Here is a 144179-nt window from a genome sequence, read left to right on the forward strand (position 1 = left end):
GCCTCAAAATAAAACCTGGCGGGCTGCAAGTTTGAGACCACTGAAAACTTAACCTGCCTTTAACATGTCACTAAACCTACTCCAGCTGGTTTAGCGGGGCAGTATTTTACAAGCCTGAACCCCCAATCTCAGGGTGCTGAGGCTATAGCTATAAACCCTGAACCACACTCTCAGACATAGTATGATAGGAGGTAGCATGGCAAACATTGTCTGACAGAGATGGCAAAACAGTTAACAAAGCATGGTAAAACATAATATGACAAAACATGATATGGTGAAACCTAGCACGGCGAGCATAGTATAGCAAAACATTGCATGACAAATGTAGTATGGAACAGCGAACACTATGGCAGGCATGGCATGAGAAATTGAAGCATGGTAGACAGTGTGGCAAACATAATATTGGTAAATACGGCAATTAGTATAGTAGGACAAAGATGGAGAATAGTATGGCAGAGTGTGGAAGAATGTTGTATCAGAAAATGAAAACATGGCCTGGTCAGACAGGACGAAGCACACCTATGCCTCTGTGGGTGCGAAGAGCCACTTTGGTCCTCAAAAGATCAAGCCTATAAAGTGCCACCTTTCTCAATGTTTGCTAGTCTCTTCCATGATGGAAGTCACTCTGATTGTCTTCTTTCTTAGATATCCCATTCACTGATTTCTTGGAAATCATGGTAAAATCCAGCATAGAAACATAGAAGATGAAGATGACGGCAGAAAAGGGATACAGCCCATCAAGTCTGCCCACTCTGCTTACCCACCCCCTGTCTATGCCCTAATGACCCAATTTCCTTATCTTGACCCTCGTAGGGATCCCACATAGGTATCCCATTTATTCTTAAAGTCTGTAATGTAATATGCCATGCTTTGCCATATTTAAATAAAAGACCAACTGCTTGCTGCCTTCTTAACCAAATCCGCTGGGAGACAGAAACCAGTCCTGGACCTGCTGGGCCACCGCGTGAGCGGACTGCTGGGCACGATGGACCTCGGGTCTGACCCAGCAGAGGCATTTCTTATGTTCTTATGCTCCTTCCAACTAAGGTCAGTGTAGCGGTTTGCTCCCAAGGCCAAGTCACACTGTAATGACCTGAAGAGTTCAGAGGTCACGACCAATGGAAAAGCTATATCCCTGGGCACAAATCAGCTCATCTATACAACTCTAAACTAGAACACAACTGCTCTCGATGTCACTTCTTTACATTCTTGCTGTTCTACACCCTGATTATTTGAAATCAATTTTATTGATGACTAGTGCGTTATAAATGTACAAGAAAAGTACACGTATGCAACCAAAGAAAAGAATCATGTCCAACCCAAAACATGCTGTGGTATACCCTGATTAACATAGCAAGCTGATACATACATGTAACTACTGTAAAAAACAAGAAGTAGATCATATGAAGAGCAATAGCTTTTATTAGTATACTTCCAAAAAGTAATGCCCGACATGGCTGTGTTTCATAAAAACATAAGAATAGCCTTACTGGATCAGATCAATGGTCCACCTAGCCCAGTATCCTGTCTTCGCGGAGGCCAATACAAGTCACAAGCACCTGACAAAAACCCAAATAGCAGCAGCATGCCATACTACCATCCCATTTCTGTCTCAACCGCAGACTATGGACTTTTCCTCCAGAAATCTGTCTACACCTTTTTTAAACACCAGCTATGCTATCCGCTCTTACCACACCTCTCCGTAACACGCTCCAGAGCCCAACCACTCTCTGCATGAAAAAATATTTCCTCCCATTGCTACTGTCCAATGTGTCTCAATGGACTTTTCCTCCAGGAATTTGTCCAAAACTTTTTTAAAACCAGCTACGCTATCTGATCTTACCACAACCTCTGGCAATGCATTCTAGAGCTTAACTATTCTCTGAGTGAAAAAATATTCCCTCCTATTGGTTTTAAAAATATTTCCCTGTCAACTCAGGATTTTGTAGACTTCAATCATATCTCCCCCTCAGCCATCTCTTTTCCAAGCAGATGAGCCCTAACCTAATACGAAAGGAGTTCCATCCACTTTATCATCTTGGTCACTGTTCTTTGACCTTTTTCTAGTGCCGCTATATCTTTTTTAAGGTAAGTGAATGAAAACATGGCTGCGTCAGGAGCAAAGCCACAACTTCCACTAGTGTAGTAAAAAGGATCCTGGGTCTCCTACAATGCAGTGTTCTCCCTAGCGTCTTTTAGCCAGGCGCTCCGCCCCGCTAATTTAGGTGAGCGCCTGGCTGTCTTCTTCGAATGACGCGCTTCCCCCCTAGTCAGTGTCTCACCTTTAAAATGCTCAAGTTCTAGCTCTGCGAGAAGATCCCCAAGGAAGCAACGTGATGCTTAAGAAGTGCAGAGGTTTTTAGTGCGGGCCAGCGAGGTAAGTGCTCCACTGCTCACATGAATTCTATGAGCGCTGGAGCATTTCCTGTGCTGGTCCGCGCTAAAAACCTGTAACGCAACTTGATAAAAGGTGCCCAAAGTGACGTCTATCACAAATGAAGGTCCAGAAAATACAACGTATGCCAAAACAAATCATATGATGAACAGGAGATGCTAAAATGTGATGTGTAAATAACAAGAAAAGCCATGTGGATATATAGTGAGTGCAAGTCAATACAGTAAACACCCACATATACATAGCAAAATAAAAAAATTCAGCTTGTGGATAAATCATGGGCGAGAAAGTAAAAAATTAAAATAAGCTGATACTGCTGGAAAAAATGTTATGTATAACAGATAGGAAATAGTAATATCGTCATCTGGTGGAAACAGTAAAAAAAAAAAAAAAAAGACAATGAATGTGAATGGACTACAAAGTTTTGAACTTGATTGGCATTGCAATCAGATGAATGATGTATATTGAAACCTTTATTAGTATGTGGATCTGTGAAGGAATCAATGCATACCACATGTTTGCAGACAAAGCAGCAACCGCAGGCTCGTTGGCCAGTGTGGGAAGGTAGCTGAGTGTCTGAGCTAGGTAAAATAGATGGCATCAATATCTCAAATACATTTCTGTTTCTGGTATGGGCAATAGAAAGCCTCGCCTTTAAAGCATGAATGGTGACGAGGCAACATCAACAATATTTTATATAGGGAAGAAAAGAGACTCAGTTATCAGCTTAATACCCTTCACTATTATGGTCTGAATGCTGATAGTTATTATATTGCTTTTTATTTTATTTTATTTTTTTTTATAATTCATTTTTGCATCTTACAACAAGTGAATTAAACAATTTCCACATATCACTTGTATTTACAATCAAATATTCTTATATGATAAATTAAATACCCCCCTTTTTATTATCAATCCTATTTCAAATGATATACATTCCCCAACCTACCCCCCCCCATATATACTACCCATGTGCTATGATATCTGATCATTAGAATAAATAGTCAATGGTCCCCATATTTTTTTAAAATTATGAATATTTCCTTGTTGTAACGCTATCATCTTTTCCATCTTATATATGTGACAAACTGAATTCCACCAAAATGTATAGTTTAATTTAGTATAATCTTTCCAATTTTGAGTAATTTGTTGCATGGCGACCCCTGTCAATATTAATAACAACTTGTTATTTGCAGAAATCGGGCTCTGAGTTCTCATTGCTGTACCAAATAATATAGTGTCATACGAGAGTCCTACATGGTTCTCTAATAATTTATTAATTTGGGGCCAAATTAGTTTCCAAAAAGCATTTACACAGGGACAAAAATAAATTAAATGATCTAACGTCCCAACTTCTAATCTACAATGCCAGCATCTATTGGATCTAGTACTATCTAACTTCTGTAAACGTGTAGTGGTCCAAAAAATTCTATGTAACAAAAACATCCACGTTTGACTCATAGATGCTGACCTTGTAGACCTTAATCTCCAGGACCAAAATCGTGGCCATTGAGATGCAGAAATTGTCTGTCCAATCTCAATACTCCAAATATCCCTAAGTCCAGTTTTCTTTTTTTTATTTAAAAATCCATATAATAATTTATACCATTTTGCGGCTTGGTGTCCCAAAAAATCCGCCTGAAAGCAGAGGACCTATATTGCCTTTTCAAAAATGTAAACATTACGTTTTAAAACATTTATTCATTTAATACATCTTTTTTTTAACTTGCAGTCCATTCGTTGTCCTTTGTGATGGCTTCCACCAGATGGCGCCATTGTATTAGAAATACAGTATCTTTTACTTTGCGGTTCATTCATCATCTTTTTTACCATCTGCACAAGATGACGATTTTATTTTATTTTGCTATATATTTGCATAGGGCTCTGAAGGTCTGCTCTTCAGCTGTCTGTGCTGTATAAAAACTGTATGCATCTTATTAGAAAATTCTCAGGAGGAAATCGAATATAGAGGAACATTGATTATTTCACTGGTTTTTGAGCAGGACCTGAATTCAATTATGAAGGCCTTTTTTCGATTTCCCCATAGTCTTTTTATGGGACAAAAAATTAGAATTTTCCCAGATGTTATTAAAATAACACAGGACCGCAGAAAGTTGTTTCTAGTTGTGAGGGAAGAAGCTGTAAAAATGGGAGCAAATTTCTTGTTATCCTATCCATGTAAATGTCAGATAAAATATGTATTTGTTGAGCCAGAGCAGCTTCAAACCTTTTTGGATGCAGAAAAATTAATGCAATAGTATTAAAGCTGTAAAGAAAAGGTCGGTTTATACCGTATTAAGCTTTACTTGTGCGATGTCTTCTACTGCGAACCCTGCCACCTGCCTCACGGGCCCCTGGCTAAGCACAATCTGATGACCCCTGCTCGGGACCAGATGAGCCACAGGCTGAGCCCCCTTAAGATCGCCACCTGCACGGCCCACGAGCTGGAGAACCACAGCATATACTGTGTGCAGTGCAAGATGCCCGTCTGCTACCAGTGCCTCGAGTTGGGCAAGCATTCCAAAGGCCATGTGGAAGCTGCACAAGGTGAGTGCATGTAATTAGTGCCGGAGGGGGTCTGGCAGCAACCAACACAATCCATGCATTGCCACTCCACGCGAGCGGGCCACCTCGAGGGATGGCAGGATGGGCAAGCTGCAAGCATAGAGAGGCTAAATAAATAGCTTAGACTGCGCTGAAAGGATAATTGGGCTACCCTGGTTGATTTTGCAGGCACAGTGGGGGCAGAGAGCAGTGCTGCACGCTGCAAGCTTCCCTGAGTACTTATCAGCTTGTGGGGGTTGTGTGTTGTCACTGCTTTTCCTTTTTCAGAGTGCATTGCCAAAATCCAGGCTTCCTTTTCTGCAGTGCAAAGGATTTTCTGCAGAAAGGGGCATTAGCAGAGGAGTTGTGGACGTGCTAGGCAGTTTGGCTACTGAGGAGAAAGGCAATACCTAAAATGTGAACTAATCTGACCTTTCAGAAGGAAGCAGGGTAACAGGAGGGGCCTAGTTACTAAAAATTTGATCCCGTTTGGTGCCTTTGGACTCTCATTTTAGATTTTTCTTTTACTGGCCTTTTCCGTCCAAATCTTTGCTGAAAGCCAGTTATATTCAGGTGCACTGCTAATCTCTGTGCAAGTGGACTTAGCAATCAAGTTGCAATTAGGTCTGGATGTAATTAGCTGGATATAAATCTAAATTACTCAAAATTGTTGTTTGAAAGGTTTAAATTTAGGGAACTTAGTTTGCTAAGTGAACTATCAATAGGATTAGTTTTACTTTAACACAATTTTACAGTGTTCAAACAAAAATAACTTTCCTATCCAGAACCTACAGTGCATCATCTGCTTTTTTCTGATTTATTTGTGCTGTGTATTGTGTTTTCTTTCTTCCTATGTTGTCATCCCAAATTGATATCAAATACTTAAGCAGGTAGGGGTGAGTGAGCGATGACTTTAGCAGGTTAACAATTGTATAAGGTGGTTAGGAAATGCACTTTACTCTTCATTTCATAACTTTTAGAAACAGAATTTCAGAAGGGACATTTCAAAATAATGGACAGGTAGAATTTTGCAAATGAAAATAATATGCATTGAAAACCAAGTACTGGAGTATTATGTACATCTGATACAGGTAAATGGAACTGCATGTAATTGCTGTGAAGAATATACAATTGATCGGGTTTCATAAATAATTGCAGACTAAAATCATTATGATAATTTTGTGAGTCTGTTTCCTCTTGTATGCTTTTCAGCTTTGCTAGTGCCCCATGACTCTTCATTTGCAACTACGATGTGCTGCTGAAAAGTTTTCAGCCCAATCAAGAAGAGCAGTGTTCTCCCTAGCATCTTTTAGCCGGGCGCTTCCCCCTCAGCATCCTCCGGATTCCCTCCTAGTCTCACTGTCTTGACGTTTAAGGCTAATTATGGCAATCTGCAAAGCGATCCTAGCAGGCTGCCGTCGGCCTCCGCAGCACATTCCCTTTGCCGTGGTCCCGCCCCTGGATTTTGGCCAGGTACCATGACCTGGATTGGACACTATGAGAACGGGCTACTGGGCTTGATAGACCATTGGTCTGACCCAGTAAGGCTATTCTTATGTTCTTAACGTGCAGTGGAGGCCAACGGCAGCCTACTGGGTTCGCTCTGCAGGCTGCCTTAATTAGCTTTAAAGATTGGTCCTCGATAAGCAGCGGTCACAGCATGGAAGATGACCGCTCTCGCTGGGTGTGGATAGAGATACTGGATCTAGACACGGGGGGGGGGGGGGGGGAAAGAAAGAAAGACCTTGAGGAGGGATGGGAAAGCAGACTTGAACCAAAAGTGAGGGGGAAGACAGGGCAGATGCTGGACTAGAGGGGGTAGATAGGGGAAACACCCTGAACAGAGGAGAGATACCAGGCCCTGGAGAGGAGAAAGACAGAGTGAGAGAGACAGAAAGACCTGGATCAAAGGTGGGAAGACTCAAAATGTTAGAAGGAAGATAGAGGGAGAAACCTGAAACAAAGAGGCAGAAGAGAGGGGGGCAGATGTTGGGCTTAGGGGTGTATAGAGGGAAGAGAGAGGGAGAGACTGCAGAGAGGTGGAAAGATTCTGGACCAGGGAGGGAGGAAGGAAGAGAGAGAGAGGTAGAGAAAGGAGAACAAATGCTAAACATGGGGGGTGGAGTGTTGTAAGCAGAAGAAAGACAGAGAGAGATAGGCCTGGACCAAAGGGGAAAGACAGGAGGCAGATGCTGGACTATGGGAGGTGCAGACAGAAGAGACAGAGGGAGAGAGACCCTGAGGAAGAACAGAGAAATGCAAGATCATAATAGAGGAGGGAGAGAGAGGGAGACATGTTGCCAATAGGGGTGGAGGAGAAAGGAAGAAAAGTTGGACTCATGGAGGGACAGAGAGAGATGTTGGTTGGGGGAAGGGAATGCACAGTCAGAAGGAATTCCTCCCAGAAACTAATTAAATCACCAGACAACAAAGGTAGGAAAAATGATTTTATTTTCAATTTAGTGATCGAAATGTTTTGAGAATTTATAATCTGCTGTCTATTCTTCTATAGTGACATTGCATATTTTAAAGGCATCTGTCTTGACCTCTGAAAAATAAAACAAATGTAAATGATAATTAACATTTTCTCTGCATACAGTGTGCTTTGTGGGTTTTTTTTAAAATTTTGTATTACCATTATGAATTGATAAGATTATATTGTGTGTACATGAAAAATGAATGGAAGAGATTGCATTACAAGTACTATTATAATGGGGAGGGGGTCAGGGCTGGAGTACTTGGTTGGTATTTGTTAGACTTAGGGGGTACTTGGCTTGAAGAAGTTGAGAAACACTGGTCTAGGTGACTATGGAGTTCACGCAGTAAAGGGCCCCTTTTACAAAGCTATAGTAGCAATTCTCCCATGGCAAATGACCAAAGTCCATTCAGTTCCTATGGGCTTCAGTGCATTTACTCTGGCAGAATTGCTATCGCAGCTTTGTATAAGGAGCATTAGATTCAACATGAGTTTGAAGTTGGTTGAATGCCATTCTCAAGTACGGTAGTTTTGAAAGAAATGGAAGGTTTGATACTGGCCAATAGTTATTTGGAATAAGAGGATCTGCATTACTTTTTTTCAAGGGCTTAAATGCTACTGGAACACTGCCTAAGTGTCAAACCTTAAAGGAAGTTATATTGAGTATTGGAAAATAATAATAATTAATTAATTAAAATAGTGCACATTTCATTTTCTCCGCCATCAAATTTCCCCGCCCCACCCCACCCCACCCGGCTACTTTTTTCGGGCCACGCGGCTGGAAAAAATTTCTGGGGAGAACACTGCAATGGATCGTGTTTTACAGCTCTGGTGGAAGTTGTTTGACACAAACTGACTGCTTTGTCCATGACACAGCCAAGTCTGCTAAAACGCACCATGTTGGGCATTACTTCCTGGGAATATATTAATTAAAGCTAGTGATCATCATATGGTCCGTTTCTTGTTTTCTTTCCACGCTGGATCTAGTAAACCTTACTGATTTCTTACTCCTATTTTTAACTACTTCCTCACTGATTACTTAAAGATGAATTGAAACACTTCAAAATGGATACCAAAGTCAAAACATACTGAGCTATTGCCAATCTTCCACATACCAGAACTGACTGAGCAATTTACAATTACAATCAATTTAAGAAGGGAAAGAAAGGAGAAATTATAGAAGAGAGACCAGTTTTAGAGGGAAGTTAGGGAGAATGCCAATATTTTATAGAAAAAATTAAAGGGGAAATGGGGAAGGAGAGAAGGGATTTCCCCCCACCCCCACCACCTAGGCTGTATTCCTTAGCAGAGGGTAAAATGTAGGAGATCATGTGCAGGCAACTTCTGTGGAATCATATCCAGATATTTGTGGAATCGACACATAAATGGTAGAAAAACTGAGTGGGAAATAACAGACAAGCAGGAGAGGGGTGAGAGACTTCTGGGGTAATGGTACTTTCCAGCGTTTATCCAATAACAACTTATTTAACCTTTCATTGTTTTTCATTGTTTTATTAATGTTTATAAGTTAAAACATATAAATCAGAAGAAGCCCTACTTTTAATCCACATGATAGGGAAAAGGGATTAGGACTAGTATAGTGCCTTTTTGTAGTTATACAACCACACTCAAAGCGGTTTATATTCAGGTACTTCAAGCATTTTCCCTATTTGTCCCAGTGGGCTCACAGTCTAATATACCTGGGAAACCACTTTTTGTTAATGGATTTAAGGTGCTCACTCTGTGGATCTTACCTAAGTGTTCATGATAACACATACCCAAGTATTGCAAAATAAATTTAGATCCAGCAGTTACCACTGCAGCTTCCTCTCCCAGACACACACACACACCGGCGTAGCAAGGGTGGGAGGCGTCCAGAGTGGTGGCAACCCTCCTCACTTTCTTCTCCACCCCCCACCCCCGTATGCACCCTTTCCTTTCCCCTGTTTAGCTTCCGGCTTGCTGCCTGCGCCAGTGTCGGCTCTCCTGACATCACTTCCTAGTTGCGGGACCCAAAAGTAACATCAGAGGGGAGTGCCGAGGCTGGCGCATGCAGCAGGTTGGAGCTAGAGTTACGGTGGGGGTGGGGGTGGGGGTAAGTGAAGGCACATGTGCGTCGGGGGAGGAGAGGGGTGGCCCGAGAGGAGAAGAGGTGCCGGCACCCCAACCAAAATGGATCCTGGGGTGGTCCGTTCCCCCCCCCCCCTTTACCACGCCACTGTGCACATGCCTACTATCCCTTCGTGACTCATTTCTAAGCTGCAAGAGGATTCTACCGCATTGTAGTGTCCTGGGCCTCTGCCTTCTAAACCCAAGGTCTAACCTTTCAAGTTGCTTGTTCTTATGCTCAAGGAGACACTCATGTCATCACGATCAGTGAACAGAGATGGGGGAAGGACACGGCTACTTGGCATTGGTGTTTTTCAGGGTAGAGATGAAACAGTCATACTGTCAGTTGCCAGCAAGTGTCAGATCAGTTCCTCTAGAAATATCAAGACAGTAAAGTTTCATTCTGGCCCATGTGTCAGCTGGGCTGCCCCTGAAGATTCATTCTCCTTCTTATCTCAGCAAAGAGTCCCAGGTACTATGGTTATACTCGTTTAACCAAGAGACAATACTACAGACTACATCAACAAATGTGACTGTACGCCAAAGAGCGTCAGCTACCCTTGCAGTCTCAGGGAATAACTTGCCATGCAGTGCCTAGTATGTGGTTGTGATGAGGGCGTAAAGTCAGAAATCAAACTAGGGCTATGATACTGTAGTTTCAAAAGGGGATTGGAGGAAGGAGGGAGGGATTGATTAGTTAGGTCTTTATCAGCTTAAAATACTCTGTGTTTCTATATTTACTAATGCATACTTTACATAAGGCAGGGTGTAAATGCTTTTTAGAAATACAGTTTAACAAGCATAGATTCAAAAAAGAGGTAAATAGCAATCTGACCAGGCTTCAATCAATACATGTACCTACCCTCTAGCTGTGAGCACAGAGCAGTATCTACGAACCAGCATGTTTTTACCCTCCTCTCCCCCAACAAGTTAAAACCAGTCAGTGAGAAACATTTTCCCATTTCAGAAAGTGGTAAAACAGAATATTTGCCACACTTTCCTCCTTCAGAAAAGACCAAGCACTCAGGATCCAGTGTAGAACATGCCATACCGATCTGGGACATAGAAAGCTACATTTCTCTGCTCCTGAAAACACTGCATAGAAATTCATTTTCAAGAGCTGCTGGTACCAACGCTTCAGTGTTGATGAGTCAAAGGTTTCTGAGCTCCTAAAGAGAAATCTGTGGAATAGTCTTGGCACAGTTTACGCTCATTTTTTTGTTAACCTGAAAACAAGCAAACAAAAAAAAGAATCCAATCGTGACAACTGGTTTCAGTTAAAATCAAGCAATGCTCACCCTTCACTTAACCTCATGAGAGACATTACAAGCAGTGGTTTAGCAAGGGTGAGAGACGCCAGGGCGGTGGCACTCTCCCCCGCCTCTTTCTCTGCTCCCTTCTGCTGTGTGTGCACCATTTCCCTTCCCCCGTACCTCTGTAATGTTCCTGGCACAAGCAGCAACCCCCAAGCTGCTGTCGTGCCTGCGTTAGCTCTTCCTCTGATGCCACTTCCTAGGCGTGGATCCAGGAAGTGGCGTCAGAGGAAGCGCCGATGCTGGCACACCCCCAGCTTGGGGGTTACTGCTCGCGCCAGGAACATTACAGAGGTACGGGGGAATAGGGAAGCGGCGTGGATACATGGCACTGGGGGGGAGGCGCTTGGAGAAGGAGCAGCGGGGTGGAGAGGAGGATGGGTGCCTGCGTCCTCACCAAGACGGCGCCTGGCACTGAGAACCTCCCGCCCCTTACTACACCATTGTTACAGAACAGAGAGCCTTCTACCACATCAGCATGGGTTGAATGGGAAAAGCCACATAGTGTTACAGCAGCCGACTTGTATGCAAAGAGGTTGAATGCTGGGATGCCACTGCGATCTTGCTTACTTCTGCTTGTCCCTTTTCTCTCCTCTTGAATCTACTCATCACAGCCCAGGAGTTCCACACGCAGTGTGATGCGCTCATGCCAGGAATAAGGCAAAATGCGTACAAAGCGAGCATAAAATGGCGGGTCAAAAATGTTCTTCTTGTGCGAGCTATTGTCATTGTTTCCTGGAAAGATCTATAGTTGGAGAAATGAAATCAAACAAATTATTAATCTTAAATTCCTAACAATTGATAAAGCATATGAATTCATAGGGCACATTAATTCCAATCAAGTGCAATACCACTTCTAGAAGTGAATCTAAAATATTAACATAAGAATAGCCTTACTGGGTCAGACCAAAGGTCCATCTAGGCCAGTATCCCGTCTTCACGGAGGCCAATCCAAGTCACAAGTACCCGGCAAAAACCCAAATAGTAGCGGCATTCCGTGTCACCGATCCAGGGCAAGCAGTGGCTTCTCCCATGTCTGTTTCAACAGCAGTTTATGGACTTTTCCTCCAGGAACTTGTCCAAACCTTTTTTAAAACCAGCTACATTAACTGCTCTTACCACAATCTCTGGCAATGCATTCCAGAGCTTAACTATTCTCTGAGTGAAAAAAAATTTCCTCCTATTGGTTTTAAAAGTATTTCCCTGTAACTTCATCGAGGGCCCCCCCCCCTAGTCTTTGTAATTTTTGATGGAGTGAAAAATCGATCCACTTGTACCCATTCTACACCACTCAGGATTTTGTAGACTTCAATCCTATCTCCCCTCAATCATCTCTTTTACAAGCAGAAGAGCCCTAACCTTTTTAGTCTTTCCTCATACAAGACAAGTTCCATTCCCTTTTATTATTATTATTATAAATTGCCTCAGAATGGAGTTGAAGATCTTGCATGAGGTTTTTTTTGTGTCACTTAAAGCAGGGGTCCTCAACCCAGTCCTTGGGACACACAGTCAGGTTTTCAGGATATTGACAATGAATATGAATATGCATTAGCCAAATCTGCATGCAGTACTTCCCCCCACCCCCTTGCAAGTAAATCTATCTCACATATGAGGGCAAATAAAAAATTAAAGACAATTGTTAAATTACGTATTAACCGGAACAGAGATAGCAAAATGCCACATATTTACTCGTATATTGCCTGTTGGATAGTTCGTCCACTGAGCCTTTAGTCATGTGGCAGCCACGAGGTCAGAAACATGGACACTCTGTCACATGACTGCAACAACGAAGAACAACAGGTGGTAGTGTGCTTTCTTTGGACAGAGGTAGTGAAACCTGTGGAAAGTCATCATCGGATATTAACTTAGTATGGACATAGCACCATGAATCAACAAAAGGTTTAAATGCAGCAAGAACAAGTGTAACTGACGAAGATCGTTGTGGTCGCCAATCAACATCGCGCACGCAAAAGCACATTGACGGAGCGGATGCCTTGATTAGAGAAGACCGACAGATAACGGTGTCTCAAATGGCTGCAGATTTGGATATCAGTTCTGGATCTGCATTTATCACAAGGCATAATGACTTGGGATACGGGAAAGTTTGCGCCCAATGGGTTCCCAAGCAACAGCGTGTGGAGGTTGCGACTCAGTTCCTGAGATGGTATGAAGAAGATCTGAGTATTCTGGAGAGAATTATCACCAGTGACGAGACATGGCTGCATCACTGCGACCCGGAGAGCAACAGATAAAAAGCATGATGAAGTAAAGGAAGCGGGGCTCACCTGGCTTTGGGAGCAGTCGAAAAACTTCTCTGCAGGAATGCAGAAGCTAGTTGAACGATACAACAAATACGTCGTCGTGCACGGGGACTATGTGGAAAAGTGATATGTTCAATTGCTCACAGTTACTTCTGTTAAAGCCGTTAAATGTATTTTGCTTTAACTTTTTCATTTACCCTCATAAATTCATTGTGAATATCTTGATAGCCTGACTGGCTTGGTGTGTCCTGAGGCCTGGGTTAAGAATACCTGCATTAATGTGTGCCTCTTAGACAGGGAACTACTTCCCACAAAATCTATAGTGGTTCCACACAAATCCGACACACTCGCAATCAATTACAGTAGGAATTTGCAGGATCAGCAGAGCCAGCCTTTTCTCTCTCAGATCCACATGGAAAACAATCTGATTTTTCCAGTGCAACCGTTCTCAACCCAGCCCTGCCCTTGTGTTAGATTTGCATGCAAATCTCTCTCATGCATATTCAATGTAGATATCCTCAAAACCCGATGGGACTAGGCAAGCCCTGAGGGCTGGGTTCATAACTTTTTTACTCTGTAGGATATCAGTGGCTGCAATGTTTAAGGATTTTCTTTTTACCTTCCCTTGGATTATATAACAAGCAAAGAATCACCAATATATGCTAGCTTTTAAAACACTGAAAGATAATCATATCCCTCAAAGATTAATAATGCATTTTTTGATGGAAAAGTAGCCTCAACGGAGATGGATTTTTAGAATACCATTTCAAGTTTATTTACCAGACAGCAAATAAATTAAATATCTAAGGACTTACAATGTTAAAAGAAAATTATAATGAAGAGAAAGGGGGGAATGGCAGCCTAGATTACAATAAAAAAAACTAATATCACACAAATGGAAGGGAGGATGTGGAAAAAGAAAGACATGGACAGGGGTGAAATTGCTTTTCAAGTGCCAGAGGCTCTAGCATCGGCTCACTGGCTGCCCGTAATCAAACGTTACATCTTCAAGGGCCTGATGCTAGCATTCATGACATGGCGCTGGGCTATGTGACGGCTAAGCTTCCTCCATACGTGCCAAACCAGTCCCTCCACTCCCAGGACAAAATATGCCTCAAAACGCCCCCTGGTCTTGCTTTTCGACTGCCAACCGATAGTCCTACTCCCACTTCATACCGAGCCACTGAAATCGACTGTCCCTGCAGATCAGATCCTTTGAAGGATTCCTCAGCTTTAGAAAAGCAATAAAAAAACATACCTCCTCACCTAAACCCTGCTCTTGCCCAATGGACTACAAAGAAATGTATACTGGTACCAGAACCAGTTTGTGTCACGTAAGGAAAACTTGTATTGTAAAATCTTGCACTGTAACTATGACAAATCCAACCTGTAAACTGTCTGTATAAAATTAGATAAAACCTGTACTGAAAATCTTGCACTGTAAGGATAACTATGGCAAATTGTAACCGGTAAACTGTATATTAACATTAGAACCCTCTATGTGTCAGATTAGGATAAACATGTACTGAAATAATGTGTGTTTAACCTGTAAATAAGCAAAAAAACTCTGTGGAGTGATGATGTTCCTAAATGGACTTTATTTGAAAGAGTTCCAAAGGTACACCAAAATCATCCACATAAAAATAGGTTATCCACATAAAAGCCTTAAAGGACCTAGTCCGCTAGGGATACAGGACCCAACACGGTCTGCGTTTCGACAAAAAGTCTTCTTCAGGGTTCCCTGGGGGGTCCTATAAAGGTGAATATGTGGGAAACAATTGTGTGGTGAACCGGAAGTGAAACACTGTTTGCGTTTGCAATAGAAAAGCTTTTCCCACGTATTCACCTTTATAGGACCCCTGAAGAAGACTTTTTATCGAAACGTGGACCGTGTTGGGTCTTGTATCCCTAACGGACTAGGTCCTTTAAGGCTTTTATGTGGATAACCTATTTTTATGTGGATGATTTTGGTGTACCTTTGGAACTCTTTCAAATAAAGTCCATTTAGGAACATCGTCACTCCACAGAGTTTTTTTGTTTTCTCTGGATTTTCTTCTCTGTGGATATCTTGGGGTCAATTCCTTTTGTTTTTTGCCTGTTGTTTAGCCTGTAATCCATTCTGAACTCTTTGGGGACAACGGGATAGAAAACAAATTAAATAAATAAACCACTCTGAATTGACCCCCAAGTCATTAGTAGCGGTATTGAAGCTTTCAATAAAAATGTTAGAATGCAAACACCTTACTTTTGTAGTCGAGCAATACCTTTTGTACAAAAATGCATGAAACTGTTCAAGATGGGCAAGATAAACAATTTGAAAAACTTCCATACTGAAAAAATGCAAAGCCAAATTCTTAAACCCATTCTCAAATTTTTTTTTTAATCTAATATAAACATTTCTCAATTTTCCTTTGAAATTTTTAAATTGCTTTCAGATTTTCTCCAAATCTGCCAGCAATCAGCCATGGATTTCTCCACATTTCCCATCCAATGCAAACCAAGCCGATTATTCGCTTGCCTCACTTTAGACTTTCAATTGTTTGTGTATCTCAGAAGCTTGCCAAAATGCAATTTTAGCTCAGCAAGAAAGCTTCACCCGACCTTTGCTTCTCTTTTTAAGAAGATGCGCAGTAACCTCCATTGCTCGTACCTTGTCACTGTTGGTCCGGCTGTCCTTATATATGGTCCAAACTTTTCCATCATCACTGTAAGCCACTTTAAAAGCTGCAACATACTGAATGGTCCCAAAATCCTTTGCACCTTGGGTGATGATCCCACTGACCTTTTTGTGAGTTAAGAGGTCAATCTGTTGAGAGATAAAAGAAGAAAAAGGCGTGGCCTAGAAGAGTTTGCCAGTATTTTGTAAGGTAAGAGAATAGCCTAGGGTTAAAAGATTAGACTCTGAACCAGGTAAGTCAACTTCAAATCTTGGTTTTTCCACCAACAATCTTTGTGACCTTGGACAAATAACTTAGGGACCCTTCTACTAAGTGTCAGTAACCACTAACACATGTTTTCTGCTGCCTAAAAATGATGCTAGTGGCATGTGAACAGGAGCCTTGAACTAACTGCGGCCTCAGCATACACCACCCACATGTTAAAATGTACATTTCTTTTCTTTGGCGCACAGGGCATGTTTGGGGGCATAGAGTAGATGTTTCTCTGTTGCAGGACCATCTCTCCGCAAGATATTTGGTGTCTTCCCCTGCACTAATTGGTTAGCAAGTGGGCAAGTGGTGTAGCTAGGGAGGTTGAGGCTTGGGGCAGATTCACACAGCGTCACCGTGCTGAATCCCCCTCCCCCAGCTGCTTGAGTGCCTCCCTCTGCCCTTGTGTGCCTTTTGAAATGTTCGCTAACAGAAGAAATGCATGCTTAAGGCTCATCCTTTGAACCTAATTAATTTATGGCTGGTTTGAAGCCTCCCTTGAGCCTTAAATTAGGACCTTGTGTGAAGTATATGTAAAAAAATCAAGAGTTTTTACCCACCCTCTCTGCCTCAGTGATGAAGCAAAGAGCAAATCTGAGAGTTTTAATCACAAGCCAAAAGAAGGAAAAGACAGAAACGCACCAACCAGGAGATTAACTACAGGAGAGGGTATTGTAGTAAAAAGATTTCCTTTTTGAGAGAATCGATGTGGAAGAGGATCAGATCCTTGCATTTTTGTGCAGAAGGGAATAGGTTTGCCCAGCAAATAGGAAACTCCTACTTTCTAAAAGAGTGGTACATTGGGGGGAGTGTGGTGCAGTAGTTAAAGCTATAGCCTCAGCACCCTGAAGTTGTGGGTTCAAACCCAAACTGCTCTTTGTGACCCTGGGCAAGTCACTTAATCCCCCCATTGCCCCAGGTACATTAGATAGATTGTGAGCCTGCCAGGACAAAAACATTGAAAAATGCTTGAGTACCTGAATAAATTCATGCAAACCATTCTGAGCTCCCTTGGGAGATACTCTTTTGCAGATTCGGCTTTATATGTTTCAGGCCTCCTATGATGCCTTTGAACTTTCTTCCAGGGTCTCTGCCTTTGCGGTGGCCATGCGTCGCCTAGCGTGGCTCCGGATAGTAGATATGGACCTGAACCTGCAAGACCGGTTGGCGAATCTTCCATGCTTGGGTAACGAGCTGTTAGATGATTCCATCGAGGCCGCCACCAAACGCCTCTCTGCACATGAGCGCTCTTTTGCCTCCTTTGTCTGGGCCAAGGCGAAGCCCGCTCCGCCCAAGTCTTATAGGTTGCCTCCCCGGCGCTATCCACAGAAATCGATGCCGGCGTTTTCTAGGCCTCCTCCTTGGCACCCAAAGCAGCAGAGGGCTCCTCCTAAGCCTCAGACCCCTGCAGCGGCCAAACCGGTGCCGTCCTTTTGACTGTCCCGGCAGGAGGGGGCTGGCCTCCTCTGCCCTCGGCCCTTCCCCTCTTCTTATCGAGGGCCGTCTCTGCACCTTCTCTCACCGCTGGGTGCTGATCACTGCGGACGCTTGGGTCCTCTCCGTCGTCAGGGAGGGGTATTCCCTGAACTTCCGGACCTTGCCACTGGACAGGCCCCCAGGAGAGTCTCTTTTCAACCGGGCGCAGCTCCCCCTGCTTCTCCAGGAGGCTCAGACCCTCCTTCGCCTTCGGGCGGTGGAGGATGTCCCCCTTTGTCAGTGGGGCTCTGGGTTTTACTCCCGGTACTTTCTGGTTCCCGAAAAGACCGGGGACCTCTGCCCTATCCTGGATCTCCGGAAGCTGAACAAGTTCCTGGTCAGGGAGCGGTTCCATATGCTCTCTCTTCCCACTTTGTATCCTTTGATGGACGAGGGGGACTGGTTGTGTTCCCTCGAGCTGAAGGAGGCCTACACTCATGTTCCGATCCATCCGGCCTCCCGAAGGTTCCTTCGTTTTCAGGTGGGAGACCTTCATCTACAATATCGGGTCCTCCTGTTCGGGCTCGCTTCGTCCCCACGGATCTTCACGAAGTGCCTCGTGGTGGTGGCGGCAGCCTTGCGGTCGCGAGGACTTCAAGTTTTCCTGTAACTTGATGACTGGCTTATCAAAGCCCCGTCGAGGGAGGGGGTTATTTCAGCGACCCATCAAACTATTATCTTCCTTCAGCGTCTGGGCTTCGAGGTCAACTTTCCAAAGTCCCAGTTGTGCCCTTCTCAGTCCCTGCAGTTCATTGGGGCCGTGCTGGACACGGTTCGCCTCCGTTCGTTTCTGTCTCAGCCTCGGCGGGCCGCCCTCATTCGGCTCTGTCAGCTGGTCTCCCTGAAGGCTTCGGTCTCGGCCAAGCAAATGATGATCCTCCTGGGGCACATGGCCTCTACCGTTCATGTGACGCTCTTCGCCAGACTGCACCTTCGCGTCCCTCAGTGGACTCTGGCGTCTCAGTGGAGACAGGATTGGGATCCCGCTTCACAGCACATTGCGGTGACTCCCTCCTTGAGACGCTTGCTCCATTGGTGGACCAGCTCTTCCAATCTTTCCAGAGGTTTGCTATTTCTCGTGTCCCCGCCTCAAAAGGTTTTGACTCCTCTGCGTACACCTGGGGGGGGGCGCACCTCGACAGCCTTTGGACCCAGGGTCTTTGGTCGAGTGCGGAGCGTCGCTGCCACATCAATCTTCTGGAGCTCCGGGCCATTTACAATGCCGTGGTGGCTTTTCGACATTTGCTTCAGGATCAGGTGGTCCTGGTGCGCACGGACAACCAGGTGGCGATGTATTATGTAAACAAGCAAGGGGGTATGGGTTCCCTGTCTCTCTGCAGGGAAGCTCTTCGGCTTTGGGAGTGGGCGTTGCACCACAACATCTTCCTTCGGGCGGTTTACTTCCAGGGCGAACAGAATTGCCTGGCGGACAGGTTGAGTCGCCTTCTTCAACCGTATGAATGGTCGCTCCATTCCTCGACTCTGCGTCAGGTGTTTGCTCAATGGGGGACTCCGCAGATAGATCTGCTCGCTTCACCCCTCAATCACAAGTTGCCTCGCTTCTGCTCCAGGATTTACTCCCTGGATCATCTCGAGGCGAATACTTTCCTTCTGAATTGGACGGGCAGGTTCCTCTATGCGTTTCCTCCCTTTCCTCTGATTTTGAAAACTCTCGTGCACCTCAAGTCGGTACGCGCCGGCTGAGGCACCTCTACAAAAATTTGGGGAGGTGGAAGAAGGTGGAGGGAGAGAGCCAGCACGAGACCCGCCGGGTTTAACACCCCCGAGATCGGATGGATCCCCAAACAGGACCCATCCAAGCTCCGTCCAGCACAAAAGGGGAACCCAGGAGTCCAAAACAAATTCCAACAGTACTAAGAGGGGAGCTGAATTAGTCTTATCACCTGCTGGAGACTGAGATAGATTAGATTGCTAGAGGGCGCCTCAGCTAATATACTACAAGTTTTTGTCTCAGTCTCCCCCTGCTGGTCATAGTGAGATATAATATCCATTTGTAAGGCGTATACTGGGAAAGGGGGAACAACATGCAGGTGGAACTAGTAGTGCTGGGAAGTGTTCCTAGGGGGAATGTTTACAAGGCAACTCACAACATTCATGGGGACCCAGTTCAAGGCGACACCAAGAACATTCTAGTCTCCACTTTAGCCAGGAACAAGCAACATCTGCAGCTCATTATCCTGAGGCTTATAAGGGCCAGCAGCAGTGCTCAGAAAGGAGGCAGCCACTGAACCAACCCGAGCTGGAGAGGAAACAGTGTATCAAAGGAAGACCAGTTCTTAGGACTTGAAGCATCATACCTCAACAGAACACACAGGTCAGATCGGAAATGTTGGAAGATTTTATGAGTGAAACTTCTGAGAATGAGGAGTATTTAGACCCTGAAGAAGTCAAGGACTTTAGTGTAGGAAATACTGAAACTGACCTGTGTGACATGAAAACTGATTATGTTTGAACTGAGGTTATCCTGGGCTTTTGCCAAATATCAAGGTTTTGGCAAGTTTCTTTTGGGAAAAACCTGAGTTTTTCTAAGCTGTGGCAGTTAGCACTGCACAGCCCTGGGAGTGGTCTTTTTGGATATTTTTTCCTTTTGGTCTCTTTTTTTGACTGGATTGTGGATCCTGTTGGGGAGGGACCACAACCAACAGTCGTAGTGTGGGAGGAGGTCCCTTCTGCTCTGAGCTCTGCTGTCAGAAGAGCTCAGAGGCAAATCCAGTCTGACGCTGCCAGTGATAATTTTGAATAAAAACTGTGTGAAAGCATTTTTTGAACCAGTTGAATATAATACTGGGGTTGCAAGCATTCTCTGGTGTAAAAAGTTTGAGTGGACCAAGAAGGACTCAAGCCCAAGGGAGGCCATTTTGGAATATATTTTTGAAAGCCAAGTTTTCCTTTTGAACCAAGTATGTTATTTTGGGTTTTTCTGAAAATTGGAGTTCCTGAAGTTTGAATCAATCCAGGTGTTTTTTATTACTTGATCCACCATACCAATTGGGAACTGATTAGCCGCTCTGTCAGCGCCATGTGCTCTGTGCTCTCTCGGCCATACCCGCTTGGACCGGGCCCGGCCCGGCCTGGTAACACACGATGACAATACCTTTGTTGTAATGGATTCCAAAGATTCCTCTTACTGCTCCTTTCAGTTCTCCTTATTCCATTTCGTAAGTCACCTTGAACCTATGTAGGCATAGCACGACCCATAAATCCTCAATTAGATTAGATTGTGTAGGCCAGTGTTCTTCAACCGCAGGTCTGTGGACCGGTGCCAGTCCGCAGAAATTTCCTGCTGGTCCACAGGGCCAGCACGTGCATCAGGCCCCATTCAGTGCTCTTCAGCCGCCGATCCATGGTGCGATCAACGCGGCATTGTCTTCAGGCCGGCTCCCTCTTCCTGAGTGCTGCAGTGCACAAAGCTGTGGGAAGAGGCTCCTATGTGTGTCCTGTGCCTGAACCTGAAGCCTTCTCTCTGACGTTGCAATGTCAGAGGGAAGGCTTCCAGATGAGGCACAGGACGTGCGTAAGAGCCTCTTCCCACAGTTTTGTGCACTGCATCACTCAGGAAGAGGGAGCCGGCCCGAAGATAACACCGGGGGGGAGGGAGGTCAGAAGGCAAGGCACAGCATGGAGAGAGGGAAACAACGGTAGGGGAAATAATTTTATTTTTTTAAATTTAGTGATTGATTTGTCTGTTCAGGAAGAAATGCATTTGTTTCTTTTCCTCTGGGGTTGTACTGCTTGCAGAGTCTTGCATCTTAGGGTTTGTTTGTCAATATTAGTACTTTTAGTTTTTGGTCCTGCATTTGCATGGGGTTATTTGTATTCTGGTAGGAATTAATGTTGAAGAGCATACAGTGTGCTTTGTGTGTTTTAATTTTGTGGTTAACCATTATGTGGTGTTAATACAATTATATTGTGTGTATATATGAAAAATGAATGAAAAAAATGATGTTACAATTAGTACTATTATGGGGGCGGAGTCTGGCCCATGACTTAGCCCAGTGTTCTTCAACTGCCGGTCCACAAAATAATTATTTTATTTCCACCGGTCCATAGGTGTCAAAAGGTTGAAGAACACTGGTGTAGGCTACCTCTGATTTTGTACAGTATGTGAAATGTAGTCTGCAGGTTTAGCTGGCGTTTACACTTGAATGCCACATTACCGGAAAGCCTTCCAGCTGCTTGGAAGGAATTTGAGAGTACTTTGCTAGACTCCATTTTCCATTTTGGGAATATGTCAACTTCCGTTTCTTAGACATTCATCCATTCTGTATGTCTCCCTTCAGCCAAACACTACCATTTGCACGGCGCCTTATGACATACAGCACTCCCACTTGAACTAATCATTACTACTACTATTAATTGTTTCTATAGTGCTACCTGATGTACAGATAATTAAACAAATGTGAGGTAGGGGCAGAAAGAATAACCATGTTTGTAATATCATGACTATCTTTTACATTTTCTTCCTCAACAGCCATACGACCTTCCCATCCCAGGGCAACAAAATCTACAGATGCTCTGCTGGCCTCTAGTGGGTGGTACATAAGAATTGCCGCTGCTGGGTCAGACCAGTGGTCCATCGTGCCCAGCAGTCCGCTCCCGCAGCGGCCCTTAGGTCAAAGACCAGTGCCCTGAGTCTAGCCTTACCTTCATACATTCTGGTTCAGCAGGAACTTGTCTAACCTTGTCTTGAATCCCTAGAGGGTATTTTCCTCTATAACAGCCTCCAGAAGAGCATTCCAGTTTTCCACCACTCTCTGGGTGAAGAAGCACTTCCTTACGTTTGTAGGGAATCTATCCCCTTTCAACTTTAGAGAGTGCCCTCTCGTTCTCCCTACCTTGGCGAGGGCAAACAACCTGTCTTTATCTTCTAAGTCTATTCCCTTCATTATCTTGAATGTTTCGATCATGTCCCCTCCCAGTCTCCTCTTTTCAAGGGAGAAGAGGCCCAGTTTCTCTAATTTCTCATTGTACGGCAATTCCTCCAGCCCCTTAACCATTTTAGTCGCTCTTCTCTGGACCCTATCGAGTAGTACTGTGTCCTATCAAAAACTCCACTGGCTGCCAGTGGAATCCAGAGTTCTGTTTAAGTTTTCTTGCATTTGTTACAAAGCAGTTTTCGGGATGCTACCAGATTATCTTGCCTCTCAGTTTTCTTTGAATTATTCTAATAAGAGTACACGTAGAATAAATCTATTTAATTACCCTTTTCTAAAGTCATGTCAATATAAGAAGTTTTTTGACAGAAGTTTACCATTCCAGGCCCTAAACTGAACATATGGCTTGGAAAACCTATACTTGAGGCTACTTCTTATAGTGATTTTAGAAAATCACTAAAGACACGTCTGTTTGACATGTTTACATTTTAGTTGTGATACTGTTAACTTCTTCTTGCTTTTTAATTGATGTATTCTTTTTTATCGACTGCGTTATGTATTTTATATACATTGACTGTATGTATCTTTTCTGTTGTAAACCGCTTTGAACTTTTGGTATAGTAGAATACAAAAAAATAAATTATTCTTCTTCTTCTTCATGTACGGTGACCAGTGCTGGACGCAGTATTCCAGGTGGGGGCATACCATGGCATGATAACCTTCTCCGATCTGTTTGTGATCCCCTTCTTAATCATTCCCAGCATTCTGTTTACCCTTTTCGCCGCCTCCGCACATTGTGCAGATGGCTTCATTGTCTTGTCGACCAGTACTCCCAAGTCTCTTTCCTGGGGGGTCTCTCCAAGTACCGTACTGGACATCCTGTATTCATGTATAAGATTTTTATTACCGACACGCATCACTTTACACTTATCCACGTTAAACCTCATTTGCCATGTCGTGGCCCATTTCTTGAGCGTGTTTGTCATGTTGCAGGTCTTCGCAATCCTTCTGTGTCTTCACTACTCTGAATAACTTCGTATCGTCTGCAAATTTAATCACCTCGCTCGTCGTATCAATTTCCAGGTCGTTTATAAATATGTTGAAGAGCACGGATAGTGGGAACTGCAACTCTCTCCCTCCCCAAATCAGGAAAGTTGCCCATTTAGAGTGACTACATGCCTCAGTGCTAATCTGCAAAGGGAAGACTCCCTTTACAATTCAGGATTTTATACTGTTATAGCAGGTACAACATACACAAGGGGATTTCAAAATGGAATTCTCAGATGCACTTTAAACCTCTGGCCCCTTTTGATTGCTGAAGACTGCTTAATTGCCCATATAAATTCCATTAACAACTCCTCCTCAATTTTTTTTTTTTTTTTTATTGATGGGGAGGACAAAGTCACTGAGTGGGACAGCTAACCAAATGCCTTAGTCCAATCAACTTTTCCCATGTCTTCAGCCCACCACTGCACTGTCTGAACATATTCACTGGATAACATTTTCCTGGTAAGACAGCAATTGTCTGCTCATTGTTACCCAGCTAACCTTGGCTAGCACTGAAAATCAAAATTAAACAGTGCGCTAGGAATGCCTTCAGCGCCTGCACACTTACCACTACTATTATTTCTATAGTGCTACAAGATGCAAGCAGCGCTGCACAAAGTCACAAAGAAGATGAAAATGGTCCCTGCTCGAAAGAGCAAGACAGCCCAACAGGATGTAAGGGGAACGGTTAATCAGCTGGCTGGGTTGGAGGGTGGTGAGGAGTAGGGTTAAGGATTGAAGGCTATATCAAAAAGGTGGGTTTTCAGTCTGCTTTTAAACAAGGGAAGGGGCTTGACGGACAAACTCGGGTAATTTATTCCAGGCATAGGGGGCAGCTAGAAGAAAGGAACAAAGTCTGGAATTGGCAGTGGAGGAGATGGGTAACGCTAAGAGTGACTTATCTGAGGAACGGAGTTCTCTGGGAGATGTATAAGGAGAGAGAAGAGAGGAGAGAGATTGAGGGGCAGAAGAATGAAGACTTGTAGGTCAGCAATTAAATCTTGAACTGTATGTGAAGGCAGAAAGGGAGCCAGTGAAGTGACTTAAGGAGAGGGGTGACATGAGCGTAGCAAGGTTGGTAGAAGATGAGTCGTGCAGCAGAGTTTTGCACTGATTGCAAGGGGGAGAGCTGACACTGCAGGAGACCAGTTAAGAGTAGATTGCAGTAATCTAAGCGTGAGGTTACGAGAGCTTGGACAAGGGTCCGGGTAGTGTACTCAGAGAGGAAGGGGTGAATTTTGGTGATATTGAAGAGATAGAAGTGACAGGTCTTAGCAGCTTGTTGGATATGTCTGCTCAAAATTTAGCTGTTAAGTACAGGAGGTGGGGGGAAGGGGGGGGGTTCAACCATGAAGATTTGTCTTGCTAATTTCCAAAGTAGACTGGCCAAATGTTGTAACTACGGACCTTATTTATGTATAATAATAATATTAACATTAAATTAAGTATAGAAAGGACAGTAATAAGAAGTCCCAGCTGCTGACTGCACTGTGATTTGTGGAAGAGCTTTATTAAATCCCTGGTATGTACTGAGCAGAATCCAATGACCACCCACAATGACCAGCCAGCTTCGTGTTTGGCGGTTAGTGTTGCTATTCAGTGCCACTGAATATTTATTGGGATTTATTAACTGTAACATAACATAAAAGCCTTCTTCTATACCGCATAACAGTAAGATCCATACAGTTTACAAAAGCAAGGAGATTTTCAAGATACAGTCAATTACCTAAAAATATGGTTAATAAATAGGTTTTTAAGTGTTTCCTGAAATGTTGATACAACCCAGCATTAGAGATCAGGGAACTTAAATCTTTATCCCAGGAAGCTGCTTGATAAGCTAAAAGATGTTGGTGGTATTTCTTATATTTACATCCTTTGACAGAAGGGAATGAGAAGAATGTAACTCAGGGTGTCCAACCTGCGGCCTAAGGGCCGCATGTGGCCCTGTGAAGTATTTTGTGCGGCCCCGGTCGAGGGCGTTACAGTGTTTACCGTCTTGCTGGCTCCCTCCTCTGTCTTGCGGCCCAGGGAAGCCAAAAGGTTGGACACCTCTGATGTAACTGATTGTCTCGGACGCTTTACATTAACAAAAGTAAAAGAATCTACTAAATAGCTGGAAGAGATTCACCCAAAGCGCTTTACAACACATTGAAGAGTAATAAGGTGCCCTTAAGTATTTTCCCTTTCTGTCCCAGCAGGCTCACAATCTAACTTTGGTATCTGGGGTAATGGAGGGATTGAGCCCAGAGTCATAAGGAGCAGGCTGGGATCAAACTCACAATCTCAAGGTGCTAAGGCGGCCGTTCTAACCGCTAGACCACTCCTTCACTCAGCAGATAATGGGCAGGGGCCTCGCCTGTCCCGTTAAGTCACCATGAATATCAGCCCCTTCATTTTCAGCACTGCTCTGCACATCCTTCCCAGCTGTCTTCTGAAAAAGAGAATCCCCAGGCTACCCCAACAGTTGTCATTTAAAACAGACATACCTGCAGCCACTCCGAGGGGCTGTTGCTCTGGGCGGTCCAGGCGTTGCTCTTTCCTTGCTTGTCCAGACGAGCATAGCGAGGGTACCAGGTGAAAGCATCGATTCCCCAGGTCTTGTAGATGCTGGACGCCGTGATCTGTTTGTCGGAAATCAGGTGGGACTTCATCCCAAGTGCATCAGAGCAACCTGCCATGTTGAAATATACTGTAATACAACAGTTCACAGAGAAGAAAAGTAGTGAAAGGGAAGAGTTCACAAGCTGCTCATGAGCAGAAAAGAGCAGTCGGTAATGGATCAAGCGACAAAGCAGGCTGTTAGTTCACTAACCCAAAATTATATATGGCACCAAAAAAATCAGCACTTAGCATAATTCTATTAAAGACATTTGGCATATAGAGAAATACGCTTAGCGCCCATATGTGTGACTAACATTTAGGTGCTCCCATTTAGGCCAAGGAAAACCAGGCCTAAGTTGTGCGTGGATCATGCCTACAGTCCACCCATGCTCCTCCCCTAGCCACACCCTCTTTTGAGTTGCGCATTAGAACTTATGCGCGACACTTTATAGAATGCACTTAGAAAGTTGGGTAGTAAAAACAAGTGGAATTGTCCAATAAGAAAAGGTGCAACAAATAAAGATGTCTTTCAACTCATCTGGACAATCAGGTTATTCTTTATTCTTCCAAAAATACTCGACCCGACATGTACATGTTTCGGCCCTACGGCCTGCGTCAGGAGTCTATAGGTAATGTATAAAATCATATAAACACATATAGAAACATATAAACACTATAATAATAAAATATATGGTAGTAAAAACATTCAAAATATTCAAAATATTAAAAGGAAACAGCAAATTGCATATAAAAGTTTCTTTAAACAATGCAAAACAACATATACTTTAATAAACCGAACATAAAAAATAATAAATAAATACAAATGAATAATGACTAATATCGTATAAATTTATCATATAAATATCATATAAATTTAAAATCAACCATAACAACAAAATATCATATAAATTTAAAATCGAACATAGTTTAGATATCACAACAAAGCAATATAGATATTCCATTGATTGCTTTTTAGTCACCTTATCTTTCATTTTTCATTGATATATAATTTTCCTAGTAATAATATATTGATTTCTATTAATAATATATGGAATATCTATATTGCTTTGTTGTGATATCTAAACTATGTTCGATTTTAAATTTATATGATATTTTGTTGTTATGGTTGATTTTAAATTTATATGATATTTATATGATAAATTTATACGATATTAGTCATTATTCATTTGTATTTATTTATTATTTTTTATGTTCGGTTTATTAAAGTATATGTTGTTTTGCATTGTTTAAAGAAACTTTTATATGCAATTTGCTGTTTCCTTTTAATATTTTGAATGTTTTGAATGTTTTTATTACCATATATTTTATTATTATAGTGTTTATTTGTTTCTATATGTGTTTATATGATTTTATACATTACCTATAGACTCCTGTCGCAGGCCGTAGGGCCGAAACATGTACATGTCGGGTCGAGTATTTTTGGAAGAATAAAGAATAACCTGATTGTCCAGATGAGTTGAAAGACATCTTTATTTGTTGCACCTTTTCTTATTGGACAATTCCACTTGTTTTTACTATTCTGTTTCCTGTGGATTTGTTTCCCCTGTGTTTTGCGCTTAGAAAGTTGGGCACAGAACTTCTGATTAGAGCCAATTAGCATAAATTATTAGGTGTTAATTGCCAATTATCGGAGCTGGGTTGCGCTCTACAGAATCCAGGCCTAAGCAAATATCTCCCCAACACTGTGTCTGTCTAGAAATGGATAGAGATAGAAGAGACAAGTTCATCTATTTATATCTATACTTAGGGACATTTGTATGAAAAGCATGAAATGATGGGCAGCAAAGTGCAGTGTGTTGAGTGCTCAGATTCCATTCTAGAATGTCTTTTGTCAGGCATATTTTGCCTCTGTCACCATTCCGTACACACCTTCTTACATTCATTGGATTCTTATAGATTGGTTCTTCCGTCTCCATAAGACAGCGCACTATGAATCCGCTTGTTTTGCTGCCTGTTTCTTCTTGTCTCCTTTCCTCTAGAACAGCCTTCCCTCTTCTCTTCATTCTGAATTGGCCTATCCTAAATTCAAATTATTACTAAAAGTGCATTTGGTTTTCTAATTAGCATTTAATACCTCCTTATCGTAAATCTGTAGTCTTGCTGTGTGAGTCCAGCTGCTGCTAGGGCCGGACTTGGAGCAGCACGTCACTGCTTCTTGTTGTGGATGTCTATCCAACCTTGTTAGATCGGTTCTTTCTTTTCCTATTTTAAACTGCTTAGACCTTTTAGTATTTGCAGCATATCAAATATTTTAATAAACGTAAAACTCAAATGAGGCTCTTTAGCCCTTAAATGATATTATTCTAGAATGTAACACATCTCACAAATGCTAAATGCTCAGAGCCGCTGGATATTCAATATCATGTCATGTCTGATCACCAGCACTGACTATCCATGTCAGCAGTGATAGTCAGAAGCTATGTGGGTACAGCAAAGTTAACACTGTTTTATAAAACGCTCACCACTGACTAAATATCGACTGGTACGTATATAAGAAAGAGAAGATGTCTAGGTGGTTTGTTCTTGAAATTTCCATGTCTAAATGTGTGGGTACGTATTTCGCTCTGACTTACTATTTCTTTGAACCTTCAGGAAAATGGTATGGTAGCCGTAGCCAACACATTTCACAGGACCCCCATAGTCTCTCACACAGGAAAAACATTTATAACATTAAATTTTACTTATATACCACAATACACCACATACATTTCTCCCTTCAAATTTGCGGGTTTAGGACGCGAGACTTCAGTTATTTGCGAGTTTCTAAACCATGACCCCCCCACCTTCCCCCCCCCCCACCTCCCAGACCTCTCTACACCTTACCTGGTGGTCTAGCGGTGAAGCAGGGCAGGAGTGATCTTCCTATGCTCCTGCCTCGTGCAGAGCTGTGAACAAAAATGGCTCCTTCTCTGGCAGTGTTCAAGGCCCAGTTAAAAGCCCACCTCTTAGAGTGCTTTCAACTCCTAACTCCTCTCACCTTGGTTTCTGCATCCCCAACCCTATATGTCATGTCTGTCCAAGTTAGATTGTAAGCAGGGACCGTCTATAAAGGTCAAAATGTACAGCACTACATAAGTGATAAGATCACCGAATGATAAGAGTAAGCTATACCTCATATTGCATGCTCAACTTGCCTCCACTAGAAATTGTATATTTTATCTGATTCCAATTTTATGGAATAATTTACCCATAGCATTGAAAAAGGAAGAATTTCTCCTATATTTTAAAAAGGCACTTAGGGCTCCTTTTATCAAGCTGCTTTTATCATCACGCGGTAACCCCCGCGCTGGCCTACAAACTACTGCCTACTCAAGAGGAGGCGGTAGCGGCTAGCGCAGCCGGCGGTTTAGCGCGCAGTATTACGCATGTTAGACCGCCAACGCACATTTGTAAAAGGAGCCCTAAAAGGCCCATTATTTTCAATTGGCCTTTTTGCACTGATAGGATTTGAATTCAGTACTTCAACTTGCATTTTTGAAGAATGTATCAAATATTTTGTTTATTAGATGTGTGATACTTAGTTTATTTTGCTCTGTCTTTCCTATTTTTAAACAGTTCTTTTCATTGCTTTGATTGGATTGTTAACCGCTTTGATCCTTTATGGCAAACTGGGTGGTATATAAACATTAGTAGTAGTATTTTAATATTATAAACAGCTTATATAATATTTTGAGTTTGGTTTATCAAATATGATGATGATGTTGCTTTGTACTGAGTTTGTTAATCTGTTTATATTTTCAAATTGTGCTTACCTAGATAATTAATTACCCCCTCCTTTACAAAGCCGTACCGTGCCATGGCGGCAACAGCTTGGATGCTCATAGGCATTCTATGAGCGTCAGAGCTGTTACTATGGCAGCCAGCGCTAAACACGCTAGTGCGGCTTTGTAAAGGAGGGGGATGAGAGACCTGTATAGGTATTTGTATGAGAGACAGTAGAGCAACATAACATAGGCTCTCTTTTACTAAGCCATGTTAGGAGTTTCTACCGTGACCTGCGACGCTCAATGCTCCGCTCATAGGAAGTCTATGCGCGTTGGCACAGCGTCAGAGCATTTAGCGCTCTGGGCCGAGGTAGAAACCTCTATCGCAGTTTAAGGGGTGGATAGTAATATAGTGGATGACAGCAAAAAAAGACCACACTAGCCCATCCAGTCTACCCAGTAAGGAAGTAATAAATAATGCCGAGTATCTGAAGTGCTCTGCTCACTGCTGAGAATCAAACATGCACAGAGCTAGTATTTTTAATTTCTGAAGCCGACAGACTACTGATTGTGCTTGGTCAGCTGAGTTATTGGCCACACCCTCCCTGAGAGGACATTTGAGAGGTCGAAGAAGGTTCTCTCTAATAAGTACCAATTACAGTGGGCTTTGGATACAGACGGTCTTTCATAAGTAAGAGACTTCCCTTTGCATCTGACTAAAATCTCAAAAGACTGAAAAAGGGCTTGAAATGAAGCATCTTCCTCCATGTGTGTTCCAAGCTCTTTATTAAGTCTCATTTAAAAGCATATTTCTCCTTAAGCGGCATGTATTACTATGGCATTATAAACCTAGAAGCAACACTGACACTTGTCAGTATATTTACTGGCTGTTTGCTAAGAAAAGAGACACCCATAAAAATAATATGCCAATAAAACTCATAAGCATATTGAGTTCTGTGGGCTCAGACTGTGTGGCCACAATGTTCAGGAGTGGAGAGGGGGCTCTCCCTTATGCACAAAAGGGAGAATCTCAGCACGAATGGTGCCTAAAACTGTGCGTGCGGATTTGGGTGCATGCCCAGTTTGTGTGCACAATTTAATTAACGAGGCTGTTAGTGCCAGTAATTTGCTGCTAACAATTGGCGCTAATTGGCTATTTTATAAAGATAAGCACGTAAAGCCTTAAGCGCGCAACTGAAAGGAGGGTGTGGCCACGGGAGGGGCATTGGCAGGTAAGGGGTGTTAACTTAAGGTGCACACACTATTAGAGAATTTGGGGGATGCACTCCTAATTTTGGCAAGGAGGTGAACACCAGAGTTTAGTTGGTGTGAATCCTTGTACCTAAAAGTTAGACATGAATCCCAGCTGTGCGCTAGTCTATAAACGGCGTCCAACTAGGAACATCATTTATAGAATAGCACTCAGCATGCATTTGAACGTCTGAATAATATCTCCCCTGTCTCTCCTTTCCTCTAGGGTATACATATTCAGGGCTTCCAGTCTCTCTTCATACATCTTCTGGCGCAAGCCTCCTATCATTTTTGTCGCCCTCCTCTGGACCGCCTCAAGTCTTCTTATGTCCTTCGCCAGATACGGTCTCCAAAACTGAACACAATACTCCAAGTGGGGCCTTATCAATGACCTGTACAGGGGCATCAACACCTTCTTCCTTCTACTGACTACGCCTCTCTTATTTTGTGGACTGGCACTGGGCTAAGTCATGGGCCAGACCCCACCCATCTCCGCCCCAGGCCCTGCCCCCATAATAGTACTAATTGTAACAGTATTTCTTCCATAAGAGTATATTGTGTGTGTGTGTATATATATATATATATATATATATATATATATATATATATATATATATATATATATACACACACGCACAATATACTCTTATATTAATAACACATAATGGTTAACCACAAAATTAAACTACATTGTATGCTTCTCAACATTCATTCCTACCAGAGCACAGATAACCCCTATGCAAATACGGGACCAAAAACTAAAACCCTAACCCTAAGATGCAAAACTCTGCATGCAGTACAACCCCAGAGAAAAAGTAACATGCATTTCTTCCTGAACAGTGCAAAATATAGACACAGATGAAAATTCTCAGAATTAACACAATTCAATCAAGGTAGCATTAATTCAAAGGCCCAAAGGTACACAAGTTCACTGCCTGTCTAAATTATTTCTTACTATTCAGTCCTCAATTTCCCTGTTTCATTGTGCCTCAATTTCCCTGTTTCATTGTGTCTACCTATAGCTTGCCACCTCTTTCCCTCACCCCTTCCAGTATCTAACTTTATCCTCTTCCTCAATCCAGCATGTGCCCTCTTTCCTTTCTCCTCCCCACTTCCTCCCAGCGTCTGCTCCCCTCTCTCACCCCCCTTCAATGTCTACCCCCCTCAAACTTCCATTCAGTATCTGTCCCCCCTCTCCCCCACATTTCAATTCAGCGTCTGTCCCCCCTCTCTCTTGCCCGTTCCATCCACTGCCCTCTCCATCCAGTGTCCGCTCTCTCTTCCATATGGCATCTTCCCTCTTTCTATGTCCCTTCAATAAACTGTCTGTCCTATGCCCCTTCTCTCCTTTGTACATCATTCATTTCAGCTTCACCTCCTCTCCATTTTTCTGTCTCCACCCCTTCCCCTATGCTCTGGCATCTCTCTCTTCTCCTTTCCTTCCTTCCTTCTCACTCTACCCCATGACCTGACATCTCTCTCCTTTTCTTCTCTTCTATCTATCCCTCCCCCTTCATGCTCTGGCATCTCCTCTCGTTCCTTTTCCTCTGGTCTGGTATCTGTCTCCTTAGTTTCCCTTCCCTACCCCCATGCCCTGGCATCTTTCTGCTCTCCTAACTCCCTCCCCCTGAAGAGCACGGCAGTCAAGTTCCCCACATGCACGGCTGCCAAGGAATATCGGGAGAAAGACGCGTCAGCATATGTGTGGGTTCCCGCACATGCATGAAGATGCCCCAAAGTAGGCCACAAGTCTGGCTAAGGCGCGGGAGCGTGCTGAAGACTCCTAAGGGGCCAGGAAGGCCCAGGGAAGCCAGAAGACAGCATCGGGTAGGTGTTTGGACCCCAGCCTGATGGGCGCTGGGGTCTGGAAGAGTGATTGGGGCCTGAGTGGGGGGGGGGGGGGGGTTTGCCGGCAGGCATCGGGAGTGCGCCGGAAAGCTGAGCTCAGCCTAGCATCACAGAGGGCGTGTTTATTTGGTGAAAGGAAGCCAGTGCAGTGTTAGGGCCCCGCGGCCTGGGTTCGGTTCACTTGCGGGCGGTGGTAGGGAAGCTGACCTCACCAGGCAGTCAGGGGCCCCCTGCCCTGTTTGTTCCCCCACTAATGCCGGCTCTGGGCCCCCCTGATATTTTCGGGCCTGAGGCACGTGCCTACTGGACCTACCCTTTAATCCGGCCCTGAATTAATCATTCCCCCTACCTTTGTTGTCTCCCTCCCACCATGTTTTGGGTTTTTTTTACTAGATTTCTCTTTCTCTAATTAAATACAAATAGTACATGACCAGTTATACTTCTACCTTCCCTATAACCATTTACAGGGATAAGGAGGCAATTTTAACAAAAGCTCTATCACACACTGAATCAGACAATTTTGCCTAACTCAGTTAATGCTTCGTTTTGTGGATGAACATTATGTAACAATGCGATTAAAAATTAAATTAATTATATGATATATGATTTATCCACCATGTAAAAAATCAGCAGGTTAGAAAATAGGGAGGTGGAAAGTTAGCCTAGGAGACTATTTAAGCAGTGAGGCTTCAAGGAGCAGGAGGGTTTTCTTCATTATACACATGCTGTGTATACTCCATGCTGTGCCTTACCTTCTGGCCTGCTCCCTCCTGGCCGTTTTATGCTGCCCCCGGTGTTATCTTTGGGCCGGCTCCAATTTTCCTTACTGCTGTAGTGCACAAAGCCGCGGCCAGCGGCTCCTACGCGTGTTCTGCGCCTGAACCGGAAGCCTTCTTTCTGACGTCGCAATGTCAGAGGGAAGGCTTCCAGATGAGGTGCGGGACGCACGAGGAGCCGCTGCCCACGGCTTTGTGCAGCAGTAAGGAAGAGGGGAGGTGGCCCAAAGATAACACCGCATCGATTGCACCGTGGACCGGCGGTTGAAGAATACCATCTCGGACCCGATGCACATGCTGGCCCTGTGGACTGGCAGGAAATTTCTGTGGACCAGCACTGGTCCATGGACTGGTGGTTGAACACTGATGTAGAGGTTCTTGGTTGAAATTTACCATTCATTTCACAGCCGAAGTACTCGAAGCGTAGGGTGCAGGCTCTGTGACAGGACACCGGGTAGATGCGTACATACTGTGCTATGATTGGAGGGTCAAACAAGTTGGGCTTCCTACTGTCGTTGTCCACATTTCCAGAGAAAACCTTCAGAAGGGGAAATTTAAAAGAAATAATCAAATTGGAAGGGACAGCGAGAGCCAACAGGGTGGAAAACAAGGTCAGCACTGAACCTGCCTGGAATAAGCTGCTCACACAGATACAATGTATCGCGTACTTTTTAAAATTTTATATATTTTTATTAAAGCTTCAAACACAAACCAGCAAAAAGAACTTGACACAGATTGAATTGTTTTATTGTCCACTGATAACTCAAATTTTGGAGGTCAATTTGGAATCAAATAAATAAATTATTGGATAATCCGGTAGCTTTAACATATGACACGGTTTTATTTGGGACAATGATGAGAGCTAAAAGTCAAATTTCAGCTCATAATAAAACATTTTGTTTATAATGACAGGGGTTGCTATAAAATTGATTTTAAGGAATTGGAAAACCTGGGATAGACTAAATTATAACTTTTGGTGGGAGTCTTTAGGCCATATTTTTAAAATGGAGCGAATGTTGGCTGTACAGCAGGGAAATTATAGGAAATTTTCAAAGGTTTGGAATCCATTGATAACTTATTGTAAAGATTGATCTTATTTTGTTCATTTTATTATACACATCCAGGGTGGGTGGATGGGGTGGAGATTTACAAGGTTATTTTAAATGAGATAAATTATTGATAATCTTAAAATATTGTTTATGGATTATTAATTATAGGGGTAGGAGGGTTGTTAGTGCAAAGTGCTTTTATTGTATTATGTGTGTTTATTTACTAACAAAAACAAAAGGTGGATACAGATGTTCTGGAGATAATTTATTATATACTGACATAAAAAATACAGTGGTAAAAATCCAACCGGACCCTACACGGTCCGTGTTTCGGTGAACACGCCTTCCTCAGGGGTCCAATTGTTTGCAAACTCACATATAAAGAATTGGACTGAAAACAGACTATTGTCTTTAAACGTGTGAGCAAAGAACACCGCAGACAAGCTGAAGTAGCAAAAAAATGTGTAGGGTCAGGTTGGATTTTTACCACTGTATTTTTTTTTTTATCATTGTACTTTTTTCATTAAATTTTCATGTTTTTATATGTCAGTATTTAATAAATTATCTCCAGTTTTTGTTTTCGTCGGAGGATTGTTTTCACTGTGGATCATTGGGTCTCCCCATTTTTCTTTGTTTATTTGCACTATGATTGTTTTTAAAATTCATAAAGTTTATATAACATTTTATATATTTTTATTAAAGCTTCAAACAACAAACCAGCAAAGAGAACTTGACACAGACTGAATTGGCTTCCGCTAATATTCACCAGCTATGAAGAACGGCAGTGATTCAAGTCATGCGGCAGTGATCTCTCTGCTGAAAGGCTCTGTGAGGGACGCAGCCATTAACCTGTTCATTTTCCTTTTCTTCCCTTTCACCTGTTCTACTTAAAATAAAAAGGCTCAGGGATTCGAGAATCCAGCTCGCTTCATTTTGTCACTGAGCAAACGTTTATCTAATATTTGTGAGTGGGTCAAGGGTTGTAGTACCTAGAAGTTCTGACATTTGGGCAGAGTGGAGATTATTACAGTGGTGTAGGATGGGAGGGGCAGGGGCGGTCTGCCCTGGATGTCAACTTTGTAGGGGTGCAGCACCCATCCTCCTCTCTACCCCCTGCTCTCCCGCTGCCGCACGTGGATGCCACTTCCCTTCCCCGTACCTCTGTAATGTTCCTGGCACGAGCAACAGCCCCCAACCTGCTGTCATGCCTGATATCACTTCCTGGACTCATGCTTAGGAAACAATTTTAGAGGGAGAGCTCACACAGGTGTTACAGCAATTTGGAGATTGCTGCTCATGCCAGGAATGTTATAGAGGTATGGGGAGGAGTGAGGAAAGGAGCATTTTATGGGGGGGGGGGGGTCACAACCGCCCCAAGTGCCTCTCGCTCTCACTACGCAACTAGCTCCCAAACCTAACCTGCTAACCCCAAACTTAGGTTCCCAGGATAAACACAATGAATATGCAATGAGATCAATCTGCATGCACTGGAGATACAAGACATGCAAATTTGCTTTCTGCATATTCAAAGGAAATGTCTAAAACCCAAGGAGTCACAAGGACAGGTTGGGGAACAACATGTAGAGAATGACATGGGGAACAAATTTGTCCCTGTCCCTGCAGGAACTCAATTTCCCCATCCCCGTGAGTTTTGTCCCTGTCCCATTCCTGTAAGCTCTGCCTTAACCACACAAAAACACTTATGATTTTAAAGCGTTTGAGGCTTGTGCAGATGAGGACAGAGCTATGCCACGTTATGCCACTGATTCTATAAACAGCACCCAACTCGGATCGCTTTTTATAGAACAGCACTCAGATCACATTTTTTTTAACACCTAAATCTGGGCACCATTTATTGCATCCATCGTCCTCATTTTGCCCAAGGCTCACTTTTTCCTTGGCTTTCTCTTCCCCATTGTAGAAGGTGAATTCATGTCCATCGTGACTGTATGCCACCTTGAACGCTTTGATGTACTCTGCCTTGCCAGCCCGGCTTGCTCCTTGGGTGACAATGCCAGTGAGCCTCATCTTCCTCAACAGGTTGACCTATTAGATAAAAGGAAAGCAATTTGCCAAAATTAGCAGAGCCAAAGCGGGAATAGAGAATCAAGATCAAAGAGCAGTAATTTCATCTGTTCATCAAGAAAACAATTTGACCTTGGTGCCAAAATACTTTCTCTGAAGGTCACATAAGAACTATGGTGCTGAAAGGTGTACGCAGAATTAACAGCAAAGGTGAATCTTAAACTAATTACCCAGGACATGTTCCAGATTTTGTCCTGCATCCTATTCAAATGTGGGGTTTTAGCCGCTACCGCCTCCTCTTCAGCAGGTGGTAGTTTTTCGGCTAGCGCGGGGGTTAGCATGCGCTAAAAATGTGCGTGCGATAAAGCAGCTAACGCGGCTTCATAAAAGGAGCCCTAAGATCAGAGTTCAGAGATTTCATTCTCTCTACTTCGACTACAAGAAAGCTTGGGATACGGATGGTCAATCCTTCACGTTTGACTTCCCACTGTTCCCCTGAAAGACTCATTAAGGGGTTGAAATGTAACATGATTTCCTCCTTATTTGTACCAAGCTCTTCTGTAAAAAGTGTATTTCTCTTTCAAAATGGGATATATTGCTAAGGCATTATAAAACTACAGTTAAAAACATAAAGCATATACAACAAAAACAATATAACAAGCCAATACAAAAATTAAACAGGAAATCTTCATAAATCAAGTATTCATTATAAACTGAAATACTACTCAATATCTGCGGTCAACCATAAGAACATAAGTACTGCCATCTCCGGATCAGACCTTCGATCCATCGAGTCCGGCGATCCGCACACACGGAGGCACAGCCAGGTGTACACCTGGCGTAATTTTAGTCACCCATATCCCTCTCGTAAGGAAATATGCATCTAGTTTGCTTTTAAATCCTAGAACGGTGGATTCCACAATAACCTCCTCTGGAGAGCATTCCAGGTGTCCACCACTCGTTGCGTGAAGCAGTACTTCCTGATATTTGTCCTGAACTTGTTCCCCCTTAGCTTCAGTCCATGTCCTCTTGTCCGTGTCACATTGGACATTGTAAATAATTTTTTTTCCCGCTCTATTTTGTCGATTCCTTTCAGTATTTTGAAGGTCTTGATCATATTCCCTCGCAGTCTCCTTTTCTCAAGGGAGAACAATCCCAGTCTCTTAAGTCGTTCCTCGTATTCCAGGTTCTCCATACCTTTTACTAGCTTCGTTTCTTGTCTCTGCACCCTCTCCAACAGTTTTATATCGTTCTTAGGGTTGGGAGATCAATGTTGGACACAGTATTCCAAGTGTGATCTGACCATCGCTCTATAAAGCAGCATTATAACTTTCTCCGATCTACACGTGATTCCATTTTTTATCATGCCTAACATATCTACCAAAAACATAATCCTCAAAATTTTTAAGTTTTAAATACAATAGATTCCAAACCACAGACACCAGGTTTGAAAAGGCACTGTTGCATGTCTGAACTTCACTAATTTTTTTAACAGAAGGAATTTGAACGCTTTTACTTTCACATAATGTTAATGATCTAGAGGGCATATACCAATCTAACTTATAACATGATCAAATTTGAGTTGATATCTGCAGTGATGTCACTAAAGAAATCTATTATAGCGACATTTAATTTTCGAAGGGGAAACTATGATAAAATGAGGAAAATGTTTAAAAAGCAGCTAAAAGAATCAGTGGCAAAGGTTAGGACTGTAAACCAGGCGTGGATGTTATTTAAAATACCAATATGGAAGCCCAGACCAGATGTATTCCACGTAAATGAGAGCAGGCATAGTTAAAAGGTCAAGTGAAAGAGGCTATTAAAGAGTCAAAAGAACATCCTTCAATGGAAAAAGGATCCAAATGAAGAAAATAAGAAGAGATAAAAGCACTGGCAAGTTAGTTGCAAAGAATTGATAAAGAAAGCTAAAAATGAATATGAAGAGAAACTTGCTAAGGAAGCAAAACTCATAGTATCAATTTTTTTTAGGAACATCAAAAGCAGAAAACCTGTGAGGGAATCCTTGGAACCGTTAGATGATCAACAAACAAAAGGTAACAAAACCGACAACAAAAAACTGTTTCACCTAGTACGACAACTGACATCCCCCCAAACCAGGAATCTCAGCCCAAGAACTAGCAGATTTCTTCCTCAACAAAGTCAAATTGGTCCAATCGGAAGTTGCTAAGACAGCCACAACAAACACTCCCCAACATAACTATACGGAATACAACGAACCCATAAAAGCAGACCAGATCTGGTCTTCATTCACTAACCTTTCCATCACCGATACCAATAAACTAATATCAAAGCTAGCCTTACGAAGTAGCCCCCTAGGCAACTGTCCTCCATAACTTCTTTCAGCAGCTCTGCATCATATCATTAACTGGCTCATCAACCTACTAAATAGTTCCCTGAACCAAGGGCATCTACCCAAAGAAATGGGCAAAATAGCCTTAACCCCTATACCGAAAACAGCCCAAGCAGGCCTCTCCATAGCATCTAACTACAGACCAATTGCGGGCATTCCGATCCTCTCCTGCCTTCATTCATCCCAATACAGCTTCCGAAAAAAGCACAGCAGCGAGCTCCTCCTCATCACTCTAATAACTAAAATCAAACCGTTGCTAAGCTCGGGTCATCAGGCAATATTACTCCAATTTAATATCTCTACATAGCTGACAGCCTTGCTTGCTGATCCCGCTTCACCATGCCACCGGATCAATCAGCAAGCAAAGCTTTCAGCTGTGTACGTGCTGAGCTCACTGCTGTTTCCACCGTGGCGCCGGACTTGTCTCTTGGCTGCATCGCCAGAATTTAGGTAGGCCTCAGTAAATGAAATCCTGTTCCAATCCCCGTGGGAATCCCATGGGCCAGGGGGGGCATCCCGTGGGAGTTCCATGGGCCAGGGGGTATCCCCGCGAGAGTTTTGTGGGTCGGGGTGTCCCCGCGGGGTTCCCGTGATCCCCGTTCCCGTGCAGACCTCTAGATGGAACGCCTCTCGTATGAGGAAAGACTAAAAAGGTTAGGGATCTTCAGCTTGAAAAAGAGATAGCTGAGGGGAGATATGATTGAAGTCTAAAAAATCCTGAGTGGAGTAAAACAGATACAAGTGGATTGATTTGTCACTCAGAGAATAGTTAAGCTCTGGGAAGCAATTCCCGAGGTTGTGGTAAGAGCGGATAGTGTAGCTGGTTTTAAGAAAGTTTTGGACAATTTCCAGGAAAAAAAGTCCATAGTCTGTTATTGATAAAGACATGGGAGAAGCCACTGCTTGCCCTTGATCGGTAGCATGGAATATTGCTACTCCTTGGGTTTTGGAAAGGTACTAGGGACCTAGATAGGCCACAGTGAGGACGGGCTACAGAGTTAGATGGATCATTGGTCTGACCCAGTATGGCTATTCTTATGTGCTGTATGGATTTAGGTGGCAGTTATGCACTTAAATGCCAGCGTTCTGGTCATTTACACACTTATATTAAACATATACACATTAAATAACCCAGCTATTTGCTATTCTATAAGTAGGTGTCTACCTTCAAAGATACATTGAGCATTCACATGAGAGCAGTCTGGGTGGAACAGGGCTGGGGTGCACACTTAGGCACATAACTTAAAGAATATTATAAATTGTGTGCATATTGTCCTAATCTAAGTGGGACTACACCCGATATTCAGCGCTATTTAACCAGCCAGGAACAGCTCCTGGCCGGTTAAACAGTGTCTGGCTAGCTAACCTCTAATATTCTGCAAAAGATAGCAAGACTTCTGCTCAGCTTGAAGGGAACAGTGCTAAGGAACAACATTTTGAAAGGATTAACTGAGGTATATGCTAATCATTTACAAACTGAAGTTAAGCGATGCATTACTTGAATCCAAGGAGTTTTGTCATAGTAGCTTGAGGTCCAAGCATTTACAATTCCTTTCCTGTTCAATCGAGCAAGCTCAGGACCCCAGCGCTGGAGGCCCAGGAACCCATAGTGCACAGATGTGGCCGAGATCTGTGAATCGGCAATTGCCCCGCCTTCCATGCCCAATGCGACAGCACAAACTGTAGAGGGCAAAGAAGATAAAGAAAAATTGAAAGAAAGGTTGATAAGAGAAAAAGAGGGAGGAGAAAAACATGAACAAAACCATATACAAGATATATAACCTCTGATTGGTAGGACAAACACTGAAAATTGATGTTCATTGCATGCTTTGAAAAAAAAAAATAAAAATGGGGGGGTGTTAAGGGATTGGGGCTTGTATACTGCCTTTTTGCAGTTTTACAACCATACTCAAAGCGGTTTACATACAGGTATTTCAAGCATTTTCCTGATGGGGACAAGCGTTCCTTAAAAAGTTTCCTGTATAAGGATGCATTTGAAACATAGACAGTATAACTTACCAATCACTAAAGCTTTTAGATCTTAATCAGACCTACGAGTAGGTTGTAAATTTATCTTTTTTTTCTATGATTATTTCTGCCTTTATATCTCCTTTTTTTTTTCTTATGTGGTCCCACCATATGTGTTCTTCCCTAAATGTTTCTTCTCTTTTTTTAAAAGATTGTAGCTGACCCTCTCACCTTCTGTACCAGTTATGTATTAGAACGTATATAATTTGTATTCAATTGTATAAAAACATTTTGTTTTGTCCTCCTTTTTTAAAAAATATTATACGCATTGAAGTATATGATATTGCATAGATGTAATATAGTGGGGGCAGTGAAGGATTAAGTGACTTGCCCAGGGTTACAGGGAGCAGCGCAGGGTTTGAACCCACAATCTCAAGGTGTTGAGGCTGTAGCTCTAACCACTACATCACACACTCTATAATGGTGTCTAAGTGACCAGGTTCCATTATGGAATACAAGAGCTGATGTGTGAGCATCTAAATGCAGCAGGAATGTAAGTTATGAGGGGGACGTTGAAAAGTTCTCAGGCCAAACAAGAAGAGAATAATGTAGAGTCATGAAACTTACAAGTTATTGCACACTTTTCTTGACACGTTTTGTTTCAATGATACAAAATGAAATGAAAAGTGTTAAGAAAACTTGTAGCTTTCACGTGTCCACATCCTTCTCTTCTTGGTTGGCCTGAGAACTTTTCAGCGGCCCCTCATACCCATGGTTGGGATCCTGACTCTCCCCCACTTGCTTTTAAGCACTATTGAGTGTGTTAAGGACACCATTACAGAATAATGGTTAGGAACTCTGCTGACACTTTCACAGGTCAATGCTCCGCTAAACATATAGGAGTCGATATTCAATGCAATTTAAATGGCTCCAGGCCAATTAATTTGCTTGCTTGGGGCTAACTCAGGGATCTCAAAGTCCCTCCTTGAGGGCCGCAATCCAATCTGGTTTTCAGGATCTCCCCAATGAATATGCATTGAAAGCAGTGCATGCATATAGATCTCATGCCTATTCATTGGGGAAATCCTGAAAACCCAATTGGATTGCGGCCCTCAAGGAGGGACTTTGAGACCCCTGGGCTAACTGGTCATTTTCAGTGCATAAAAGTCAGTCCTAACTTTGTGCTGAATATTGCATTTAACCGGCTACATTTCAGCCAGCTTCACAAACCCGGACTTGGCCCAGCACTGAATTTTCAGGGTGGCAGTCAGCAAAATGTTGACTGCCTGTAGCTGCTAGTATTTCAGATATTTTAAGAATTTATGCATGTCACTTTAAAACTAAGAGCTAGGTCACAACCCCTAAACCTTATAAAGTCCCCACCCCCCACTACCACTTTTTTTTGCATCTGTTCACCAATGAGACCTCCTGTACTTCATTCAGGTACTGTGGAAGTCTGGTAAGCCATTCCTGAGGATGCAGTGGGATCGGTTGTTTCCAGTTGTCACTGGGTACTTACGAAGGTGGCAGTTCTTCCCTATGAACGGAGAGGGACATTTACAAGCATAGTCAGCGCTAAGATTCTGACAGGTTCCACCATTTTTGCAGGGGTTTCTGGAACATTCATTCATACCTAGAGGAAAAAAAAAAGGCACATAGAGAGCGTGATACGAATTAATGTGAACAGCACACAAACCCCCTCCTTTTACTAAGCCATGGTGGAGGTTTCGACCGCAGCGCAGAGCACCAAATGTTCTAACGCTCACAGGATTCCTATAAGAGTCTGAGCAAGATTGGAGCATTTAGTGTCCCGGGGCTCAGTAGAAACCTCTAGTGTGTCTTAGTAAAAGGCAGCCAAAGTTAAAGCCAGGCAATGTGAACAGATACTGAATTCGTGCAAAGTGTTGCCACAATTCTAGTCCCAGAAAGCACAGTTACTTACTGTAACAGTTGTTATCCAGGGACAGCAGACAGCTGTTCTCACATGTGGGTGACATCAGCCACGGAGCCCGGATGTGGACAGCCTCGCAAGCACACTTGCTTGTAGAAAACTTAGAAGTTTCGAGTCTGCTGCACCGCGCATACACAAGTGCCTTCCCGCCCAGCACAGGGCGCGTCTTTTCAGTTCAGATACCTAACAGAGAAGCCAACCAGGGGAGGTGTGTGGGTTGTGAGAATAGCTGCCTGCTGTCCCTGGATAACAACTGTTACAGTAAGTAACTGTGCTTTATCCCAGGACAAGCAGGCAGCATATTCTCACATGTGGGTGACCTCCAAGCTAACCAGAATGGGATGGTGGGAGTGTTGGCAACTTAGGAGAATAAATTTTGTAACACTCTCTGGCCAAAATGGCCATCCCGTCTGGAGAAAACATCCAGACACTAATGAGAGGTGAAAGTATGAACCGAGGGCCAGGTGGCAGCTTTGCAAATTTCCTCAATAGGAGTGGATCTGAGGATAGCTATTGAAGCCGCCATGGCTCTGACTTTGTGGGCTGTGACTCGACTCTTTAGATGCAGTCCAGCCTGGGCATAGCAGAAAGAGATACAAGCAGCCATCCAGTTGGAGATAGTACGCTTAGAAATTGGATGTCCCAACTTGTTCGGATCGAAGGAGACAAAAAGTTGAGGAGCAGATCTGTGTGGTTTGGTGCGTTCTAAGTAGTTTACAGTCCAGAGTATGAAGAGCTGATTCTCCAGGATGAGAATGAGGCTTTGGAAAAAACACTGGAAGTACAATGGATTGATTGAGATGAAATTCTGAAACCACTTTAGGTAAGAATTTAGGATGAATACGGAGGACCAACTTGTCATGATGGAAAACTGTGAAAGGTGGATCAGCAACTAAAGCTTGCAGCTCACTGACTCTTCGAGCAGTTGTGAGGGCAATGAGGAAACACCACTTTCCAAGTGAGATATTTCAGATGAGGCTTAGACATTGGTTCAAATGGATGCTTCATCAATTGAGCAAGAACAACATTGAGATCCCAAACCACTGGAGGAGGTTTGACATTAAAAAGTCCTTTCATAAATTTGGAAACCACCAAATGAGCAGAGAGGGGTTTCCCTTCAATAGGCTGATGGAAAGCAGCAATTGCACTGAGATGCACTCGGATAGATGTAGACTTGAGGCCACAGGTAGATAAGTGGAAAAGATAATCCAGAACAGAAGATAAGGAGGAATCTTTAGGCTCCTTGTCATGAGAGATGCACCACGTAGAAAATCTGGTCCATTTTTGGTGGTAGCATTGTCTAGTACAGGGGTAGGGAACTCCGGTCCTCGAGAGCTGTATTCCAGTCGGGTTTTCAGGATTTCCCCAATGAATATGCATTGAAAGCAGTGCATGCAAATAGATCTCATGCGTATTCATTGGGGAAATCCTGAAAACCCGACTGGAATACGGCTCTCGAGGACCGGAGTTCCCTACCCCTGGTCTAGTAGCAGGCTTTCTAGAAGCCTCTAAAACAGGGCTGCCCAAGTCCGGTCCTTGAGATCTACTGGCAGGCCAGGTTTTCAGGATATCCACAATGAATATGCATGTGAGAGATTTGCCTGCACTGCCTTTTTGGTATGCAAAACTCTCTCATGCATATTCATTGTGGATATCCTGAAAACTTGGCCTGCCAGTAGATCTCGAGGACCGGACTTGGGCAGTCCTGCTCTAAAATGTCTCATACAGGTTGAGAAAACTGAAGAGGAGTTATGTTGAAAGGTACCAAGCCGTCAGGTGTAGAGACTGCAGGTTGGGATGAATTAGAGACCCCTGACCCCTGCAAAGATGGAAAAATTGATGGAAGGTATGGTTCCCTGCTGCTGAGTTGAAGTAGAAGGGAATACCAAGGTTGTATCGGCCAGAATCATGGTGGCATGATCATTCTTCAGTTTGACAAGAGTCCTGAGCATGAGAGGGAATGGAGGAAATGCATACAGGAAGAGATTTGTCCATTCCAATAGAAAAGCATCTGCCTCGAGGCGATGAGGAAAGTATATCCTGGAGAAGAACTGAGGCAGTTTGTGGTTGTGGGGAGATGCAAAGAGATCTATCTGAGGAGTTCCCCACTGAGAAAAAATGTGATGAAGAGGCGAGGAATTGAGTGTCCATTCGTGAGGTTGGAGAAGATGACTCAACTTGTCCGCCAGACATTACAGAAAAGAAAAGAAACAGCAATTCGGCAAAAAGAAATTAAAACACAAACCGTGGTGAAGAGAAGGCACAAAGCAAATGAAGTTCAGGCAGAGCGTCAAAGATAGACTTCTCGGCTCCGCAGAAAACTGAGACGCACCCTGTGCTGGGCGGGAAGGCACTCGCGCATGCGCGGTGCGGCAAACTCAAAACTTTGATGTTTTATAGAAGCAAGTCTGCTTGCGAGGCTGTCCACATCCGGGCTCCGTGGATGATGTCACCCACATATGAGAATAGGCTGCCTGCTTGTCCTGGGATAAATTATTTTACAGTTAATCCTTGTATTCAACAGGTGAACTAGATAGAATGATGGAACATCCAGGAGACATTTTCCCTGTGATCTTGCTTTCTGTTATGTCCTGAGAATTTGAGAATTGTGTAGTAGATCTCCCTCCAGTTGTGAATAGTTTAGAAAGACTCAGAAGAATAAGACCTGTGTTATTTATATATATATTGTCACAAGAAACCCCCTGTGAAGGCAAAGGAATAATTGCAGTGCCCCAGAACTGATGAGCACAGCAGGGAATTGTCCCAGGAGTAAACAGTAGATAAGCCTAAAATTCCTCCTAGGGCACTGCCAAGAAAGAAAATGCCTTTGCATAGCAGTATACAGAAGGAGAAAGACTCCTCATGCCTGTTTATTTTATTTTATTTTTTTATTTTTTTTATTTATTTCTTGTATACCGCTATACCGTGAGGTTCTAAGCGGTTTACTGTAAAGATACATTAAAGATACAATAAAATAAAAATAAATAAAGATAGGTACTTGGAAATTCCCTAACTTTCCCAAAGGCTCACAATCTAGCTAGTTTACGTTTTTCTAAACAACAAGTGAAAAGCAAGGTAACAGGACTACAAATCCCATCAGGCCTAGGGCAGAGAATTCCTAAAGCCAGGACTGCAACAGCTCCAGTTCCTAGCAAATCCAACAAGCACCTGAGCTCAGAATTAGCCAGAACTAGGGGCACACCTGCACTTCAGCATAGGCAGTTAGCCACTGAGAGAGGAAAGGGTGGGGCTCCTAATTGCAGGGCCACACATTGCTATAAAAGGGTGGGGCTCCTAATTGCAAGCAGCCATTCTGGAGGAACCCAGCAGGAAAAGAGAAAAGAACCAGACTGGCTCTGTCAGGAAACAGAAGTGCACCGGTGCCTTATATTCCAGAAGAGCAGGTAGGACCTCAGGATTGGGAGGGTTTTGTTGAAGTGAAAATGATATAGAAATGACTGAGGATTTTTCATATGCTACTGACCCTGATTTAATGGAGTGGGGCTGAGGAACAGTGGAAAAAGTTTGGAGTTTATCAAAAGGAAATTATTGGTGAAGATTCCAGACTAGCCAGGCTGTATTATTCAAAGTCTCTGGCTAAAAGAGGTGAGTGGCTTGCCTTTTTTTTTTTTTTTTTTTTTTGTAATTTTGGGGGGGTTTTTTGTCAGTTGTATGGGCCTTGCAGGGAGAAACTGCACAGCCTAATTCCACACAGAACTGGGTTTTATTTTTCTATGATGCTGGGCAGTGCATGAAAATTGCTTACCTAAGGCACTGCTGGCCACAGGACATTGGGGAACTCTTTATTCAAAATCTAGTGAGATTTATTGGGACTTTTGTACACCAAAATCTACAAGGTAGGTACAGATCCCAACACCTCTGGGGGGTATTTTGGTTAATAAACCCCCAAGGTGAACTTTCTCCAGTGAAAGGACTTAAAAAGGAGTTGTAGGAGAATCTGGTTGAACAGGCCTGGTGGAAAACAGTGGCTGGGCCAGGAAGGGCCTAACCCTGTGTGGCAAGTGTGGGCCTCAGAGAAGGCCATTAAAAGACTGAAATTGAAGTCAGTGGATGGCAACAAGCCACATAAAAGAAACAAGTGGATTGCTTTTGTTTGTATCTTGTGCAGACTATTGTTTGTTGGTATTTTTGGAACTTATTTTGAATTGCTACTAACTTGAGTTAAATGCACCAAGTCTGGTGTGAAAAATTTCTTTTGTGGCACCCAGGTGTGTTGCATTGTTTTTGAACTTTAGTGCAGTTCTTCCCACTTACCTATACTTCACTTTCACTTGGGTGAGGTCTGTGTGGCTTAAGGTATTGGCCCCTGGGCCTGTCTAATTGGCTACACCTGACCACAATATAAGGTATATAGGTTATATTTAGTTGAATTGGCAAACCTCCTTAGGAGGTGTGTAAATATTGTGTACTTAGCTGCAACAATAAATCTAAAATTAGATGGGAATGTAGATAAGATGACTGACTTGGTAAAAACATATGCAAATACATAAGATGATCAATGTGCCGGTAACATAAGTAGGATAACTTATGGCATTATGCCAGTACTAACTCTGTATTGTAACACCACTATAGAAGCCCCTGTAACTGCAGAGAGCCCTTCTATGGTAACATATCATAGAAGCTCTGTAGTATACCACTGTTACAGAAGCTCATGCAAACCACTCTGAATTGACTCCCCAGGCATTAATATACATATTAATGACTGGTGAGTCAATTTTTAGCTCCAGCACACTAAATGGAGCAAATATTTTCCTGAACTATAGATATACTGTAAAGTCTGGCACTGCTTCCATTTTCTCCCACAGTAAAAGCAGGGAGAACAATATTTCAGGTGGTGGTGGTAAATTCCATCGAAGAATTTCCCTAGCTATGAGGCTGCTTATCCCAGTACAGAAACCTTAGACGCCATCTTGGTGCAGAATGAGAAAAGCAGCTCTGCAAAAGGAGCTTATTCAAGGCAAAGAATAAAACCCTTTAAGCAGCATATGTTCCCTGACTGCTATTCAACTTGGGCCAGAGGCAGTACTGGCCCATTCCCATACCTGGGGCATGGCTTGCCACAACACAAGCCAGAGTCTCAGACAGGTAAGGCAAAGGAAGGTGGATGGAAACCAGCCTGGCAGAAGGTGCCAGTGGGTGGAACGGAGCTTAGCCCAGAACCATTCCTGGTGAGGAGCTAATGGAACTGGAGGAAACAGGACTGCCTACTCCTGAGGAATGCATGGAGATGTGTGAAGAAGTACCTATACAAGGTGAGCTGAATGAACCCTGCTTGTTTTTCTCTCTCTTGGAGAAAGGATTTTCTTGCCTTTTTGCTTGCCTTATTGCAAAGAAACTGTGCAGTAAACCTTTATTCTCATCTGAAAAGAATCAACTTGAACTGTTTCATGGATGTTTTGTGATTTTTTTTTTTGGCTGGGACTAATTGAATGACTAACTGAACTGTGGAACCTATGCTGCATCATACCCACTGTGTAGAGTTCACGAAGCAACAACTATTCAGAAGTACTGATAAACTTACCTGTGAAGTGGTGTTTGTTTGGAACTTACTCAAGGTTATTTTCTTCTCCTTTTTGAGCTCCTGATATCCTGGAAACAAGGCCTAAGCAGAGTCCGGGCATGGCATTTAACCAGGCTGAAGGAAGCCAAAGATCCACTGAATACATTACCTATTCTGCATTTGATTCTTGTGCACTGCATATTTTGTTTTGCTTTTTTGTTTTTTCCTGAACTTCTTTGTTTTGCTAAAACTGAAAAATAAAAATCCTGTCTGTTTTTCAACAACTAAAACCTTGCCTTTGTCTTCTGGGTGGTCTGTAAAGGTGTTTTGGCAAACTTGGTTAGCCAGCACTGCCTGTAGGGCCTTATCCCTGATGAGAGGCAGGCCTAGTATTCAGTGCCACCTGGTACAAACATACACTTAACTGCATTATAGAAATACCCCAGGGGGCGGGAAGGGAATAGCAGCACTTCCTGCCAGGACTTGCAAGTTTACCATTTTACCACTGGCTAATATTCAAATCAATGCCTAGTTGACTTACTGCATAAAAGTCGCAACTGCCTTTTTCCTGTCTTAACTTTATGTGGCTGATCAGACTGAAAATCTCAAAGGTAGCTAGGTTTCTGCACCGCCCTAACTCATCCCCTGTACCACCTACAAACTAGCCAGTTTTGGAATGAATGGTTAAAGGATATTCAACAGCACCATGTGGTCAAATGCAATTGATATCACCAGTTAGCCCCAGACCTGGGATTTAAACTGCTAGGAGACTCCTGATGGCAGATTTTCAGGATAGCCCTAATGAATATGCATAGGGCAGATGTGAATGCCTGTCACCTCCATTATATTCAAATCTCTCATGTATATTCATTAGAGCTATTCCAAAAACCTGACTAGTGGTCCTCCAGGACAGGGTTGGGAACCACTCCTCTATAGCATTGTCTAATTTTTTTAGAAGGGACCTGATCTGTTCAGGCCACACCCTCTTTGGAGTTGAATGCTATGAAATATAGAATAGAACATAGAGCAAATACACATGTAACTCCTAATTACTGCCAATTAAGTGTATTGATAGTGTCTAGCTTATTAATTTGCATGCAACCAATACAGAATCTGGGGGATAGTGGATAAGCGAAGGTAATTCAGCAGCATTAACTCCAGAGTCTACTGCTGTTATCCAGTACTTCTGAGTTCTGATGGGGGAAAAAGTCTAGATAAACCAAAGGTCCATCAAGTCCAGTATCATGTTTTCAACAGTGACCAACCCAGGTCCCGAGTACCTGATAGAAACCCAAAGAGCAGCAACATTCCAGAGCTGAGATTGTGATGTCATAATGCCTTATTCCATCAATGCTTAAGAGCCAACATCATCATCATTGATTGGTCTATACTTGGCTCACTTTTGCTACTGTATTGGAGGAGAAGGTGGAGCAGGGGTTAGAGCACCAGCCTTAGCACCCTGAAGTGCTGCTCACTGTGACCCTGGTAAAGTCACTTAATCATCAACTGCCCCAAGTACATTTAAGATTGTGAGCTCACTGGGACAGACAAAGAAAATGTTTTGAAGTGCCTGTATGTAAACTGCTTTACGTGTGGTTGCATTAATAACAGTCCTGTTTGATACTCCAAGCCCACCTCCTAAACCTAGATCCATTAGTAATAAAGGCTCTAACCCACTACACCCTGATCCATTAGTAATGAAGCCTACCTTCAGGGACCCCTACCCCATCCTGCTTCCTGGGGGGGTCTCCCTAGTGGGTACTGGGAAGTGGACATGAGCTATCCCATAGCATTCATGCCCCAGCACGGTGGCTTTATGGCCTCAAGTGATGTGATCATCTCACAGTACCACTACTAACAGTTTAGACTTGGCAATATTCAGTAAACTGGATAGCTAAAATATTCAGTAAACTGGTCTTTCTGCCGTTACCTAGCTGCCAGATAAGGCACTCAAGCTCCATAGTACATCACCCAACTCCACTTTTATCTGATTTACCACCAATCTTGACAAACCTAAGCAGTTTGCAGAAAATGCAAGAGGTATATAAGACAGAACATCAGGAAGCCTACTGTACAGTAGGTCAGTTATGAGCATGTTAACATGATTAAAGAGACAAAGGATAGTGGCAAAGTTAAAGAAGTTACAGGCCAAGGGGTAGGTATTACCAGGCTAGTCAAAGGGGAAAGTCTGGACAAAATTTAGCCCTTGAGGTTGTTAAACATTTTTTAAAGGCAGTTTCTAAGTGAATGTCATGAGGAAAATCTTTTGAAAGAGAAGGTGCTAAAATACTTAAGCATGAAGGCCTTGTGCAATCTAAATGGATGTTGTGATGGAGTGGGATGAAAAGGAGATTCAGCTCTGTAGAAAGAAGTGATCAAATAGGTTCATATTCTGTAAGTGAACTAATAAAGAGATGGAGGCAAGAATTATAAGCAAAGGCAAATCACAGTTCTTCCTTCAGCAGTGACGGTCATATTTCCTGGCACACAGAAGTCCTCTAAAAGAGGTTTTCTGTATGGACAGCAGTCTCCGGAACTGAGGAAGTTTCAGACCCTCAGAGGCCCTCTTATACTAAGCCATGGTTTCTACTGTGGCTCAGGGCGCTAAAATGCTCCAATACTGCTAGGAATTCTATTAGGGTCAGAGCATTTAGCCCTCTGGGCCGCAGTAGAAACCTCTATTGCGGTTTAGTAAAAGAGGGCCATAGAGAATAACAGTGGTCCAAATTGAGAGTGAAAGAGAAGACGTCCATAGGAGAGCAAACTTCCTAAATTGTTTCACAGTAAAAAAGGCCTTCGTCACTAGGTAAGAAATGTCATTTAATCTAAGTTATGGAAAAATATATTTCCTGTATATACTCAAATATAAACTGGGATTTTTGGGCCAAAAAATTGGCCCAAAAATGGGTGTCCCAGTTTATATTCGGGTCATCCCCCAGTGACCACCTGAAACCCTCCGGGACTTCCTGCAGGCCTTCCTTAGACCGGGACAAGAGGGATCCCTCCTATCTCCTGCCCCAGCTGACACTAATAATTACCACCCTCCCTCGAGTACCTGTTCCCTGGTGGTCCAGCATGTATCCTGCGCTAAAATCCTCCTGAAGATTGTAAAAGTAAAGTGGCGCACCCGGGCAGGCATGCAGAAGCGAGCTTTTCGTGCTGCCGGCCCTGCACTGCTCCTTGATAGGCTGCCGCAAGTTCTCAAGGGATTCGTTGCGGCAGCCTATCAAAGAGAAGTGCAGGGCCGGCAGAACAAAAAGCTCGCGCCTGGGTGCGCCGCTGGCTACTACCTTTACAAAAGAGGATTTCGGCAAAGAATAGATGCTGGACCACCAGGAAACAGTTACGCGAGGGACGGAAGGAGAAGGGGTGGTAATTATTAGTGTCGGCCGGGGCAGGAGACAGCACAGTTACTTACCGTAACAGGTGTTATCCAGGGACAGCAGGTAGATATTCTTTACGCATGGGTGACGTCACCGACGGAGCCCTCGGTACGGACCTTTTTAACTAGAAAGTTCTAGTTGGCCGCACCGCGCGTGCCTTCCCGCCCGACGGAGGAGTGCGTGGTCCCCAGTTAGGATAAGCCAGCTAAGAAGCCAACCCGGGGAGGTGGGTGGGACGTAAGAATATCTGCCTGCTGTCCCTGGATAACACCTGTTACGGTAAGTAACTGTGCTTTATCCCAGGACAAGCAGGCAGCATATTCTTTACGCATGGGTGACCTCCAAGCTAACAGAGAGGGAGGAGGGATGGTTGGCCATTAGGAAAATAAATTTTGTAACACAGATTGGCCGAAGTGTCCATCCCGTCTGGAGAAGGCATCCAGACAGTAGTGAGTAGTGAACGTGTGAACTGAGGACCAAGTGGCCGCCTTGCAGATTTCCTCGATGGGCGTGGAACAGAGGAAAGCCACAGAAGCAGCCATAGCTCGGACTCTGTGGGCCGTGACAGCACCTTCCAGTGAGAGACCGGCCCGAGCATAACAGAACGCAATACAGGCAGCAAGCCAATTGGAAAGCGTCCGTTTGGAGACAGGACGACCTAAACGGTTAGGGTCGAATGACAAAAAGAGCTGAGGAGAGGAGCGGTGAGCCCTGGTACGGTCAAGGTAGTAGGCCAGGGCACGCTTACAATCCAGCGTGTGCAACGCCTGTTCCCCAGGATGAGAATGTGGTTTAGGGAAAAAGACGGGCAGCACAATGGACTGGTTGAGGTGAAAAGCTGAGACCACCTTTGGAAGGAATTTAGGATGGGTACGTAGGACCACCTTGTCATGGTGAAAAACCGTGAATGGTGGGTCGGCGACCAGTGCATGCAGTTCACTAACCCTCCTGGCAGAGGTGATGGCAATTAGGAAAAGCACCTTCCAGGTAAGAAATTTGAGCGAAGTTGTGGCAAGAGGCTCAAACGGAGGTTTCATGAGAGCTGATAAAACCACATTCAGGTCCCAGACGACAGGAGGAGGCTTCAGAGGTGGCTTGACATTGAAGAGACCTCTCATGAACCGGGAAACCAGTGGATGAGCTGTGAGAGGTTTTCCGAGGATAGGCTCGTGAAACGCAGTGATGGCACTGAGGTGGACTCTGATGGAGGTAGATTTGAGGCCAGCATTGGACAGCGAGAGCAAATATTCCAGTACAGTTTCCACCGCTAAGGAGGTGGGATTGTGATGATGCCGTAGACACCACGAGGAGAACCTGGTCCACTTCTGATGGTAACACTGGAGGGTGGCCGGTTTCCTGGAGGCATCCAAAATGAGACGGACAGGCTGCGATAGATTCTCAGGAGAGGTCAGCCCGAGAGAAACCAAGCTGTCAGGTGGAGCGAAGACAGATTGGGATGTAGTAGAGATTGATGCTGCTGTGTAAGTAGAGTAGGAAACACAGGAAGAGGAATGGGCTCCCTGGAGCTGAGCTGGAGCAGGAGGGAGAACCAGTGTTGGCGAGGCCACCGAGGAGCGATGAGAATCATGGTGGCTCCGTCCTTGCGGAGTTTGGACAAGGTCCGCAACATCAGAGGAAGTGGAGGGAAGGCATACAGGAACCGATCTCTCCAATCGAGCAGGAATGCATCCGGGGCTAGACGATGAGGAGAGAAGAGTCTGGAACAGAAGTGGGGCAGCTGATGATTGTGAGGTGCTGCAAAGAGGTCCACCTGCGGAGTGCCCCAGCGAGCAAAGATGGAGTGGAGTGTTGGAGGATCCAGCGTCCACTCGTGAGGTTGAAGGATGCGGCTGAGATTGTCGGCCAGGGAGTTCTGTTCGCCCTGGATATAGACAGCCTTGAGGAAGAGATTGCGGGCCGTGGCCCAGGTCCAGATGCGTAGAGCCTCCAAACAAAGGAGGCGAGATCCGGTGCCGCCTTGCTTGTTTATGTAGTACATGGCGACTTGATTGTCTGTGCACAGGAGAAGAACCTGAGGACAGAGAAGATGCTGGAAAGCCTTGAGGGCGTAGAACATGGCTCTGAGTTCCAGGAAATTGATGTGATGTTGACGCTCCTGTGGGGTCCAAAGTCCCTGGGTGCGTAGATCTCCTAGGTGGGCTCCCCATGCATAGGGGGAGGCATCTGTGGTGATGATCATAGAGTGAGGGGGTAGATGAAAGAGCAGACCCCTGGAAAGATTTGAGGAGTTCAACCACCATTGGAGAGATTGCTGAAGAGATGATGTCACAGAGATGGGATGAGAAAGAAGATCCGTAGTCTGTGACCATTGGTTGGCGAGAGTCCATTGAGGTGTTCTGAGGTGGAGACGTGCCAAAGGAAGGACATGTACTGTCGAGGCCATGTGACCCAGGAGGACCATCATCTGTCGGGCAGGAATGGAGGGACGCCTGAGGACCTGACGACAGAGATGGAGCAGGGTCCACTGACGATCGGAGGGAAGAAAAGCCCTCATTAGAGTGGTGTCCAGAACTGTTCCGATGAATTGAAGTCGCTGGGTGGGGAGTAGGTGCGACTTGGGGTAGTTGATCTTGAACCCCAGGAGGTGGAGGAGAGAGATGGTGTGATGAGGAGCCTGTAGCACAAGTGGAGACGTAGGTGCTTTCACCAACCAATCGTCCAAGTAGGGGAACACCTGGAGGTTGTGAGACCTGAGGAAGGCCGCTACTACTATAAGGCACTTGGTGAACACCCTGGGTGATGAAGCGAGGCCAAAAGGTAGCACCTTGTACTGATAGTGGCGGTGTAGTACCTGGAAACGCAGGTAGCGGCGAGAATTCGGATTGATTGAGATGTGAGTGTAGGCCTCCTTGAGGTCCAGAGAACATAGCCAGTCGTGTTGAGAAAGAAGAGGGTAGAGCGTGGCAAGGGAGAGCATTCTGAACTTCTCCTTGACCAGACACTTGTTGAGGTCCCTGAGATCGAGAATGGGACGGAGGTCTCCCGTCTTTTTGGGTACCAGGAAGTAGCGGGAGTAGAATCCCTGACCCCTTTGTTCTGGAGGTACTTCTTCGATGGCATTGAGAAGGAGGAGGGATTGAACCTCCCTCAGGAGGAGGGGGGTTTGAGATGAGTGTGAAGCAGACTCTACGGGAGGGTTGTCCGGTGGAAGAGTCTGGAAGTTGAGAGAGTAGCCGTGGTGGATGATGTTGAGGACCCACTGGTCCGATGTGATGACCTCCCAACGGCTGAAGAATATGCGGAGACGACCTCCGATTGGTTGTGGAAGAGGTAGCGAAGGTGGAAGACTGGCTATGCCCTGGAGAGAAGAGTCAAAAGGGCTGAGAAGGTTTTGCAGGTTGAAGAGGCTTGTTGGGTTGATTGGACTGAGAACGAGCCTGGGTATGGTGTTGTTGCTGACGGGGCCGCCGAGGTTGTTGAGAAGGCGGATTGAGTGGCCTGGCTGAGAACCTGCGCTGATAGGAGGATTGAGGTCTGTAAGGTCGGGCAGGTGGAGCCTTTTTCTTCGGCTTAATCAGGGTGTCCCACCTGGTTTCATGGGCCGAGAGTTTCTGGGTGGTGGAATCCAGGGACTCTCCAAAAAGTTCATCCCCGAGACAGGGGGCGTTGGCCAGATGATCCTGGTGGTTGATGTCCAAGTCTGAGACTCTCAGCCAGGCTAGGCGGCGCATGGCTACGGCCATGGCAGAGGCCCGGGAGGTGAGCTCGAATGAGTCGTATATAGAGCGGACCATAAATTTTCGCAACTGAAGGAGGCCAGAGATGTGTTGCTGAAAAAGTGGAAACTTTCGCTCCGGGAGATATTTTTGGAGGGCGGACAGCTGTTGAACCAAATGTTTCATGTAAAATGAAAAATGGAATGAGTAATTGTTCGCCCTGTTGGCCAGCATGGCATTCTGGTAGAGCCTCTTGCCAAACTTGTCCATGGTTTTACCCTCTCTGCCAGGAGGGGTAGAGGCATAGACACTGGAGCCCTGAGTCTTTTTTAAGGTGGACTCAACAAGAAGGGACTCATGGGGCAATTGTGATTTGTCGAACCCTGGAATAGGGATGACACGATAGAGGTTGTCCAGTTTACGGGGGGCCCCCGGTACCGTAAGGGGGTTCTCCCAATTTTTGTAAAAGGTCTCCCGTAGGATGTCATGTACGGGGAGCTTGAGGAACTCCTTAGGAGGTTGTTCAAAATCTAAAGCCTCCAGGAAGGCTTGAGATTTTTTAGAATCTGATTCCAGAGGGAGGGATAAGGCTGCAGACATCTCCCTGAGGAACTTTGAAAAGGAGGACTGCTCAGGTTTGGAGGTTGCATCGGGTGCCGATGGATCCTCATCAGATGAGGAGAGATCCTCCTCGGTACCGGGGGGGGACTCTTCCCATAAGTCTGGGTCCCGGACCTCTGGTGCATGCCGAGACACCGGGGTGGAAGGTGCGGTATGGTGAGTCTTGGATAAAGATTTCCCAGAGCGCACCGAAACGGTACCGGGAGAAGAGGACCGGCGTCGATCCCGGTCCCGGGAAGTATGGTGCCCTGCCCGGTCCCGAGGGGGATCCGTCGTGGTATGGGAGTGAACCACCGGATGGGCATGAAGTTGCTCGGCCGACAGAATCGGCATGGAGGTGTTGATTGGTACCGATGGGGTGGATACCGGGGGCTCGGTACGGGGCTCGGGCCGGTCTGGTACCGAAAGGAGCGGTGCCAGGATAGTGGGTAACAGGTGCTCGAGCTGATGCTGCAGCTGTTCCTGGAGTTGAAGTTGGAGGATGGCCGCAATACGGTCATCCAAAGGTGGCACCGGAACCGCTTTCTTTTGCTTCGGTTCCTTAGGTGCCGCTCCACGCCCCGGCGATGAGGAGGCCGATGACGAGGCACTCACCGAAATCGGGGCGGAGCGCTTTCGGGGTCGGCGCGAGGCCGGCAAGATCGGTGTCGCCACTGTGGCCGGTGGACGCTCTAGGGAAGAGGGAGGCTTCTTAGCCGGCTTACCTGGCGCCAGAGACGCCGATGCGGGGTCAGGCGTCGTCGAAGCAGACGGTGCCGATTTCTGTGGTACCGCTGTCGATGCCGAGGAGTCCATCGTCGACCCGGTGCCGAACAAAAGATTTTGTTGTATTTGTCGGTTTTTAAGCGTCCGCTTTTTAAGAGTGGCACAGCGGGTGCAGGAGTCCGCCCGATGCTCCGGACCCAAACACTGTAAACACCAATTGTGTGGGTCAGTGAGGGAGATCGGGCGTGCACACCGCTGGCACTTCTTAAAACCGACCTGCGGGGGCATGAAGGGGAAAACAGCCTCCGCAAAATCGAACCCCGAGGCCTGTATAATGGCAACAGGCCCCGCCGGGGCAAAGTCGAAAAAAGGGGAAAAAATATAAGTTTTTTTTTTTTAAAACAAAGAAAAAAGAGACCCGAAGGTAAAAGGGAAGAAAAAAATGGAAAAAAAGCGCGAGCGGGAAGGCAAAAAGTGATTTCAACGGCCGTTGAAAAAACACACGCGTCTTCTTCGCTCCGCGGAAACGAAGAAACTGGGGACCACGCACTCCTCCGTCGGGCGGGAAGGCACTCGCGCACGCGCGGTGTGGCCAACTAGAACTTTCTAGTTAAAAAGGTCCGTACCGAGGGCTCCGTCGGTGACGTCACCCATGCTTAAAGAATATGCTGCCTGCTTGTCCTGGGATAAAGGAGTGATCCCTGTTCTGGCCTACAACTAGGTGGTTTAAGTTAAGGGGAAGGGTTAATCTGCTGGCTGGGTTAGAGGGCAGAGGGGAGTATGGGACAATCAAGCCATTGTGGCATTGCTGATTAGGTTGGCTCTTTTTAGGGGGAAGAGGGTACAGGGAAGGAAGGTGGGACGGCGTTCAAAGCCTAGCAGGGAGGGGGGCTTGGTTCACAGCCTGGTAGGGAATGGAACTGAGGGCAGGGAGGGAAGGGGGCTGGGTGCAGAAGTTGGCAGGGAGGGGAGCCGAGTGTAGAACCTGGCAGGGCAGGACACTTAAATATTAAGCCGCCAGACTTATATTCGAGTCAACCATTTTTCCTCCTTTTTGGGGGGAAAAATGGGGGTCTCGACATATTTGGATCGACTTATATTCAAATTATATATGGTATTTATTTTTTTTAAAATCTATTCCGCCAATCTACCATCCTTGGAGGATCACAAAACATAAAACACAAAAATCTAAAAATCACATAACACTCCAGTTACTGTTTTAGGCTTTAAAACATGCTCTATATTTTTACGCTTCTCTATCAGAACACTGAAATGGAGGTATAAAAGTTTTAAACCAGCATGTATAAATACAGTGCTTAGGAATCTGCCTCCTCTAAATTCTATCTGTCCCTCTTCACCTTAAAACAAATGAGTAGAACTAGTGGTTTCAAACACTTTTCACTCCCAGCATATATGAAGTGCCTGGTGCAGCCTACACAGCTATCTAGGCTTCTCTCAAGTCTTGAAAGATTAACACTTCTGCTGTCTGGGTGTGTTTGGCTTGCTGGTTCATTGCAGATCCCCCAGACACAGGCTGAAGGTCTACAGAGAGTGAATAAGCTCCCAGGTATTTGCTGAGACTGAGCTTCTGTGAGTCATGCTGGCATCAGCTCCAGTTCTGGGACTCTGCCCATTTGCCTGTGTTATGGTTGCCCTGGATATTAAAAAAAAAGTCCTTGGCACAGCTAGAACACATCTTAAAAGAACCAAGTTACTAACTAGAGGATCACTGCTAGAAAATGCAAATTGTTCTTCTGACTAATCATTTCCTGTTTTTTATTCAGTTCCAGCTTCTAAGAAAGTTCGAATCTATAACTAGCTGTCGACAATTGCTCAGCAAAGAACATGGTAAACAAACTACATAGAAGCAAGACCAAAAAAAGAAGTTTATCTGCATACATCAGTATTTCCCAGCTTCTTCAAGCCAAGTACCCCCTAAGTTAAACAAATTTCAACTTGTACCCTTGAACAATCAGAGATTTTGAAATGGATGTTTTTGGGCTCCTTTTACTAAGCTGCGCTAATGGTTTTAGTGCGCTAGACGCTAACGCCTCCATTGAGCTGGCGTTAGTTTTTCCGCGTAGCGCAGGGGGGCAGTGCACGCTAAAAATGCTAGCGCACCTTAGTAAAAGGAGCCATTATTGTTAAACAGTTAACTAACTTGGCAACATACATAACATGTATGTATCTTACATGTTTAATGTACAGCGCTGCGTACATCTAGCTGCGCGCTAGAAATCTTCCAGAAGCTGTTATAGGGGAAAACACCCTTCAGGGATTCAAGACAAGGTTGGATAAGTTCCTACTGGAACAGAACGTACGCAAGCAAGGCTAGACTCAAATAGGGAACTGGTCTTTGACCTAAGGGCTGCTGCGTGAGCGGACTGCTGGGCATAATTGACCACTGGTCTGACCTAGCAGCGGCAAATCTTATCTTCTTATAAGTAATAGTAGTAAAAGAGAAATATAGGTCACTGTAACTGGTATACAGACCAAAACAGAGTTGTCCCCATCCGATATACAGTCAAACCTCAGTTTGCGAGTGTTTTGCAAGATGAGCAAAACACTCCCAAAAATCTTACCTTGCAAACTGAGCACCATCCCGATACACGAGTGAATTAAACCGTCCCGATAACGGAAGCAGTCTCCCTCTACTCCTGACGCTCCAGCATGCTCCCTTTGGCAATTGACAGGTGCTCTTCTCGCGTGCATGCGCCTACGTTCTGAATGCGCAAATTTTTTCTTTCTCAACTCCCTCCCCTTCTGCTGCCAGTCGCACCCCCAGTCACATGCGCCCACTTTTAACCAATGAGCGCGGGCCGGTGAGCTGCGGCTGTAGCTGTATAGGAGCATGCCCAAAAAATTGACAGAGATGGAAGGTGTCTGTTCCTCTCTGCCTGGGACTGTTCTCCATGTTGCCTGGCTGTGATAAAGGGCTGAGGAGGAGCGGATGGATGCACCCTGTCCGCCAGCCCAGGGCTGTCTTTTCTTGCAAGCCTCGTTGCCGATGCCAGTGGTGACAGCTGTAGAAGAGAAGGTTTGGGGCTTCGCTGTCTGTGTGCTGAGAGGGCAGGGGAGACAAGACACGCGGGTGAGGACCCGGTATAACCTGGTGGAGGATGGAGGAGATGCATCATCCTGAAGCAGGGGGCAGCTGTACGGGGACCCCGACGGAAGGAAGTGACCCTGCTGAAGGGGCTGCGGTACCCAGACATCATTCAGGCAGGTACCCACCCCTGGGCCACCATAGCAAATCTTGGTTGTGAAACAAATCGTTTGAGTTTACATTGTGGCCTATGGGAAATTTTGCTTTGATATACAAGTGCTTTGGATTACGAGCATGCTTCTGGAACGAATTATGCTCGTAAACCAAGGTTCCACTGTATTTGACTTTCATGTTTGGCCTCTTAACAGGTGCCCCAAGACGTTTATTATGATCTCTGAATGACAACAGGGTAGTTGTTCCCCATATTTCAAAGGCACATCTTGCGTCAACTAGAGATTGTGCGTTCTTTTATTTAGTTTCACGGATAAGGAATAATCTGCCCATAGATTTGAGAAAAGAAGAATCGTATATAAACTTTAAAAGGCACCTAAAAGCACAATTTTTTCAATTGGCTTTCTCAAATTGAATAATTGAGTTTGGGACTGTAATTTGTATTAATCTAATGATTCATTTTTGATATGGATAAATTTTTTTAACTGTATGTATTATGGTTTAAGGGCTCCTTTTATCAAGCCGCACTAGCTTTAAACCACCGGCCGCGCTAGCCACTACGCCTCTTGAACAGGCGGTAGTTTTTAGCCAGCATGGGGGTTAACGCGTGATGAAAAGTTGCGTGCGTTAACCCCACTAGCGCAGCTTGATAAAAGGAGCCCTAAGATTTGACTGTTTTTATTAGAATTATGATGGAGATGTTGATTGCTTACCATTTTTAGAAGGAAAAAATATTTTTTTTTACTTTTGCTTTTACTCTGTTCTATCCTATTTTTAAATGGAGTTTTTTTGATGAATATGTATTATATTGTACACCGCTTGGATCCTTTTTTAGGCTGTTATGGGGTATAGAAAGTTTTTAATAAACAAACATATAGCACAGTTACTTACCATAACAGGTGTTATCCAGGGACAGCAAGCAGATATTCTCGACATTTGGGTGACATCATCCACGGAGCCCCGTCGCGGACAGCTTTTCAAGCAAACTTGATTGAAGATCCCAAAGTTTGCTAGTGCTGCCCATGCATGCGTGTGCCTTCCTGCTCCACTAGAGGGCGCATCCCCTCCTCGTGGTCTTCAGTTCAGATAGCTAGCAAAGAAGCCAACCTCGGGGAGGTGGGAGGGTTGTGAGAATATCTGCCTGCTGTCCCTGGATAACACCTGTTACGGTAAGTAACTGTGCTTTATCCCAGGACAAGCAGGCAGCATATTCTCGACATGTGGGTGACCTCCAAGCCAACCAAAAAGGGACGGAGGGAAAGTTGGCAATTTACAAAAACAGATTACGCAAAACCGACTGGCCAAACTGGCTGTCATGCCTGGAAAAGGCATCCAGACAGTAATGAGAGGTGAAGGTATGAACCGAAGACCAAATGGCAGCCTTGCAGATCTCCTCAATAGGCGTGGACCTGAGGAAAGCGACCGACGACACCATTACTCGGACTCAATGCCCCGTGACTCGACCTTGCAGTGAGAGACCAGCCTGAGCATAGCAAAAGGAAATACAAGCAGCCAACCAGTTGGAAAAGGTGCGCTTGGAAACAGGACGGCCCAACCGATTAGGATCAAAAGAGATGAAAAGGGGAGGAGTCGTCCGATGAGACTGGGTGCGTTGCAGGTAAAAGGCCAATGCTCTCTTACAGTCAAGAGTGTGAAGCGCCCCTTCACCAGGATGAGAATGGAGCTTCAGAAGAACACCGGAAGAACAATGGCCCGGATGAGGTGGAAATCTGACACCACCTGGGGCAAGAACTTCAGATGGGTACGCAGGACCACCTTGGCATGGTGAAAAACATGAAAAGGCGGGTCCGCAACTAGAGCCTACAGCTCAGCCACTCTGCGAGCAGACGTGAGGGCAATCAGGAACACTACTTTCCAAGGAAGGAATTTCAGAAGAGCCTTATCAATGGGTTCAAAGGGGGCTTCATCAACTGAGCGAGAACCACATTTAAATCCCATACCACAGGGGGAAGCTTGAGAGGAGGATGGACGTTCAAGAGGCCCTTCATGAAGCAAGAAACCAGCGGTTGGACTTAGAGGGATTTCCCATCAAGCTGCCGGTGAAGGGCAGCTATCGCACTGAGAAGGACTCGAATCGAATGTGTCTGGAGGCCAGCCCGAGACAAATGAAGCAAAGAACCCAGCACCGAGAACAAAGAGGCAGACAGAGGCTCCAAGCGGCGAGAAACACACCACATGGTGAATTGAGACCACTTCTGGGAAGAGCACAGCCTAGTAGAAGGAGGCAGAGGATGTCTCAAGCTGCCGAGGAGCACACCAGGAAGAAAAACGGGTCCACATCTGATGGTAACAAGGTCAAGTGGATTCCTGCCAAGATGCCCCAGGACGTCCAGCACAGGCTGGGAGAGCTGGAACGAGGGCAATAAGTCTCAAGAAACCAGGCTATCAAGGGCAGAGACCGCAGGTTGGGACAAAGCAGTGAACCCCGACGCAGCAAAAGTAGAGAAGGAAAACAGAAGAAGAGGCTCCCTAGAACTGAGTTATACAGAAGGGAGAACCACGACTGCCGGGGCCACCAAGGAACTATCAGAATCATGGTGGCCCGCGAGGTCAGAGGGAATGGAGAGGACGCATACAAAAAAAAGGTGCGTCCAATCCAGCAGAAAGCAGCCGCTCCGAGCCCGAGAGGGGTGTAAACCCTGTAGCAGAAGCGGGCCAAATTGCCATCGAGGGGGGATGCGAACAGATTGACATCCAGAGCCCCCAACAAGCAAACACCTGATGCAGAGCCAGGACTGGAGGGACCACTCGTGAGGCTGCAGAAGACAACTCAACCTGTCCGCCAGATAATTGTGCTGGCCCAGAATAGAGACTGCGCGAAGGAACATATCGCGGCGAAGGGCCCAAACCCCGGGCCGCAACGTCCCACGGCACAGGAATGGGGAAACCCCCCCCCCCCCCACCAGACATGGCGACCTGGTTGTCCATGCGGATCAGCACCATTCGGTCACGAACAGGTGGCAAAAAGCTTTCAGAGCGAGGAGAAATGCACGAAGCTCCAGCAGTGATGTGATAAGGGCGGTCAGCACTGGACCAAAGCCCCTGAGCGCGAAAAACCGGCCAGACGAGCCCCCCCAAGCAGAGGCTGACGAGTCCGTCATGAAGCCCGGTTGCGGAGGAGGCCACCAACAGAGAGAGTTCTCAAACAAAGGAGGTATGACAACGCATCGAGAGAGAGAGGCTCGAGACTGACTCCATGGGGACGCAAGGGTCCACTGGGGGATGCGGAGGCGAAGTCTGGCAAAAGGAATCACATGAACCGGAGAGGCCATGTGACCAAGGAAGAGCATCAGAAATCAAGTCGGGGCCAAGGACAGAGGGGCCACCTTCCGGCATAAATGAACAAGGGCCTCCTACCAAGGCCGAGACAAGGAGCGCAGACAAACTGTGTCCAGGTCTGCCCCGATGAACTCCCGAGACTGGGGCGGACAGAGGCGAGACATGGGGAAGTTCACCCTGAAGCCTAGACTCTGAAGGAGCAAAATGGTCTAATTCGTCGCTCGCAGAACCTCCTGGCGAGAGGATGCTTTGATCTACCAGGCATCGAGGTAGGGGAACACCTGCAGGCTGCGGAAACGCAGGGCAGCAGAAACCTCCACCAGGCAGATTGTGAAAGCCCTTGAAGAGGCCGCCAGGCCGAAGGGAAGGATACAATACCGGAGGTGGAGATCCACCACCCGGAATCTCAGAAACCGGCATGAGGCCGGGGAATAGGAAAGTGCGTGCACAGCCAGTCCCCTCCGTCTAAGAGGGGGCACAAAGCTGGAAGGGTGAGCATACTGAATCGTTCCCGGACTAGAAACTAGTGCAGGTCACGAAGGGCCAGGACCAGACGCAGATCCCCCGGCCGCTGGGGCACCAGAACCACCGATCTGGAGGAACCGCATCAAACGCTCAGAGGCGAAGTGGGGCTCGAGCGGCCAGCAACAGAAGGGGCAGTCGAGACCGACCCGAAAGACACTCTCCCGGGGGAAAGGTCTGGGAGTACTAGACTAAAGAGAAGGGAGCGCCCTACCTGGATGATGGGAACGCCCAACTGACAGAGGTGAGGCTGTCCCACCATGCGTAGAAATGATGGAGACCCCCCCCCCAAAGGGAGGGGAGAAGTCTCCAGAAGGAGAGGAGCTCGGAGGCTCATACTGGAATAGTCAAAAAGACGGTTCAGAAGACGCCGAAGCCGGTGGCTGGATTGTAACCCGGCACTGCTGTAGCTATCACAGCCGCTGCGAAGGAGGCCGAGAGAACACAGGAGTGGTATCCGAAGGGCACCTCCGGAGAGGGATTCTATACCACCGGGCCGGAAGGTATTTGGCACCAGAGAGGCGAAAGACCGTTCGTGTTCTGAGAGGTGGCTAGTGGCCGCCTCAATGGAGGCATCAAGAAGCGCAGTACCCACGCAAGTGAGAGTGGTGAGACGATCCTGGAGGTTCGGATCCCTAGCCACACTCTGCGCCAAGCGAGACGACGCATGGTGGGAGCAAAGAGAGCCGGAGCTGGGAGAGAGTCTCCTCTAGGAGACTAAACTCCGTACTACAAGAATCCGGCACGTCTGCCCGTAATGAATCGAAGATAAAGCTGAGAACCCTCGTATTCCTGACAGGAGCCGGAGACGTCGAGGCACAGAGCACCAGGCGACGTCGAGGCACAAAGCCGCTGTAGATGTCCCGGCACCGAGCCCCCGGCGACGTCGAGGCACAAAGCCCCAGTTGATATCGAAGCACAAAGCCGCTGTAGACGTCCTGGCACCAAGCCTCAGTCGACGCCGAGGTACAAAACCCCAGTCGATGTCCAGGCACAAAGCCTCCAGCGACATTGAGGCACAAGGCCGCAGTCAACCAAGGGGCACAAAGCCCCGGACGACGTCGAGGCACAAGGCCCCGGTCGACGTCGAGGCACCAGGCCTCGGTCGACGTCGAGGCACCAGGCCTCGGTCGACGTCGAGGCACCAGGCCTCGGTCGACGTCGAGGCACACGGCCCCGGTCGACGTCGAGGCACACGGCCCCGGTCGACGTCGAGGCACCAGGCCTCGGTCGACGCCGAGGTACAAAACCCCAGTCGATGTCCAGGCACTAAGCCTCCAGCGACGTCGAGGCACAAGGCCGCAGTCAACCAAGGGGCACAAAGCCCCGGACGACGTCGAGGCACAAGGCCCCGGTTGACATCGAAGCACAAAGCCGCTGTAGACGTCCTGGCACCAAGCCTCAGTCGACGCCGAGGTACAAAACCCCAGTCGATGTCCAGGCACAAAGCCTCCAGCGACATTGAGGCACAAGGCCGCAGTCAACCAAGGGGCACAAAGCCCCGGACGACGTCGAGGCACAAGGCCCCGGTCGACATCGAGGCACAAGGCCCCGGTCGACGTCGGGACAAGGCCTCGGTTGACGTTGGGACAAACGGCCTCGGTCGACGTCGAGGCACCAGGCCTCGGTCGACGTCGAGGCACCAGGCCTCGGTCGACGTCGAGGCACACGGCCCCGGTCGACGTCGAGGCACACGGCCCCGGTCGACGTCGAGGCACCAGGCCCCGGTCGACGTCCCGGCACCAAGCCCCAGTCGACGCCGAGGTACAAAACCCCAGTCGATGTCCAGGCACTAAGCCTCCAGCGACGTCGAGGCACAAGGCCGCAGTCAACCAAGGGGCACAAAGCCCCGGACGACGTCGAGGCACAAGGCCCCGGTTGATGTCGGGACAAACGGCCCCGGTCGACGTCGAGGCACCAGGCCCCGGTCGACGTCCCGGCACCAAGCCTCGGTCGACGCCGAGGTACAAAACCCCAGTCGATGTCCAGGCACTAAGCCTCCAGCGACGTTGAGGCACAAGGCCGCAGTCAACCAAGGGGCACAAAGCCCCGGACGACGTCGAGGCACAAGGCCCCGGTCGACGTCGGGACAAACGGCCTCGGTCGACGTCGAGGCACCAGGCCTCGGTTGACGTCGAGGCACCAGGCCTCGGTCGACGTCGAGGCACCAAGCCTCGGTCGACGTCGAGGCACACGCCCTCAGTCGATCCCAGGCGACGTCGAGGCACAAAGCCCCAGTCGACGTCACTCAGCCGAAGTCCGTCGAGGGTTCGGAAGATGGCACCATACCAATAAAACTGGTAATGAAGGTGAGCTCCATAGAGGGCAACCTCGAGGATGAGTATTCCCATAAAAGGAGGCACGCTTCGAAGGTCTCTTAGAGGCTGGAACAACTGCACTCGATGCCTGGAATGCCTGAGACTCAGCCGGCAGCGTTACCGAGGTAACGCACCTAGAAAGAAAGAAGAGACTTACCCATGGACGGAACCCACGAGTCACAGCAGACGGGACGCCACTGGGGATCAAGGCTACGTCAGCTCGATTCCAATGAAGGAAAAAGGGCCCGGCCATTCTGCTCACACGAGGTGAACCCAGTGAGAGGCCAGGGGAGAAGAAAACACAGTCGCAGCCAAACGAGGACTAGCGGCAGGGCCGAAGCCCAAGAAGGGCCCGCCGGAGGAATAAAACAAATTTTTTTTTTCAACAAACCGCACAGCGACTCCCGAACAAAATAAAGAAGCCGCAGTGCTAGAAAAGCACTTAAAAGAACGCAGAGAAGAGACAGGGCTTTCTGGCTCTGCGGAAAACTAAGAACTGAAGACCACGAGGAGGGGTTGCGCCCTCTAGTGGAGCAGGAAGGCACACGCAATAAAGTTTTCAATAAAGTTTGCTTGAAAAGCTGTCCGCGACGGGGCTCCGTGGATGACGTCACCCACATGTCAAGAATATGCTGCCTGCTTGTCCTGGGATAACTGTTCATACAAACTGGGTTAAAATTAACAATGAGACTGAGACAGCACCTAATTATAAATCCAGGAAAAAAAATTAATGTTTTGTGCAAAAGTTGCTCTTAGTGACCAATCCCATTTCATCTTCTCTCGGGGATAATGAAACACAAAATCTGTTTATTAGGGGCCAGTTCACTTCTGTGAAGTGATTCTTTGTGAACCAAGCCACTTTTCTACATGCTAAATGAAAACTAACTAGCACACAGTATTGACACAGAAGTAGAAACCGTTACATATGATATATGAATGTCCATATACTTTGTTTTTTTGGAGAGATATTGGGAAATATATTCAAACATATTTCTAGGTCAATCGAATATATCCTTATCAATTGTTTAAGTCATAAAGTTATTTGTGACTGTACACCTACCCATGCAATACAAGATCCTTGCTCCTCAACAGTTATTAGACAAATGGTTAATAAGGTGACTCCGGCAATTACTAAAATTGTAAACAAATCACTGGAAAATGGAATTTTTCCAGGGGTTTGCAAGCAATCTACTTTTAGACCAGTTTTGAAGTGTAAAAACCTGGAAATAAGTGTTATGAAAAATTTCCGACCTATTTCTATTGTGCCATTTATTGGAAAGGTTTTAGAAAAGATTGTTCTCTCTGTTAATTTTGTTCATGAGACAAATTGTTTGGACTGTAATCAATTTGGTTTTCAGAAGGATCATAGGGTAGAATTATTGATCGCCTTAACTGATACTCTGCAACTAGGGATGGATCAACACAAGAAAAGTCTTGTGTCTTCAGATATATCTGGATCATTTGATTCGGTTGATCTCGGCAAATTGTTGGGTAAACTGTACAACCTTGGAATGAATGGTTTAAAACATCTTTTAGGAAGCTCTTTCCAAGTGAGAAATGGATGCAAGATTTCAGGAGAATATTCAGCTAGAACTGGACTACCACAGGGCTCAGAGCTCTCTGCCCTATTATTTAACATCTATATGGCTGCGTTAGGCAAACTATTTGAATCTTTAGGAATAGAATATCGAATATATGCAGACGATATTTTTTTCCCAGTAGGTGGATGGGATAAGAATTTTGAAAAATAATTGAGTAAATATATGTGTAAAATTGAGGAGTGGATGGAAGAACAAGATTTGAAATTAAATGTAGATAAAACTGAAATAATGTTGGTAGGAAAGCTGGATCATCAGTGGTCTAAAGAAGTGAAAGTTATTGATGATATTCTTTCAGTACATGAGTCTATGACCATCTTAGGTGTAAGGCTTGATTCTGGCCTATCAATGAAGTTGCAAGTAACTTAGACCGTACAAGTATGTTTTGCACAAATGCATTTGAAACACCGATTAAAACCAATGTTAGCGCCATATGCTTCAAGAGCAAACTAGATGCATATCTCCTTAAGAGAGGCATATAAAGATATGGTGGACTATAAATTACGCCAGGTGTACACCTGGCAGGGCCTCCGCGTGTGCGGATCGCCGGACTTGATGGACCGAAGGTCTGATCCGGAGATGGCAGTTCTTATGTTCTTATGATTTCTGTACAGTAGTCCAGGCTATGGTTTTGTCGAGACTCGATTACTGAAAAGCACAGTTACTTACCGTAACAGTTGTTATCCAGGGACAGGAGGCAGATATTCTCAACAGTGGGTGATGTCACCGACGGAGCCCCGCAGCAGACAGCCTCGAAAGCAGACTTGCTTGAAGATCTTTGTAAGAGCTTCTGAGTGCTGCACTGCGCATGCGCAAGTGCCTTACTGCCTGAGTTACGGCGCGTGTCTCCTGTGAGGAACCTCAATTCAGATACCTAGCTAAGAAGCCAACCAGGAGAGGAGGGTGGGTTGTGAGAATATCTGCCTGCTGTCCCTGGATAACAACTGTTAAGGTAAGTAACTGTGCTTTATCCCAGGACAAGCAGGCAGTATATTCTCAAAAGTGGGTGATCTCCAAGCTAAGTATAATGGGATGGAGGGAGAGTTGGCAAGTTAAGAAAAAAGATTTTGCAAAACAGATTGGCCAAAATGGCTATCCCTTCTGGAGAAAATATCCAGACAGTAATGAGAGGTGAATGTATGAACCGAGGACCAAGTGGCAGCCTTGCAGATTTCCTCAATAGGAGTTGATCTGAGGAAAGCTAAAGACGCCGCCATAGCTCTAACTCTGCAGCCCGAGACTCGACCCTGCAGAGGGAGACCAGCCTGAGCATAGCAGAAAGAGATGCAAGCAGCCATCCAGTTGGAGATGGTTCGCTTCAAGACGGTGCCCCAACTTATTTGGATCGAAGGAGATGAAAAGTTGTGGGGCTGTTCTGTGAGGTTGAGTGCGTTGCAAGTAGAAAGCCAAGGCACGTTTGAAGTCCAAAGTATGGAGAGCCACTTCTCCAGGGTGAGAATGAGGCTTTGGAAAAAATACTGGAAGAACAATAGATTGATTGATGTGAAATTCTGAAACAACTTTAGGTAAGAATTTTGGATGAGTACGGAGGACCACTTTGTCATGGTGGAAAACTGAAAGGTGGATCCGCAACCAAAGCTTGTAACTCACTGACCCTTCGAGCAGACGTGAAGGCAATCAGGAAAACTACTTTCCAAGTAAGGTACTTGAGATGAGCCTTATCAATTGGTTCAAATGGAGGCTTCATCAATTGAGCCAAGACAACATTGAGATCCCAGACCACTGGGGGTGGTTTAAGTGGTGGATGAACATTAAAAAGTCCTTTCATAAAGCGGGAAACCACAGGATGTGCAGACAGAGGTTTCCCATCAAGAGGCTGATGAAAAGCAGCAATCGCACTGAGATGGACTCGGATAGATGTAGACTGAAGTTCAGACTGTGATAAGTGAAGTAAATAATGCAAAACAGACGCCATGGAGGTAGACAATGGCTCCATAAAGCGAGTGGAACACCAAGCAGAAAATCTAGTCCATTTCTGGCTGTAACACTGCCGAGTGGACGGCTTTCTGGAAGCTACCAAAATATCTTGTACAGACCGAGAGAACTGTATAGAGTCTGTTAGGTTGAAAGGTAATCAAGCTGTTAAGTGTAGAGACTGCAGGTTAGGATGTAGCAAGGATCCTTGACTCTGAGTAAGCAGAGAGGAAAAAACTGGTAGAAGCAGAGGCTCCCTGGTGCTGAGTTGAAGTTGAAGTAGAAGGGAGTAACACGATTGTCTGGGCCACTGAGGAGCTATCAGAATCATGGTGGCATGTTCTGTCTTGAGTTTGACAAGAGTCTTGAGAATCAGAGGGAATGGAGGGAAGGCATAGAGAAACTGACCCGTCCAATCCAAGAGAAAAGCATCTGCTTCGAGACGCTGGGGAAAGTATATTCTAGAGCAGAACTGAGGCAGCTTGTTGTTGAGGGGAGACGCAAAGAGGTCTATCTGAGGGGTCCCCCATTGAGCAAACATCTGACATAGAGGCGAGGAATTGAGTGTCCATTCGTGAGGTTGCAGAAGATGATTCATTTGTCCGCCAGACAGTTGTGCTGACCTTGAATATATGCAGCTCTGAGAAAGATGTTGTGATGGATTGTCCAATCCCACAGCTTCAGAGCTTCTTGACAAAGGGAGTGCAATCCCTTACCTCCCAGTTTGTTGACATAGTACATGGCGACTTGGTTGTCCGTCCGGACAAGGACTACAGTGTCGTGAAGAAGGTGTTGAAAAGCTTTGAGCATTGAAAATTGCTCTGAGTTCCAACAGATTGATGTGACAAAGACTGTCCGCAGGAGTCCAATGACCTTGGGTACGGAGTCCGTCGAGATGGGCTCCCTATGCGTAGGTTGACAAGTCTGTGAGAATCTTCTGATGAGGGAGGTTGTGGAACAGCAAACCTCTGGAAAGATTGGAAGAGAGCATCCACCAGTGGAGAGACTGTTTCAACAAAGGAGTTACTGTAATTTGTTGAGAAAGCGGGTCGGTAGCTTGTTGCCACTGAGATGCCAGGGTCCACTGAACTATGCGAAGGTGAAGTCTGGCAAAAGGAGTCACGTGAACTGTAGAAGCCATGTGACCGAGCAGAACCATCATTTGTCTTGCTGAAATTGATGTGAGATGAGACACTTGATGGCAAAGGTGAATGAGGGTATCCCAACGTGGTGAAGGTAGAAACGCTCTGAGCTGGACAGTGTCTAGAGTGGCCCCAATGAATTGGAGAGACTGAGATGGGGTCAGATGAGATTTTGGAAAGTTGACTTCGAAGCCCAGTCTTTGGAGGAACATAATAGTCTGTTGGGTCGCTGCAATAACCCCTTGTTGAGCGGGGGCCTTGATAAGCCAGTCGTCCAGGTATGGAAAAACTTGAAGACCCTGGGCACGGAGGGTTGCAGCCACCACCACCAGACATTTCGTGAAGACTCTGGGGGATGAGGCGAGTCCGAAAGGAAGAACTCTTTATTGTAGATGAAGATTCCCCACCCTGAATCGAAGATATTTGTGAGAGGCTGGATGAATCGGGATATGAGTGTAAGCCTTTTTGAGATCCAGAGAGCATAGCCAATCTCCCTGATCCATCAGGGAATATAAGGTTGGTAAAGATAGCATCCGAAACTTCTCTTTGACTAGAAATTTGTTGAGGGCTCTGAGGCCCAGAATGGGTCGCAAATCCCCCATCTTCTTTGGGACTAGAAAATAACGAGAATAAAAGCCCATGTCCCGTTGGTTTAGAGGAACCTCCTCGACAGCTTGAAGGCAAAGAAGAGCCTGAGCTTCCTAAAGAAGAAGGGGAAGTTGTGACGAATTGGAAGGACACTCTCTTGGAGGGCGATCTGGAGGCACTTGAAGAAAATGAAGTGAGTATCCCTCCCGAAGGATGGTGAGAACCCAGAGATCTGAGGTGATCATCTCCCATTGGTGATAAAATTAGTGAAGACGACCTCCTATGGGCAGAAGAGAATTTTGATGCAAGGAGGTTGGTATGCTCAGACTGGGAATGTCAAAAAGACTGAGCTGGATTAGTCACAGCAGGAGTTTAGCCTTCTGCTGTCGTTGTTGTTGTGGAGGCCTTCTAGGAGGAGGCCTGGAGAAAGCTGGTGTCGTTTTTTGGGGATAACGACGCGGTGGTTTCTTGTATGGCCGAGCAGGAGGGGTCTTAGGCTTCAGCCGAATCATGGAAGCAAAAGAGCGCTCATGTTCAGAGAGGCACTTTGTAGCAGCTTCAATAGAATCATCAAAGAGTTCATTTCCCTGGCAAGGCAAGTTCGCTAGACGGTCCTGTAGATTGGGATCCATATCAACAATGCGGAGCTAGGCGAGACAGCACATGGCTACTGCAAAGGCCAAAACTAGAAGAGAGCTCAAAAGCATTGTATGTGGCTTGCAGAATGAAGAGGCGAAGTTGAGACAGAGTTCTGATGATCTGTTTGAATTCTGGAAGACTTTGTTCCTCAAGAGCCAGGTAGAATTTAGGCAATAATTTGAGGAAATGGTTAAAATAAGCTGTGAATATGTAGTTATAATTGAGAATTCTGTTAGCCATCATGGAATTCTGGTATAATCTGCGGCCAAATTTGTCCATGGTACGGCCCTCACTACCTGGAGGGACCGCAGCGTAAAGCTTAGATAGATGAGCTTTCTTTAAAGATTCCACCACCAAAGAATGATGGGATAATTGAGATTTCTCGAAGCCTTTGTAAGATACTCTGCGATACCTGGATTCCAGCTTGAATGTAATGGCTGTGATGGAATAAGGAGTTTCCATATTCCTTAAGAAAGTTTGCTTCAACACTGGAGTCATAGGAAGCCACAAGGTCTCCTTGGGTGGATGAGACAACTCCATGGCAGCCAAGTATTCAGGTGTATACTTGGAATCAGAGTGGAAATCCAGTTGAAGAGCTTTTCCCATGTCGAAGACGAACCTGGCAAAAGAGGCAGACTTTGAGGTCGAGGCATCTTCCGGAGAAGGAGTGCGAGATCAAGGAACTACTGAGCAGGAGGGAGAAGCCTCTCTGGAATACTGAGACAGAGGCACAGAGTCCAGGCGCACAGTGATAAGAGGAAGCTGCACTACCTGCGTGAGGAGGAGTCTGTGAGTGTTTGCGCTTCAAAACCCTTGATGGTGAAGTTCCCGAGGTTCGAGGAACAGATTGGGTTGAAGCAGGAGGAGAAAGCTCCCTCGGAGGCGGTCTCGATGGTGGAGTCCTCGACCTCGATGGACTTCGAGGAGAAGCAGCCGGTATAATAGCTTTGCGTGACTTATGTTTAGATTTGGAAGAAGTCTCAGTAGCCTTGGATAAACGAGGCATAGAAGTCTCAGTATCCAGGGAAGGCGAGGGCTTCTGTTGTAGAGATGTCTCCTGAGGAAACGAGATGCCTCGAATGCCTCGAGCGATGCTTCGGTCGAGGTGGAGGAGACTGTGTCCGAGGAGTAGGTGAAGTCACTGGATGAGAACCGGCGAGACTTCCGAGGCTTACCTCTAGGTACTTCCACCGGGGTCTCAGACTGCTGCTCAGGCTGGCTCACAGGAAGCAGGGTCGAGGACGGGAGGAGTTGAGGCATGACCGAGGAAATCTGCGTGGTCAGAATGGCTCTTAACATGTCCTCAAACATGGGCACTGAGACAAAAGAATCAAGTCTCGAAGGTACAGCAGTGCGCTCCAAGGAAGGCGACCTCGAAATTGAGAATTCCCGATGCTTGGAGGCATGCTTAGCTGGAAGTCTAGTCGAGGCAGGTGGCCGGCAGATACGGCCTGGGATGCCTGTGACTCTGGAGGCTTCTTAGGAGTAGTACCTGAAGGAGAGACAGGAGATTTACCAGTCGAAGTCTTCAGAGGAGCTGCCGCCGAGGCCTTCAAGGCCGAGGCCTTGATGGAGGCAGAAGCTGGAGTCGAGGTTGAGGACTTAGAGGTCGAGGCCGTCCCCGAAGCCGAGGTCGAGACCTTGTCAGCCGGCTGGTCCATCGTGCCAAAAAGTTGGAGGAGCTTGGCATGGCGCCGACGAAGGGCCCAAGGTTGGAGGGTAGCACAGCGCGAACAAGCGTCAGGACAATGTTCAGGGCCCAGGCAAACAATACACAGACTATGAGGATCAGTGATTGAAAGAGTTTTGTTGCACTGGCTACACTTTTTGAACTCGGTTAGAGGCCGGGACATAGAAAAAACGAAGACCGACGTACTGAACGAGGTAAGCGGCCAGGCCCAGGCCGTAAGGCCGCTGCCGGAAGAAAAAAATAAAAAATAAAAGTTGCTGTGTTTTGTTTTGTTTAAATTATTGTATAAGAAAGAAAGGAACAATGAAACGCGAGCACAGCGACTAAAAAAATAACAAAAGCCGCAGTGAGAGAAGGCAACGAAGGCTGCAGAGCTAAAAGAAGAGGACTTCTCGGCTCCACGGAAAACGTTGAACTGAGGTTCCTCACAGGAAACGCGCACCCTAACTCGGGCGAGAAGGCACTCGCGCATGTGCAGTGCAGCACTCAGAAGCTCTTACAAAGATCTTCAAGCAAGTCTGCTTTCAAGGCTGTCCACTGCGGGGCTCTGTCGGTGACGTCACCCACTGTTGAGAATATGCTGCCTGCTTGTCCTGGGATAATGCCCTGTACCTTGGAATACCAAAAGCAAGATGTAGAGCATTGCAGGTTATAGAAAATGCAGCAGCAAGATTGATAATGGGGTTGTCTAAATATGATCATATTTCGCCACATCTCCAAAAATTGCACTGGCTACCAGTCGCCTTCAGAGTACAGTATAAAGCAGTAATTATTTGTCATCAATTCTTGTATGGAAACATTCCAGATTTGTTTAAAAATAATATACTTAGCTATACACCAAAAAGCACAATTACTTACCGTAACAGGTGTTATCCAGGGACAGCAGGCACATGGGTGACGTCATCTACGGAGCCCCCTAGCGGACGTTCTCGCAAGCAGACTTGCTTGAAGATCTTCAAGCTGACAAGTGTACCGCGCATGCGCGAGTGCCCCTCCTGCCCGACTCAGGGCATGCGTCTCCTCAGCGTGGCCTTAGTTCAGATAGCCAGCAAAGAAGCCAACCCGGGGAGGTGGGTGGGTCGTGAGAATATCTGCCTGCTGTCCTTAGATAACACCTGTTACGGTAAGTAACTGTGCTTTATCCCAGGACATCCTCTTCAAACAATCAAATGAATTTGGAAGAAAATCAAAGCAATAAAGTGCATTAATTCAGTGGCGTTGGCAATTGGGGAGCATTTGTTAAATGCGTTGGATATGTGCTGGAAGCATGAACTAACACTATTTAAAAGCTAAGTTATTTAAAAATATTTAAAACATTTACACTTATATCAAATGATAAAATGAAATAATGAAAAAATAACAAAACTAAGATAACAAGGGATGAATGAGGATTGACAGACCTGACAAGTTAAAATGCTTGAAAGGTCATTCTGATATCCAATAACAAGTTATCAATACAACTGTCTTGTCTTTGCTACTCTACTGAATTAGTGCACTTTATTATCCCAGAACAAGCAGGCAGCATATTCTCTACACATGGGTGACCTCCAAGCTAGCCAAAAAGGGATGGAGGGAGAGTTGCCAATTCAGGAGAACAGATTTTGCAAAACTGACTGGCCAAAATGGCCGTCACGCCTGGAGAAAGCATCCAGACAGTAGTGAGAGGTGAAAGTATGAACCGAGGACCAAGTGGCAGCCTTGCAGATTTCCTCAATAGGAGTCGATCAGAGAAAAGCAACAGACGCCGCTATCGCTCTGATCTTATGCCCCGTGACCCAACCCAGCAGGGGGAGACCAGCCTGAGCGTAACAGAAAGAAATACAAGCGGCCAACCAGTTAGAAATGGTCCGCTTAGAAACAGGATGTCCCAACCAATTGGGATCGAAAGAGACGAAAAACTGGGGAGCTGTCCGATGAGGTACCGTGCGCTGCAAGTAAAAAGCCAGCACACGCTTACAGTCAAGAGTATGCAGAGCCGCTTCTCTGGGGTGAGAATGGGGCTTCGGGAAAAACACTGGAAGAACCACGGACTGGTTAATGTGAAAGTCCGAGACAACTTTAGGCAAGAATTTAGGATTGGTACGAAGAACCACCTTATCATGATGAAAAACAGTGAAAGAAGGATCCGCCACCAAGGCCTGCAGCTCACTGACCCTACAAGCAGAAGTGAGTGCAATAAGAAACACAACCTTCCATGTAAGAAACTTCAAGTGAGCCCGAGCCATAGGCTCAAAAGGCGGTTTCATCAAGCGAGCAAGAACCATGTTGAGATCCAAACCACCGGAGGAGGTTTAAGGGGAGGATGAACGTGGAAAAGACCCTTCATGAACCGGGAGACCACAGGATGAACAGTTTTCCTTCGATCGGCTGATGAAAAGCAGCAATGGCACCGAGGTGGATTCGAATTGACGTGGCTTTGAGACCAGCGCCAGATAAATGCAAAAGATAATCCAGCACAGAAGACAAGTGGGCAGAGCACAGCACCTGCCGCTGCGTAACACACCAAGAAGAAAAGCGGGTCCACTTCTGATGATAATGTAGGTGAGTGGACTCCTTCCACGACGCCTCCAGAACCGACTGAGAGAACTGGAAAGAGACCATCAGGTCTCGAGGAACCAGGCTGTCAAGTGCAGAGACTGCAGGTTGGGATGGAGTACAGATCCCCGACTCTGCGTAAGCAGAGAAGGAAAAACAGGCAGAAGAAGAGGTTCCCTGGCACTGAGTTGCAGCAGAAGGAAGAACCATGGCTGTCTGGGCCACCGAGGAACTATCAGAATCATGGTGGCGTGAGTGGACTTGAGCATGACGAGAGTCTTCAGAATCAGAGGGAAAGGAGGAAACGCATACAGAAACAGGTTCGTCCAATCCAGAAGGAAAGCATCCACCTCGAACCTGAGAGGGGTGTAAACCCTGGAGCAGAAACGAGGCAACTTGTGATTGAGGGGGGATGCAAATAGATCGACATCCGGAGTCCCCCACCGGGCAAACACCTGACGCAGGGTCAAGGAGTGAAGAGTCCATTCGTGAGGTTGCAGAAGGTGGCTCAACTTGTCGGCCAGGCAGTTCTGCTGGGCCTGGATGTAGACCGCACGGAGAAAGAAGTTGCGGCGGATCGCCCAATCCCAGAGCTTCATTGACTCCTGGCACAGGGAAAAGGACCCCGTGCCCCCTTGTTTGTTGATATAATACATGGTGACCTGGTTGTCTGTGCAAACTGGCACCACACGGTCGGGAAGCAGATGACAAAAGGCTTTCACAGTGTTGAACACCGCCCTAAGCTCCAGCACATTGATATGACAGAGACGGTCCGCACTGGAACAAAGTTCCTGGGTACGAAGACTGTCCAGATGAGCCCCCCAAGCATAAGCTGACAAGTCCGTCATGAGAACCTTCTCCGGGGAAGTAGCATGAAAGAGAAAACCTCTGGAAAGATTGGTAGAGAGCATCCACAAAGGAGTCATGACAATGTGTCGAAACGCCGGATCCCGGTCCTGGTTTCACTGGGAGGCAAGAATCCACTGAGGTATGCAGAGGTGAAGTCTGGCAAAAGGAGTCACATGAACCGTGGAGGCCATATGGCCCAACAGAACCATCATGAGACGGGCCGGGACTGAGGACAGAAGACACCTTCCGACAAAGATGGATAAGGGTCTCCCAACGAGGCCGAGGCAATAAAGAGCGAAGACGAAGAGTGTCCAGCTCTGCCCCATAAACTCTAGGTACTGAGACGGACACAGCCGGGACTTGGGAAAGTTCACCTCGAAGCTGAGACATTGAAGGAGGGAAATAGTCTGATTTGTCGTCACCAGAACCACCTGGCGAGACGACGCTTTGTTCAACCAGTTGTCGAGGTAGGGAAACGCCTGAAGCCCCTGCAGACGCAGGGCCGCGTCTACCACTACCAGGCATTTCGTGAAAACCCTTGGGGAGGCCGCCAGGCTGAAGGGGAGAACACGATACTGAAGGTGGAGATTCCCCACCTAGAATCTCAGATACCAGCGAGAAGCCGGATAAATCGGTATATGCGTATAGGCCTCCTTGAGGTCCAACGAGCACAGCCAGTCCCCTTCGTCCATCATGGGGTACAACGTAGGCAGGGTGAGCATCCTGAACTTTGTTTTGACCAGAAACTTGTTCAGAGCCCAGAGGTCCAGGATCGGACGCAGGTCTCCCATCTTCTTGGGGACCAGGAAGTACCCGGAATAGAACCCCGTGTTCAACTGCTCCGGAGGAACCTCCTCGACCGCCTAGAGGTGGAGTAGGGCCTCAGCCTCTCGCAGAAGAAGGGGGAGTTGTGCCCTGGAAGAAGGAAACACTCTTGGCGGAAGGTCCTGGGGTACACGACTGAAGTGAAGGGAGTACCCCTCCCGGACGATGGAAAGCACCCACAGGTCTGTGGTAAGCGTCTCCCACTGAGGATAGAAATGATGGAGACGACCCCCGATGGGAAAGGGAGAAGGCTCCAGAAGGAAGGAAGCCGGCAGGCTCAGACTGGAATTGTCAAAAAGACGGCCCAGGCTTCGCCGGAGCAGGCGGCTGGACTTTAGACGGACGCTGCTGCCGCCACTGGGGCCACCTCTGAGGGGGCGAGAGAACGCAGGCTCAGATTTCTGCAGGTATCGCCGAAAAGGAATCTTATATGGACAAGCAGGAGGGGTCTTAGGCTTTAGTCTCACTAGGGAAGCGAAGGACCGCTCATGCTCCAAAAGGCGTTTAGTGGCAGCCTCAATTGAATCATCAAACAGCTCATTCCCTACACAAGGAAGATTCGCTAGAGGATCCTGGAGGTTAGGGTCCATGTCCACTATCCGGAGCCAGGCCAGGCGACGCATGGCGACTACAAAGGCCATGACCCTCGAGGGTAACTCAAAGGCGTCATAAGCCACCTGAAACATATAGAGACGAAGTTGTGAGAGGGTCTCGTGGAGGAGACGGACTCCTGCCGGTGAGGGGCGGACACGTTTGATTGGAAAGAGTGGAGGGTGTCCACACAGTACTGAAGATATGACGTGAAGGTAAAATTATAATTGAGAACTCGGTTTGCCATCATCGAGTTCTGATAGAGAGAACTTGTCCATCATATGCCCTTCCCTGCCCGGAGGGACATCGGCATAGACCTTGGAGAGATTAGATTTCTTTAATGAAGATTCCACTACCAGAGACTGATGGGAAAGCTGTGCATTCTCAAAGCCTTGACTGGGACCGTCCAGTAACGGGACTCCATTTAGGAGGGAATGGCCGTGACGACATAAGGAGTTTCCAGATTTCGGAGGAATGTCTGCTGGAGCACCTGATGCAAAGGCAAATGGAGCGCCTCACGAGGCGGATGTGGGAGCCCCATCTCCGCCAAATACTCTTGAGTGTACCGGGATTCGGACTGGAGATCTAGCTTCAGAGCTGTGCCCGTGTCCAAGACAAACTGGGTAAAGGAGGAGGTTCGAGAAGAAGACTCATCCTCCAAAGGCGAAGTAGAGCGAGATCTCGGAGCAGCAGAGAAAGAGGGGGAGACTTCCCTCGAATAATAGGCAGGAGTCTCGAGAACGGGACACCGAGGACACCCTACTGAACTGCCTCGGGGGCGTTGAGGAATGGCCCTACTGAAGACGGTTCGAGGAGGACCCTGGCATCCGAGGCACCACCATCCAAAACATCAGAGAAGCAGGTGGGAAAGACAATTCCCCCATAGGCATCGAAGGAGGTAACCGGGACCCAGAAATCCCCTGCCCCGAGGAAAGAGGCGGAGAAGGAGTCCGGCGAGGCCTTGCACCCAAGGCTGAAGCCGGCATGGACCCCACGGGTTTCATGGTCGAGGACCGACCTCGACCGCTTCGAAGGTACAAGGTGCAAGGAAGAGGAAGCCATAGTCTGGGTTCCACCCGGAACACCCGCAGAGTCACGTGCCTCGAATCAGGAGAAGAGGAATCACTCGAGGGCAAGCGGCGAGACTTGCAAGATATGCCCCCAGAAACCTCGGAGGGAGGCCCAGGCTGGTCAGATTGGAGCCGGGTCGGGGCCGGGGACAACTGGCCCAGAACTGAAGAAATCTGCGAAGTAAGGATAGCTTTAAGCATGTCCTCGAACATAAAGCACCGAGACCAATGAGGGCTGGGGTTGAGGTGTAGCAGAGCGCTCCTTCGGGGGCGACCTCGAGGAAGAGTATTCCCTACGTGAGGAGGCACACTTAGGATGATGTCTCGAAGAGGCCGAAGAAGCGGCACTCGCATGAGACTCCGAGGGAGGCTTCTTTGCCGGCACACCTGCAGAAGGAAGAGGAGACTTACCCAAGCCAAAGTGGGAGGAGAAGCCGAGGTTGAGGCCTTCGAAGCCGGGGCCCCTACTGATGGGGGCGAGGTCAAGGCCGTCCCCACCATCTCCATTGGGCCAAAAAGCTGGAGGATTTTGGCCACGCGCCGATGAAGAACCCGCGATTGAAGAGTAGCACAACACGGTCAGGACTCAGCACAGTGATCAGCCCCAAGGCACTCCACACATCAACGATGTGGGTCAATGATGGAGATCACTCGGGCACACTTAGTGCAGTTCTTAAACCCGGACAGAGGCCAGGACATAGGAAGAAGTATAGCCGCGGCCCCGCGAGGCCAGGTGGCCTGACAAAAATCAGCAGTCAAAAAAAAGTACGAAGAATTGAAAAAATGTTTTACTTTTTTAAACAAAACAAAGACTCACCCGAAAACAAAAAAGTAAGCCGTGGTGCAAAGGGGCACTATGAATTCGTGCAGAGCAAGAGAGCAGTGGCTTCTGGCTCCGCGGAAAACTTAGAACTGAGGCCACGCTGAGACGCATGCCCTGAGTCAGGCGGTAGGGGCACTTGCGCATGCACAGTACACTCGCAAGCTTGAAGATCTTCAAGCAAGTCTGCTTGCGAGAATTTCCGCTAGGGGGCTCCGTAGATGACGTCACCCATGTATAGAGAATATGCTGCCTGCTTGTCCACGGATAAAGATCATTGCGCTCTGAGAATCTAGCTTTACTGAAGATGACTGTGAATTCAAGGCTTGTTGAGACTGCTAAAATGACTTTTTTTGTTATGCAGGAGTTAAGATATGGAATTCCTTGGTGGGTCAGATACGAAACTGCCGTGAAAAGGGCATGTTTAGAAAACTACTTAAGATGCAGTTATTTGTAGATGCCTTTCTCGAGCCAATAATTTTCCTTTCTGGCAGAGTTGATGAATTATTAATGATCTTTACTATGCAAGCTATGGTATTACTTTGTAGACATGATTTTTGAGGATTGTTTGTATGTTTATTTTATCATGTTTTTGTTTTAAAATTATGTATGTAAATTATGTAAACCGTTTAGTTTTAAACAATTTTTAAAATAAATAAGTCACGATTGCCCAATTGAAGACTCTCTTGTAAAAAACGTTCTGACATTTTATTGACCATTGCCCCAAAATTGATATCTTACTTGGAAATCTTCAAAATCCCTTAATGTTCAAGCAAGGTGGAATTTAAGGCTAGATTCACTAAGCCCACCGATCGTGTTTGCGATTGTGTACCGATCCGATTTTCCTCCAACCTGATCCACTAACCTCGTGGCCGAACCATGCTTGCAAATGAGGGGAATGGCATGCAAAAGTAGGAAGGCAGCAATTCACTAAACAATTTCAGGAACACCGACTGAGCTGGCTGATCAAAAAGAAGCGACTGCCGAGGACCAGTCGCTCATGTCTGTACCGACTCTCCTGAGCATTCTCTCCTTTGGTCCCCTGAAAAGTAAGCAACCAGCTGAGGCACATCTCCTGCTCTCTGCTGTCTTTCCCCACAGTGCGAGCCCTTGGTTTTAACCCGTGGGTTTAAAATGGGGAAGGGCGGCAGAGAACAGGAGAGTCGGGGCGGCACGGACTTCATTTCAATCTCCTTTTAAAACCATTAATGGAGGGGAAGGAGATCTGTTTAACAAATTGTGGGGTTTCCTTTGAATATGCAGAGATTGGTTCCCCCCCCCCCCCGAGTTTAGCATGAAAATGGGTGCGCTCTGCAATGCCGACACCACAGACATGAGGGAATGAAGGTTGTTCAGCTCTAGACGTTTCTTAGCAATCCTCACAAAATGGCTCAGTATTTCTGCCCTTATCTTCAAGGTCTGGGCTGTTAAAATTTCTCGTACAACCCAGAAACTGACATGAAAAAGTTTCTTCCAGGTCTTCCTTGTACAGAGAGCATGCACAGACCATCTATAGGCAAAGAAGATGATCTGTGCATGAACCAGGATCGCTCTTCAGCTATCCGTGTGGTTGGTTTGGGGCGTGCCTCCGATCGGCATAATTTACATGAGAAGGCATTGTGAATCAGTCGCCCGCCCACGGATCGGATCGGGTCCGTGAGATTAATGAATCTAGCCCAGGGGTCTCAAAGTCCCTCCTTGAGGGCCGCAATCCAGTCGGGTTTTCAGGATTTCCCCAATGAATATGTATGAAATCTATGTGCATGCACTGCTTTCAATGCATATTCATTGGATAAATCCTGAAAACCCGACTGGATTGCGGCCCTCAAGGAGGGACTGTGAGATCCCTGATCTAGCCCTTAGTGTTTCATCAAAAATGTAAATTAGCTATTGCTGAAAAAAATAGGTACTTTGAAGAAGGTAAATCTCTATTGGTCATCTTTAACATCTTATTTACAATCTCCAAATATCGGTTGATTTCTATTTAGTGCAAAACTAAGATATGTTTTTTTTAAGTATTCTTTCTTTTTTCAGGGTAGTATTTCTACTGATTGAGTTCTTGCAATATACCTGGATGTATTGTTATTAAAATAGTTGGGGGGTTTACATTCTATTTCAATATTTCCTGCTAACATTGTTCTATTTATATAGCATGACTTGTATATAACTTATTGTAATTTTTATTTTAAAAAAATCAATAAAATTTCATGGAAAAAAAAGAAACTGTCTCCAGAATATACAAGGAATGCAACCACAGCCACTTAAAACTCAAACTCAAAGTGTGGACTGTCTTAAAATTTGGTGAAATATAGGCACACAATTGCTTTTACTGCCTGAATGGGACATTTGGCCTTTATTGTATAACCTAAGCATTCTTAGGGTTACCAGATGTCTGGATTTACCCAGACATGTGCTCTTTTTAGAGGACTGACTGGTATCCAGACAGTTTCCTGGACTGGAGGGAGTTTGTCCGGGTTTTGGACTCTCTCTCTCCAGTCCAGCCTCCACTCCACCCTTTCTGTAAAAAAATATTTCCTTAGATTACTCCTGAGACCATCACCTCTTAACTTCATCCTATGCCCTTGACTCATGCGCATTTACACCATATAGATACTTAAACGTCTCTATCATATCTCTCCTCTCCCACCTTTCCTCCAAAGTATACAGATCTTTAAGTCTGTCCCCATATGCCTTAAGATGAAGACAACACACCATTTTAGTAGCCTTCCTCTTGACCAACTCCATCCTTTTTATATCTTTTTGAAGGTTCGGTCTCCAGACCAGTACACAATATTCTAAATGAGGTCTCACCAGAGTCTTATACAGGGGCATCAATACCTCCCTTTTCCTACTTTACATACCTTACCGAATGAGTGTGAGTGCTTGTAAAGGGATGATCATGTCCTACTTACTCTGGGAATAATTTTCTCCACCCCTTTTACTAAACCGCGATAGTGAGTTTTAGCGCAGGGAGCCATCTAAACCACAGTTCTTCAACCGGTGCCGGTCCGCAGAAAATTTCTGCCAGTCCACGCAGGACCGGCGAAATCAAGTCGGCAGTTAAATTTCCTGCCGACTGCGGTTCCTCCCGACTGCATTTCCTGCTGATTAATGTTCCTCCCAGCCTCAGGCAATCAAGATAGGCTGCCAATGTCGGGGCCTTCCCTCTGTGAGTCTCGCCTGTTCGGAAACAGGAAGTTGAAACAAAATAGGCGGGACTCAGAGTGAAGGTCCCGACGTCGGCAGCATGTCTTGATCGCCACCCCTGCCGAGTTGCTGAAGAGGGCCGCAGGGAAGTTGCGATTAGACCGGAGAGAGCTGCAGATTCAGGTGCAGGTGGAGGGAGATGGTCAGCTTGTGCGAACAAGATCCTGGGGAGCCTTCACAGTGGCTGTCTCCCCTCCCACCAGCTCTCCAATTTGCCAGGGCAGTGATTTACCGGCAACTTCCTGCAGGCAAGTACCGAGAGCTGCTGGAAGGGGAGGAAGCCACTGTAGGAGGCTGGGAAGGTGCTGGAAAAGGGAGAGCTGTTACTGGACTTGAGGGGAGGAGGGAAAGGGATGGGAAGAGAGTTAATGTTGGATAGAGGGAGGAGGGAAGGGAGAAGAAGGAGAGATGCTGCTGGAAGGGGAGGAGGGAAAGGTATGGGAAGAGAGTTAATGTTGGATAGAGGGAGGAGGGAAGGGAGAAGGAAAAAAAGGAAGGAGGGTAGGGAGAAAGAAAAAAGGAAGGAAACAGCTGGCAGGGAGATTACAGGAGGGGAAGGGGGTCAGGGTGGAATGGAGAGATCAGATGAGAGAAAGGGGAGAGAGAGGAATGAGAAAGTAGAGAGACATTGATGCTGGAAAGGGGGTCAGCAGAGAAATGAGAGAGGGATAAAGATGTTAGATCTGGTGTAGGAGAGATAAAAATGAAGAAGGCAGTGAAGCTGGAATGAATGATGTAAAAAGGAGAGAGGAGGATGGACAAGGAAGAGGGGCATAGAAAGAAGTTAGATACATATGGAAGGGGGAGAGGGCAGACATTGGATGGAACGGGCAGATGCTGGAAGGAAAAGAGTGAAAAGAAGATGAAAGCAGAAACCAGAGACAACAAAAGGTAGAAAAAAATAATTTTATTTCTATTTTGTCATTAGAATATATCAGATTTGAATTATATATCCTGCTAGAGACATAACTGGGGACTGCAGTGTTCTGTTAGCATGATATTTCTATGTAGCATTCTATAATAACTTGGCTTGTTCAGTTTTCTTGATAGTAGAGGGGATATATGTGAAGGGGAGGGGAGACAGGGGTTTTGTTGGTCCGTGCTCTGTATATAATGTTATATATTGAAGACTTGCATGGTCTGTGTCCCTTATATGGCCATTCGGTTGAGGATGGGCTGGGGAGGGCTTCGACGGCTGGGATGGTTTAGATCAGTGTTCTTCAACCTTTCTACACCCGTGGACCGGCAGAAATAAAATAATTATTTTGTGGACCGGCAAACTACTAGGACTAAAATTTAAAAACCCCGTTTACACCCCATCTCCGCGAGCTCGGTCCCCGCAAACCATCTGATCCCATCTGCACAAGCCGCAATTATGATTTTATATTGAACGTATTTTATTAAAGTATAAAAAGAAACAATATTCTGAACAATTGTGATTTTATAAATACAAATATACAGAGCACGGACCAACAAGACTTGCATGGTCTGTGTCCCTTATATGGCCATTCGGTTGAGGATGGGCTGGGGAGGGCTTCGACGGCTGGGATGGTTTAGATCAGTGTTCTTCAACCTTTTTACACTCGTGGACCGGCAGAAATAAAAGAATTATTTTGTGGACCGGCAAACTACTAGGACTAAAATTTAAAAACCCCGTTTACGCCCCATCTCCGCGAGCTCGGTCCCCGCAAACCATCTGAACCCATCTGCACAAGCCGCAATTATGATTTTATATTGAACGTATTTTATTAAAGTATAAAAAGAAACAATATTCTGAACAATTGTGATTTTATAAATACAAATTTTCTGATTAGAGATCCTCTATGTTCATCCCACACTTGTTTGAACTCTGTCACTGTTTTCCTCTCCACCACCTCCCTTGGGAGGCCATTCCAGGCATCCACCACCCTATCTGTAAATAAGAATTCTCTAACATTATTCTTTGAGTCTACCACCCCTCAACCTCAAATTATACCCTCTGGTTTTACCATTTTCCCTTCTCTGGAAAAGATTTTGTTCTATGTTAATACCTTTCAAGTATATCAACATCTGAATCGTATCTCCCCTGTCCCTCCTTTCCTCTTATTAGGTTTAACCCTACGTTGCACAAACATACTCAGTACTTACTGTTCTGGCAGTGTATGCCCTCATATCCTGGGGGGCAATTGCATACATATTCAGTAAATGCATCCCCCCGGCGGGTGGAAGATACCACCTGACACTCTGCATTGTGGTGGCATGGATTCGGATGGCAAGGGCCTAGAAAGAGAAAACAAGTAAAGAAACATCAGCAAAAGCAGATTCTTTTTAGCCAAGCACTGCTTATTTGAGGCAAACCCAATAACATAACATGCAGGAGAGTTATTTCTTTGTTGGTGTGGAAGAAAAGAGCGCAAAAGATAGGGCGGGAAACAGCTGAAGGTAAATGCAAAACGTTCAAGAAGAGTTAAAATGTGAACTAACAAGGAAATTGGCAGAATTTCTATCAGCTCCTCTCACACAGTTTCACAACCTGGCATTTGGACGATTCTCGCAAGATTCAAAAGCGTATTTACGACAGTAATTTCAGGGTGCTGCCATGTGTCTAATGCATCGGGAGGACAAATTTCAAAGGCATTTGTCCCTGCAAATAGGTATTTACCCATAAGATTTGCCGCTGCTGGGTCAGACCAGTGGTTCATCGTGCCCAGCAGGCTGCTCACGCGGCAGCCCTTAGGTCAAAGACCAGTGTCCTAATTGAGTTTAGCCTTACCTGCGTACGTTCTGGTTCAGCAGGAACTTGTCTAACCTTGTCTTGAATCCCTGGAGGGTGTTTTCCCCTATAACCGCCTCTGGAAGAGCGTTCCAGATTTCTACCACTCTCTGGGTGAAGAAGAACTTCCTTACGTTTGTACGGAATCTATTTCCTTCTAACTTTAGCGAGTGCCCTCTCGTTCTCTTCACCTTGGAAAGGGTGAACAATCTCTCTTTCTCTACTAAGTCTATTCCCTTCAATATCTTGAATGTTTCGATCATGTCCCTTTTCAGTCTCCTCTTTTCAAGGGACAAGAGGCCCAGTTTCTCTAGCCTCACATTGTATGGCAACTCCTCCAGTGCAGGTGAACGAGGCAGACAGCGTGCCACACTTTAAGAATAAATGGGATACCCATGTGGGATCCCTATGAGGGTCAAGATAAGAAAATTGGGTCATTAGGGCATAGACAGGGGGTGGGTAAGCAGAGTGGGCAGACTTGATGGGCTGTAGCCCTTTTCTGCCGTCATCTTCTATGTTTCTATGTTAACCATTTTTGTCACTCTTCTCTGGACCCTTTCGAGTAGTACTATGTCCTTTTTCATGTACGGCGACCAGTGTTGGATGCGGTATTCCAGGTGGGGGGCGCACCATGGCCCGGTACAGCGGCATGATAACCACCTCCGATCTGTTTGTGATCCCCTTCTTAATCATTCCTAGCATTCTGTTCGACCTTTTCGCCCTGGTTATGATGATGTGAATGAAACCTTTCCTCCTCCAACGTAGCACACTGCACATGTATTTTAGCATTTGTAAAGACGTGTTTAGGTTGAGGCGAAAAATAGCACTCATAGAACCGATTCCCAAAAGAAGATGCTATTCACCATCCCTCTTCTCCTTCGCTATCCACATAAATAAGGCCACAAAACATTTTTAGTGAATGTCTTTTGCACTTGCTGATTTTCAAAGGTAAATAATGCAGATAGCTGACCTACTACTTATGGGGAATTTAGGAAAAACCTAAAAACATATCTATTCCTGAAGTATTTAGGTAACTGACCTGTACAATCTTAGTCCACAATATCTGATCTCTAGAGCTGTTCATCACTAGCTCTTAACTTTGTTAATTCTACTCAGTCTGTAGCATCTTTTAATCATTGTAAACCGCATAGAACTTCACGGTCCTGAGGTATATAAACTGTTATTATTATTATCAAAATACTTGAACAAACAATGCACGGAGCTTGCAACCATAAGCCTGTCTGAAAATTTCCCCACTATGTAATTTCAGTATAATTATGACTGGGTAAGCTTTGCATTTTTACTAAGGTTCCTATTATTCCTATTGACTGAAAGATTGTGGTTCCTTTTGGTATGGTCACCCATTTATAGTTTTAACTAGATAATCTAAAAGCCTATGGGGCTCATTTTCAAAAAAGAAAGACGTCTCGCCAAAATGTCCAAGTGCCGCTTTTCAAAGCCAACTTTCTGGCCATCTTGCTAGACTTCTCAGCCGCTGTGCATCCAAAGTTCGAGGGGGCGTGCTGGGAGTCGTGTTATGGGCAGGCTTAGCACTTAGATGTCTTGCACTGATAATTGAACATTTCCTAAGACGTCCAGGATAGAAGTTAGACATCTGGAGCTAGACCTGTTTTAATAGAGCCCAATTGCCAAAAAGGAACCCAGTGACCAGATGACTACTTGAGGGATTAAGTAATGACCCCTTCACACTCCCCCAGTGGTCACTGACCCCCTTCTCACCCCACAAAGATCTAAATGAAACAGTAAAGCAGGACGTGGTATGGAAAAGCCTAGTAGAGCAGCACACAGGTGTCTTAAGTAGCCTGGTGGGTGGGCTAGTGAGCCATAAAGAGGAGGAGCCAGGCCCATAAGACACTCTAATCATGACATTTATGGTGGAAAGTGCAAGGCCATCAAAACCCAGACTTAGACATCCTATCAAAAATGCCCCTCTTATCAGTGGCGTAGTGAGGGTAGGGTGCCTGGCATAGTGACGCCCCCCCCCCCATATCTCTTTAAATCTTCACCAGTGGAAGTAGTTTCTCTGGCCTGCTACTCGCACTGACCTTGGATTCTCTTCGACATCACTTCTTGGCCCCATGACCAGGAAGTGATTTCAGAGAGGAGCCAAGCTGGCGAAGTTGCTCATGCTGAGGAAGATTTAAAGAGGTGGGGGGAGGGAAGGGAGGGGCGTGAGTGTGGCATGAGGGGGTGGAGATGTGCTGGTGCCAAGATGGCACCCGGGGCAGTCTGCTCCCCCCCCTCCCACCACCTCCCCCTCTATATGTTACTGAACAGATTTAAAGTTGAAATCATTACAATTTTTCACTCTGAGACCCTTTTGCTGAAATGTCTGAAATCTGGACTTTGTGTAGCAGTTTTATCTACAAGTAGAGCCTCACTGCAATATTATTACATGACAATACCGTTGGATACATTCTTTCTGAGTTACTACCAGAGGAAAGCTATCTCCTTGCGACACAATCCATAGCAGGCAGTCCTGTCATACTTGTAAATCTACTCAACAGAATGCATAGTTTTAATTTTAATTACAGCTGGAAGTGCATTTGAAGTGCGATATCTACTTGTCCCCTGGAAAGGCCTACTTTCCAAACTATTGATATACAGTCGATGCCCTACACATAGAGAACTGCATTTTATATCCTTTGCTTTTGCCCTTGTTAACTTTTTATCCTGAAGCGGTCTATCTCAGGATTCACTTTAAATGTGCATGTATTACTTTTAAAATTTTATATGGTATCTTCATCCCTCTTGTCCCTTTATTGTGGAATGCTTATAGATTCTCCTATGCAAGAGGCACCCAACAATTCAAACTCTCCCTTCCTTCAATGAAAGGAATCAAAGGAGTCAAGAATTTCAGTCAATCCTTGGTTTTCAAATTGTCTCAACTATGGAACGAACGTCCTCTTATTTTAAGGGGTCCTGGTCCTTTTCAACTTTTTCGTAAATCCTTAAAAACTATTTTATTTGCCAAACACTTTGGAAACTAGTCATATTAATATTTTCTGACTTACTTTAAGTATTTTTTTTAGTTACTGTTAACAGAGTCAAGCTCCTTTCTGACTGAAGACCCGGTATACAAAGTTTTAGTTTAGTTTATAACAGTTGCTCATTGTATTGAATTGTCAAGTCCATATCAGTGGGATTCGTTCTGGCGTTTTAGATTGTGGAACATAGGCTGCCTTTGCAGCACATTATTTTCTGGAGTGTTTTCTTTGGTGGATGATGATTGCATGTTGTTTCTAGGTTAAGCAGATAGTATTCCATCAGACTCCTCATGCAGATACTGTAGCCAAAACAGCCCGTGTTGTCAACTCCACTGTTCTATTTTTTCAACGTTAACAATTATATATATTTATATTTACAATATATATCTGTTCTATAGTTTACACTTTTATATTGTTTTCAAATGATGTTTTTAATATTTAAGCTTTAAGCCTTTGTACTCTGATATTGTTATTGGCTTTCCAGTTGTTTTTACTTTCTAGATGTTTTTTTAATCCATCTAATTTATACCGATGTATTTATAAAGTAAGTATCTTCATTTTAGACTGCATGACTCCTAACACAGGCTCATTTCCAAAACATGGCCATGTTGAGTTTTTTTTTTACTGTCCATTTCTTCATGTCATGAATATTTGTAGTGGAGTGATACATTCCTCCCTGTTGTCGACATGCAGTTCTTTGCTATTTTTGCTTAGATGCACAAAACTCTCCAATCGTACCGCGTGGTTTTCTGTGCAGTCGTACATTCTCTGTTTCTAGCATGCAAATGAGGTCATTAATATTAAAACCAGCCATCGAATCGATGGCCTAACATTGCATCAGTAATACTGACCCAAAAAGACCACAGGTCTGCCTGAGTTATTTCATTTTTACACACACACATACAAAAAAAACCTCAGCAGCAGGGATGCTCACTCCCTCCTGATGCTGCAACCCCTCCCCCACTGCAGAACTGACCCACCCCTACTTTACCAAAAGTTGGCAGGAAGGATGCCAACACCCCCCCTCCGAACCCCCCTGTACCTCTAAAATTAGGACAACAGCAGGAAGGATGCCCAGTAACTCCTGCTTGCAGGCCCGCCACTCCAGAATGGTGGGCCTTCCCCTTCCCATTGCATCTTGGGCTACATGGGGAGGGGCCTTAACCTTTTCCTATCATGTGCCCCAGAAGACGGGACATTCCAAAAATGACATAGACAGTGGATAAACAGTCTGTATGGACTAATAAAGAGCCAGGAACACAAAATATTTGAATTTACAGACTTATGACTTATTTACATTATGTTTACAATAGTCGTAAATGATAACGATGAATAATACAAAACTTTGCTAAAATAATTACGATTGGAACCAGCGTAACATAAAATTTATTACGATAGGAAAAGGTTAAACATCTGAGCCAATCGGGGCCTTAAGCTCCTCCCTGTGTATCCTGGGATGCACCGGGAAGGGGAAGGTCCACCATTTTGGAATGGCAGGTCTGCAAGCAGGAGGGACTTAGCATCCCCCTACTGTCATCCTAATTTAGAGGTACGAAGGAGGTGTGGAGGGTGGATCAGGGGGAGCATCCAGTGGCAGGAAAGAATGGGCATCCCTCCTGCCAATTTTTGATAAACTGGGGAGGGGAGGGGTTTTTTTTTTTGCAGCAGCAGCAGAGAGTGGGCATCCCTCCTGCCGATTTTATTCAAGTGCAGGCGAGGTAGTTCACCTGGCATGAGGGTGGGGGAGGTCACAGTGGCAAGATGAAGTGGGCCTCCCTCTATTTTGATTCTGGGGGCCGGCAGTGGGGGTGGGGGGTGAGGTTGGCTCATATTTTTTTTTAATGGGGCAGATATTGTGCATGTGTAACACACACACAACATCTGTGCCATTTAAAAAAAAGGAAAAAGTCTCAACAGCTGAGTGGCAGGAGGCTGCTTTGGGACTTCCCCAAACCGGCTCTGTGCATCTGTCAAAGTCGCTCTCACAGCAATCGATCAGACGGGATTACAGGAAACCTCCGCACAAATCATTTATTTATTTATTTATTCATTCATTCAATTTTCTATACCATTCTTCCAGAGGAGCTCAGAACGGTTTACATGAATTTATTCAAGTACTCGAGCATTTTTTCCTGTCTATTCTGTTAGGCTCACAATCTGTCTAATGTACCTGGGGCAATGGGGGTATTAAGTGACTTGTTCAGGGTTACAAGGAGCAATGTGGGTTTGAACACACAACCTCATGGTGCTGAGACCATAGCTTTAACCACTGCTTGGAACAGAGGTAACAGAAAGGATATGACAGAAATTTATAAAATTATGAGTGGGTGTGAACAGTTTAATTTAATTTTTCAAAACAATAAAACAAAGGACACTCCATAAAACAAGCTGAATGAAAAACCTCAGAATTTTTCTTTCACACAACACTTATCCTGTGGAATCTGGTTAAGGTATTTTACTAAATATTAACATGTTATCTGCCATGCGACCCATTTTATTCCTATGAGCCCTGCTGCAGATAACATGCTATCTTTAATTTGCATGCAGGGTTGTTGGAACATTTATCACCATTACAAAATCGGCCAAAAAGATCGGCCCACAACAACCCACATGTCTTTGCGACCATGTTTCATTTATTTATTTAACATAATAGATGACGGCAGATAAAGACCTAAATGATCCATCTAGTCTGCCCAACCTGATTCAATCTAAAAATTTGATGGTTTGTTTTTTTTCTTCTTCTTAGCTATTTCTGAGCAAAAATCCAAAGCTCTGCCCAGTACTGTTCTTGGGTTCCAACTACTGAAGTCTCTGTCAAAGCTCACTCCAGTCCATCTAAACCCTCCCAGCCCATCCTCCCCCAAATGCCCATATACAGACACAGACCGTGCAAGTCTGCCCTGTACTGGCCTTAGTTCTTCAATATTATTTTCTGATTCCAGATCCTCTGTGTTCATCTCACGCTTTTTTGAACTCTGTCACCGTTTTCATCTCCACCACCTCTCTTGGGAGCACATTCCATGCATCCACCACCCTCTCCGTAAAGAAGAATTTCCTTACATTGCTCTTGAGTCTACCACCCTTCAACCTCAAATTATGTCCTCTGGTTTTACCATTTTCCTTTCTCTGGCAAAGATTTTGTTCTATGTTAATACCTTTCAAGTATTTGAATGTCTGAATCATATCTCCCCTGTCTCTCCTTTCCTCTAGGGTATACATATTCAGGGCTTCCAGTCTCCTATCATTTTCGTCGCCCTCCTCTGAATCCGCTTCAAGTCTTCTTATGTCCTTTGTCAGATGCGGTCTTCAAAACTGAACACAATACTTCAAGTGGGGCCTCACCAACGACCTGTACAGGGGCATCAACACCTTCGTTCTTCTACTGGTTACGTCTCTCTTTATATAGCCCAGCATCCTTCTGGTAGCAGCCACTGCCTTGACACACTGTTTTTTCGCCTTTCGATCTTTGGACACTATCACCCCAAGGTCCCTTTCCCCTCCCAGCATATATAGCTCCTTCCGAGTGTTAATCCCCAAATGCATTACTCTGCATTTCTTTGTATTTAATTTTAGTTGCCAGATTTTAGACCATTCCTCTAACTTTTGTAGATCCTTTTTCATGTTTTTCACTCCCTCCTCAGTGTCTACTCTGTTACAAATCTTGGTATCATCCACAAATGGCAAACTTTTCCTTCTAACCCTTCAGCAATGTCACTCACAAACATATTGAACAGGATCGGCCCCAGCACCGAACCCTGAGGGACTCCACTACTCACCTTTCCTTCCTCCGAGTTAGTTTTATAGCCCGTCCCATCCAGGAGCCCAGAATTGGTTACAGTGATACATTCACAGTGTTTTGGCGGTACAGGATTAAGGGTACATTCACGTTATACTGCCGGGTAGAATAAGGGAAAGGAGGTACATTCACAGTACATTGCAGCAAAGCATCAGGGTATATTCACAGTATACTAGGGAGGTGGAGTGGGGGTTACAGAGCTACATTCACTCTAGGCTGGGGGCTTTAAGTTTAGATTGGCACAAGTTATAGTTGTAAGTGCCGGAGGCATTTGAGGCCGCATTTACAATAACTTGGAGACATCAAGCCCTACATCTCCTCACTGTTCTGTCCGTCTTAACACATTCTACTTCTAGATTTTCCCATGTGCTAATCTCAGATTTTAACGTGGAACATTTTTGAGGTATTTTCCATTTTTTGAATTTCAGGTCAGTAACTAATGTTGGCATTAATGCACAGTACCTACAAAAGTTAACACGCGAACCCACATTAATTCTGCGTTAGCCAGTTAAGGCCTTATTCTATAAATGGCGCCCTAACTATAGCTGCCTAGCGACACCTAAGTTCTGGATCGGCGCCTAATTTTTATTTTTCAGTTGGCTTAATCTGCATGGTAATTGACCACACCGGTTTTCAGCCAATCAAAAAAATTAATTAAACGATTTAAAAGTTTGATGCCGAAGTCTTAAGACGCCTAGTGATGCCTAAGTGGCGGTGCCCTCCCACGCCTAAGGATGCCTAACAACGCCTATCTCAAACAGTAGGCCTGGTTATAGGCAGAGAATAGTTAGGAGTGGTTGAGTTAAGAGCCATTAGGCATCTGATATAGGCACCGCCAAATTAGGTGAGTAAAAATCTGGCCTAATGGAACAGGGCTTATGTCTAGGGCGCTTAGGTGCTGCTAGGTGTGTTTTCTATATAAATGGCACCTATCGGTTGATTGACATCAGCGCCAAGTGGCGCCTACAATGTAGACGCACTTAGGCATTGTTTATAAAATCTAGCTCTTAGTGCATGCTAATATGAAGGTGCTAGCTGATTAACACTTCCATGCCCATTCTCTGTCCACGGCATGCCACCTACAAAGCTAATGCACCATTTAGCATGTACAAAGAGGCAAAATACCAAAAAACGCTTTAACGTATTTTTGCGGTAGACTCTTTCTCATGCTAAGTGTACATTAGGCTTAACATCTTTTAGCAAAAGGGCCTCTCCCTCTCCCTCTGTATTCTGTGCATTAACTTTTCTTTCTAGACTTTCCTCACACCCAAAATACTATACACCAGGGATCTCAAAGTCCTTCCTTGAGGGCCGCAATCCAGTTTTAAGGATTTCCCCAATGAACATGCATTGAAAGCAGTGCATGCACATAGATCTCATGCATATTCATTGGGGAAATCCTGAAAACCCGACTGGATTGAGGCCCTCAAGGAGGGACTTTGAGACCCCTGCTATATACCAACTTCAGCTTTCCTTCTCTGCAGCCCAAAATGAAACAGTGTAAGTTAGAGAACAAAATGCCTCACCCAAGACCATCTCTCTTCCCTACTAACTCCTTAACTTCCTTTCCTCTTGTATCTATGAGAATGTTTATTCTCGGTGGACATTGCTCACATGGTGTCATTGCTCACAAGTTCCCTTTACTGTCTCTAACTGGTTACCTGTGCCCATTTGTCTCTTATTTCTTTTTCTTCATAGTGTAGGACAATCTCCTCTGGTCGCCGTACATGAAGAAGGACACGGTACTACTCGAAAGGGTCCAGAGAAGAGCGACTAAGATGGTTAAGGGTTTGGAGGAGCTGCCATACAGCGAAAGATTAGAGAAACTGGGCCTCTTCTCCCTTGAACAGAGGAGATTGAGAGGGGACAAGATCGAAACATTCAAGGTACTGATAGGGATAGACTTATTAGATAAAGACAGGTTGTTCACTCTCTACAAGGTGGGGAGAACGAGAGGACACTCTCTAAAGTTAAAAGGGGATAGATTCCGTACAAACATAAGGAAGTTCTTCTTCACCCAGAGAGTGGTGGAAAACTGGAATGCTCTTCCAGAGTCTGTCGTAGGGGGAAACACCCTCCAGGGATTCAAGACAAGGTTAGACAAGTTCCTGTTGAACCAGAACGTACGCAGGTAAGGCTAGACTCAAATAGGGCGCTGGTATTTGACCTAAGGGCCACTGCGTGAGCGGACTGCTGGGCACGATGGACCACTGGTCTGACCCAGCAGCGGCAATTCTTATGTTCTTATCCTTCTACACCACAACCCCAATCCAATTCCATCTTCTCCTCTGTCTTATCACCCCCTGTACTTTCACCTTCTTGACTCCTCTTCCAAATTTTTTTTTTTTTAATTTCATTCCACTGATATTGCAATTTTTCAACTCAGAGTAAGTAGTTTCTTACATACCTTTCTCTGTCTCATTACAAATTATGCCAGTGAAGCCATCAGGGCAAATGCAGTAGAAAGTGGAGTCTTTCACACCAGTCAAACACGTGCCCCCATTCAGACAACGGTTTACCCTACAGAGCTCACCTGAAAGAAAATAAAAATCACTTAAGTCTTAACAGTGTAAAACAATCCAATAAACTAGAAGCCTCTCTCTCTTTTACTAGCCCTCATCACAGCAGAAAGAGTGACAGACAATTTCATAGTGATCAGAAGATCAAAAAAAGATAATATAGTAGAATCTCAGTTAACCGGTACTCGGTTAATTGGCGCACTTGCCCAACCAGCAAAAAAATTGCTGGTGAAAAATAAAAAAGTTTCCCCCCCCACCCCCCCCGAGCTGCAACTCCCCCTCCCTCAAGCCCTGAAGCAGACGGCGGTCCTGAGCTATGAACCCCATCGCTCCCTCCTTTCCTTACCCAAAGTGGAAGCTGGTCAGCAGGAAGCAGAGCTCAAAATAGGCTGCTCGCGGCCAGCCTCAGCAGGACCTTTCCTCTGACGCATCACTTCCAACATGTGAGAGGAAAGGCCCTGTCGGGCTGCAAGCAGCTTGTTTTGAGCTCTGCCTCCTGCTGACCGGCTACCACTTTGGCGTAGGGAGGGAGTGAGTGAGGAGGTTGTGGCTCAGGACCACTGGTGCTTCGGGGCGGGAGGGAAGGGGGAGATTGAGATCTGTGTTAAGACAAGGTTTCTAATAAAGCACTCTGAATCAACCAGAAAAACAGTTATCTGGCATCCACCAATCCCCATGGGTCCGGATATCTGAGATTCTACTGTATTCGCCTTGTCATATAATGGAATGCAGCAGCATCATTCATGGCAATCCAGACACATATTACTCCTGGCGGAATTCTGCATGTGCGGAAGAGCGGTTCATAAAAATAGTCGGGTCTAAGCCAACACAGGAGGATGAAATGACCTGCTGTGCAGCAGTCCACTTCCTCCTCTATTGTCCCTGCCTTTACTGAGGGGCTGAGGAAGTCTGAACTCGCAAATTCCATCCACAAAAACATATTAAGCATTAACATTTAGAGGGTAGATATTCAGCCAGCAGCGGGGAGCAATTTTCAAGCCACCACCAGCGTTATTCCCAGATATTCAGTTCCAGGCCATGTTCAGGCACTTGCATTGAATATCCAGAGCTATGAGGCTGGCTATCTATTATGCGATTAAGTGCAATATTCAGCACTTAACCACCTAAGTGACACCGCATAAAGATAGGACCGAGTTTTGTGTGGTCTGATTTGGCCGCTTAACTAAAAAAAACCAAAAAAAAACAAATGATCTTCCTTAGTTTCCCTGTCTTCCTAAATTTCGACCTACTCCTCTCCACTTTTTACCTTTCAAATACTGACAAATGTTCTACTCCGTACAACTCTTGAAATGACAAATGATCTACTCTTCTCAACGTTAGTAATGACAAATGTTCTTCCATTATAACCCCCTTCCATAAATCTTTTGTAATCCGCCTTGAACCGCAAGGTAATGGCGGAATACAAATCTCTAATGTAATGTAATGTTAAGTGCTGAATATCAGCACTTAAACCCCCGGGCCAGATAGCCAACTTTCAGTTTAGTGGTCTTTGTTGATATTCAGTGGCATTTAACATAATAAGGTAAGCATTGCCATGCTAGGTCAGTCCGAAGGTCCACAAAGCCCAGTATCCTGTTTCCAATATGGCCAATTCAAGTCACAACTACCTAGCAAGATCTGAAAAGAGTAAAGCAGATTGTATGCTGCTTATCCTAGAAATAAATAGTGGATTTTCCCAAGTCCATCTTCATTTATCCAAACCTTTTTTAGACCCTGCTAAGCTAACTGCTTTCATAAGAACATATTCTCTGGCAATGAATTCCAGAGTTTAATTACACATTGAGTTTTAAATCTACTACTTGGTAGCTTCATTGCATGCCCCCTAGTCCTAGTATTTTTCGAGAGTAAACAAGAATTCATGTTTTATCAGTTCCACTTAGTATTTTAATATATATCTATCATATCTCCAAGCTGAAGAGCCCTAGCTGCCAAAGGCATTGGGGGGGGAGGGGGGGTGAACTGCCCCGGGTGTTGTCTTGGCAGAGGCACCAACGCCTCTCCTCCTCTCTGCTCCCCCGTGTAGCTCTTTAAATGTTAGCCGGCGTGAGCATCTTCCATCTTCTGCTCACACCGGCCTTGGCTCCTTTCTCATGTCACTTCCTGGTCACAGGAAATATTTTGCCCAAGTATTTTTTCATGGAGGAGGCATGTCTGGGAGGTAAAGAGTGGGTGCATCTATGACAATCAGTTAGCACATCAACATTGCTACATACTAACCGATTAGCACAGGTTTAGTGTGAGTTCTTACCCCATACAAAATAGATGGTGGTACTATGGATTCACATGCTAATGGCTATTAATGGAGAAATGGCATGTGACTATTAATGGAGAAATCATAAAGTCAGCCATTTTACCCATGTGGGAAAATGGCCTTAACGCAAGGGAAAGACATGAATAAGAGCATGCACTAAGCAGATTGTGGTGTAGTGGTTAGAGCTCAGCACCCTGAGGTTGTGGGTTCAAACCCTGCACTGCTCCTTGTGACCCTGGGCAAGTCACTTGATCCTCCATTGCCCCAAATAGACTCTGAGCCCACTGGGACAGATAGGGAAAATGCTTGAAGTATCTGTATGTAAACCGCTTTGAATGTGGTTGTAAAACTTCAAAAAGATGGTATACAAGTCCCAATCCCTTTCCCTGCCACAGCTTTGTAAAACAGCTCCTAGTTGTCTAACTCGAAAATAATCATTAGATGGATATCAAAGCTCTGAAGGGATAAAGTTCCAAACCAAAAGAGCATTTTCACAGAAATCTACAGCAAAAAACTACTTGTAATGACGCCTTCTTGATAATGGGATCAAGAACTTATTTGTTCCCACTAATCTAGCGATCTGGGATGAGAAGCCTGCCAAAAATAAATGTGACAAGCATGACAAAGCTATACCATAAACTAAGACTCTTAAAGGACACGTGGGCATAATATTTTAAACTCTATCCTTGCCCCCTGAAACCAGTTAGTCTTCAGTATTCTGTAAATATTACAATTCAGCCAATTCAGTAGGCAAGACCTTGCCACTGAAATAACTTAATTCATCTGTGACTAGCTTTCTCAAGTTATCCTTTCTTCATCAGCAAAACAGAAATTATAACTCTTGCACTGAAGGAAAATAGCTCAGCCCCAAAGAATTCTGGCAGGATAATCATTTCTAAGAAATAAAGAGCCAGCAGCAGACATTGCAGATAGTGGATAAATTCAATCCATGTAAATGTTTAACCCATGTGGCTATTTTTCTAACAATACAATAGAAATGGAACCATTCCGTAGAAACATGACAGCAGATAAAGGCCAAATGGCCCATCTAGTCTGTCCATACGCAGACTCTTTCCCTCTGAGAGATCCCATGTGCCTATCCCAGTCTCTGTTTTGACCATCTCTTCCGGGAGACAAAAGAAAATAATCATTTGTGCCAGTGGAAGGTACAGTATCAACTAATGAGCTGTCAAATTTTACTTTCCTGTTAGTGCCTGAGCCAATCAGCGCTCAACCACTGATCAGAAAGTAAAGTAATGACAGCTAAGACCTGTCGGTAAATTTGTGGGCGCAGATATGGCACAATGACGTTAGGATCACTCTGCGATTAAAGAGAATTGCTTGGAGTGATCATTTTAATATTAATAACCGTTTGCATGGCAGTATCGGCGACTGCCAGAAAACTCGGAAAAGACCTCGGTAAGCCGTTTTGATAATCCGCCCCTAAAATTCATGCACGTTAAGCCGACTGGAACCGGTTTGGCGAGCCCGTTAAAAGCAGATTTTAGTTTTGAGAATCTGCCCCTCAGTCATAAGGATCAGCAAGAGCACTTTATTTAACTGGTTAAAGCACTGGGCATGACATCCAGAGTGCCCAGTTCAAATCCCATTGTGATCGTGGGCAAGTCATTTAACCCTCCATGGCCTGATACAAGTTTGGAATGTGATCTTTCAGGGGCCAGGGAAAGAGCTAGTATGCCTCAGTTACTACTGAAAAAAGCTGTGAGCAAAATCCAAGTAAATAATTAAAAAAAAAAAATCTTTATTGATTTTCATATATCAACCTGAACGCCAATGTGAAGAGCTGTATCAAAATCGGAGCCCTGCCGCCGCATGTTCCCTCTGCTGCAGTCCCGTCCCTCCTCTGACGTACAGGACCGCGGCAGAAGGAACGTGGTGCAGCGGCGGCAGGGCTCTGATTTTGACACAGCAATTCACATTGGCGTTGAGGTATACCCCGGGCCTAGAAGAAATGCTGCACATGATTTAAGACTGGGATAAAGGCAATATTGCAATTTTTTTAAAGTCAAATTATTTATATCTACAGAAAGTGCAATGATTTTTGGGTGGGTACATAAGTTATTGCACCTGATGGAGGGAGGGAAGGAACGGTGGGCCAAATCTCGGCGACAGCAGGAATTCTTTGGCAGGCCAAATTTTATTACCCCCGCGGGCCAGAGTTTGACATGTCCGCTTTAGGAGTCAAAACGAAGTCTAATAGACATCAAACAAAAAGAAGACCGTATTGTTAATGTTTTGGTTCTTTTTTCAAGTTTTTTTCTTGTCTCTCTTGACAGACTTTCATTAGGATTATTTACTTTATCTGCGGTAGGATGTCGATTATCCGAACTAACCTCAGCAGAGAGCAGTCCAGATAATGGAAAAATCCAGACGAATAGACATCCAGATGAACAGATGAATAGACATCCTTGTTGAAAGACACACACTTTAGAGCGTTACAAGTAGAAATCTGGAACGCTCTTCCAGAGGCTATTATAGGGGAAAGCCACCTCCAGGGATTCAAGACAAGGTTAGACAAGTTCCTGCTGAACCAGAACTTACGCAGGTAAGACTAGACTCAAATAGGGCACTTGTATTTGACCTAAGGGCCACTGCGTGAGCGGATTGCTGGGCACGATGGACCACTGGTCTGACCCAGCAGCGGCAATTCTTATGTTCTTAAAATAACAAATGTGATATAACTTTTTTTTTTTACTGTATATCAGGTATAATGTGATAACTACGATACAAAAAATTTTAAAAAATAAAGAGAAGCAGCAATCTGGATAATTGGACATCCAGATAATCGGAGTTTGGATAATCAGTGTCCTACTCTCATACTTATTTCCAAGAACATGGTATACCGCAAGCAATCAAAAAAGCCAGCAGTGGGAACCTAAAGAAAGTACTGGGAGGACTTCTATGGTCTATTGCCCAGAAATATTAAAGAAAAGACAATGTATAATGAGTGTGAATATTGGGCAGACTGGATGGGCTGTTCAGGTCTTTATATGCTGTCATTTACAATGCCACTATGTAAAAAAAAAAAGGCAAATATGCAGTTTACAATAGTAGTAAAATCAGGGGGTAGAAACAGAAGGAGAGGGGACAAAAAAAAAAAAACTCATGATGGAGATGAACCAAAAGATTCTAGAACACAGGAGGGTCTTGAGTAATGATTTAAATTTTGAATAGGAAGGCTCAGAGCAGATGTGGGGTGGAAAGGCACTCCAGAGGGAGGGACCTAAATAGCTGATACGAAATAGTGAGGCAAAAGGATGGGAGTGAGGGTACCACAAGAAGGTTGGGTGATGAGGAATGAAGAGAGCATGAGGGATTGTAAGGAATAAGGAGTGAGCTAAGGTAGAAACATAGAAACATAGAAGATGACGGCAGAAAAGGGCTACAGCCCATCAAGTCTGCCCACTCTGCTTACCCACCCCCTGTCTATGCCCTAATGACCCAATTTCCTTATCTTGACCCTCGTAGGGATCCCACATGGGTATCCCATTTATTCTTAAAGTCTGGCACGCTGTCTGCCTCGATCACCTGCACTGGAAGCTTGTTCCAATGATCAACCACTCTCTCTGTGAAGAAATACTTTCTGGTGTCGCCATGAAATTTTCCGCCCCTGAGTTTGAGCGGGTGCCCTCTTGTGGCCGAGGGTCCCTTGAGAAAGAAAATATCATCTTCCACTTCGACACGTCCCGTGAGGTACTTAAATGTTTCGATCATGTCTCCCCTGCCCCTACGTTCCTCGAGAGTGTAGAGCTGCAATTTGTTCAGTCTCTCTTTGTACGAGAGACCCTTGAGCCCCGAGATCATCCTGGTGGCCGTCCGCTGAACCGATTCAATTCTGCGCACATCTTTACTGTAATGTGGCCTCCAGAATTGCACACAGTACTTCAGATGAGGTCTCACCATGGCCCTGTACAACGGCATTATGACTTCAGGCTTTCGGCTGACGAAACTTCTATTGATACAACCCAATATCTACCTTGCCTTAGATGAAGCCTTCTCCACTTGATTGGCAGTTTTCATGTCTGCACTGATGATTACTCCTAAATCTCATTCTGCTGAAGTCCTAGTTAAAGTTTCTCCGTTCAAGAAGTACGTCCTGCATGGATTTCCGCTTCCGAGGTGCATGACCTTATATTTCTTAGCATTGAAGCCTAGCTGCCAGGTTGAGGACCAACTTTCCAATGTAAGCAGGTCCTGCGCCATATAATTCTGTAAACTGCATTCACTTACTATATTACATAGTTTGGCGTCATTGGCGAATAGTATTATTTTACCTTGAAGCCCTTGAGTCAGATCCCCTATGAATATGTTGAAAAGGAGTGGACCCAGGACCGAGCCCTGCGGCACTCCACTGGTCACCTCCGATGTTTTAGAGAGGGTACCAATAACCACCACCCTCTGATGTCTGCCACTCAGCCAATCATTGACCCATGCAGTTAGTGTCTCTCCTAACCCCATCGATTCCATCTTGCTTAGCAGCCTGCGGTGTGGGACACTGTCAAAAGCTTTACTGAAGTCCAGGTACACGACGTCCAAAGACTCTCCCAAGTCCAACTTTCTTGTTACCCAGTCAAAGAAGCTGATGAGATTGGATTGGCAGGACCTACCCTTGGTGAATCCATGCTGACTGGGATCCCGAAGATTCCCTTCATTCAAGATCGTGTCCAATTTGCTTTTAATTAGTGTTTCCATGAGTTTGCACACTATTGATGTGAGACTCATCGGTCTATAATTCGCAGCCTCTGCCCTGCAACCCTTTTTATGCAGAGGAACGACATTAGCTAATTTCCAGTCCAGGGGAACTTTCCCCTTACTTAGGGAGAGATTGAATAGCTCAGCCAACGGTTTTGCCAGGACATCGCTCAATTCTCTGAGCACTCTTGGGAGGGCTGGAGAGGGCTTTGACAGACACTCCAGTAGTTGGAACATGAGGGTATTACCGGGTAACCTTTTAGTCTGTGTCCCGCAGATGACGGAGTGGGCTTCGATGACAACTCCAGTAGTTGGAATCTAAGAATATTGCTGGGTAGATGTCTATAGTTTATGTTCCAGAAATGCAATATTTTATCTTTCTCCGTGTAGAATACCCCCACCCCTGGAACATTGCTCTCCCCACCCTCAGGCCCACATTTGCTCCTTGGTGGTCCAGTGAGGCATTGGAGGCAGAAGTGAAGCCCCCCCTTGCTCCTGCTCCTTGAGGCTGGCTTGAGAAAATGGCCACCGTGACTTCTTATATAGTATATTAAGATGAAATAGGGCATGATTTTACCATTTAGGGTGCAATTCACAAAGGGGCGCTAACTGATTCAGCATGCACAGGAATATAATGGGCATCTTAGTGTTTAGTGCGCGCTATTTTCAGTTAGCACCCCTTCATGAATTCCCCCATCTGACTAAAGTCATGCATTATTCCCTTAACACAAGTGAGTTAATTACCTCTTAAATCCCCCCCCCAAAATCTAATTTAACCTTTTCCTATCGTAATACGTTTCATGTTAACGGTGGTTCAATTCGTAATTATTTTAGCAAAGTTTTGTATTATTCACCGTTATCATTTACAGCTATTGTAAACATAATGTAAATAAGTCATAAGTCTGTAAATTCAAATATTTTGTGTTCCTGGATCTTTATTAGTATGGGACATACGATGAAAACAACATTTTTGGAATGTTCCGTCATCCGGGACGCACGACAGGAAAAGGTTAAACATTAAAAATTCTAATTTAAATATTTTCTTTAAAAAAATTATCTAATTCAAAATGTCACCATAAATAATCTAGAAGCCTATGAATATATTTAACAGCAGTCTGTCGTGTGTTTCTATGATGAAAAGATCCAGCAATTATTCATTTTAGTCACTAGGTTTCAGTATTTTTCCCTCCCAGTAGTGTAGCAAGGACGAGAGGTGCTTGGGGTGGTGGTGCCCCTCCTCTGCCCCCCTCCTGCCGTGCGGATGCTCCTCTTCCCTACCTTGTACCTCTTTACTTCTCCGGTACGAGCAGCATCGCCAAGTTGCTGCCCACCTCCGCCTCGGCTCTCTCTCTGGACCCGGAAGTGACATCAGAGGGAGAGCTGACGCTGATGCGAGCAGCAGGCTGGAGTTGCTGCTCATGCTCTCTGCTGGGCTTCTGTTTAAGCACCACTCCTACACATCATATATGAAGTTCTAGTTTTTGATCTGTTGAGTTTTGTGTCGATACTATCCTCTTTCTATTTAGGAATCCTTTGTGTCTGTCCCACACATTTTTAAATTCCATCACTGTTTTTGTCTCCACTACCTGTATAGCGAGATCATTCCAGGCATCCACCACCCTGTCTGTGAAGGAACTATTCTAATGCCCTTTCGATAAGACTATCAGGTAAGCTGATTAAAAGATTGCAAATCATGCAGAAGTAGCACGGCTGGTCCTTAGGAAACCTCGTAGGGAACAAGCTTCTATTGTTAATAATTCTACTGGCTACCCATTTTGGCTCATATCAAATTCAAGATCTGTTTTTACATTTAGAGCAAGTTTGTCTTTACATTTAGGGTACTACAGAATATCTAGATCATAAACTACTTGGCATGAGACACGCAGGGTGTTACAGTTCAGACACTGGGTGCCACTGGGAATTCCTGCTATTAGAAAGAACAGGAAAGCCAAGACCAGGGCAAGGACCGTTTTGGTTGCAGCTCCTGGATTATGGAATTCCCTTTCTCTTGAATCATGGATCCAGCTTCATTATGCATGCTTCTAAATGAAGGCTAAAATACCATGTTTTCCCCAAAATAAGACCTATCTCAAAAATAAGCCCTAACGTGATTTTTAAAGGTGCTCCTAATATAAGCCCTATCCCAAAAATAAACCCAAGTTAAGATCGACCCCTGAAACCTCTCCCAAATATCCCCGACACCATCCCTGACACTAGTGTTGCCCGATGCAGCATCTTTTCTCCCCTCTCACCCATCCCCTTGTGCAGCATCTCTCTATCCCTACCTCTCATCCCCCTGCGCAGCAGAACCCCCACCGACCCTCCCGTTAGACTGACATACCGTACCTCTGAAGTAGAGAGCTGCACGGGAACAGGGACGACGGGAATCCCGCGAAACCCGCAGGGATCCCGCAAGTTCCCTCTAGGGTCGCAGGGATCACGTGGGGATGCCCCCTAGGGTCGCTGCACTCGAGCTGCGAAGCTCGTCTTCTTTTTCCTACCTGCCCTGCCACAGCACACAGCTGACCGGAAGTCTTCCACAATGTCAGTGCTGACGTCGGAGGGAGGGCTTAAGCAAAGCCTTCCCTTCCTCCAACGTCAGCGCTGACATCGGGAAGACTTCCGGTCGGCTGTGTGCTGCGGCAGGGCAGGTAGTAAAAAGAAGGCGAGCCTCGCGGCTCAAGCTCCATTTTGCTTGCAGATGAGGGCTGGGAGGTGGAACACAAAAGGGAGTGCGTTTTTGGCACAAGGCATCAACTTGGGAGAGAGGATGGAGGAAGGGAGGGAAAGAGGTAGGGGAGGGAGTGCGTTTTGGATACAAGGCATGAACTTGGGAAAGAGATGCTGAGGTGGGGGAGGGAGTGTGTTTTTAGACACAAGGCATGAACTTGGGAAAGAGGATGGAAGAAGGGAGGGAAAGAGATGTTGAGGTGGGGGAGGGAATGCGTTTTTGGACACAGAAGGCATGAACTTGGGAGAGAGGAAGGGAGGGAAAGAGATGCTGAGGTGGGGGAGGGAATGCGTTTTTGGACACAGAAGGCATGAACTTGGGAGAGAGGAAGGGAGGGAAAGAGATGGTTGTGTACACAGGAATGGAAGAAAGAAAAATTTCTGGTCATAGGGAGGGAGGTACAGATGAGAGGGAGAAATATTGTGGTGGAAAGGGAACAGTGGGACAGATTGAAATGGATGCAAGAGGGAGGAATGTTGGACATAGTGGTGAAAGGAATGGAGGGAGAGATGTGGCATGGTGCTGGAGAGGGGTGTTAAAAGGAGAAATGTTGGGCATGGGGCTGGTGGGCAGGCACGAAAGATGAGAAAAGGATAAATTCTGGACCATGGTAGGAGGAACCAATGGACAGCAACAGAAGAATTTACAGAAGATGGGAAAGCGGAAAAAAGAAACTGGGACCAACTTTATGGAAAAATAAGTCTCCAGACAACGAAGGTAAAAAACGAAATTTATTGACTAAAATATGTTAGCTTTGGGAAATGTATATAGCAGATGTATTTGTATTGTGTTCAAAAGAAAAGGAAATGCATTTCTGGTTTTATTTCTACAGTGTCGAAGCACTCGTTGACCCTTGCTGTGACTGGTGGGGATCCCCAAGCACCGCCAACAGAGACGGCCAGAACTCCCCTCCACCAAGCGCAGCAGTCGCTGGCAGCATCCATAAGCCACTGAGGTGCCAGCATCTGTGACTCAGGGACACTACTATTGCCTGCCAAGCTTGGCAAAAGGGACCCTCAGCCAACTGCAGAGGAAGTCCTCAGCTGAAAGCTTGGAGGTCCTCATCAGCTGAGTATTTATATTTTATATTTACATTAGAGGCTCTGGTAGAAACCCGTTTACAAAGTATGTATTCTTCCCAATTAATATTTCCAAATTAATAAAGCCTCTTTGCTTATTTGTAAATGGGTTTCTACCAGAGCCTTTAATTCAGTAGCATAATTAAATGAAATAACTATTTCTGAAGTTTATAGGGACGGGCGGGGACGGAGGGGATTCCTCACAGAGACGGGTGGGATTTCTGTCCCCGCGCAACTCTCTACTCTGAAGCCTCCCAAAACAGCAGCGGCGGTGGCGGCAGCGCTATGAACGGGCTGCTTCTTGGCCTTCCCTCTGCTGCCCACAATATAATTTTATTAACAACACAAAATGATTAACCACAAAATTAAACTACACAAAGCACACTGTATGCTTCTGAACATTAATTCTTACCAGAACACAGATAATCCCTATGTAAATAGGGGACCAAAATCTAAAAGTTCTAATATATACAAAGGAAACCCTAAGATTTAAGACTCTGCATGCAGTACAACCCCAGAGAAAAAAGTAAAAAAAAAAAGCATTTCTTCCTGAACAGTGCAAAATACAGACGGCAGCTGGACATTCTCAAAACTGACTCAAGTCAATCAATAAATTAAAAACTAAACCCATTCCCCCCTACCTTTGTTGTCTCTCTAGGCTGTGCCTTAACATCTGTCCGTTTGGGCCGCCCTTCCCCCACGGCGTTCTCCTCACAACGTCATTGCACAAAAGCGCGGGAAGTGGCTCCTCGCGCGTCCCGCGCCCGATCCGGAAACACGTTGCGACGTCAGAGAGAAAGCTTCCGGTTGCGTAGGAGCCGCTGAGACCGGGAGGAAGCGGGAGCCGGGCCGAACGGCGGCTGAAAAGCGTTTAAATGGGAGTAAGTATATGAATTAAGAGAGCTGGTCTGAACGTGCAGGATGTTCGGGTTTAAGAAAGGCAACCTTTTCACCATTTGTATTCATAAGGCCTTCTGGGGTCCTTCTCTACAACGTTTGGGCGGGGTTCTAAAGTTATTACTTGACTTCTCATGCGGGAACAAAAATATAATTGCTACTTCATGTGTTAAAATAAATGAAGAAAAACGATGGAATTCCAGACAATAAAGGACATAACGAGAGTCCTTGAAGCCACATTTCACCCTCAGGACGCAAAAGAGATGGTTCTGTTCCCTTCTGAAAGCCCGAACACAGCATATATTACTATTTTGGGAGACAGGTGAAGTCTTGGTCCCGAACTCGCTTTTGAATGTGGTTTTGCCCTTCTAACAGGAGAGGTCAGAAAGATAGGTGTCTATTTTTCTAGGAGGATTTGTTTGTTTCCATGTTTATGATTTCTGCTCATTATATATTGCCAATGTAACTACTGGGTAAAGTTTAGACCAAAAGAGTCCTCAAAAGCCTTGTAAGCCAACCAAACCAAACCAAAATAAAGGGACAAACAATGAAAGCCTTTTCAACCAAGAAAGTGAGCACCTTCTCGGTTAAAAAGGCTTTCATTGTTTATGGTCCCTTTATTTTGGCATTATATATTGCCACCGTATGCTCTGCAGTAATATTACTTGAGAACTGTAAGTGCATTTTGTTCAAATGCAATTTACACTCTTTTCCAATTATATGGTTTAAAGTAGACCATGAAGAATTATATATCTAGGAAGGGCATCTTCCGAAGGCCAGAGGATAGGACAATCAATCCCATAAACCGCAAAGCGGAATTATTATAGAAAGTAGCAGTAAAATAAACAGAAGCGTTAGATGGCGAAGGAGCCCAGAGGTTCATTGAGAGCACTAAGAACTGTTGTAATTTTTTAGTGTTTGTAAATCCTGGTGCACTGTAATGTCTGAAAGAGCAGCGTAGCTGGTTTTAAGAAAGGTTTGGACAAGTTCCTGGAGGAAAAATCCATTGAGAAAGACATGGGGGAAGCCACTGCTTGCCCTCTATTGGTAGCATAGAATATTGCTACACCTTGGGTTTTGGCCAGGTACTAGTGACCTGGATTGGCCACCGTGAGAATGGGCTCCTGGGCTTGATGGACCATTGGTCTGACCCAGTAAGGTTATTCTTATGTTTATCTGGCATCATCGATCGCATATGTTTCAAGTAGCTGGACCTTTACTATGGAACTCGGTTCCAGATTCCATCCATTCGATTTCTGATTTCCTGGCATTTCAAAAAAGTTTGAAAGCCTACTTCTTTTGACTTGCCTTAAAATTAGGCCATTTTGTAATTGCTTGGTTTTAATTAGTTTAAGGTTGTTTACAGAATGCTGTTATTTTATAATGATCTCCCATGTTCTGTTTGCTTATGTATGTCATGGTTTTAATTATGTATATATTGTTATATACATAGATGTCTGATATGCTGGCTATAAGTGTAGTAAATAAATCATTTCTGCAACAGTAAACTTTTAAATTTGTAACAAGTTTCTTACATGTATATAGCTAAGTGTCTATTACTGATCCACTGGGCCTAGCAGCAGTTTGTTTCCCCAATAGTGACCAACCCAGGTCACAAGCAGGGGCGTAGCAAAGGAGGTTGGCGCTCGGGGCAGCAGTGTCTGGCATCACTGTGCCATGTGCCCTCCCACTCTTCCCCAGCATGTTGGTGCCCACATGCCTCTTGAAATGTTCACTGGTGCAAGCAGCATCTTCCATCTGCGCTGGTTTTGGCTCCCTTCTGACATTACTTCCTGGTCCCGTGATCTGGAAGTGACATCAGAAGGGAATCGACGCCAGTTGAAAATACTGCTTGAGCTAGCAAACATTTAAAAAGATATATAGGGGAGGGGGCGGAGAGGAAGAGGGGTGCCGGTGCTGGTGCCCCTGTGAAGATGGCGCTCAAGGCAGTCTGTACCTTACTATGCCACTAGCCATAAGTACCAAGTAGAAACTTGAATCGTTGCAACATTCTTTGCTACTGATCCAGGGCAAGAAGTTTCTTCCCCCAATCAGGCTTTCAGGATAGCCACAAAATAAATGAGACATTTCTATATATTAGTCTCCAACGTATGCAAATTTATTTCATGCACGTTAATTGTGGATATGCTGGGCTTGAGGTCACAAGGACAGGTTTGGCAAGCTCTTTACTAAATATACCAGCCTTGGATTAGAAAGTTCAAAAGGTGCCCTACCCTTTGTAAACTTCATACAATGTTTCATCTTTGTTGACCATTAATTTATATTTCACATTATTCTTAAGCATCTTTAATCCCATGGTATAAAGTGTTTCTATGATGGGTTTTAATTTTGGAAAGTACATTTTACACTTTTTCAACCCCCATTGTTGTACTTCATACTGTTTGGCTTGCGTATGGATATGAGTTGTGTGGCATATATATATCTCCAAGATTTATCTCTTTGCCGATGATACCAAAGTCTGCAATAGAATAGACACACCAGATGGTGTGAATAACATGAAGAAAGACCTGGTGAAGTTTGAAAAATGGTCTAAAATTTGGCAGCTAAAATTTAATGCTAAGAAATGCAAGGTCATACATTTGGGCTACGGTACAGTTTAGGGTATGAAGAACTTATGTGCATGACAGAAGAGTGGGACTTGGGTGTGATTGTATATGATGATCTTAAGCTGGCCAGACAGGTTGAAAAGGTGATGGTGAAAGCTAGACGGATGCTAGGTTGCATAAGGAGAGGTATTGATGCAGCTGTATAAGACTCTGGTGAGACCTCATTTAGAATATTGTGTACAATTCTGGAGGCCGCACCTTCAAAAAGATATTAAAAGGATGGAGTCGGTCCAGAGGAAGGCTACTAAAATAGTGTGTGGTCTTCATGATAAGGCGTATGGCGGGAGAGGGGAGATATGATAGAGACGTTTAAATACCTACGTAGCATAAATGCGCATGAGTCGAGTCTTTCATTTGAAAGGAAACTCTGCAATAAGAGGGCATAGGATGAAGTTAAGATGTGATAGGCTCCAGAGTAATCTGAGGAAATACCTTTTTACGGAAAGGGTGGTTGATGTGTGGAATAGTCTCCCAGAAGAGGTGGTGGAGACAAAGATTGTTTTTGAATTCAAAAGGGCCTGGGATAGGCACCTGAAATCTCTCGGAGAGAGAAAGAGATAATGGTTACTGTGGATGGGCAGACTTGAAAGGGCCAATTGGCCTTTATCTGCTGTCATGTTTCTATGTTTTAAGTTGAGGAAGTACCTTCCAAAAATGACTTATAATTGTATTGCAATTACACAGACAAGTCATCAGTGTATTCTTCTGCCTGTCGCCCTGCTCTTGCCCCGAATATCTCCTGCCCTTCCCCGCACTGCAAACCCATGGTTTTAACCCGCGGGTTTAAAGCAGATTAAAACCACGGGCTTGCGAAAAAGTTTAAAAAAAAAAGATTTTGTGCTGCTCTGCCGGGCTAAAGAGTGATCCCAGCAGTCAGTTGGGGGCATGATTCCAATCGCCCTCATTTGCAAACATGAAATTCTTCTGAATTGCACGTGAACTTGTTAAATATTCACATGATTCATTCCAGCCTTCAGATAACCTGTAATTAACCGAAATTGAAGATGAGACTGCAGAACCTCCCAGAAAGAAAGGATGTGTGGAAAGTTATTCAGATTAATTTCATTTTTCGGCTGCATGATATTCTACTCACTCAAGTGACAAGGGCAAAATTTTGCTGCTCAAGCGTCTTACTGTTAGTGCAACAGATTCATCCATCGTTGCTGGCATCAAGAAACATTTGCCACATTTAATAGGCACTTATATTCCTGTTCATCCCCTTACACCAGGGGTGACAAACTAAATCACATAAGGGGCCGAAATCTAAAACACAAGCTAAATCACGGGCTAAATTTTTTATTAAGATACTTAGTCTTAGCAGAAGTATTGATTCTTTCTCACCCTGAGATACCAGCTTTTTCAAAAGTTCTCAAGGGCTGCTGCTTGAACCTGTTATAAATACTAGACCCATGGGAGACTCCAAGCTCCTGAAAAAACCTTTCCTATTGGTACAATATAAATATTGAACACAAGGGCAGACAAGATCCTTGCAGAATTCCCTTCTTCATTCTCATCATATTTGATGTCACTGTTGAGCAGTGATTGAGGCTTCTCTCACACAAGGGCTGTGAGCACTGCCCCCTCAGCATCTGTGGTTGACACAGAGAGCAGACAAAAAAACCATTGAATTCAGTGACATCAAATATGATGAGAATGAAGAAGGGAGTTCTGCAAGGATCTTATTTGCCCTTCTGGTCAATATTTATATTGCACCAATAGAAAAGCTTGGAGTCCATTACCGCTTTTATGCAGATGATATCCACTTTTGTTTTCCCCCGCGATTGGGGGAGTGCAGTTTGTTGAGATGAAATTGGCGGAGTGTATGGAATGCATAACAACGTGGATGCAAGATAATAAGCTAGTTTTGAATATAAAAAAGACAGAAATTATGTTTTTTGGAAATGATGAAATCCTGCTAGAGCAGAAGGAGTTGAAGATAAGAGATGGTCTGTCTTGGCATCACATATCAAGATGCTAGGGGTGATTATAGATGCACAGCTATCCATGCAGTCACATATTTTGCAAGTTGTCAAAGGAGCATTCTTTCACTTACGATTATTGTCAAGAGTAAGAAATATGATGTCTAGGTTTGATTTTCGAACGGTGGTACAGAGCTTGGTGCTATTTAGATTAGATTACTGTAACTCCCTACTTTTAAGTATTGCAAAAAATAAAATTAAGGCATTCCAAGTTGTGAAAAATGCTGCGGTGAGAATGATTACAGGGGTAGCATGGAATGAGCATTTAACACCGGTACTAAAGAGTCTCCACTGGTTGCCAATTCAAGATAGAATTGAGTACAAAATTTTGATGGTTATTCACCAAGCGATCTATGGGGTAGCACCGTGGTATCTAAAGCAGTGTTCTTTCAACTGCCGGTCCACAGAAATTTTCTGCCGGTCCACAGGGCTGGCACGTCTATCGGGCCCAAGACAGCGTTCTTCAGCTGCCGGTCCATAGTGCAATCAACACAGCATCTTCAGGCCGGCTCTCCGAGTGCTGCAGTGTAGAAAGCCGTGGGAAAAGGCTCCTACCCACGTCCTGCGCCTGAATCGGAAGCCTTCTCTCTGACGTCGCAACATCAGAGGGAAGGCTTCCAGATGAGGCGCTCCAGGAGCCGCTACCCACAGCTTTGTACACTGCAGCACTCAGGGAGCCGGCCTGAAGACGCCGCATTGATCGCACTGTGTATCGGCCCAAAGATAACACCAGGGGGGCAGGCCAGAAGGCAAGCCACATGGAGGGAGAGAGACAACAATGGTAGGGAAATGCTTTTATTTTTTTATTTAGTGATTTGTCTGTTTTTTTTAATTTAGTGATTGATTTGTCTGTTCAGGAAGTAATGCATTTGTTTCTTTTCCTCTGGGGTTGTACTGCTTGCAGAGTCTTGCATCTTAGGGTTTGTTTGTGAATATTAGTACAGTACTTTTAGTTTTTGGTCCTGCATTTGCATGGGGTTATTTGTATTCTGGTAAGAATGAATGTTGAAGAGCATACAGTGTGTTTTAATTTTGTGGTTAACCATTATGTGGTGTTAATACAATTATATTGTGTGTATATATGAAAAATGAATGAAAAAAATGGTGTTACAATTAGTACTATTATGGGGGCGGGGTCTGGCCCATGACTTAACCCAGTGTTCTTCAACTGCCGGTCCACAAAATAATTATTTTATTTCCGCCAGTCCATAGGTGTCAAAAGGTTGAAGAACACCGATCTAAAGCAAGTATTGAAACATTATATACCATCTTGTTAAGATCTGAATCTTCCATAAAGCTATCAATAGAGGCCCTTAGTGAAACCCATTACAAGAAGACGCAATGCTCTGCCAGGATGTTTGAGGTTATGTAAGAACGAGATGTCTTTTAAGAAGCAATTAAAAACACATCCATTTGTGAGAGCTTTCTACTAGGTTAGATTTTGATACCCTATTTTACTGAAGTTTTGCTGGTTTTATACTAGTTTAAGGATGTTAGATAATGAGTCAATGTATTATGTTTTCCTTGTAAACGGCTTAGGTTTTAGGGGGTGTAGAAATTTTTAAAATAAATAAATAGTCAGACTTAAGACCTACAAGTACTGAGGATAGTTGCATGACTCCTGGCTAAGGCCACCACCATAACAGCCAGTTAAAATGCAGGAAGTAGAAAGAATTTTCCAAAGGCAGAATCAACCCTCACAAGGAAGAAGCTCGATGTGGCCAGTGTTTGGGCTCTCTGCTTAGCTGCCTCTTACATTCCTCAGCCTTGTCTTGGACACAACATCACGCATTAGCTGTGTGTTTTAGACCCAAGACACAGAGAATTATCTAGGGATTAAGACCTTTGCTCCATACTGCACTTCAGCATTAACAATTATACCCACCCCCCAAACATTTGACACCATGAAAGCTGTCTCTAGGCCAAAGCAATGCCATACTGTAAGAATGTGGGAAGCACATCTGGAATACTTAATATACAGATGTAACCCTAATACATCCCACAGACAGGAAATAAGCAATTTCGAGTACAGCTTCTCCTTAATCTGACTTTTTGCATCATTGGCCTTCAAAGAAACTGCACACAAATTAGATTACTAAGATTTAAAGTTTCCAACACTTGGGCAGGTTACTTTTCTGATCCTCAGCACAGCCAAATGACTGAGAAATGTGGGATTCACTAGGACAGAGTTAACCACGAAAAGGATCATTCTGAGTTGATATTGTGGGACTCCTGGTCTCAAACTATAACAGATCAGAGAGAGAAATGAGGGGGAAGAGGAGGCTACAGCCTCTCCTGGGGATTTCTGGCAGAAAGCTAACCGCACATTCTCCCTCTTGCTCCCTCCCCTCAATCTGCCGATCAGCAAACAAAGTCATGCAATGGCTGGCACTCACCCTCGGCTGCCAGTACTACATAGCAAGCGGTGAAAGTGAGGAAAAGTGCCCCGAATTCCTTCATCTCCTGGATCAGTCGCCTGCTCGCTCCGATCCCCAAAGCTCCCTTTGCCGACCTCGGGACTCTGCGCCTTCTGCTGAGCAGCGCGCTCTAGCTCGCCCTCTAGCGGAACTGCAGCGCCTCTCTCTCCATGGAAGCTGAGGCTGCAGATTGCAGAGCCCAGCTCGTAACAAACAAGACTTCCGCGCCGCCAGCTTCCCTAAAGCTCGGTTGTTGTTTTTTTTTGCTCTGTCGGCTGCTCCATGCATTGGCGACTTGCATGCACAGTGCAGGAACTGCCCCGATTTCAAGCAACAGCTGTTTGCTGGTGCATTGCTTGGGCTGTCCTGTTTCCTTGTGCACTGCTGCAACCAAAACTGGAAGCTTATCTGGCTGAAGTTGAATCTGCTACTCTTGGCTCCTACTGGATCCATATCAACGGGTGTATGTGCGATTTACATACATTTGATTATGAGGGGAGAGGAAGGAAGACTGAATAACAAAAGAATAATTGCTAGGAAAGATTGAGCTGTTAGTCTTACAGGCCCAGTCTTGAGAGTTAGGGCTGGTTTTAGATGTGCTGGGGCCCAGGGCAAAAATTAAGATGGGAGCCCCTCTGCTACCTGCCTGTCTCCCAATTTCCCCACCCACCTTTAAATGACTTCTTCACACACAAAACAGACAGACCTTCACCAAATATAGAACAATGGATCACAAATTAGAAATATGAATACCAAAGCTGAATAGAAATCCCAAAAAGTTAAACTCGGCAAGTACAGGGGTTAAGAACGAGTTACATTTTAAAAACTGTTATCAAGTTGCATTTGTATGTAACTCAGAACTTGTAGATTTTCAGATTCTTGCTGCTTACCTCTGCTCCCAGTGTTCCTCAGTCTAAGGTACAACATGCACAACCACACACTATTCTTAATGTGGCCATGCATCATTCCTGAATCTTCTACAGGAGAAATGTAAGAGTCATACCAGTGTTCTTCAATCGCCGGTCCGTGGACCGGTGCCAGTCTGCAGAAATTTTCTGCCTTTCCACAGGGCCGGCACTTACATCGGGCCCCAGACAGTGCTCGTCAGCCACCGGTCCACAATGCAATTGATACGGCATTGTCTTCGGGCTGGCTCACTCTTCCTCAGTGCTGCAGTGCACAAAGCTGTGGGCAGAGGCTCCTACGCGTGTCCTGCACCTGAACCGAAAGCATTTTCTCTGACGTCACAATGTCGGAGGGAAGGCTTCTTCACTGAAAGAGTGGTCGATCATTGGAACGAACTTCCTTTGCAGGTGATTGGGGCCAACAGCGTGTCGGACTTTAAAAGAAAATGGGACATTCACATGGGATCTCTAGGGGAGTAAAGTCAGGGGGGTGGGTAAGTAGAGTGGGCAGACTTGATGGACCATGGCCCTTTTCTGCCGTCATTTTCTATGTTTCTATGTTAATGCATGAGGAGCCGATGCCCACAGTTTTGTGCACTGCAGCACTCAGGAAGAGGGAGCCGGCCCGAAAATAACACCGGGGGGGCAGGCCAGAAGGCAAGGCACAGCATGGAAGGAGGGAGACAATAACAGTAGGGGGAATGATTTTATTTTTTAATTTAGTGATTGATTTACATCTGCTGTCTGTTCAGAAAGAAATGCATTTGTTTCTTTTCCTCGGGGGTTGTACTGTATGCAGAGTCTTGCATCTTAGGTTTTGTTTGTATATATTGGTACTTTTAGTTTTTGGTTCCGTATTTGCGTAGAGTTATCTGTGTTCTGGTAGGAATGAATATTGAGAAGCATACAGTGTGCTTTGTGTAGTTTAATTGTGGTTAACCATTATGTGTTGTTAATACGATTATATTGTATGTGTGTATATATGAAAAATGAATGGAAAAAATGGTGTTACAATTAGTACTATTATGGGGGTGGGATCTAGGGTGGAGATGGGCGGGCTCTGGCCCACGACTTAGCCCAGTGTTCTTCAACTGCTGTTCCGCAGACTGGTGCCGGTCCATGATATAATTATTTTATTTTTGCCAGTCCATAGGTGTCAAAAGGTTGAAGAACACTGGTCTATACCACTGGAAATACTGCTTAGTGAAATCAAATGGAGCAGTAACTACGTTCTTAAGTACGACTTACGTACTTAAGTCAGGTGTCTGTAACTCAGGGACTGCCTTTACTTTATTTTGAAAACAATCAGTGGCATAACCTTGAGAGGAGGCTGGACCTCCCACTTTGAGCTTAGGCCCCCTCAAAATGAACTTTGCCCTTGCTGTAGATACCCAAGCCTCACCAACTGACAGCCAGCCATCTCAACCCCCCCCCCCCTCAGATCCAGTGACAAGAACTTTCCAAGTTCTGCATCTGTCAGCAATATTGCAGAGCTGTTGCTGCTGCCTTCCCTCCTCCCTGCCCCCGAACACCTTTTTGGTTGAAGACCCGGTCTATAAAATTAAGTTTTAGTTTAGTTTATATTGCCATTAGCTGCAAAGCTTGGAGATTTCTGGTTTTTGGACTGGAGGAAGATGTCTTCAGGTGGCATGGCTTGGAAATTCCCACAAGCTCAGGTATATTGCACTCAGGCCAGAAGAAACTTTGGTGCCGTTCCACTAATTTTGGCCTCCAGTCCCTCCCCCAAATCAGCTGTATGACTATGCCACTGAACACAATACAAAAATAATTGAGATGCACAATATCCCAAAGTCAACATATTCCAGTTAGTAAATTAAAAATGTAACAATTTGTTCTACCTTGTTTTCTGGACATTCCATCATCTTGGTCCCAGTTTCTCTTTCTGATTTTTGTCTGTCTTCTACTAATTCTCTTTCCAGTGTCTGTTGTCCATTTTTTTCCTCCTCTTTTTTCTTGTTCCATTCCCTCCTTATGCCTGTCTCCAGCATATTGATTTTTCCCTTTCAGTTTTCCTTTTTCTTTTCTGCCTCTGTCCACTCAAATCTTGCCCTCTTTCTCACCCTTCTTCTTTTTAAATTTTCAGCTACCTCTCAATTCTTCATCTTCTCGCATCTTATCCCAGCTCTCTGCCCTCCCATGTGTCCATCTCTCCTCCCCTGCTCACCCCCACCCGGTCCAACAATTTGCTTCCTCTGTTTTCTGTTCTTCCCTCCCCTTTTGATGCTGAACAATGAGATGGAGGGGGTAAAAAAGGGATGCTGCATCTCTCTCTCCCCAGGCCTAACATTTCTTCTCCCTCTCTTCCATCCTCAGGTCTTTCTCTCTCTTTTTCTTCCCAAGTGCCCCCCCCCATCCCAAATCTCTTCCTCCCTCCTTCCCCCAGGTCCACCATCTCTCCCTAATAGTCCTCCCATCAAGTATGTCTTTCCCCAGGTCCAGCTTCTCTTCCTTCAGACCATTGCCCACCATCTCTCTCTCTCTCTCTCCCCCCTCTGTTTTCGGCCCCATAAGCTCTCCTCCCACACACCCAGTCTGGCACTTCTTTTAATACCCTCACCCTTCGTACTTTAAAAAAAAGGTAGTCCAGGGGTCTTCCTCAGCCCGGCATATTCTCCCTTTGCTGGTGGAGATGGCCAAGCTCTTTCCCCAGCCAAGGAGATTCATTGGATGAACTCCAACCCAAGCTGGCAGGGTGCTTCAATCACAGATGCCAGTACTCTTAAGCTCAGAACTGAGCTTAGAACTGAGTAGGCATGGAAGTGCCAGCGTCTGAGGTTGAAATATCCTGAAAAATCCTCACTACTAAGGCAACATGGGCAGGGCTTCAACCAGCAAATCTTCATATGCTATACCATCCCCTCTGGCATTGGGCTCATGCTATTTTGGAGGAGGCATGAGCCCAAAGTTCTATGTGGTTCACAAAGACTAGTAATACAAATGAATAAAACATCCAATATCTAACTTCCAAAAGATTCCCTAAAAAGATACATTTTTAAGGCACGTCAAAATTGTTGATACGAATTTGGGAATATGAATATATTAGCTAAATCCCTAGTCCATGAGGCTGCCTGAAAAAATAGCATTCGTTTCTGAAATTTCTTATATTTACATCCCTTTATAGCAGAGAAGAAGAGGGAGCCAGCCCGAAGATAACATCGGGGGCAGCATAAAACGACCAGGTGGGAACAGGCCAGAAGGTAAGTCACAGCATGGAGGGAGGGAGACAACAAATTTCCCTAGCACACACATGGATAAAGTAGGTGCTTGTGCAAGGCTGTGCCTATTTCTTTGTAATACTTGTATATAATACAGAGGCATATTCGAAGGTGACCTCCTAAATTTGTGCCAAACTGAATTTAGAAGCTTAAAAGTTATCCTTATAAACTGAGACCTGACATCCATTTGCCTAAATTTATGAATTTAGTGATTGAATTATGTCAATTTTGAGAATTTACATCTGCTGTCTGTATTTTGCACTGTTCAGGAAGAAATGCATTTGTTTCTATTTCTCTGGGGGTTATACTGCATTCAGAGTCTTGCATCTTAGAGTTTGTTTGTATATATTAGTACTTTTAGTTTTTGGTCCCTTATTTGCATAGGGGTTTATCTGTGTTCTGGTAGGAATGAATGTTGAGAAGCATACAGTGTGCTTTGTGTAGTTTAATTTTGTGGTTAACCATTATGTGTTAATAAGATTATATTGTGTGTATATATGAAATTGAATGGAAAAAATAGTGTTACAATTAGTACTATTATGGGGTGGGGTCTGGGGTGGAGTGGGCGGAGTCTGGCCCACAACTTAGTCCAGTGTTCTTCAACTGCAGACTGGTGCCGGGCCACAAAATAATTATTTTATTTCCTCCAGTCCATAGGTGTAAAAAGGTTGCAGAACACTGTCTTAAGTGATTTGCCTGCTGCTAACGTTTGACTTACATCCAAAGCAAAAGTAGGCCTAGAAAAAAGTGTTGATCCAAGACTTCTACTATGTCATATGTTCTGCCTCCTCAACCCAGTGTTTCTCCACTATCCTCTATTTTGGGAGTGCCTGAGCAAAAAGATGCAGCTTGGCCTACCTTCCCACAGCTCCAGCATGTCCAGCTCTACCAGAGTAAACAAACCATCAACCTGCTTCGCTGAATCACAGGAGTCTCCCATCCCCCAGGCTATTATTACTCATTCTCTGGCAGAAGGGCTTCCATTGGATGTACAAGGGTATACACAGAATAATGAAGTTAGGGTTACCAGATTTCTGGTGGATTTTCTATTTAACAACCTTTGTCTGGGGAAACTGGACATCTAGTAAACCTACAGTAGCTCAAACTCAACCTATCTTCCTCCTTCCCCCCTCCCCCCTGCACACCTAACTGGAGTCCTATTGCTTCTCCCCGCACACATTTCCAGAGTCCTGTTGACTCTCCCCCAACTGATGATACGTTTTATTCAGTGGCGTACCAAGGGGGTGCAGGGGGGTGCGGTCCGCCCCGGGTGCAGCTTTAGGGGGGTGCACAGCCGGCCTGGTCCCTATCGCGCTTCCTCCCTCCTTACTTAAGGTGACCAGCGAGTGAACCCTTCCAACCCTCTCAGCGAGAGCAGCAAACCTCCCTCCAGTAGCGTCGGCAGCTGCAGCGCTAAACAGGCTGCTTCGTGGCTTTCACCTGCCGGTGAAGCGTCACTGATACTTCACCGGCAGGAGAAAGCCACGAAGCAGCCTTTTTAGCGCTGCAGCTGCCGATGCTACTGGAGGGAGGTTTGCTGCTCTCGCTGGGAGGGTCGGAAGGGTTCACTTGTGGGGGAGAGATAGGAGGGTCAGCGGGGGTTCGGCTGGGATGGGGGAGAAGCGGTCTGCCTCTGTGCTCCAAGGCCTGGCGCCATTACCTTCTTCGGGCAGCAGCAGCGTTTACAATTCGCTGCTGTTGCCGGCTTCAGACCTTCCTCTCTGCCGGGTCCTGTTTACTTCCTGTTTTCATGAAGACAGGACCCGACAGAGAGGAAGGCCTGAAGCCGGCAACAGCAGTGAATTGTGAATGCTGCTGCTGCCCGATGAAGTTCAGGACACCAGGCCTTGGGTGACAGAAGGAGGAAAGGGAGCAGAGGGGGAGAGAATTGGGGAGAGTGTTGCTGTATCCAACTGGAGGGAATGAAAGGAGATGCCAGGGCTTGGAGGGAAGACGAGACGCCAGGGCATGGAGGGAAGGAGGAAGGTGTGCCAGACCAAGGGAAAAGGAAGGGGGAAAGGAAGGAGGAGATGTCAGAGCATGGAGGGGGAGGGAGAGATGGAAGAAAAGGAAAGGAGAGAGATGCCGGGAATCAAGGAAGTGATGATGCCAGACCATACAAAGGAGAGAAGGGGCACGGAATAGATAGTTTATGGAAGGAGCATAAAAAGAGGAAAGATGCCATATGGAAGAGAGAGGGAGGGTGGACACTGGATGGAAAGAGCACAGAGGGCAGTGGATGGAAGGGGCAAGATAGAGAGTGAACAGTAGATGGAAGGGGTAGAGAGAGGGAAACAGACACTGAATGGAAGTGTGGGGGAGAGGAGGGACAGCTGCTGAATAGAAGTGTGAGGGAAAGGGGGAGCAGATGCTGGAAGGAAGTGGGGAGGAGAAAGAAAAAAGGGCACATGCAGGATTGAGGGAAGAGGTGAGGGAAAGAGATGGCAAGCTATAGGTAGACACAGTGAAAGAGGGAAATTGAGGACTGAATAGTAAAAAAGAATTTAGACAGAGGCAGAAAATAAATTGAGAAGGAAGACCAGGGAAGAACAGGAGGAAGGGAGCGGAGAGAGAGATGCCAGAACAGGGGGGAAGGAGAGCAGACAGATACCAGACCAGTGGGGGTGAAAGGAGAGATGGAAGAGGGAGGCATACAGTTTCTGGAAGGGGCATAGAAGGAGAGAAGATGCCATATAGGGGCAGAGAGATGGCAGACAGTGGATGGAAGGAAGAGAGTAACAAGAAGATGAGGAAAGCAGAAACCAGAGAAGACAAAGGTAGAACAAAAATTTTCTATTTATTTATTGCTTTTGGAGATATGTGTCACTGTTTCTGTGGTGTTGCATTGTATGCAGAGTCCAGCTTCTTGCTGGTTCAATTTAACCTTTGTTTATGTATTTCTATTTTATCCCCCCTTTTACAAAACTGTGGAGCGTTTTTCAGCGCCAGCCGTGGTGGTAGCAGCTCTGATGCTCAGAATTCTATGGGCGTCAGAGCTGTTACCACTGTTGCTAAAATTCACACTACAGTTTTGTAAAAGGGGGAGGGGTTAGTTAATGATGACATATTCCATACTAGGCGAAGGTGTTTTCTGAGTTCTGTGTGTTCGAAAGACATGGTTTTCTGTTAGGATTGACGGTGTAGGATTGATCTGTACTAGTCTGGCTTGTTTAGTTTTACAATGGGTGTATTGCTGTTGTACTTCTCACTGCAGTATGTAAGATGCTGCCTTTTCCTAGGTACTCGTGTGTGACGTGTGGCTTGTTACTAAAAATCATGTTTTTCGTACAGATGGTGGGGGGTGCCAAAAAATGATGGGCTCTGAGTGTCACACATGCTAGGTACGCCACTGGTTTGATTCATCACCTTTTTGATCATGACACACTTTTCATGCCTTAATCCATTCCATTTTTGTCTCAGACTGGATTATTGCAACATCATCTACATGGGTCTGCTGAGCTGTACTTAAAAACCCCACACAAAAAACTGCAGACATTACAAAATACGTACAGCATTAGGTCAGTTCAATAAAGTTTCTAGTTTACTGAAGTCCCATCACTGGCTCCCAGTCAAACAACAAATCATTTAGCAAGTTCTTATGACTTTCAAAGCTTACCACTTTGGGGTACTGGATTGCTTAGCCTCTCTAACTAGAGTTACCAGATGTCCAGGGGTTCGGGCAGCTTTTCAAAACCCTGCATTTTGTCTGGGTTTTGAAAAGCATCTGATGTCGTGACGGCATCCACAAACACGCAGATGCAGTATGGTGATGTCATGCGCACACGCGGATGCTGTCCCAATGCACAAACAGGTTAAGGGGGTGGGGCTGGGGGAGAAATGCGGGCAGAACTGAGTGGACCTGGGGGGCGTGGCCATGGGTCGGTAACCATATCTCTAACCATCCCTTATTGTCCAGTCCTCTTGTTACAGTCACTGAACAACTGTTGCCTTGTTTTACCCTGTCCCCGGCAAGTCCAGCTAGAATTTACAAAACATCACACCTTTTATTTTACAGCCCCGTACACCTAGCACCCCCTTCCAAGCTCCATTCGCAGTGCATCTTCGCTGAAAGATTTCAAAGTAGGAGTTAACAAACAGCTGTTTTCCCAAACTTTCTCCATAGTTAACCTGGGGGTCTGAGGCCTGGTGCGGTTGGTCTGTTCCTGCAGAGAAACTATTATGGGGGCGGGGTCTGGGGTGGAGATTGATTTAGCCCAGTGTTCTTCAACCGCTGGTCCACAGACCAATGCCGGTCCACAAAATAGTTGTTTTATTTCTGCTGATCCCTTAAGAGAAGGGAGCCGGGCGCGGAGGAAGCCACAGCAGCCGCGTGGCAGAGGGAGAGGAGAAGAGCGAGGGAGCGAGAGGAGAAGAGCGGCGGTGAGGAGCGGGTAGCGACGAGAGTTAGCTCCGCCCACCCGCGTCACCAGCCACGACAACAGCAGGATCAGCGCCCGGACTCCCCCTTAAGAGAAGGGAGCCGGGCGCGGAGGAAGCCACAGCAGCCGCGTGGCAGAGGGAGAGGAGAAGAGCGAGGGAGCGAGAGGAGAAGAGCGGCGGTGAGGAGTGGGTAGCGGCGAGAGTTAGCTCCGCCCACCCGCGTCACCAGCCACGACAACAGCAGGATCAGCGCCCAGACTCCCCCTTAAGAGGGGGGGTGCCAACGGCGCGCAGCCGTTCAGCGCGCAGCGAAGGCGAGCGGCAAAGGCGCTCGCCTTAGCGAGATCGCCTTTGCGAAGGAGCCTTGGAAGGAGCCCAGGCAGCCCAGCAGCGAATCCTAAACTTCTAACTAAAAAAAAAAAAAAAAACACTTTTTTCTTCTGTTCCCATTCTTCTCTTCTCTCTCTAATCTTTCAGCTAGCTGCACGCCGAGCTAACTCACACTCACACTCAGCCAACCCTTTCAGATACCCTCAGCTCTTAACTTCGTATTCTCTCAGACACCCAAATCTTTCATAATCTCGCACTAGCTCTCAGTAGGATTTTTCTAACTCTCTTTTCTTTTTCTAATTACTGACAGGCAGATCTAATTCGCAACTTGGAAATGGCAGGGAGGACTAGAAGCGCCAAGGCTACAATCAAATCCAGCATTCCAGCCACCATGGGGACCCTGGAGGAGATCACGGACGGCGTACGAAGGGAGGAGGACTCAGGACGGTGGACAGAGGTCTCCGTGCAGACCGAATCCACCCCCCGGCACTACACTACAGTCTCCACGCAGACAGAGGAGGCTGCTCAGCTGGATGGAGCCCTCATGCAGGAACTGTGGAGCCTCAGGGAGGAGGTGGTTCGCCTGAGAAGCATCCGAGAGGCATCGACTGAGTCGTTCAGGAGTTGTCCCAAATTACAGAGCAGACCCACGACAAGTCCATTCTCGAGACACCCAAATCATCAGCTTTGAAGCCAACATTTGGGATACAGGAAATGGCTGGTGGCAATGACACCTGGCAGTTGGTGACCTCTTCCACAGGTAAACATAGAAGATTCCCCCCCCCCCCTTTTTCAATCTCTTCATCCTCTTCTTTTTCTTCCCAACAGGCCAACCCTACATCAACCCCTCAACTCGTCCTGAAGAATAGATTCCAGATTTTTCAGGAAGAAGCTGCCGACAAGGTACAGGAGCAGGCCCAGCACGAAGAACTCGAAGAACAGGAGCAGGCCCAACACACAACCCCATCTGCTGACCGACTTCCCCCTCCACAATGGAAGAAGCGCAGAGTTATAGTCATTGGGGACTCCATGCTGAGGGGCACCAAGGGACCAATCTGCAGACCGGATGCTCACTCAAGAGAGGTTTGCTGTCTACCTGGAGCCAAAATACGGGACGTCACCACCAGCCTGGGTAAACTACTTACACCTCATGACCATTTTCCTATGCTTCTTATCCATATAGGTACGAATGACACTGCCAGGAACACCCCAGAGACCATCACCAGAGACTTCGGAGCCTTGGGTGAGAGGCTGAAGCAGACAAGTGCGCAGGTAGTCTTCTCATCAATCCTCCCAGTTAGAGGCAAGGGAAGAGCCAGAGATGAATGCATCCTGAGAACGAACGAATGGCTACAAGGATGGTGTCGAGATATGAACTTCGGATTCCTGGATCATGGAGAGGCGCTGCAGGGACTACAGGGACCAGACGGACTCCATTTGACCTGCAGAGGTAAGAACGTCTTCGGACCGACTAGCCTGCCTGCTTCGCAGGGCTTTAAACTAGGTAAGTTGGGGGAGGGGACTTACTCATATACTGGTGTGGAAAGGAACTATCCTGATGGGACGAGTCGACACTCTGTTTCCGAGGTAAGGACCCAATTTGCAAACAGTTCTCTAGGAGCCACACAGACTCAGTCAGGAATAGCCTTACAGGGACTCAGCAAACACAAAGTGTGGAGGGCCATATATGTTAATGCACACAGTTTAGGCAATAAAATTCTAGAACTGGAAACTGAAATAAGGGATGCCAACCTGGACGTGGTGGCAATATCCGAGACTTGGTTCACGGACGCACATGGGTGGGATATGACTATACCGGGGTATAATCTACTTCGTCAGGACAGAGAGGGCAGGTTAGGTGGAAGGGTAGCACTATACATTAAAGAGGACATCAAAACCACCAGGATCACTGATGTCAAGTATACCGGGGAGTCCCTCTGGGTAAACCTGGCAAGAGGTGGCAAAAAATGCCTGTATCTTGGTGTGGTATACAGACCTCCAAGACAACCGGAAGACATGGACGCAGAATTAATTGAAGACATAGAGAATATAACTCTACGGGGCGACACTATACTGCTAGGGGACTTCAACATGCCTGATGCAGACTGGAACATATTTTCAGCAACAACCAGCAGCAGCAGGAGGCTTTTGACCTCCATAAAAGGAGTACATCTCAGACAGATGGTAACGGAGCCCACTAGGGCCCAGGCGATCCTAGACTTGGTACTCACCAACGGGGAAAGCGTCTCAGAGGTCTCGGTAGGAGATACGCTAGCCTCCAGCGACCATAACATGGTATGGTTCAACCTTGGAAAAGGATCCCCTAAATCAATTACAAAAACAAAGGTGCTCCAATTCCGGGGCACCGACTTCGCACGCATGGGAGATTTCGTTCATCAGACGCTGCAGGACCAAGCAGAGACCGGCAATGTGGAAACTATGTGGTCGTACCTGAAATCATCCATACACGAAGCAACTAATCGCTACATAAAATCAGTAGATAAACGACAAAGAAACAACAAACTCCAATGGTTCACTGAAGAGATCTCGCACCTCATTAAGGAGAAGAAAAAAGCATTTCTTTCCTACAAACGTACGCAGAGAAGAGAAACTAAAGTAGAATATAAGACCACATCTGCAGCGGTCAAAACAGCAGTTAGGGAGGCCAAACTTCGAGTGGAAAAAACTCTGGCAAAAAACATTAAAAAAGGGGACAAATCCTTCTTTAGGTATATCAGTGATAGGAAAAGGAACACAGACGGTATAGTACGCCTTAGACAACCGGACGGAAACTACGCGGTGGCGGATTCAGAAAAAGCAGAACTACTAAATGAATATTTCTGCTCAGTCTTCACCTGCGAAGCACCGGGACATGGTCCACAGTTGATGATAAAACAAGACGTGGATGACCCGTTTCAGAATTTCGAGTTCACACCTGGGGACGTTTACAACGAACTGGCAAGGCTAAAGGTAAACAAGGCCATGGGACCGGACAATTTACACCCAAGAGTGCTCAGAGAATTGAGAGACGTTCTGGCGGAACAGTTGGCAGTGCTCTTCAATCTCTCACTAAGTACGGGGAAAGTTCCATTGGACTGGAAAACAGCCAACGTCGTTCCTCTACATAAAAAGGGTTGCAAGGCCGAGGCTGCAAACTATAGACCGGTAAGCCTCACCTCAATAGTGTGTAAACTCATGGAAACACTAATTAAGTATAAATTAGATACGATCCTGAATGAGGGAAATCTCCGGGATCCCAGCCAACATGGATTCACCAAGGGTAGGTCATGCCAGTCAAATCTAATCAGCTTCTTTGACTGGGTAACAAGAAGACTGGACTCAGGAGAGTCCTTGGACATCGTGTACCTGGACTTCAGCAAAGCGTTTGACAGCGTCCCACACCGCAGGCTGCTGAACAAGATGAAATCGATGGGATTAGGAGAGACTCTAACTGCATGGGTTAAAGATTGGCTTAGTGGCAGACTTCAGAGGGTGGTGGTTAACGGTACCCTCTCTAAAATGTCGGAGGTGACTAGCGGAGTGCCACAGGGTTCAGTCCTGGGCCCACTTCTCTTCAACATATTCATTGGGGATATGACTCAAGGGCTTCAAGGCAAGGTAACCTTATTCGCTGATGACGCCAAACTATGCAATATAGTAAACGGCTATAATCTACAGGATGCTATGGAGCAAGACCTGCATACTTTAGAAAGTTGGTCCTTGATATGGCAGCTGGGCTTCAACGCCAAGAAATGTAAGGTAATGCATCTCGGTAACGGAAATCCTTGCAGAACTTACACCCTGAATGGAGAAACTTTAACCAGGACTACGGCAGAACGAGACTTAGGAGTAATCATCAGTGCTGACATGAAAGCAGCCACTCAAGTGGAGAAGGCTTCATCTAAAGCACGGCAGATGATAGGTTGTATCAAGAGAAGCTTCGTCAACAGGAAACCTGAAGTCATGATGCCATTGTACAGAGCCATGGTGAGACCTCATCTGGAGTACTGTGTGCAATTCTGGAGGCCACATTACCGTAAGGATGTGCTCAGAATTGAATCGGTTCAGCGGATGGCCACCAGGATGGTCTCGAGGCTAAAGGGTCTCCCGTACGAAGAAAGACTGAGCAAATTGCAGCTCTACACTCTCGAAGAGCGTAGGGAGAGGGGAGACATGATTGAGACATTTAAGTACATCATTGAATGGGTCAAGGGGGAAGATGATATCTTTCTTCTCAGGGGACCTTCGACCACAAGAGGACATCCGCTCAGACTCAGGGGAGGGAAGTTTCGTGGAGACGCCAGGAAGTACTTCTTCACGGAGAGAGTGATCGAGCATTGGAACAAGCTTCCAGTGCAGGTGGTTGAGGCACGCAGCATCCCAGACTTCAAGAACAAATGGGATACCTATGTGGGATCCCTACGAGGTCATGCCAAGGGATAGGGTCACTAGGACTTGAATGAGCGGGTCAGTAGAGTGACAGTATAATTACAATTATACTTTAGGGGGTCAGAAGACTTAAGAGGGTGGGTAAATAGTGTGGGCAGACTTGATGGGCTATAGCCCTTATCTGCCGTCATCTTTCTATGTTTCTAGGTGTAAAAAAGTTGAAGAACACTGTGCTAAAGTGTCTTGTGGTAATTTCCCTATTTCTGCCCACTAATCATGTGCTTCTTTTTTTATTATTATTTTGTGGGAGATGGTGTGGCATGGGCAGGGAATCGGCATGAAAACGAGTGTAACCTGGGTTGGCCTCTTTTGGCAAACAGGATAGTGGGTTTGATGGACCTTCAGGTCTGTCCCAGTATGGCAATTCTTATGTTTTTAAGTATAGGACAATCAAGCCATTGTGACATATCCCCCCCTTATACAAAAATGCCGGTTTTAAGTGCTGGATGGCGCATTGAATCATCTGCACTGCTCCTGATGCTCATAGAGTTCCTATGAGTGTCGGGAGCAGTGCAGAGCATTTAATGCGCCGGCCTGCGCTAAAAACCAGTTCTGCGGTTTTATAAAAGGGGGATAACTAGAGTTTTCCTAATTATTTACAGACCCCAAAATCATGTTTCATGATACCATGGCTTCAGAATTTTGCATAATAAGTCCACTCTCTGCAGTTTCATTTGAAATAATTCTGCTCTACTTGATCAAGCAAAATGGGAACCATATGACACTGGAAAGCAGCATTATAATCTAGGTTTTTCTTTTTTAAAGGCCTATGACAACCATACTATAAAAATGAACAAAATTATGTAGCTTTTGCTGCAGTATGAGAGAGCGCAGTACATCTGCCGGTCGATCTGGTCTCATTTAGGATGCAACCGAGATTTTTAAAATGAAAGGTATCATTGTAGCAAAAGACTGGCTATGATTTAATCATCATATGCTATACCAAACATTATCTAGTATAGCAATTAACTCAGCTAAAAAGGCGTTCCAGACTGAAACGTAGGCTTTTCTGCTTGACGGTTTTTGTCAGCATATTTCCCCTAAACTGCATTGGTGAACAAGAAAATATTCTGTTGCATTCAGACAAGTCAAACACGCCTTTTTTTTTTTTTTTTCCCCACTTAAAAATCAGTGAGCTACTTGGTTCAACCTCATGCTCTCAAACAGGCTGCAGAAGGATTTGGTATTCTGCAAGGGTCATTGCTTTCCTCAAATGTATTTGTGCTGTAGAAAAAGATGTTAGCAAAATAAAGTGATATGTTAATGGATGAAGAGAGCTAGGAATAATCACAAATTTCTGTAGTACAACTGCATCGATTTACTTTGTCCCTAGGGAGCTTCACTATTTAAAGGAGTGGCACTTTAACTAAGAACATAAGAATTGCCCTACTGGGACAGACCAAGTGGCCAACCCAGGTCCCAAGTACCAGGCAGAAACTCAAATAGTAGCAACATTCCAGAGATGAGATTGTGATGTCATAATGCCTCATTCCACCAATGCCTGACAGCCAGTCTCATCAGTGATGTCACAATGGCTTGATTGTCCTAGACTTAAGAACAGACCGAAGGCCCATCAAGCCCAGTATCCTGTTTCCAACAGTAGCCAACCGAGGTTCCAAGTACCTAGCTACATCCCAACTAGTAAAACAGATTTTATGCTGCTTATTATAGGAATGAGCAATGTATTTCCCCAAGTCCATCTTACTAAAGCCTTATGGACTTCTCTTTTAGGAAATTGTCCAAACCTTTTTTTAAACCCTGCTAAACTAACTGATTTCACCACATTCTCCAGCAACAAATTCCAGAGTTTAATAAATGAAGGAAAGGCAGAATTAAAGAACAGAAGTAAACATTTACAAAAACGCAATACATTTTAACACTTTCAAAATTTGCACTATTAGCTGGAATAACATATTAGGAAAGATCGCACTTTGCAGTTGTCACCACACTATCCCCTTTAGCGTCAACCTCAACAGTGCTGAATCTAGAGGTCTGTAGCCCCTAATACTAGACTTTCACTTCAAAGACTTATTTTCCTGAGTATCTCTTGTGTGCATTAGCACTGTCTCTCTACCCTGAACTCCTTATGTAGAGTCACCCTTATTCCCAAAGTGAATGTGTACTCAGATAGCCCAATGCATGTGAGTCTTCAAAAATATTGAGGCTTTTCTGCTGAGTAGCACTAATGCAATCAGCTCCTTTGACCACTAGCATGGCCTCAGCACTGTGGCTTTTATTGAGCCCTTGGCCTTTCACTACAATCTGTCTCCCTAATTTAAAAAACAACAACCTTAAAAGGGGGCAAAAGCTCTCTGTTTTCTTATAATCTATATACAAGTGTTCTTTATCACACCTGAATGTACTTGGAGACACTATTGACCAGAAAATAACATAACATTCATCATCCCTAGGCAAGTGTGCTGCGGACACAGATCTGCAATGCTTTCAGGATTGCTTTTTGAATTAACTTCAGGCAACTTTACAGTTGGTTCAGAGCGTCTTTCCTGTGCTACCTCGGGCAGCTTGACTTTATAGCCCCTTTTCACACACCGAGTGGCTCCAGTTCTTGAATCCACTCTCACACTTCTCCAGCAGCGTCTCTGGTTAGGTCCCGTTCTCACCCGCTCTGGGTCTCTCAGCTGCTCACAGACTTCTTGTCCTCTGGGGGCTTTTTGATCTTTAGACATGCACTTTCTCTTTAGCCCAAGCAACCACATGCTGTCTGCAGACACTGGGCTCCACATGCAGGACCAGACTGGGCCCTGTCCTAAGCTGTGCATGGGGCACCTGCCTGCCCCCTTTGCCCTTTGGAGAACTCACTTCTCCCCTCCTCGGGGGGGGGGGGGGTTAAAAAACTTTTCTTATTCTTTACTTTTAACTAACTTTTTACTAAGTACTGTAACTGTTTCTACAATACATCCATTATTTATATCATTGCCTGCTGTGGCCTTGTTTTGTCATATAGCTATACAGAATATTTCTATGTGGTTTATACTGTCCTCTTGTAATGAGTATCTGATGCACGGCAGAAGCAGTAGCAGGGAGATTGTTGGAGCTAAACCTTTCACAGTATTATAAAAAATAAAATAAAACACTTGTCAAGTCTATTAAGAAGTTTATTTAAGGCCCAAGTCATGGTTGAGAGCTGGAGTGAGGGTCAGGGCCCATTTTATTAGCACGGAAGTTGCTTTGGTTCTCTGCCAGAGTCCTGCTAACCAATTAGCTATAAAGAATATATTTTCATGCTCAGTTCAGGGTCAGTTTAGCCATTATCAGCAGCTGTGTTCCATCAACCGACCAGGTCTCCTGTTGTTCTTACAAAAAGTGATTGTTACGTGAAAAAACATTTTCTGCTACCATTGCCCAAGGCCAGCGGGAATGAACACATTTCAGGAACAACCTCTGAGAATTATTCAGTTTTGCTACTGTCCATCAGGATTTCAACTTACTTTGAGCTTATCTTCCAAAAGTACATCAGCACCCAAGAACAAGATCATTGTAGACAATACGCTGAAACCTTTTGCCTAATGTGCGGCAGCAGCCAAACAAGCAAACAGGATGCTAGGAATAAGACCAAGAATATTGTAATGCTTCTGAATTACTCCATGGTGCGACCTCACCTTGAGTATCGCATTCAATTTCGGTCATTGTATCTCAAAAGATATACTGGAATTAGAAAAGGTTCAAAGAACAACAAAAATGATAAATGAGGAAAGGCTGAAGACGTTAAGGCTTTACAGCTTGGAAAAGACAGCTGAGTGGAGACATGATTGAGGGCTAGATGCACTAAAGTCAGCGATTGGCTAACGATTGTTGCTAAACTGGTCTTGACTGGCTTAGCAATGATCATATTTGCCGGCCCGATGCACAAAACGACTCGCCGCGTGGTTTTCTGCACGATCGCTCATTCTCTGATCCGGCCATGCAAATCGGCTCATTAATATTGAAATGCCATGTAACTAACAGAGCTTTTAGCAATCCCAAAAAAGCGACTGGTCAGGACCAGTCACTTACCTGTCTTAGCGATAGGTCAGCCTTTCTTTTTGTTTGTTTTAAATTGTAATCTTTATTGAAAGAATATTTTATCAATATATCAACAGATCACAAAACAAACCCCATACAACAAGAAATCAAAACATAGCATCAGACAACATATTTAAGAATCTATCCCTCTAATACAGAAGCACAACCTATTGGTGAGAGAAGACTGCGCTTGAAAAAAAAGAATAAGAGATAGCACCTTACTATCAAGAACATGGTCCAAATGAGTCACAAAGATTTATAATGGGGATACCAAGATTTAAAAAAAAATACCATCTCTTCCAAAATATAGCTAATTGGTTCTGGTATAGAGCTGTCAGCTGGCTTGAATAATCGGTGCCAGCGAAGATACAGTGGAGGAAGACCACACCCTCGCCACCTCTCGTTGGGCAATTCTTGTGCATACACACAATACTTTAAAATGGTGCTCATCCATGTCCAGAGGCTGCCACTATAAAAATAAAAGTTTAGCATCACAATATATTATATCGCAGGATATTATGCGAGTTTGTATTGGTTGAAGTTGATGGATAGGATTTGCTTTCATCTATTTAGAGCAGGGGTGTCCAACCTTTTGGCTTCCCTGGGCCGCATTGGCCCCAAAAAATGTTTCTGAGGCCACACAAATGCGCAAACGCTGCAGCAAGACAGAAGAGGGAGCTGGCAAGATGGTAAACACCCGGGGGCAGCAGAGGAAAACAGTGCATCACCCTCGACCGGGGCTGCACAAAATGCTTCACGGGGCCGCAGGTTGGACACCCCTGATTTAGAGCATTGCAGGTTATACAAAATGCAGCAGCACATTTGATAATGGAGGTGTCTAGATATGACCATATTTCACCATATCTCAAACTTCATTAGCTTCCGGTCGCCTTCAGAGTCCAATATAAAGCAGTGATGATTTGTATGGCAATATCCCAGAATTGCTTAAAAATAACATACTCACCATTGAGAGTAGGAGGCCTTAGACAGGTCCTTCCAACATGTAAGTAAGATTTTCAAGGCCAAGGAAAGTAGCATGTCAAACAGAAAATAATCCGAATCAGAAATTAGAGTGGATACATTAAAGGATTTCAATAAGAGCATTTGGTAAGTCAAGGGAATATTGATATGAAAAATGGAACAAATGGAATCCCATGTGGAGATCCAGTATGAGGTGATTGCAGGATAGGAGAAGAGAAGGTGTTTGAGAGAGCCTATTTCGGATTGGCAAGTCCAGCATTGATTAGAGTAGGAGGCGTTGATTTTGTGCGACTTGACCGGGGTCCGTATCGCTCTGTGTAATAAGAAGACCATGTGCTGGAGGTTCGAGGCTGAGCGAGAGGTATGGAAGGTGGAGTGATATACATGGGACCAAGCCTCTTCGGAAATGGAGGTCTGCCTCCCAGGGGGTCTGAAGCTTATTTGGCTAAATCTTCTGACAGATTTCCTTCCTTCCAAGTGAAATGGTCATTACTGAAATCTTACCTGCACTCCATTTCTTCTTCTTGAGTAGACCACTCATCTTTCTATTCCCTTCCTTTTCTTTTCCTTAAACTCCTCTTTTGTATGATTGATAATTTCATGCTTATGATTGCAGTCAGGATGCCTTTAACTTTCGTATGGGATGTGCCTTTGTTTTCTTTTGGAAATTATAGTTATGCATTCTTGTTTGTTATGCAACTTTTACAGCTATCTGTTTATTGTTAGGCATATCTCTTGCTGTTTGTTACGTATGTTTGCTTCCTTCCATGCTTTTGTAAACTTAAAACTTTAATAACCAAACCTTGACTAAAAACAAAAAGTCACATGCTCAGCTGTACACCAATGAGATCTCTGCCTTCTGAGAGTTTGGCCTTACTGAAGACATCCGTTAATCCAAGTCTTGTTGAGACAAGTAAAAGGACTTTATGTTGTGTAGGAGTTAAGTTATGGAACTCCTTAGTGGGTCAGATACGAAACTGCTGTGAAAAGGGTCGGTTTAGAAAATTATTAAAGACACAGCTTTTAAAAATTATTTCCACTAAAATTGATGAATTTTCCAAGAGCCCTGCTATTCATTCTATGGTATTTTCTTAAGGATCGTATGTAATTTTACTTTAATTAGATGACTATTTTACTATGTTTTTGTTATTTTAACACTGTGTATGTAAACCATTTAGTTTTAGACGGTATATAAATTTTTTAAATAAATAGATAAATCTACATGTGCTTGCACAATTTGGCTCCTAAACATCTTGTTGAGAGCATTCTGCCATGTGTTCCGTCTCATCCACATCGATCTGCAGAATTAGAGCTGTAAATTCCATCTGTAGAGAGCTGAGGCTAACAATATCGAGGGATAGTATATTCCATTGTATAGGGCCTAGAGAACAGAACAATCTCCCTGAGTACATTCATCAACAACAGACTATACAGGCATTCAAGTAGCATCTTCTACTCACTGCTTGCGCCAGCCTCGGCCCCCTTCTGACATCATTTCCTGGGCACGGAACCAGGAGGTGAGATCAGAAGTGAGCTGAGGCCGGCTCCGGCAGCAGGAGGATGATGCTGCTTACGCAGGCGAATCTTTCAAGACGTACTTGGGAACAGGCATTCAAGTAGCATCTTCTACTCGCTGCTTGCGCCAGCCTCGGCCCCCTTCTGACATCATTTCCTGGACACGGAACTAGGAGGTGAGATCAGAAGTGAGCTGAGACCGGCTCCAGCAGCAGGAGGATGATGCTGCTCACGCAGGCGAATCTTTCAAGACGTACTTGGGAACAGGCATTCAAGTAGCATCTTCTACTCGCTGCTTGCGCCAGCCTCGGCCCCCTTCTGACATCATTTCCTGGACACGGAACTAGGAGGTGAGATCAGAAGTGAGCTGAGACCAGCTCCAGCAGCAGGAGGATGATGCTGCTCACGCAGGCGAATCTTTCAAGACGTACATGGAGACAGGCATTCAAGTAGCATCTTCTACTCACTGCTTACGCCTGCCTCGGCCCCCTTCTGACTTCATTTCCTGGGCACGGAACTAGGAGGTGAGATCAGAAGTGAGCTGAGACCGGCTCCAGCAGCAGGAGGATGATGCTGCTCACGCAGGCGAATCTTTCAAGACGTACGTGGAGACAGGCATTCAAGTAGCATCTTCTACTCACTGCTTACGCCTGCCTCGGCCCCCTTCTGACTTCATTTCCTGGGCACGGAACTAGGAGGTGAGATCAGAAGTGAGCTGAGGCCGGCTCCAGCAGCAGGGGGATGATGCTGCTTACGCAGGCGAATCTTTCAAGACGTACTTGGGAACAGGCATTCAAGTAGCAGCTTCAACCGCTGCTTGCGCCAGCCTCGCCCCCCTTCTGATATCATTTCCTGGGCACGGAACTAGGAGGTGAGATCAGAAGGGAGCTGAGGCCAGCTCCAGCAGCAGGAGGATGATGATGCTCACGCAGGCGAATCTTTCAAACCGTACGTGCGGACGGGCGTTCAAGTAACATCTTCAACCGCTGCTTGCGCCAGCCTCGCCCCCCTTCTGATATCATTTCCTGGGCACGGAACTAGGAGGTGAGATCAGAAGGGAGCTGAGGCCAGCTCCAGCAGCAGGAGGATGATGCTGCTCACGCAGGCGAATCTTTCAAGACGTACGTGCGGACGGGCGTTCAAGTAACATCTTCAACCGCTGCTTGCGCCAGCCTCGCCCCCCTTCTGATATCATTTCCTGGGCACGGAACTAGGAGGTGAGATCAGAAGGGAGCTGAGGCCAGCTCCAGCAGCAGGAGGATGATGCTGCTCACGCAGGCGAATCTTTCAAGACGTACGTGCGGACGGGCGTTCAAGTAACATGTTCAACCGCTGCTTGCGCCAGCCTCGGCCCCCTTCTGACATCATTTCCTGGGCACGGAACTAGGAGGTGAGATCAGAAGTGAGCTGAGGCCGGCTCCAGCAGCAGGGGGATGATGCTGCTTACACAGGCGAATCTTTCAAGACATACGTGCGGACGGGCATTCAAGTAACATCTTCAACCGCTGCTTGCGCCAGCCTCGGCCCCCTTCTGACATCATTTCCTGGGCACGGAACTAGGAGGTGAGATCAGAAGTGAGCTGAGGCCGGCTCCAGCAGCAGGGGATGATGCTGCTTACGCAGGCGAATCTTTCAAGACGTACTTGAGGACAGGCGTTCAAGTAGCATCTTCTACTCGCTGCTTGCGCCAGCCTCGCCCCCCTTCTGACATCATTTCCTGGGCACGGAACTAGGAGGTGAGATCAGAAGTGAGCTGAGGCCGGCTCCAGCAGCAGGGGGATGATGCTGCTTACGCAGGCGAATCTTTCAAGACGTACTTGAGGACAGGCGTTCAAGTAGCATCTTCTACTCGCTGCTTGCGCCAGCCTCGCCCCCCTTCTGATATCATTTCCTGGGCACGGAACTAGGAGGTGAGATCAGAAGTGAGCTGAGGCCGGCTCCAGCAGCAGGGGGATGATGCTGCTTACGCAGGCGAATCTTTCAAGACGTACTTGGGAACAGGCATTTAAGTAGCATCTTCAACCGCTGCTTGCGCCAGCCTCGGCCCCCTTCTGACATCATTTCCTGGGCACGGAACTAGGAGGTGAGATCAGAAGTGAGCTGAGACCGGCTCCAGCAGCAGGGGGATGATGCTGCTTACGCAGGCGAATCTTTCAAGACGTACGTGGGGACAGGCATTCAAGTAGCATCTTCTACTCGCTGCTTGCGCCAGCCTCGGCCCCCTTCTGACATCATTTCCTGGGCACGGAACTAGGAGGTGAGATCAGAAGTGAGCTGAGGCCGGCTCCAGCAGCAGGGGATGATGCTGCTCACGCAGGCGAATCTTTCAAGACATACGTGCGGACGGGCGTTCAAGTAACATCTTCAACCACTGCTTGCGCCAGCCTTGCCCCCCCCTTCTGCCATCATTTCCAGGGCACGGAACTAGGAGGTGAGATCAGAAGTGAGCTGAGGCCGGCTCCAGCAGCAGGGGGATGATGCTGCTTACGCAGGCGAATCTTTCAAGACGTACTTGGGAACAGACATTCAAGTAGCAGCTTCAACCGCTGCTTGCGCCAACCTCGCCCCCCTTCTGATATCATTTCCTGGGCACGGAACTAGGAGGTGAGATCAGAAGGGAGCTGAGGCCAGCTCCAGCAGCAGTAGGATGATGATGCTCACGCAGGCGAATCTTTCAAGCCGTACGTGCGGACGGGCGTTCAAGTAACATCTTCAACCGCTGCTTGCGCCAGCCTCGCCCCCCTTCTGATATCATTTCCTGGGCACGGAACTAGGAGGTGAGATCAGAAGGGAGCTGAGGCCAGCTCCAGCAGCAGGGGGATGATGCTGCTTACGCAGGTGAATCTTTCAAGACGTACTTGGGAACAGGCATTCAAGTAGCAGCTTCAACCGCTGCTTGCGCCAGCCTCGCCCCCCTTCTGATATCATTTCCTGGGCACGGAACTAGGAGGTGAGATCAGAAGGGAGCTGAGGCCAGCTCCAGCAGCAGGAGGATGATGCTGCTCACGCAGGCGAATCTTTCAAGACGTACGTGCGGACGGGCGTTCAAGTAACATGTTCAACCGCTGCTTGCGCCAGCCTCGGCCCCCTTCTGACATCATTTCCTGGGCACGGAACTAGGAGGTGAGATCAGAAGTGAGCTGAGGCTGGCTCCAGCAGCAGGGGGATGATGCTGCTTACGCAGGCGAATCTTTCAAGACGTACTTGGGAACAGGCATTCAAGTAGCAGCTTCAACCGCTGCTTGCGCCAGCCTCGCCCCCCTTCTGATATCATTTCCTGGGCACGGAACTAGGAGGTGAGATCAGAAGGGAGCTGAGGCCAGCTCCAGCAGCAGGAGGATGATGATGCTCACGCAGGCGAATCTTTCAAGCCGTACGTGCGGACGGGCGTTCAAGTAACATCTTCAACCGCTGCTTGCGCCAGCCTCGCCCCCCTTCTGATATCATTTCCTGGGCACGGAACTAGGAGGTGAGATCAGAAGTGAGCTGAGGCCGGCTCCAGCAGCAGGGGGATGATGCTGCTTACGCAGGCGAATCTTTCAAGACGTACTTGAGGACAGGCGTTCAAGTAGCGTCTTCTACTCGCTGCTTGCGCCAGCCTCGCCCCCCTTCTGATATAATTTCCTGGGCACGGAACTAGGAGGTGAGATCAGAAGGGAGCTGAGGCCAGCTCCAGCAGCAGGAGGATGATGATGCTCACGCAGGCGAATCTTTCAAGACGTACGTGCGGACGGGCGTTCAAGTAACATCTTCAACCACTGCTTGCGCCAGCCTTGCCCCCCCCTTCTGCCATCATTTCCAGGGCACGGAACTAGGAGGTGAGATCAGAAGTGAGCTAAGGCCGGCTCCAGCAGCAGGGGGATGATGCTGCTTACGCAGGCGAATCTTTCAAGACATACGTGCGGACGGGCGTTCAAGTAGCATCTTCTACTCGCTGCTTGCGCCAGCCTCGTCCCCCTTCTGACATCATTTCCTGGGCACAGAACTAGGAGGTGAGATTAGAAGTGAGCTAAGGCCGGCTCCAGCAGCAGGGGGATGATGCTGCTTACGCAGGCGAATCTTTCAAGACGTACTTGGGAACAGGCATTCAAGTAGCATCTTCTACTCGCTGCTTGCGCCTGCCTCGCCCCCCTTCTGATATCATTTCCTGGGCACGGAACTAGGAGGTGAGATCAGAAGTGAGCTGAGACCGGCTCCAGCAGCAGAGGGATGATGCTGCTTACGCAGGCGAATCTTTCAAGACGTACTTGGGAACAGGCATTTAAGTAGCATCTTCAACCGCTGCTTGCGCCAGCCTCGGCCCCCTTCTGACATCATTTCCTGGGCACGGAACTAGGAGGTGAGATCAGAAGTGAGCTGAGACCGGCTCCAGCAGCAGGGGGATGATGCTGCTTACGCAGGCGAATCTTTCAAGACGTACGTGGGGACAGGCATTCAAGTAGCATCTTCTACTCGCTGCTTGCGCCAGCCTCGGCCCCCTTCTGACATCATTTCCTGGGCACGGAACTAGGAGGTGAGATCAGAAGTGAGCTGAGGCCGGCTCCAGCAGCAGGGGATGATGCTGCTCATGCAGGCGAATCTTTCAAGACATACGTGCGGACGGGCGTTCAAGTAACATCTTCAACCACTGCTTGCGCCAGCCTTGCCCCCCCCTTCTGCCATCATTTCCAGGGCACGGAACTAGGAGGTGAGATCAGAAGTGAGCTAAGGCCGGCTCCAGCAGCAGGGGGCTGATGCTGCTCACGCAGGCGAATCTTTCAAGACGTACGTGCGGACGGGCGTTCAAGTAACATGTTCAACCGCTGCTTGCGCCAGCCTCGGCCCCCTTCTGACATCATTTCCTGGGCACGGAACTAGGAGGTGAGATCAGAAGTGAGCTGAGGCCGTCTCCAGCAGCAGGAGGATGATGATGCTCACGCAGGCGAATCTTTCAAGACGTACGTGCAGACGGGCGTTCAAGTAACATGTTCAACCGCTGCTTGCGCCAGCCTCGGCCCCCTTCTGACATCATTTCCTGGGCACGGAACTAGGAGGTGAGATCAGAAGTGAGCTGAGGCTGGCTCCAGCAGCAGGGGGATGATGCTGCTTACGCAGGCGAATCTTTCAAGACGTACTTGGGAACAGGCATTCAAGTAGCAGCTTCAACCGCTGCTTGCGCCAGCCTCGCCCCCCTTCTGATATCATTTCCTGGGCATGGAACTAGGAGGTGAGATCAGAAGGGAGCTGAGGCCAGCTCCAGCAGCAGGAGGATGATGATGCTCACGCAGGCGAATCTTTCAAGCCGTACGTGCGGACGGGCGTTCAAGTAACATCTTCAACCGCTGCTTGCGCCAGCCTCGCCCCCCTTCTGATATCATTTCCTGGGCACGGAACTAGGAGGTGAGATCAGAAGGGAGCTGAGGCCGGCTCCAGCAGCAGGAGGATGTTGATGCTCACGCAGGCGAATCTTTCAAGACGTACGTGCGGACGGGCATTCAAGTAACATCTTCAACCGCTGCTTGCGCCAGCCTCGGCCCCCTTCTGACATCATTTCCTGGGCACGGAACTAGGAGGTGAGATCAGAAGTGAGCTGAGGCCGGCTCCAGCAGCAGGGGGATGCTGCTGCTTACGCAGGCGAATCTTTCAAGACGTACTTGAGGACAGGCGTTCAAGTAGCATCTTCTACTCGCTGCTTGCGCTAGCCTCGCCCCCCTTCTGATATCATTTCCTGGGCACGGAACTAGGAGGTGAGATCAGAAGTGAGCTGAGGCCGGCTCCAGCAGCAGGGGGATGATGCTGCTTACACAGGCGAATCTTTCAAGACGTACTTGGGAACAGGCATTTAAGTAGCATCTTCAACCGCTGCTTGCGCCAGCCTCGGCCCCCTTCTGACATCATTTCCTGGGCACGGAACTAGGAGGTGAGATCAGAAGTGAGCTGAGATCGGCTCCAACAGCAGGGGGATGATGCTGCTTACGCAGGCGAATCTTTCAAGACGTACGTGGGGACAGGCATTCAAGTAGCATCTTCTACTCGCTGCTTGCGCCAGCCTCGGCCCCCTTCTGACATCATTTCCTGGGCACGGAACTAGGAGGTGAGATCAGAAGTGAGCTGAGGCCGGCTCCAGCAGCAGGGGATGATGCTGCTCATGCAGGCGAATCTTTCAAGACATACGTGCGGACGGGCGTTCAAGTAACATCTTCAACCACTGCTTGCGCCAGCCTTGCCCCCCCCCCTTCTGCCATCATTTCCAGGGCACGGAACTAGGAGGTGAGATCAGAAGTGAGCTAAGGCCGGCTCCAGCAGCAGGGGGCTGATGCTGCTCACGCAGGCGAATCTTTCAAGACGTACGTGCGGACGGGCGTTCAAGTAACATGTTCAACCGCTGCTTGCGCCAGCCTCGGCCCCCTTCTGACATCATTTCCTGGGCACGGAACTAGGAGGTGAGATCAGAAGTGAGCTGAGGCCGGCTCCAGCAGCAGGGGGATGCTGCTGCTTACGCAGGCGAATCTTTCAAGACGTACTTGAGGACAGGCGTTCAAGTAGCATCTTCTACTCGCTGCTTGCGCTAGCCTCGCCCCCCTTCTGATATCATTTCCTGGGCACGGAACTAGGAGGTGAGATCAGAAGTGAGCTGAGGCTGGCTCCAGCAGCAGGGGGATGATGCTGCTTACGCAGGCGAATCTTTCAAGACGTACTTGGGAACAGGCATTCAAGTAGCAGCTTCAACCGCTGCTTGCGCCAGCCTCGCCCCCCTTCTGATATCATTTCCTGGGCACGGAACTAGGAGGTGAGATCAGAAGGGAGCTGAGGCCAGCTCCAGCAGCAGGAGGATGATGCAGCTCACGCAGGCGAATCTTTCAAGACGTACGTGCGGACGGGCATTCAAGTAACATCTTCAACCGCTGCTTGCGCCAGCCTCGGCCCCCTTCTGACATCATTTCCTGGGCACGGAACTAGGAGGTGAGATCAGAAGTGAGCTGAGGCCGGCTCCAGCAGCAGGGGGATGATGCTGCTTACGCAGGCGAATCTTTCAAGACGTACTTGGGAACAGGCATTTAAGTAGCATCTTCAACCGCTGCTTGCGCCAGCCTCGGCCCCCTTCTGACATCATTTCCTGGGCACGGAACTAGGAGGTGAGATCAGAAGTGAGCTGAGACTGGCTCCAGCAGCAGGAGGATGATGCTGCTCACGCAGGCGAATCTTTCAAGACGTACGTGGAGACAGGCATTCAAGTAGCATCTTCTACTCGCTGCTTACGCCTGCCTCGGCCCCCTTCTGACTTCATTTCCTGGGGACGGAACTAGGAGGTGAGATCAGAAGTGAGCTGAGGCCGTCTCCAGCAGCAGGAGGATGATGATGCTCACGCAGGCGAATCTTTCAAGACGTACGTGCAGACGGGCGTTCAAGTAACATGTTCAACCGCTGCTTGCGCCAGCCTCGGCCCCCTTCTGACATCATTTCCTGGGCACGGAACTAGGAGGTGAGATCAGAAGTGAGCTGAGGCCGGCTCCAGCAGCAGGGGGATGATGCTGCTTACGCAGGCGAATCTTTCAAGACGTACTTGGGAACAGGCATTCAAGTAGCAGCTTCAACCGCTGCTTGCGCCAGCCTCGCCCCCCTTCTGATATCATTTCCTGGGCACGGAACTAGGAGGTGAGATCAGAAGTGAGCTGAGACCGGCTCCAGCAGCAGGAGGATGATGCTGCTCACGCAGGCGAATCTTTCAAGACGTACGTGGAGACAGGCATTCAAGTAGCATCTTCTACTCGCTGCTTACGCATGCCTCGGCCCCCTTCTGACTTCATTTCCTGGGCACGGAACTAGGAGGTGAGATCAGAAGTGAGCTGAGGCCGGCTCCAGCAGCAAGGGGATGATGCTGCTTACGCAGGCGAATCTTTCAAGACGTACTTGGGAACAGGCATTCAAGTAGCAGCTTCAACCGCTGCTTGCGCCAGCCTCGCCCCCCTTCTGATATCATTTCCTGGGCACGGAACTAGGAGGTGAGATCAGAAGTGAGCTGAGACCGGCTCCAGCAGCAGGAGGATGATGCTGCTCACGCAGGCGAATCTTTCAAGACGTACGTGGAGACAGGCATTCAAGTAGCATCTTCTACTCGCTGCTTACGCATGCCTCGGCCCCCTTCTGACTTCATTTCCTGGGCACGGAACTAGGAGGTGAGATCAGAAGTGAGCTGAGACCGGCTCCAGCAGCAGGAGGATGATGCTGCTCACGCAGGCGAATCTTTCAAGACGTACGTGGGGACAGGCATTCAAGTAGCATCTTCTACTCACTGCTTGCGCCAGCCTCGGCCCCCTTCTGACATCATTTCCTGGGCACGGAACTAGGAGGTGAGATCAGAAGTGAGCTGAGGCCGGCTCCAGCAGCAGGAGGATGATGCTGCTCACGCAGGCGAATCTTTCAAGACGTACATGGGGACAGGCATTCAAGTAGCAGCTTCAACCGCTGCTTGCGCCAGCCTCGCCCCCCTTCTGATATCATTTCCTGGGCACGGAACTAGGAGGTGAGATCAGAAGTGAGCTAAGGCCGGCTCCAGCAGCAGGGGGCTGATGCTGCTCACGCAGGCGAATCTTTCAAGACGTACGTGCGGACGGGCGTTCAAGTAACATGTTCAACCGCTGCTTGCGCCAGCCTCGGCCCCCTTCTGACATCATTTCCTGGGCACGGAACTAGGAGGTGAGATCAGAAGTGAGCTGAGGCCGGCTCCAGCAGCAGGGGGATGATGCTGCTTACGCAGGCGAATCTTTCAAGACGTACGTGGGGACAGGCATTCAAGTAGCATCTTCTACTCACTGCTTACGCCTGCCTCGGCCCCCTTCTGACTTCATTTCCTGGGCACGGAACTAGGAGGTGAGATCAGAAGTGAGCTGAGGCCGGCTCCAGCAGCAGGGGGATGATGCTGCTTACGCAGGTGAATCTTTCAAGACGTACTTGGGAACAGGCATTCAAGTAGCAGCTTCAACCGCTGCTTGCGCCAGCCTCGCCCCCCTTCTGACATCATTTCCTGGGCACGGAACTAGGAGGTGAGATCAGAAGTGAGCTGAGGCTGGCTCCAGCAGCAGGGGGATGATGCTGCTTACGCAGGCGAATCTTTCAAGACGTACTTGGGAACAGGCATTCAAGTAGCAGCTTCAACCGCTGCTTGCGCCAGCCTCGCCCCCCTTCTGATATCATTTCCTGGGCACGGAACTAGGAGGTGAGATCAGAAGGGAGCTGAGGCCAGCTCCAGCAGCAGGAGGATGATGATGCTCACGCAGGCGAATCTTTCAAGCCGTACGTGCGGACGGGCGTTCAAGTAACATCTTCAACCGCTGCTTGCGCCAGCCTCGCCCCCCTTCTGATATCATTTCCTGGGCACGGAACTAGGAGGTGAGATTAGAAGTGAGCTGAGGCCGGCTCCAGCAGCAGGGGGATGATGCTGCTTACGCAGGCGAATCTTTCAAGACGTACTTGGGAACAGGCATTTAAGTAGCATCTTCAACCGCTGCTTGCGCCAGCCTCGGCCCCCTTCTGACATCATTTCCTGGGCACGGAACTAGGAGGTGAGATCAGAAGTGAGCTGAGACCGGCTCCAGCAGCAGGGGGATGATAATGCTTACGCAGGCGAATCTTTCAAGACGTACTTGGGAACAGGCATTCAAGTAGCAGCTTCAACCGCTGCTTGCGCCAGCCTCGCCCCCCTTCTGATATCATTTCCTGGGCACGGAACTAGGAGGTGAGATCAGAAGTGAGCTGAGACCGGCTCCAGCAGCAGGAGGATGATGCTGCTCACGCAGGCGAATCTTTCAAGACGTACGTGGAGACAGGCA

At 46.0% G+C, this 144179-nt stretch overlaps 1 protein-coding gene across 4 annotated transcripts; it reads right to left on the minus strand.

Annotated features, from left to right (window-relative positions):
* Window positions 1-7434: 7434 nt before the first annotated feature.
* On the minus strand, window positions 7435-114681 carry MFGE8 (milk fat globule EGF and factor V/VIII domain containing). Of its 4 annotated transcripts, none has more exons than XM_033920093.1 (11): window positions 114531-114681; window positions 95725-95850; window positions 85889-86020; window positions 42577-42690; window positions 40588-40769; window positions 36584-36739; window positions 34038-34182; window positions 25930-26132; window positions 15749-15904; window positions 11408-11582; window positions 7435-7487 (listed from the first exon to the last, which is right to left on the minus strand). In XM_033920093.1, the coding sequence occupies exons 1-10, from the start codon at window positions 114592-114594 to the stop codon at window positions 11439-11441; spliced, it is 1422 nt and encodes a 473-aa protein (XP_033775984.1). In that variant the 5' UTR covers window positions 114595-114681; the 3' UTR covers window positions 7435-7487; window positions 11408-11438. The 4 variants fall into 4 exon arrangements, with proteins under 4 accessions (XP_033775984.1, XP_033775983.1, XP_033775985.1 ...); XM_033920092.1 differs by lacking the exon at window positions 7435-7487 and adding an exon at window positions 8912-10750; XM_033920094.1 differs by lacking the exon at window positions 7435-7487 and having other exon boundaries at window positions 8912-11582; window positions 25930-26114.
* Window positions 114682-144179: the final 29498 nt, after the last annotated feature.

Source organism: Geotrypetes seraphini, chromosome 14 (assembly GCF_902459505.1).
Source record: "Geotrypetes seraphini chromosome 14, aGeoSer1.1, whole genome shotgun sequence".
NCBI classification, from domain to species: domain Eukaryota; kingdom Metazoa; phylum Chordata; class Amphibia; order Gymnophiona; family Dermophiidae; genus Geotrypetes; species Geotrypetes seraphini.

Bases quoted from the DNA above. Each gene is read 5' to 3' on its own strand.
- MFGE8 (XM_033920093.1), bottom strand. From the start codon at position 114,594: ATGAAGGAATTCGGGGCACTTTTCCTCACTTTCACCGCTTGCTATGTA. The intron at 36,740-40,587 runs GTAATGCATCGC...TTTATCTAATAG, and splicing joins ACAAAACTCCTTGGATTCAA to GTCAACCTGTTGAGGAAGAT. The intron at 15,905-25,929 runs GTATGTCTGTTT...ATCTCTCAACAG, and splicing joins GCCCCTCGGAGTGGCTGCAG to ATTGACCTCTTAACTCACAA.